General features: G+C 40.7%; 1 protein-coding gene and 1 pseudogene across 7 annotated transcripts; one reads left to right on the top strand and one right to left on the bottom strand.

Moving 5' to 3' along the window:
• The first annotated feature begins 48,355 nt into the window (after positions 1-48,355).
• On the top strand, positions 48,356-132,335 carry TRMT9B (tRNA methyltransferase 9B (putative)). 7 transcript variants are annotated; one of them, XM_055335342.1, is made up of 8 exons: positions 48,356-48,563; positions 82,115-82,273; positions 83,818-83,920; positions 84,317-84,514; positions 95,892-95,953; positions 96,992-97,146; positions 103,543-103,716; positions 109,266-112,160. In XM_055335342.1, exons 4-8 carry the CDS (start codon positions 84,506-84,508, stop codon positions 110,297-110,299), a joined length of 1,434 nt encoding a protein of 477 aa, XP_055191317.1. In that variant the 5' UTR covers positions 48,356-48,563; positions 82,115-82,273; positions 83,818-83,920; positions 84,317-84,505; the 3' UTR covers positions 110,300-112,160. The 7 variants fall into 7 exon arrangements, with proteins under 7 accessions (XP_055191317.1, XP_055191319.1, XP_055191316.1 ...); XM_055335344.1 differs by lacking the exons at positions 83,818-83,920; positions 95,892-95,953; XM_055335341.1 differs by lacking the exons at positions 48,356-48,563; positions 82,115-82,273; positions 83,818-83,920; positions 84,317-84,514 and adding an exon at positions 132,157-132,335 and having other exon boundaries at positions 95,050-95,953; positions 109,266-110,329.
• Positions 86,785-87,433, bottom strand: LOC129516029 (60S ribosomal protein L7-like; annotated as a pseudogene).
• Positions 132,336-144,179: the final 11,844 nt, after the last annotated feature.

Raw genomic sequence — 144,179 nt, 5'->3', positions numbered from 1 at the left:
ATTCATTCATCTACTTACTCATTCCATTTATATGGCAAAGAGAAATCAAAAGATCCCATTTTGTATGTCTAACCTCATGGAAGAGATTCCATCAGCAGTAATATGTAGGAGGAGAAAGCATCATATAGGACACGTAAGACTTCATTCATGTCTGCAGAAACATCTGTAAAGCCTGCCTTGCCAATTGCGCAAACTAGAGAAAGATGTCCTCTCCATGTCAAAAAGGTCAAGAAATTCAGCTAGAAGCAATACAGATGGGATCAGATAGCCTGTAACTCCCTTCTGGGAAAAAGCAATGTGTCTAGGAATGAAATAGAAGGATCCTAGAAGAATCCACTTTTACCCTGTAACTGAGAGGGTGAAAATAAGAGGCAAGGGCATGCCTTGAGGGATGCTGGGAGATAAACAACTGGGAGGTACTCTGCTCTATGAGTCAATTTGTTTGATCACTGGGGCTGCCAGGTAAACAATAGAGATGACACAAATGCAAACCAAAACTGGCATGGAAGGGGCTTGTTCCTAATACTAGTAGACCGACTGGGTAGGAAGGGAGGCACTGCAGAAGCCACGTAAGACTAATTGGGGCTTAATATTGGCATAAGTAGTCACATAAAATATAGAGAAGAAATGGACAGGACACAAATTTGCTGTTGAGATTGCTCATTGTACTTCCAACTACCTCTCTCTAAGATCTTGGATCTCCACATTTGAAATGTCTGTTATTAGTAAATCAAAATTTTTCTTTGTCCTTTCAGCTAGACCAGAAGAATTAGAACACATTGAAGACATGGAAAATGACACCTTAGATACATGTGTTGAAATGTGTAGAAATTCCAGAGAGGTAACATAAGGTCAGAGTAGAAATAACCATTAAAAGGAATTATAACTTTCTCTTTTCTAATTTTTAATTTAAATTCAGTTAACATATAGTGTATTATTATTTGCAGGGGTAGAATTTAGTGAATCGTTGGTTGCATATAACACCCAGTGCGCATTAATACAACTTTCTTAAGCTAAAAAAAGAGAGCCTAATTTAACATATTTAAAGGATACTAAATACTGATTACTGGGTAAAATTCATGAAGACAGAGCTACACCTGGAAATGACATGGGGGGTTTTAAGCTCTGGAATAGAATTTAAAGTACTACATGTGTCCAGGAGGAAAAAGAAAGATTACAAATAAAGTGAAAAGTTAGATTGGCCTCATATGTCTTCTGTACAGTAGTAAATACAACACAGCAATAGAGTTGCGAGGGGAAAATTGTGATCCAAAAATGATAAATCAACGTCCTAAGGAACAGCAATGTAAGACAGAGAATCGGGACCAGCATAGGGCATATTTTGGGTATGATGATTAACTTAATTGAATCACATTAAACCAGGAACAGTTACTAAGCAACTAATAGGGATTAGAAACTGCAAAGAAACAGAAGGGAAAGGTGATTTGGCAGAAAGAGGAATAAATGCAAACCCTGCTACTAGCTGGTTATAGATCTTGGGAAAGTCCGTCTTTCGGTCCTTGGTCCTTGGTCCTTTGCTTCTCATGATCTTCTACTTTGACTTAAAAGCCCAAGCCTGGGGCACTCAGTTGGCTCAGTCAGTTAAGTGTCCAACTGTTGATTTCCGCTCGGTCTTGATCTCAGGGTCTTGATCTCAGGATGGTGAGATGGAGCCCTACCGTGTGCTCAGTGGGCAGTCTGCCTGAGATTCTCTCCCCTGCCCTTCCCCCCACTCTTTAAAATAAAAAAATCTTAAAAAATAAATAAAATAAATAAAATCCCAAACCCCACCCTAAAAGAGATTAATAGGAATAAGCAGTAACAACAAACTAACTCTTTTGTCTGAAATGATCACCACAAAGACCCTACAAATTCTCTGAGCCCAGAGAAGCTCCTCCTATCTACAGAGCAAATGAAGAGAAGTCTTGCCTGGTGGCTGTTCTAGAACTTTGGCTCTTGAGGGTCTGCAGCCTTCTGTGTGACTTCACAAAAGTTTCTCTGAATAGGGAGTAGGCCAGGAAATCATAGGGGCTCGAGGAACAGCTCTGTTCTCAGGTATGCCTTATGCTCCAGGAACTGAAAAAATAAGATGGCTTCCTGTTTCTGACCAGTAGGCAAGAAAAAGTTGTTTTCTACCTTTCTTCCTTTCTATCTAGCCTGACAGTAGGATCCATCTGTGACCTGTGAGTCAGAGAATCAGGCTCATTATATCTGCTCTATAAAAAGAATCTTGGTTATTTTAGTCGTCCTTTTGTACAATTGAAAAGAAAATGTCTAAAGGGAACTAAACCCATGCTAATTCTAAATGCTAAGTGGATGTACTTGATGTACAAAAAAGAAGCATATTTCTGGGCTCTGGGATATAATGAGCAGGCCAACATCAAGGTGGATGATCAATGATTTAAAAAAAAAACTAAATATGTAATTTAATTAGCATTATTAGCAAACTTGCCATATTCTAGGCAGCACTGATTGTTAGACTACCAATAAGAATAAATAAACGACAGCCTAACATTCAACCAACCAAACAAGAAAGGATCAAAACATAATTTTAATTGATTTTTTAGAGCTAACACACTGCAGCTTATGAAATGAAGCTATTTAAAAAATAAGATCCCAAAAAATAAAAAAAAAATATAAGATCCCCATCTATAAAAACATATTCCTAATACTATTGTTAGGGTTGCAATAGCTATCGATGCAACTAATTTTAGAGAAAGTAGAGTCAGAGCTTTTAAAGGTAAATCAAAATATTTTTCTTACTCTCCTTAAAATTACCACCTGCAGCCTCTTTGCGTTGTGAAGGCTGAGTTCTTGCTTTAGATCATAATATCCTGGGTGGCCCTTATTCTGACACCCGATATATAGATCAGATCATGTACACATCATTCACTTATTCCTTACATTCAAGGAGGGCCTGCTATCCAGGAGGCATGTGGTGACCCATGCTTGGATTCTGGATCTAGATCTTCCATGAAATCATGATTCTAAACTAGTTAATGTCACCTTTCTGAGCTCAAATTCCCTTATTCGTAAAATTGCCTATAAAATAACAGAATGATATTAGAGCATCTCTAGGTCACATTTACACTCTAAGACTACTTAAATTCATATCAAACAGAGACAATGCCCGAATTCTTATTATAGTTTGACACAGAGAGACTTCATTAATTCTCTCTGGCCACAAGACAACTACCAAATACAGTTAGTTGTGCACATGAGATTCTAATACCAATACTCAATGATAAAAAATATTTTAAGATACAGGGGCACCTGAGTGGCTCAGTCAGTTAAGCATCTACTTTTGATTTTGGCTCAGGCCATGATCTCAGGGTTGTGAGTCCACATCATGGGGCTCCAAGCTCAGGGCAAAGTCGGCTTGAGATTCTTTCTCTCCTTCTGCCCCTTGCCTCACTCATGTCCACTCTCTCTAAAATTAATAAGTGAAATCTTAAAAAAGTATTTTAAGATACAGAAACACAACTTAATTATGTACCAAAAATGATTAATAACAACACTGGCTGTAAAGCATGTGACATTTTTCATTAACATTAACAAATATAATATGGTAGTTGCATAGGAAAAACTAAACTCTTTCTCCGGTATGTTACTTTCTTATTCTCACACCGCTACCCCACTTAAGGCACTTCTGGCACCAGATGTGTGCGAGAGTTCCCCCCCACTGAAGATTGTCTGCACCTGGTAGGGATTCTATAGTTTAACTCCAATTTCTACCTGGAGATAGCTTCAGAGCCCACCGGTTAAGGGCTGGGCCCCACAACACTGCCCCTTTAGATCCCAATAGCAGGTCTAGGTTGTCACCTGTGCTTCTGGCTAATTGGCTATAAACTGCAAGTTCCCATGATCCCCTCCTCAGGTTCAACTAGTTTGCTACCGTGACTCACCAAAGGCAGAGATATTGTTAAATCACTTCTTATAAAAAGATAGGATAAGAAATACGGATAAGCATCCAGATGGAAGAGACTGTGTAAAGCAGGTATCAGGGGTGGTGGGGGGGTGGTGGTGCATACCTTCCATGACCTCTCCAGGTGCACTACTCTCCCAGCACCCCATGTGTTTACCGCCACTCTCCAGATGCCCCACTAAGGGAATTTTATGAAAGGCATCATCACATAGGCATGATTGATCAATGGCTCCATCTCCATTCCTATCCTCTTTCCAGAGAATGGGGGTGGGATGAAAATTTCAAGCTACTAATCATGGTTTGGTCTTTCTGGTGACCACCCACCACCCAGGAGCCCACCAAGAATCATCTCATTAGAACAAAAGACACTGCTATCACACAGGAAACTCCAAGGGACTTAAGAGCTGTGTGTCAGGATCCAGGGTCAGAGACCAAATATTAGAACAAAAGATTCTCTTAGTGCTCTTATCACTTACGAAATTACAAGGGATTTAGGAGTTCTGTGCCAAGAACCCTAGGCATATAAATATTCTATTATCTCATAGTAGAATAACAAATAGCAGCAAGTTTGTCTCCACTGAACTAATAATGGCCCACATGATAGCTGTCAACTCCTTCCAAATTAATTTTTCATGACCCCTAGTTTAATGATTAATTTTACTGCTCATGATATGCTCAATATTCTGTTCATTATAAAGTAAAAATCTATCAAATTTGCTTAAGATATTACAAAAATAAACTAATATCTGTGAGCTGCTTACTTATTGATCAATATCACATTCATCAATAGCATGGGTTTGAGAAATGACTTCTGACAGTATGAAAGTCACTATCATTTTACCTTAATCTTCTTCTTTCTCTCTCTTTTTTTAAAAAGATTTTATTTATTTACTCATGAGAGACCACAGAGCGAGAGGCAGAGACATAGGCAGAGGGAGAAGCAGGCTCCCTCTGAGGCTATACTCCATCCCAGAACACCAGGATCACAACCCGAGTCGAAGGCAGATGCTCAACCACTAAGCCACCTAGGCATCCCATACCTTAATTTTCTCTAAGGTAATAATAAATGTTACTTTAATAAATAATATAGTAGAATAACATTTTGCCTTGTAGTAGCTAGTTTCCTATTCAGAGATATTTAGCAAAGGTATGACAATACTCTAGCTAGGAATAATCCCTAGGGCATTCTTCCCATTGACAGGTTCATATTCCTTCCAGAAATGAGGGGTATTTCACCTTCTAAACAGAAATCTCAACTTTTTTTCAAAAAGGACAATATTTGAGGTTTAAGCATACCAGACATATACTTTTCTTTGAATACATGATAATTTGTGCTCCAGGGATATGAGGGTATCATAGATTCTGTTTGTGACTCTGACTTGTAACTCTTATTTTCATTAATCACATTCTTCCAATTATTTGTCTAAGAGCAAAGGAAAAATCTACACCATTTGTGGTGGGTTAATCTATGCCACCCATGTTTATAATAAATGACACAAAAATATTTATCTGAGGTTTATTTTATACCAGATACCTCCTAATTCATTGCTAGTTGGACTCTTGCTAGCTGAATATCTGTAGTGTCATGCAAAAAATGGCCTACCAAATCAAAACAGAAATTCTGCTAATGAGACACCTGGGTAGTTCAGTGGTTGAGCGTTTGCCTTCAGCTCAGGGCGTGATCCCAGGATTCTGGGATCGAGTCCCATGTAGGGCTCCCAGTGGGGAGCCTATTTCTCCCTCTACCTATGTCTCTGCCTCTCTCTGTGTCTCTCATGAATAAATAGATAAAATCTAAAAAAAAAAAAAGAAGAAATTCTGCTAAAACAAATCCAAGTGTGCACACAAGTGAAAAACACTGAAATTATGTGCAAGATATGTATGTGCACACACACATACACATGCATGCACAAGCATGTATTTGAATATATATATATATACATCTATATCTTAGCTTTTTCTGCTAAGAAAGCCTGGTGTGAATGATACCACAGTCACAGGAAGTACACATAGCACCCAGATCATTGGTTTCTTAAGAGCAGTGTCTACCCTTTTTTTCTTAAATAGCAGAGTAAAATCCTGAAAGTTATGATCCTCCTTGCTTAGCTCTGCAGGGAGGTTACGAATATATTAAAAGCTAGAGGCTAAGAAATGCAACTAGGACACAAAGCTACTGAATAGGGGAGCTGAGATTTTAGTGAGGCTCTGACTTCTAACCATGAAGCCTTGATTACCTTTGACACACTCAGCCTCTCTCTTGCTTCACATCAGCATGGATGAGTTCCTGTTGTGAGGCTGTATTCATTATTCACTTCACGATCAGTGATTCTTCCCACACCTGTGAACAGTCCCATTCTGATGCTTTAAAAGAATGGGAAGGAGCCAGTATAGAAAAAAAAAGTTTTTAGAAGTTATTTCTATGAGATCTGGCATTTCATTCAACTTCTAAGAGCTGGAGGCTTTTGAATAAAATGTGAATCACAAAAAAAGATATCATGCACTTAAGGTAAAAGCTGGCTTTTTTCAGAAATTCAGTAAAATGAGTATGATTTGAAATCTCCTTCACCTCTTTTTGAAGCAAACCCTAATTTTCACCTAAATCTGAACTGTAATTCCCCTCCTAAATCCCCTTGTGGACTGCAGGTGAGCAGGAAATAAGCTTCTCTCCAGCAATGGGGGTGTAGGGGTTTATGTTTTTGTAGTGATTATCCTTCTCCAATTAATACATAAATTGGTACATTGAAATGGAGTACCACTCTGACCAAAACCTGGAGTCTAACTTAGGATTCAGGCAGTGGGAGGAAAAGACACTGAAGACAGGCTGAGAGACTGAGGATCCAAGGGGAGCAGGACAATGCTTTTAACTTGGAAGGTTGTCTACTAGCCGCCAGCTGAAGGGAAGAGGCAGGGAAACAATGCTAGCAGTGAGTATTGGCTGTTACAGGCTGAGATCCTTGCAGCAGAGAGGAGCTTAAGCAAGAATTGGCGGGTAGGCAAGCAGGAATGATAAGGGCTCATCCAGAAACTTCAGGCCTCAGGGTTAAAAAAGCTGTGTCTAAACTTCAAACAGTAAAAAATAAAACAGAAAAGATTCTGAGTGACAAAGTCTGAGTAATGCCCAAACTCAGCTGGACTTTATATTAGTAAAAATAAACCCTTCTGTTAGACTACTAAGATGCACGGGTCTTTCTTCTTTCAGCAGTTAATGCCACTTTAACCATATACTTTTGCTATCCTATTTAATCATGGGAACACCCATTCTTCCCAACCAGGATTTGCACACACACATACACACACACATGCATACACACACTCACATATAGTACATAGGCTCCATAAGAACTGTATCATAGTTGAATAAAATCATTTGAATTTTAACAGTATTATTGACACTGTCCCTTTGTATTAGGGACATTCAGTATTTAGTACTGAGATTATTATGACCTTTGATTTTAATATCCAAAATCTTCTATTTTCACAGTTGCTAAACTATTCCTTACTTTCTCATTGATGAATTTAAAAGTTTACTTGCTTGGCAATATCATACAGTATGTTCTTTAGAGAGACATGAGATATTTAGATTAAAGATGAATCTTCCTATCATCTTTTAAAGCCTTTAAAACCAGATTAGGTAGGCCAAAGGCAAATAAATTATAAACGAAATTGTATAAGGCACAGAAATGGAAAACATCATTTTTCACTATAATTGTGGTGATCATAGGACTCTGGCATTGTTGGTGAGTTAATATTTTAAGGTAATATATTCTTATCACAGTCATTTTGCTCTTTAAATGAAAAATAAAAATGGATTTCCCTCCTTGTAACTATTATGGCTTACAAACAGTGTGAAATTCAGACATGACACATATATACTGTTTCCGCACATATACCACACATGCACAAACCACACATCATACATATAGCACACACACACCACACATATGCAACATATTCACCAGCCACACACGGCAAATAAATCACACCCTCACCTACAACACACATACACCACACAGGGCATGTATATACCACACACACAGCAAACATACAACACATGTATACCACACTCAAATCACTCTTATATAAAACACACACATTCACCACACACAACACATATATTACATACTCATACCACAGAGATACCAGACACCAGACATATAGTAAATACAAATACATACAAATAACACTCATATACCTTACACATACTACACATACACTGATACATATACTACATACTCTACATATACCACACATATATATCACACCCACACCAGATATATTGTCAACACACACACCACACACATATACCATGCACACAGATCCATACCTTATACTCATGCACAACACACAACAAATTATTCACACATGTACAACACATATAGCAATGTGACCACACACACAACAGATATATCAGACACAGCACATATAAAGCACACACAAACCACACACCACACATATTCTAGACACACACATTACACACTACACATGTATACTTCACACACACACACCACACTTAAGATACAAACACACCACACATACATCTCACATATATCAACACACCACACGTGTACCATAAACAAACTGCACAAATACCATACACACACTGACACATACACAAAAAATAATGTGAAGAAGAAATTTGGCCAAGAAATGATTAATGCGATCAATATAAATAGTCAAACTGACAAAAAAAAACCCTTTAGGCCTTGATTATCCCAAATAATTTCTTAGGTAAAGACCCCTTCTTCATCTTACTAGATACATCATAACTAATGGAGGGGCATGAATACAAAAAAAATATGTTTAATAATTTCTGAAATAAAGCTGGCCTTCATTAGGAAAGCTGCATTACAGAATAGTTAGAAGATTTATCATGACTGCATAGATTTATCATGACTGCTATAATGTATCACTAGGCTTTTCTAGTTCCATTAACATAATGCCCTTTTTAGGTAAGGATGGTATTCCCAGTGAACCATTATAGAAAGTCTGGTGTTATGAGTTCTGAAATAACTAAATTCCAATTCTATAAAACATCTCTGAGTCAGCTTGTTATCCATTAACTAGGATAGATCAAGATAATTACTGTTGTCTATACCCCCTTAAACCAGTATTCCCAAAATTTTTCATTTACTGGCACACATAAAACAATGATAAAATTACATGGGCCAGGGGAGATAGAGAAGGAGTCTGCTTACAGCCTGAGATGAATGACCCCGTGGACTCTGGCCACCTGTCTTTCCCAGTACAGGCTAATGGTGTCGATAATTTGGCATATCTGTGACTGTGCTATGCTCCATCAGGTGAGAAACTCTGTCATGTACCTAAGATGCAGGATGAAATTAAAATATTAAAACTGTACAAATGCCTTTGAAAAGATATACAATATCATTAGTCATTAAGGATATACAAATCAAAACTACAATAGGGTACCACTTCACACCCACTAGGATGTTTGGAAGGTAGTAAAAATTAAAAACAAAACCAAAGATAAGTGTTAGCAAACATGTGGAGAAACTGGAACTTTTTATGTTGCTGATGAAAATGTAAAATGGTGCAGCCACTGTGGATAACAGTTTGACAATTTCTCAAGGGGTTACACACAGAATCACCATATGGGGAGTTGAAAACAAGTACTCAAACAAGAACATGTACTCATGTGTTCATAATAACAGCACTATTTAGAATAACCAGTGGAAATAACGCAAATGTCCATCAACAAAGATAAAAAAATTGCAGTATATACATTGCATGGGATATTATTTCGCTATTGAAATGAATGAAATACTGCTGTATGCTACAACGTGAATGAACCTCCAAGCATTAAGCAAAGTGAAAGAAGCCAAACACAAAACGTCATGTAGGGCATGATTCCATTTATAAGAAATATCCATAATAAATCAATCCATAGCCACAGGTACAGATTAGTGGTGCCAGAGGTTAGATGGAAAGATCGCTTAATGGTTTAGGGTTTTACTTTGGAATGATTGAAATGTTTTGAAACTAGACAGAAAATAGTGCTTGCCCGACGCTGTGAGTGTACTAAACACCAATGAATTTTGGCGTTTAAATGATTAATTTTATCTTATGTGAATTTCATCTTAATAAATTATTTTTTTAATTACATGAGTGAAGTAGAAGTGGAGATTTAAAAAATCTCCCCAAATTTGATAGATACAGATGCTAAGGCCAACAATTCAATTGTAAAGTTTACTTAAAATCTATCTGTATGTTCCAGAATTTCTTATCCCAACAACTGGAAAAACTGTTCCTAGGAAAAGCACTCCATTTCACTTGAGTACTCTTAACACAGCTATTTTAGAATGTAAAAGAGGTCAATTTATTGGGGTTAAAGGACAAAGGATGAAAAAAAAAAGAACATTGGAGGATAGGAAAATCACACATTCTCTACTTACGTTCCTACTCCTTTCCCAAAGCAGGATATGTTCATGGTCTCTGCATTTGCTTTTTTCATGGAGCTAGATAATGCTGGAAATGAATGCAACATTAGCGATCTCTCTTGGACTATAGATCGACTCTATCCAGGCTCTGCTTTAAATTTTAAATTTTAAACAAATAGCAGTAGTATCATTGAAGCGCATCAGAAGCAAATAAAATATGTTCCATTGTGACAGTTAATTTTGTGTGTCAATGTGGCAAAACATGGTACCAGTTTTTGTTTTGTTTTGTTTTGTTTTGTTTTGATCAAAAGCTAGTCCAGATGTTACTGTACTGGTATTTTTAGATGTGATTAATATTTACAATCAATTAACTCTAAGTAAAACAGATTGCCCTCTGTAATGTGGGCGGGTGGCATCTAAACTATTGAAGGTTTTAAGAGCCAAGACTGAAGTTCCCTGGAGAAGAAGGAATTCTGCTTCCAGACTGCAACATCCAAATTCTGCCTGAGTTTCCAGCCTTCATACTCAAGACTGCAAATTTACTCTTACATGAGTTTCTATCCTGCTGGCTTGCCACACAAACGTGAGACCTGTCAGCTCCCCAATCACATGAGCTAACTCCTTAAAATGAATATCTGGATAGATAGATGCTAGATCCTATTGATTCTGTTTCTCTGAAAAACTCTAATACGACCACTTCAGCATCATCCCATTATATAGATCCGGGGGTGCTGCTCCTGGCTATTAAGCTAAGGCCATTGCTACCTTAACAATACCCGCCTCCTGAGGCCATTTTATCAAAAGACAGGTTTCAGTTGTCACAGGTTTATTTACTTTAGACTCACCCAGAGAAACCAGGGCTTGATTATGCTATTCTTTGATTCATGCTGCTTAGCAAGACAAGATTTAACAATACCCAAACCACAGAAGAAGGGTGTCATCACATCTCAGTGACAGCACAAAATGATTTCAAACCAAAGTAAATTAAAACCTAAGTGTATTCAATGTATTATTAATTCCTCAAAGAAAAAATTACAACATTCAGAAGGAAGCAGCTGACAGCTATTTTCTTTTCATTATCCTCGAAGATAAGATAATAACAAATAGAATTTTAACAATATCCTCTGCACAGCCTGAATTGAGTGAATTTAGAAGTGGCCAGAGTTCTATTTCATCTTATTCCAGGGGAAAGAAGAGGTATAATGCAGACGTGTAAGAAAAAGAGCAAGGATCTTCATTTACGTGTGCTGTGCAGTAACTCAACCAGCTTCCTCAGGGGGAACAAATCTTCAGAAGAGACCAAGAGAAAAATATGGTTTTTAGTATTCTTATATAATTCAATAATGAAGATTTTTGTCTAAGATGCTCAGTGTTATCAGTAGTCAAAAAATATAAACTAGAAAAACAATGAAACCTAAAAACCATATGATCATTTCAATAGACCCAGAAAAAGCATTTCACAAAGTACAATATCCATTCATGATAAAGTCCTCAACAAACTAGCTTTAGAGGGAATATACCTCAACATAATAAAGGCCATATATGAAAAACCCAGAGCAAACATCATACTCATTGGAGAAAAACTGAGAGCTTTTTCCCGTAGGGTAAGGAACAGGACAAGGATGTCCACTCTCACCACTTTTATTCCATATAGTACTGGAAGTCCTAGCCACAGCAATTAGACAACAAAAAGAAATAAAAAGTATCCAAATTGGAAAAGAAGTAAAATTTTCGCTATTTGCAGATGACATGATAATATCTGTAGAAAACCCTAGGCTCCACCAAAAAACCACTAGAACTGATAAATGAATTCAGTAAAGTCACAGAATACAAAATCAATGTGCAGTAATTTGTTGAATTTCTCTACACTAATAATGGAGCTGCAGAAAGAGAAATTAAGAAAACAATCCCAGGGCAGCCCGGGTGGCTCAGTGGTTTAGCGCTGCCTTCAGCCCAGGGCCTGATCCTGGAGACCCGGGATCGAGTCCCACGTCGGGCTCCCTGCATGGAGCCTGCTTCTCCCTCTGCCTGTGTCTCTGCCTCTCTCTCTCTCTCCTCTCTGTGTATTCTCATGAATAAATAAATAAAATCTTAAAAAAAAGAAAACAATCCCATTTACAATTACACCCAAAAGAATAAGATACCTGGGAGCAAACCTAACCAAAGAGGTGAAAGAACTGTACTTTGAAAATTACAAAACACTGATGAAAAAAGTTGAAACGACTCAAAGAAATGGAAAGATATTCCATACTCATGGATTGGAAGAACAAATACTGTTAAAATGTCTATACTACCCAAAGCAAGCTACACATTTATTACAATCCCTATCAAAATACCATCAGCATTTTTCACAGAACTAGAACAATCCTAAAATTTGTATGGAACTGTGAAAGACCATGAATAGCCAAAACAATTTTGAAAAAGAAAAGCAAAGCTGGAGGCATCACATTTCTAGACCTCAAATTCTATTACAAAGTTATAGTCATCAAAACAGTATGTTACTGGCATAGAAGTAGAGAAATAGATCAAAAGAACAGAATAGAAAATCCAGAAATAAACCCATATTTATATGATTGATCTTTGACAAAGCAGGGAAGAATATCCAATGGGAAAAAGACTGTCTCTTCAACAAACGGTGCTGGGAAAACTGGACAGCAACATGCAAAAGAATGAAACTGGACCACTTTCTTACATATATAAAATAAACTCAAAATGGATTAAAGACCTAAATGTGAGACCTGAAACCATAAGAATCCTAGAAGAGAGCACAGGCAGTAATGTCTGTGATATTGCTCATAACATCTTCTTAGATACATCTCCTGAGGCAAAGGAAACAAAAGCAAAAATAAACTACTGGGACCGCATCAAAATAGAAAGCTTCAGCACAGCAAAGGAAACAATCGATAGAACTAAAAAGCAACTAAAAGAACAGGAGAAAATATTTGCTAATGACATACATGATAATTAGTATCCTAAATATATAAAGAACTTATACCATTCAACACGAAAAAAACAAATAATCCAATTTAAAAATGGGCTGAAAAACAGACATTTCTCTAAAGAAGACATACAAATGGTCAGCAGAATATGAAAAGATGCTCAACATCCATTCATCATCAGGGAAATACAAATCAAAACCACAATGAGATACCATCTCACACCTGTCAGAATGGCTAAAATAAAAAAACACAAGAAACAACAGGTGTTGGTGAAGATGTGGAGAAAGGGGAACCCTCTTACACTGTTGGTGGAAATGCAAACTGGTGCAGCTACTCTGGAAAACAGTATGGAGATACCTCAAAAAGAAAAAAATAGAATTGCCCTATGATCCAGCAATTGCACTACTGGCTATCTACCCCAAAAATACAAAACACTAATTCAAAGGGATACATGCACCCAATGTTTATAGCAGCATTATTTATAATAACTAAATTATGGAAGCAGCCCAAGTGTCCATCTCCATTGATGAATGAATGGATAAATAAGAGGTGATATGCGTGTATGTATGTATGTATGTACGTATGTGTATATATAATTCAACCATAAAAAAGAATGAAATCTTGCTATTTGCAACAACATGGATGGAGCTAGAGAATACAATGCTAAGTGAAATATGTCAGTCAGAAAGACAAATACCATATGATTTCCCTCATTTGTGGAATTTAAGAAACAAAACAAATGAGCAAAGGAGGGGGAAAAAAAGAGAGGCAAACCAAAAAACAGTTCCTTAGCTCTAAAGAACAAACTGATGGTTACCAGAGGGGAGGTGGGTGGAGAGAGGGGTGAAACAGTGATGGGGATTAAGGAGTGCACTTGTCGTGATGAGCAACAGGTGTGGTACAAAAATGTTCCATTACTATATTGTACACCTGAAACTAATATTACACTGTATGTTACTGTATTAGAATTAAAATAAAAGATAAAGATAAGATAATGAAAACAAGCCATTATCATCTATCAGATTTATAAAAATTAAAACATTGGGCAGCCTGGGTGGCTTAGTGGTTTAGTGTGGCCTTCAGTCCAGGGGGTGATCCTGGAGACCCAGGATCAAGTCCCAAGTTGGGCTCCCTGCATGGAGCCTGCTTCTCCCTCTGCCTGTGTCTCTGCCTCCCTCTCTCCCTCTCTGTGTCTCTCATGAGTAAATAAACAATAAAAAAATAAAAAGAAATTTAAAAATTAAAACATTTATAATATCCAGGGCTGATCAGGATGTGCTAAAGCTAGTGCCTTCACACACTGGTGATAACAGTTTCTATTGCTAAAACATTTTGAAAAAGAAATCTGTCACTATCTATTTATTTCTATTAACATTTACATTTATTGCATTTATTGACCTAACAATCCCACTGGGAAATGAGCATTAGAACATGAAGATCTACGGACAGTGGTTATTTTTTTTAAAGCATATGTGTAATTATTTTTAAAATACTGAAAATAATCTACATGTCTATAAGGAAATAACAGTTGAACAAATTTGAATATCCATTCTATAAAATATTAAACATCTGTCAAAAGTAATGAGTTATATCTGCAATTATTAACGTAGAATAAATACAGTCAAGTGAGAGCATAAGTAGCAGAGAGATGTATAGGGTGTAATTCCATGTTGATTAAAAATATAGCCTACATTTTAGTCAACATGTTTGTTTGCATAGAGAAAAATGTGAAAGAATACAACCGAAGTGCTAACTTAACTTCAGATAAGGTGGAGTTGTGTAAAGGGGCTTGGGGGAGGGTATGGGGAGATTGTTAATGTTTCATTTTTATGCTTCTGTATTGCTTGACTTTCTATTATTTATATTTAATTTTTTTTCTGTGTATTACATTTTGACATCTTAAAAACATTTCTGGTTGAGGAGGTTGCCCCTCCCTGGTTAGCCAAGTTTTAGGGATAGTAAAAGGCTCAGCAGGAAATGAGTATTTGGTGTGCAAACGAATCAATCCGGAGCCATACACTCCTCTATCTTGTCCAGGTACACCAGAAGGCCATGTTCCTCTGCCAGGCATCTGAGGACCATCTCTACAATTTAGAGCCCTCAGAAAATACTCAAACTAGTCAGTCCTGACCTGTTTCCCCTGGCCTGCCCTACCTTTCCTGAGGAATGCCCAATATAGGCTCTGCTTTTGGTTTTCCCTTTGCTCCTCCCTTCTGTTTCCTAACTCCCAGGAGGCTGCTCCATGTGGCTCTGCTAGAGGTGCTGTGCTTCCTGTTTCTAGGACTTATGGGAAGAAGAAACTTTGTTTCCCTGAGTCTGTCCTGTGTCCCCTCTTGTAACTACACCCGTCTGACCATCACACACCAAAAGACATAGAACAGACCTGTTATATAACCACATATGATTTCTGTCATCTAAAAGGATCTAATATTTATATAAAATAAGCTTTAAAATAAAACTCTAATAGACACATTACATATACAATTAAAAAGGAAGGTGGGGATTTAGTTCTACCTGAAGAGTTAATCTTAGAGTCTTGTGTTTTTCTGACAAATGACTAAACAATGGACACCACCATGAGGCCTGATGGACTCACATCTATCCAGTCTCCTCTCTGTTTTAGAGATGGCACAGCTCCATCCTGCCTGCCTCCTCCCCCCCACCCCCACCCCAATCCCACCGACATGCATTCCGCTGGGAATGGTGAAAAAGCACCAGCTAGGGATGTTCTAATGTCATTGGCACAGTTCATCTCTTTGGGTCTCACTTCTCAACTAAAATTGTGGCTACATGAGAAGACCGCTGTCTTGATCCTCTCACTATGCAACCATACCCCTTCCATTGAGCCCTTGATACAGGATTATTTCAATAGGAGTATAAGCTTCTGGTGGAGATATTTAATTTTAGCCTCTCATTCTTTAATTTCAGTATGATTCAGCCTATTTGTTTCAAGCTTTTGGCTTCATTTTAGGAAGCAGATGTTTAACCTCCTGTTCCTTGAGCTAGTAATCTCTATAATTAAGAGTTCTGAAAGAATACTGGAAGGGGTACAACCTAGTTCTTGGATAAAATTATATCTGTGCGTGGGAACTGTATTTCCTTCCGAGTCCTTTAATTATAATCTTGGGCGTCTATAGCATTTGTTTAGCATTTAAATTTTAACAACAAAGCTTCTCTTGAAAAAAATTGCAGTTTCTTGAATGACTTCTTCCAAATTCATCTTTTATTTTCAGTTACATATTTGCAGCCAGTGAGTTTTTATGGGTTTGCAAATTTTAAATGTTTAACAGACTAAGTTAGGTAAAGGCTTAGCTCTGCCACATGAACAACTAAACTCAAACTCGAATGACTTTAATAGCAGTTGCATACAAAGTGAGGTAAACCAGTTGGCTCTCCTCCACTTTGAAATGGCGCCATCTGGTGTATGGGGCCTCCAAGGTCATCATGGTAGGGGAAGAGCAGACTAAAGGGTGTGTGGGATCTTTCATGGGCCAGGACTTCGAATGGTTTGCTTCCCTTTTCCCCAGATTCTAATGGGCAGACCCATGCCCAACCCAACTGCAAGAGAAGCTGTAGACATGTAGAAGGCTATTTGGTAATCCAAAAGAAGCAGCAATGGATGGAGGGCAAAGAGAGGGAGGATGCTTATGGAGCACCGTCAGTTTCCACATTAGATAGAAGTATTTAAAATCAGTCCACAAAGTAGAAAAACAGAGCAGAAAGAGAACAATTTTAAGTGTGCCTTTTCAGTTTGTTTGACACTGTTCACTGGACTCCAGTAAGGATATTGGGGGTACTGATTCTTACTAAGAATATGTGGAAAGGCTCAGGGCACCTGGCTGGCTCAGTTGGTTAAGTATCTGCCTTCAGCTCAGGTCCTGATCCCAGGATCTTGGGATCGAGCCCCAAATTGAGCCTTGAGTCAAGCTCCCTGCTCAGTGGGGGGGGGGGGTCTGCTTCTCCCTCTCCCTCTCCCTCTACTCCCCCCACTCATTTTCTCCCTCTCACCCTCTCTCTCTTTCTCTCAAATAAATAAAATCATTTTCAAAAGCACTCTATATAAAAAAAGAATATATGAAAGGATCATAGTTGGTGACTATGTGTAATGCAGTCAGTAAGCACGAGTTCAGTCTAAAATGAAGTAAAAGTTAGAGGTAGAACTTGTGAAGTGTGAAACCAAAGAAAAACAGGCTACGGTATTGGTATATGAAAGAAAAGAACAATATTCCAGTAGGAGATTTGCAGAAGTAGCTTGATTTTCAGTTTCAGAAATTTTGCTCCACATATTGCTTCTTCCCTCATTTTTATTCCTTGTGATTGCCTCAATAGTCCTCTTTCCATTTCACTACTTCCCCTGCTTCCCTTGATTGGTCACACAATAAAAAAAAAATTGAAACTTGAGTCTAAGAGAAAAAAATGTAGACAATTAGAGACAGGCTAATGTTTCCCCAATTTTTATAAAGAAAACAGTAACACAACCAGAGAGCTCAGAAAATGAAGCCTGAGGTTCATTTCTGTCATAAAATACGATGAATAAAAATAGTCTCTTTCTTCAAGTAGCTCACAATCCCATAGGAGAAGGCGAACTGTGATTATCACATAATATGACATGGGACTGAAGGGCTCTATAAACAAAGTACGATGAGAGTTTAAAGAGCCCAGCACGCATGTCTGCACAAAGTATGGGGACTCATCACAGGAAAGATACCTGAGTGTATCTCAAAAAATGAGACACATGCAAAGTCAAAGAAACCTGAACTAATAATATGACTCGGTCTACAAGAACGAGCCAAGTTGGATGTGGGAGAATGACGGGACGATGCTGGAAATCTACACTGGGGTCACAGGGTGCCAGTTCCCTCAAGTCAAATTAAGATATTTAAACATTATGAGGTAAATGATAACAAGTGATCACAGGTTTTAAAGTGAGGAAATAGAATGACTAGATGAGAAGCATCTCAGACTGGTGTCTGTGGTTTAGGAAACACATCATAATGTATTTTCTTCTTGGAGATTCAAAGAACCCTAATGAGCATTATATGCACTGGAGAATTCTTGAGGAAATTTGTTAACTTTGCTTAGCTCAGGATTTCCAAAAGAAAATTGAATAAATATACGAGTTTTCTATCATTGTGTAACAAATGACCACAAGCTTAGCACCTTAAAGCAAAACCCATTTTACTAGCTCACAGTTCAGCAGGTCAAAAGTCTAACGTGGCAAGATTGGGTTCTCTGCTTAGGTTATCACAAGGTTGAAGTCAAAGTATTGCCCGAGCTAAGTTCTCAGATGGAGACTCCAGGGTCGGAGGGAAATCCACCACCAAGTTCATTCTCATTGTTGGAAGAATTCAGGGTTTTTTTTTTGCCTTTGAAAAACTGATGTCTCCATTTCCTTGCTGGTTGTTGAGCAGGAGTTGCTCTGAACTCCTAGGGATCTCTTTCAGGTTCCTCCCACGTAGCACCCCCCCCCCCCAGACAGTTTCCAGAACAGACACTTGCTTTCTTTAAGGCCAACCAAAGCACATCTCTCTTTTCTCTTCTCTGGCCAGGGGTTAATGAGCTTAGGTCAGACCCACCAGGACAATCTGCCTATTCTCAGGTCAACTGGTGTGGGACCTTAATTACATCTGCAAAATCTCTTCACAGCAGTAAGGAGATTAATATTTGATTGAATAACCAGGGGCCAGGAATCTTGAGGATCTGATTTAGAATTCTGCTTACCAGAACAAGCAGCTTTTTTCATCAAAAATCTTTTAGCATGCTCCAAAATAATGTTTCCACAGCCACCGAATCTGGCAAAAACTGGATTGGTGTTGTAGAAAGAACACTCTGGAGATTGGAGATTGTACAGAAAAACCACACTACACATCACAGGTAAGGACACATGGAAATAGGTTAAGAGGCTATTGTGTTATCAAAACAAGATAAAATGAGCTTGATAAACAAAATAGGTAAAGTAGGAAATTGAAACCTTTCAGGTTTTCAGCCCAAAATATTAAGCAAATTGTGCTGTAACATCAAACATAGTAGAAATGCAGAATAAAAAGTGGTTTTCAGTATGTTGTTTGAGTTCTGTGGTATACATGGGAAGAAAAAGTTTGAAACCTTGCGGAAATGAAGTGATGATGTACATTAGGGAGTCATTACAATGGATGAGAGTTCCTAAATTGGGTGAACAGAAGGAGAATGGAACAGGACTATGGATGGAGTGAGCCAACAAGTTCATTAAAACACAAGCCATGCCAAGTTAAACCCACAAAATAATTTCCTTTTTAGGAGATGGCTATAGTCAATTTTATCTTAATATCAACCAAATGTGTATTAGACAGTCCATGATATCCTTGCAGGTAGATGAAAGTAACGTAGAGACTCTAAGAGCTGTATAAATATCTGTACTCAAACAATGATGATTGATGATTCATTGTCAGAGCAATCAGTGAAAAAGAGCACTGATCTTGGCATCAAGGAAGGATCTGGGGTTTTCCACTAATAGTAAGTTCATGTAATAGATTAAACCACACACACACACACACACACACACACACACACACATACATCTTGAATAAATGAAAAATGAATTGCAAGTCCTTGAAACCACTTTTCAGGTCGCTGTTTCTCATCAAAGGAGTGCTGCATTCGATATTCTGAAAAATCATTGTATCTCTAAAATTGTAAGGATTATAAACTACAGGAAGTAAAGTGCCCTCTTTTAAAGCACCATGCAGTTCTCGTCTTTGTTCTGCCCTGTTTAACATTTAATCTGAGATTTGGATAAGTTCGTTTTTAGCAATTATTTGGTTGAAACAAATCTGAGAGACACACTAAGTTACAGATGGCAAAAATCAATATTAAATTGTTGGCAGGAATCTGGAAGCAGAAACACAAATAATTAGTCAATACTCTTCCTACATAAGGATTGTTATTGGAATCTAGAATATACTTCTCAATAATAAATATAATTTCAAAGATTGTAATAGCCCCGAAGTCCTTTTTCATTCCAACTCAGTTTATGGGGCTCCTGAGGAGGCTCTGGGTAGAAATGTCACCTCCCACTTCCCTAAGTGCAGTCAGGGTTCTCACCTGCCACTGTCTCCAACCCATTGTTTCCACATTCCAAAATCACTTACTATCACATTTCTTTCCAGGTCTTGCCCCTCAAGCAAACTTTTCTTCCAGTCTGTCTCAACTAGATGTTCCTCTAAAATATTATAGTTAAAAATCATAAGTGATCATGTAAATACAATGTTTTTACCCCTTTTTCTTGTTAGCAGTGGGTTCTAAAGTTCACAACGAAGGTAAAATATCCCATAGTTGAAATTGCCACGGAGAATTCTGTAGGAAGATCTCACACTGAAGATCAGCCTATGGTTACTTTGTAAGCCTAGAGCAGCTATCCCTCCATCATTGGAACAGATTGTGGTTTCTTTAGTTAAGCATTGGATGAAGTGGTTGGCTCACTTGTTTGGGGGCCAAATTGTACCAAAAAATACACATCATAAACCATTCAACGCACACTGAGCACAGCCAGGAGCTCATTCTGGATGCTGCTTGGTTTTCAATTCCTGAAATGATTTAAATCCATATCTACTCGAATGCACTCCTAGAGGCAGATGAGGGAAAGATGGCAGGCTGAAGTAAGTGTGTATGTGTGTGTACACGTGTCGTGTATTGTTTTAAGGCATCTAGCAAACAAGCTGGTATGCTCTCAACAGAACAGAAATTATGAAAAACCCCTAAAAGGAGAGGGGATGTTTGGCTGAAAGATCATGGCCTGAAATCTAAGGAAGAGAGCCTGGCGATAGAAGTTGGATTGAAATGCACCTTGAGTGGTTGACTGAAGAGCTGGAGGGAGCCGTGGGGCAAATATCAAGGTAATGGTTGGGGAAGAGCAGAAAGAGCATCCAGGCCAGTCAGCCACTTCCTATCTCCCACTGGTGCCAAGTGACATGCTACACAACCACTTGTCCTCAAGTCCAGAAGTCCTACCGCTGGCATTCAGGACCCGGTAGCACATCCCAACCACATCCTGACAATCCTTACAGAGAGGCTATGATATTTTAAAAAATACAAAACTCCACATAAAAAAATCAATAACCATCAAACATTTAGGGGAAATTTATATGATAAAATACATACCAAATTTGACAATTCCTTGCCTCCAAATTTGGCAGTTTTTAAAAAAGGCTTCTATTGTACATGGTTGACAGTGCAAAGAAATAAATCCTTATAGTAGTATTGGTAGCAGTAACATTTTACAGACATTTTTTTGTGGGCCACTTAGCAGGATTTAAAAAAATGTTAAAAGATGAATATACTTTCAACCCAGTAATTCTACTCCTTGATATGTATCAAAGAGAAATTCTCACACAGGTGCACAAAGAGAAAGTCTTACAACAACCGTGCACAAAGGGGATCCCTGGGTGGTGCAGCGGTTTGGAGCCTGCCTTTGGCCCAGGGCGCGATCCTGGAGACCCGGGATCGAATCCCAGGTCGGGCTCCCAGTGCATGGAGCCTGCTTCTCCCTCTGCCTGTGTCTCTGCCTCTCTCTCTCTCTATGTGTGACTATCATAAATAAAAAAAAAAAAATTTAAAAAAACAACCGTGCACAAAGAACAGTGTGCAAGAAGTCTCACAGTAGCATTATTTGTAATAGTCAAAAAAAAAAAAAAAGGAAAGGGGAAAACACCCTCTAAATGTCCAATAAGGCAATGGTTAGACAGGTAAGTTAGAGTACTTTGTTACTATGTGTATGAGTTTGCTCTGGCTGCTGTAACTACATTCCCCAAACTGTGTACTGCATGACTTAAACAACAGATACTTTTCTCACAGGTCTAGAAGCTGGAAGTCTGAGATCAAGATGTCAGCTGGGGTAACTTCTCAAGCCTCTTTCCTTGGCTTGCAGTGGCTGTCTCCTCCATGTGTCTTTCCCCTGTGTTGATGTGCTAATACAGATGTCCACCCTAATGACCTCATTTTAACTCCATTATCTCTTAAAGGCCCCATCTCCAAATACAGTGGCATTCTGAGGTACTGGGGATTAGGACTTCCACATATCAATTCTGGGGGAACAAAATTAAGCTCATGGCACTATTGATGCTAGGTAAGAGTTAAAAAGCAAAAGATGATGTGTGCAATAGTTCCCTAAGATATAAAGTTAAGCCTCTGTGCAAACTGATCCCATTTACCTAAAAATACAGCATTTGTTTAAGAGGCGATAGATTTACCTCAGGAATGGAAGCTGGGCTAGGAGAGATGATCAACTTTGTTTTATATGCATTATTTGAATTTTCATGAGGAGAATGTATTTCTGAATTAGTTGTAAATCCCTGTCTAAAAAAATTTCTAAAGCCAAACCAAAACACAATAATACATGCTCATTGTAAAATTTAATTTGAAAATACAGTCAGTCAAGAAGAAAAGTTTTCCCCTCTGCCTTCTCCAATGCACACTGCTTTCTACACTTAACACAAACACAGACAGGGCAGGTCACCACAGAATTGACTGTCTAAACCGGGACACTTTCAAGTGCAGAAGGAGCACAAGTAATAATTACACTTGGAGAAAAGGCCAAGAGCATCCTGGCAAGCCGAGAAGAAAGATTGCTCTGCATATGTATATGCCTTTCCCCCCCCCATACACGAATAAGATCATATCGTCTACATTGTACTGGAACTACTTTGGTCATCAGCTCCACCTCTTGGAATCATTCATCAGAACAGACAGGTCTTCCTTACCTCACCCTTTCCAATGGCCACATAATATTTCATGGTGTAGATCTACTGCAATTTATTCAAGCTATTATTGACAGGAGTGACCTTCTGGAATTATTTAGAAGCTTTTATTTTTTTAAAGGTTTTATTTATTTATTCATGAGAGACACAGAGAGAGAGAGAGGCAGAGACATAGGCAGAGGGAGAAGCAGGCTCCCTATGGGGCGCCTGATGCAAGGCTCAATCCCAGGACCCCAGGCTCATGACCTGAGCCAAAGGCAGATGCTCAACCACTGAGCCACCCAGGTGCCCCTCTTTAGAAGCTGTTAAAATGGAAAGTTAGATTCTCCTACCTAGTCCCATTCCCCTGAAGTAACCATCTTTGCCAACTTCTATTTGACAGTACTTCTGGTGGCTAATTTCATAATTTCACAATTTACTGATATCCTAGATGAAAAATTTGGTGTCTATATGAAAGATCAGAAATAGAATGCATTTATATTACTTTCTGCAACCCCTCCCCACCTACAATTTTTCAGTAATTTTTTGAGAAATTAAAATGATTAGGGTAAGTCCCACTGATGTATGAATGAGCATAGACTCCCATATCCAGTTGCATGTCTATGCAAAATGATTTCCAAAAAAATAAAAAATAAGTTGTGGACAGGAGGCTATCCACTGAGGGAGACTCTCCTGCCTGAGGTCCTTCCAACTCCCTCCTCGGGGGGGGGGGGGCAGCCCTTCCCACTTCCTCCAATCTCATCTCCTCAAACACAGGGCCTCCTTTCTGTGATGTTCCTTCTAGCTTGGGTGGGCTGCTCTTTTGCAGTGAATTTTTCATGTATCAGCTGGGACTCTCTTTACCTGCCTGCCCATTTACAAAGAGTATGGGGAAAGGAAAGGAAAGGCTCCCCCAAAAGTCCTCCGTTATCTCTGTAGTAGTTATTGCTTATGCACACCTGTAGGCAGCAGCTCTGCTTTCTCTCTATTTTACCAAAGTCAGAGCCTGAAAACACTACCGATATTTCGGATGTGGGTGCTGCTGAGTACAAAACTTCCCTATCAGAGAAGGAAGATGACTCAAGCCCTAGGCTTGTCACTGTAATTAGATTTAGAAATGAATTATTGCATTAAAGGGATTACAAATCTTTTCAATTACCTTGATTTAATCTCTTCTATTAACTTAATAGAAATCTTGGGCAGAGGAATCAACCAGGAATATCATGTCATTTGCTAATGAAAAAACAGCATCAAAGTAACAAGAGAGATATGACCCTGCTGAATGTATACAGCCTCTGGCACAGCATAGTAATACAGTCTTATTTGTCCCTTCTTACAGATTTAGGAAGGAAGAAGAAGGAAGGAAGGAAAGAAGGAAGGAAATAAAATAGCTCAGATAAGGTGATTTCTTAGCCATCATAACTACTAATTTATGTAGCTAAAATTATGCCTCACATAATCCAGCCTTTTAATGAAAGGGGATGGTAGGGGAATATCCTAGAAGTTTTACATCCCTTGGCTACCCCGATTCTATGGCTTACACACAGATATATCCTTGTGGGCCTATTATACATGGGGAGTTTGTTTGATGGCCCAAGGTGCATGTTGACTGGGCTGAGTTTCCTTTCCTAAGAAAATGTCAATAGATGATGTCCCTTGATCCAAAATGATGTTCTCTTGATCCAGGACTCAAGTGAGGAACATGCTATATTTGAGAAGGTAACATTTTGGAACCGGTATATGTAACCCTGAATGTAGGAACATATTTCAATATATTAAGGCAGTCTCTGAGGACACTGTGCTTCCTGTGACAAGACAGAAGATCAGAGGGGAGGAGTAGTTTGAATATTCTTACATAAAATCTTTGGCTCGCTTCCTGAGATGTGAAGATCTAAGTGCAAGACTCTTATTTCAAAGTTGTAAACAACTTCAGTGGACTCCAAATTCTGGATCTTGTAAGTATTTGATTTCTTGTTTATACTTAAATATCTGTTGAGTTCTTTCCACCATGCATGCGTAAGGCACTATGCTGTGCATTCCAGAGGTGAGAAAAATGAATTAGGCAGAGAGGCCTTTATCTCCAAAGGGAATGTGGGAGCCAGATCTGAAGCACAAAGAAGGAAATGGTATTTAGGATAATTGAGGGTGATGGAGATATTCAGAGTGGTGGCTGAATGTGATTTAGCAAGCCCTAAGTTCCAGATTGGAACCCTCATAGGTAGGTGCAGTTTTTAAACATTATCTCAGCACCTGATTGTTAATGAAGTACTTTCCCAGATCTGGGTGCTGAAGAGAAGATTGTGTAGTGAGGTTAATTTAAAAATCCATTTCAGTGTCTGGGTTACAAGTACCAAGTCCTGCCAAGTACTGTCAATAGCTTGAATCAATAGTTACCTCCTATCTCTGTTAGCAAGTAAGTGCTTCAAATGTCATAAACAAAGAGCTGGCTGATGAGGGTTTAAAAGAAACCTCTGACCCTATGGCCAAATCTCTCCAACAAACTGTTTCCAAGTCAAGGTCTTCACAGACAGATGAGATAAATGCATCTTAATATGTCCTTGCTGGAAATCATCTGACAAAAGCATCTCTGTGAAATTCCTGGAACCAAAAGACTAATAGACTTAAATATTTTACTGCTGTCAGGTTGAAAGTCTCCTGGAACATTGAATTTAAGCTAGAACATTAAGTTTAAGCTTTTCAATCTTGTAGCTACTGGGTAGGAACCGATAAGGATGGTGAGATGGAAACGAGAATATATCAAAAGAGCCTTTTAGATCGTCTTTACTGTACTTTGATCCATAGCCTGTTCCCTGATACTTGGCTCCCAAGGCAACCAGTGTAAGTAATCAGAACCCACTTGTGAGTCCTTATCAACCGTGTCGAGAGGGCATAGAACACCAGGATGAGTAAGACTGCTTATTTGGGAATGCTACCCAACTGTGAATTAGATATTTTCCAGGACTGTTCTTGGAACATAAAGAGCTAAAATCATAAATCACAAAAATTGAGATCTGGGAGTAGGGAAGAGTAAAAACTGATTTTTATACTCTATGCCAGGCACTAAGCTAGGAACAGACTGTTTCATATCTTATTTATTCCTCCCATAAAGGTAGATGGTCCTACTAACTTGTTAGAGGATGCAAGCTAAATGTTTATGTCCTTTGAAACCCCTTGAGAGTTACTGAGTATAAATTCTGAGTCACCTGAGAGTCCAATGTTGGCTGATCTTGAGATGGGATGGAAGTACTACAGTACGTAGTGAAGATGCTAGAGCAAAAGTGCTCTGCTTAAAAACAAAACAAAACAAAAACAGAGAAAGATAGAAAGGATAAGAAGTGTGGAGGAGAAGGAAAAGAAAAGGCTGCATGGGTGCCCATCCATCGATGAAGAGGAGGAAACCAAGAGGCTGGCTGCTGAGGAGAGGTATCAGGATGGAAAAGAAATGTTTGTAGGATTTTAAAATGGTAACTTACTTGCCAAATGATCACATTGTAAACCACTTCCTCCATTTCTACCTCCCTTTAAAAAAACTTTTAATAAAATTGACATTGAGTTTGGTTTGTGGAGAAATGTTAAGTTTTGCTTCAAAGAGGATGCAGAATGGGAACAGAGGCTGCCAACGCTAGGGAGTGGGGAGTAGCAACTTTTGAAATTCACAGAGTTGGGGCAATTGTGACTCCAAGAGTTTTGGTGACTTCCCCAAGATATCAGACATAGGATTTAATACCAGATCTGTATGATCCCAGAGTCCATTTCTCTTTTGTCAATACCAGTGGTTCACTGCTGCCATCACAGCACCCTCATGGCGGAACTTGCTCGAAATGCAAATTCTCAGTCCCCACCTTAGACTTATTGAATCAAAACTCTGGGGGTGGGACCCAGCAAACTGTACTTTAACAAGCCCTCCAAGGGTACTTGGGTGGCTCACTCAGTTAAGGGTCCTACTCTTGATTTCGGCTCAGCTCATGGTCTTGGGGTTGTGAGATCAAGCCCCGCATTGGGCTCTGTGCTCAGCTTGGAGTCTGCTGCAGATTCTCTCTCTTCCTCTCCCTCTGCCCCACCCCCAACTTGCATGCACTCCATCTTTCTCTAAAACCAATCAATCAATCAATCAAATAACCAAATACCAAGTCCTCCAGGTGATTCTGATTCATAGTCATTTGAGAACCACTGTTCTACAGTAAAACTACACCACACCATCCTCCCTAGGAATTTAGTCACCATCAAGGTCAACCTCTTCATCCTACAAACAGAAAGCTGAGATTCAGAAAAGTGAATTGACTTGGCCAAGGTCAAATAGCTAGTTTTAAAATAATAGCTGAAACTAGAACTCAGATTTTTTTAAAGTTTTTTTAAGCTTTATTCATTCATTCATTCATTCATTCATTCGAGACAGAGAGAGAGAGAGAGAGAGAGAGAGAGAGAGAGAGAGGCAGAGTCACAGGCAGAGGGAGAAGCAGGCTCCTCACAGAGAGCCCGATGCAGGACTCAATCCCGGATCCCAGGATCATGCCCTGAGCCAAAGGCAGTGCTCAACCACTGAGCCACCAGGCGCCCCTTTTTTTCAAGTTTCAATCCAGTTAACCTTCCACATTCTTGTCAAAGTCGCCAAAAAACTCAATACTTCCAAGCCTGAGAGGAACTTCTCAGTTCCATCTAACCAGATCTCTTGGCAGTGTTTTAAAGAATTGGCCGCCCTTCCCTTCTTGAATCATCTTGATCTCCTGGCTTTGACAACATACTCTCCTGGTTTTCGTCTGAGAAAGAAAAAGCAGCCCTGGGCATCTGGGAGTGAGGCTGATGATGCTGACAGTCAGATCTCGGTGCAGTTTAGGGGCTGGCCCTGCATTCACAGCTGCACCCTGGTGTTCTCCTCTCAAACACAAACAGTTTTTTAGAACATCAACCTCAGACAAGGTCACTCTGTGACCACTAGGCATCAAAACGAGAAAACAAAATGGCTTCATAATGCTGTCTTAATGGAGCCCAAAATGTGAACATTGTCCAAACCTACAAAATAACAAATATCCCCCTACCTTGGTTACTCCAAGAGACTGCTGCTTCTGTATCAATTACAGCCTTGCCCTGGCTCTACTCTTCCCTTCTTCTCCATAGATATGTGCAGAAATCCAGTCATAGAAATCTCCTCCCTTCCTGACAGCATCTCATCTAAACCAAAAAGTTCTGTTTCAATCCCCAAAGTCACCTGATACAAGCCCAAATCTTTCTAATACTCCTATTGAGACATCCATGGCTCCCCATATGGGGTGTGTTTCCCTTGCTGGAATAAGTAATAAATTCAACTTTGTTCAGTTACAGGCATATTCCTGGTGTCTTTGGCTGGAGAGCATGGACACTGCCTACCTCACTGCTGCTTTTCTCTCTCTTGCTCAATCATCTTCCTTTTTCAAATGTCTAGAGCTCAGTTTTGCTACATAGTCCTCACCCTCCCCTCCTCTTTTCTTCTCTTCTCTCCACCATTCCTCTACAGGCAATCTCATCCATAGTATTTGTGTACTGATGACTCCCAGATTTATATATTCCCATAAATTTTGATCTCTCGTGTTCACCTGTCTATATTATATATCCATGCGAATATTAAATAGGCATTTTATACTTGCTCATAATTAAATTCCATATTTTGTCCTGTCAAACCTGGCCTACCCCCAAAGTTTGTAATTAAAAAAAATAGTACCACATTTAATTCAGTTGTCCAGGTTCAAAAGCTTTGTAATCATCCTTGACAATCCTCAATCTCATTCCACTGAGCAACCGATCCATCAGAATCCTGGGGGCTCCACCTCTAAAATATATTCTGAATTAAACACTTCTCATCACCCTCACCTGCAGCATCCCACCATCATCTCTCTTGAAATAATAAATAGTAGCCTCCTAATTAGGCTTCTGGTCTCCTCTGTTGGCCCCCTCTGTTGAGGCAGAGACCAGAATCTAATCTTATTGGTGTAGCAGAAAGAAATCTACTAGAAGCCATTTTAATGGCTTGTAGAATCAGTAGAAGACTGAAGAAACAAATGCCAATTTGAGCTCCCATAAAAACTTTGATGATCCACTGTAGAACCAGGCTACCAAGGGAGCTTTGGGCACTTCTATAATCACTCAACTGGTAAGCACAGGCATCCCAAACTATGCTGCTTTACCACAAACACAAAGCCACCATGATCAGGAGAAGCCACTTCTCCTGGAAAGGAGACTTTCCAGCAGAAAATAGAAAAACAAATGGCTCAGGGCCTGTACCTTTACTAGATCTCATGCAAATGAATCTGATTGGCAGAACTTCTATCACAGGAGATATGGTTTTTAGCTTTCTAGTCTCTGCAGGATGTGGAGGTCCTTTTTTTTAAAAGATTTTATTTTATTTAATCATGAGAGAGGCAGAGACACAGGCAGAGGGAGAAGCAGGCTCCATGCAGGGAGCCAGATGTGGGACTCGATCCCAGGACCCCAGGATCTTGACCTGAACCGAAGGCAGACGCTCAACCACTGAGCCACCCAGGTGTCCCCAGGGAGGTTCTTTAGAAAGAGGTGGGGAGAGATATTGAGCACCAGACCCTAGGACCCATTACACTCCCCTATTTGCCACTCAAAATCCAGAGTAATTCTATTAAACACCAACATTATCATGCCACTACCCTGCCCAATGCCATCACAAATGGTGTGCCGTCATGCTTGCATAGGATCCCAGGTCCTTATGGGACTTGGTCTGGCAGCAGGCTCTCCTTCCATGCTCTTCCTTGCTCTTTCTGCTGTAGCCCCTCTGGCTTCATAGTTCTCCGACATGCTAGAACATGCCTACTTCTAGACCACTTGCTGTCCACCGTGCCCAGAGTAGTCCTTAAGATACTTACGTTGCTCGCTGCCGTATTTCACACAGATCTCTAGCCAAAGGCCATAGTTTTGCCACTTCTATAATCACTCAACTGGTAAGCACATGCATCCAAAACTGTGCTGCTTAGCCACAAACAAAAAGCTCCCCTCCCCTTGCAGCCACACCTCTTCCACTTCACCCTACCCCCTCCATCACACCTCTAGTATTTTTTATGTCTGTATCATGCTTCAGTTTTCTTCATAGCTCTTAGACTACTTGGGATTATATTTATCTGTTTAAATGTTTATAATCTGCCTCACCTCATTAAAATCTAAGCTTCACAGCTTTGTTTTGTTGTACCTGGGACCAAGAACAACAGTGTCTGGTACATGGCAGGTGCTCAGTATGTATTTGTAAAATAAACTGATTATTCAGTCCATTATGATAATCCTGGAATGTGAGCTCAGACCTGTAGGTATCAGTAATTAAGTACATGTAGTTCAGATATACAATTCCTTATCTTTGATTCTGAACTCCAAAAATCTCTATTAACTTAAAGCTTGACTTTAAAAAAATTTTTTTTATAAATATTTTATTTATTTATTCATGAGAGATAGAGATTGAGAGAGGCAGAGACACAGGCAGAGGGAGAAGCAGGCTCCCTGCGGAGAGCCCAATGTGGGACTCCATCTCGGGACTCCAGGATTATGCCCTGAGCTGAAGGCAGACGCCCAACTGCTGAGCCACCGAGGCAGCCCTGATTTTTTTTTTTTTAATAATTAATCTATTTTGTTCATGGAGCATGATTTCTACTTGAAAAAACTAATTGTAGAAAACTATGGTTATTCAGACTTGGGTATTTGGCAAACATTTTCTTGAAAATGGAATGAAGTTTATTTATTGCTTAAAAAAAAAAAACAACAACACAAAACAACCCACAACTGACAGTGTTTATTGCTCGTGATAAAATTTAAGCTTTTAAGTGAAAATTAAAATTTTGGAGAACATGTATTCACTACAGTGATATTGTCAGCTTTGTAATACTTGACTTTTCTGGTGAGATCAGTGGTGATATTAATGAGTACAATTTTTAAATTTTGTTTAATGAAATGTGTTAATATTTGGAAGGCCAACATAACTCCATAATACTCGCCAAATGACCGATGCATCATGCTGCAAGATGTACGGATAAAAATCAGCTAAAGGTGCAAGGCAGATCAATGGATTTTAATGAATCAGACTATAAAACTTCCACTTATAACATTTCAGATTCCACATTTTTACTGACCTCATGAAACTATGACATATCAAGTTGTGGTATAGTATCAAAGAAAAATATCCCACATTTATCTGAAAATGTTATTAAAACACTTTCTTTTCCCAACTACGTATCTGGGTGAGGCCATTTAAAAAAATATTTTATTTATTTATTTGTGAGAGACACACACACACAGAGAGAGGCAGAGACACAGGCAGAGGGAGAAGTAGGCTCCATGCAGGGAGCCTAATGCAGGACTCGATCCCAGGACTCCAGGATCACGCCCTGGGCTGAAGGCAGGCGTTCAATTGCTGAGCCACCCAGGCGTCCCCCAATTTTTTTTTTAGACATTTCAATCAAAATAGCATTATCACAGCAGATTGGATGCAGAAACAGATACAAGAATCCAACTCTCTTTTATTAAGCCAGACACTAAATAGATTTTCAAAAATGTAAAATATTGGGGCACTTGGGTGGCTCAGCCAGTTAAGTGCCTGACTTGATTTTGGCTGAAGTCATGATCTCAGGGTCTCAAGATGGAGCCCTGCCTTGGGCTCAGTGTTCAGCGGGAGTCTGCTCAGGATTCTCTCTCTCTCTCTGCCCCCCCCCACCCAGTTCTCTCTCTCAAAATAAATAAATCTTTAAAATATGTAAAAAATATGGCTTTTGTCACTATTTTTTTGTTGTTTTTTTGGAAAATATAGTTTTTTGGTTTTTTGAAAAAAAGATTTTATGTAAGCAGACTTTGTTTTACTCATTTTTGGGCTGGGAATTTGTTGTCTGCCTTGAGCTCTACTTAGATGTCTGGAAGTACCAATGGGGAGTATGAGGGGAAGAGGTAGTGTATTTTCCTTCAGGCTATCAAGAAAGCACATGGTTCACTTTCTGCATTATTTCTATATAATCACAAGTGGGTTAAAGAGAATTGTAATTCCTAATTTCAAATGTCACTGTCCAAAGCATAACATAACGCATTTTTTAAAAATTTTATTTATTTTTTCATGAGAGACACAGAGAGAGAGGCAGAGACACAGGCAGAGGGAGAAGCAGGCTCCATGCAGGGAGCCCGATGTGGGACTCAATCCCAGGTCTCCAGAATCACACCCTGGGCCGAAGGTGGCACTAAACCGCTGAGCCACCTGGGCTGCCCACATTGTTAAAACACAAAATTCAACTGAGTAAATTTGGAGAGCTAACTGGCTTTATTAAATAATTTATAAATCAGGCAGCACCCCATCTCTTGAGAAGAGGGGTGCTCCAAGGAGTTGTACAAAAAACATGAGTTATTTTCATAATAAACATGTAATATATATTAAAACATAAAACCTCTTATTTTTATTGAATCATAAAATTTTTTATATTTGGTTATTTAATGAATTTTTTATATTTGGTTATTTTTAACGAATTAATAAATACTTCTAAATTTTGTTTTAATTTCTAACACAGTAAATATTGATAGATATATCCCATATAAACAAAAGCTCTCTGAAGTCCTCTAATTTTTAAGACTCTAAAGGAACCCCAGAGACCAGAAAGTTTGAAAACCACTGTTTGAAAGCATTTTATCAAAGGAATATATAAATTAATGGTAAATTACTATATAGATTAATGGCAATGAAATCATAATACTAATGATTTATTTTAGGGAACTCCACCAATTAATTTTGAAATTCATTTGGAGAAGAAAATGTGGATGCATAACAAAGACAAATGTGGTATGTTGTAGATCAATGAAAAGGGACATCCCCAATTTTATTTTATTATTATTTTTTTATTTCTTTAGAGAGAGAGGGTGGTGGGGCATGCATAGGAGCCAGGAGACAGGGAGGAAAGAGAGTGAGAATCTCAAGCAGGCTCCATGTTTGGCTCAGAGCCTCACCTGGGGCTTAATCTCATGACCCTGAGATCATGACCTGAGCAGAAAACAGGAGTCAGAACCAACTGAGCACTCCCTTTCAATTTTATTAAAACATAAGACTATAACAATTTTAACTGTGTAGTGTTGGGTATAGAGCAGATAAATAGATGAATGGAACAACAAAGAAACTTGCAGAAATTGACCCTTAAAATGTAATCTTGGGAACTTATTATGATAGAGGTATTTCAAATAAGTAGAGAAAAGGGTGCTCAAAAGTCAGGACAGATTTGGGAGAAAAGCATAGTGTTAGATCTTGTTTTGGTTAAGGCTCTGAATTCTGGGCAATAAAATCTACTCAAACTAGCTTAAGGTAAAAGGAATTTAGGGGGTACCTGGGTGGGTCAGTTGGTTAAGTGTCTGGCACTTAATTTCAGCTCAGGTTATGAATGCAGGATCCTGAGATGGAGCCCCATGTCAGACTCCTTGCTCAGTGGGGAATCTGCTTGAAATTCTTTCCTTCTCCCTCTACCTGTCCTCCAACTTGTGTGCATATGTGCACATGCTCTTAAAATAAATAAATCTTTAAATAATAAAAATATAATAAATGCTCTCTAAAATAAATAAATAAATCTTTTAAAAAAATTTAATAAGGAGGATGTAGAGTTCACAAAATGTTGCAGGGAATAAGTGAAGAAAAAGATTCCAGGCTGCATTCCCAGGAATGTCTACCAAATCCACACCACAGAACTAAAAGCCAAGGGATCTGATGTGTGATCTACAAGAAGAGGCTGCAGGATCAGGAACCTAGGACCACAGCTGTCGCTCAGAACCACACCCCTTCGCCATCTCTGCAAGCTGCCTAAACAGGAATCCATCTGCTTCCTTAGAAGTAGCCACCACCATCACTGCTGATTCCTGAAGTTGCTGCCTCTGCCAGGATGCAAGCCTGCAAAGGAATGCTCCTGCACTTCTTCCTCTCTCTCTCTAAATAACTCAGTTCAAATACGAATCTTTTGTTAGTACCTCCTATCAGCAGAACCAGACTCACATCCCCAAACCCTTGTTATATGGAAATCTAGAAGGAGGGTGGAATGCTCATTCAGCAGAGACATTCTCCTGTGTTGACTATGATCCTTATCTCACACTGTAACAGCAACAACAACAATGACAAAGAGGCATTATAGGAAAATATAGGCAAATATTTTTATAACCGTGGGAAGGAGAAAGATTTTATAAGCAAAATACAAATCTCAGAAGCCATTGCTCAAAAGACTGATAGTTTTCACTCTCTAAAAATGTAAAGCTGTTAAATGACCAAAGATACACAAACAAAATTAAAAAGACTTGTAACTGACTGGGAGAAAATATTTGCAACATTTATAGCAAACAAAGGATTATCTAGAATTCACAGTCTCTTTTAAATCAATGAGAAAAATAAACCCAACCCAGTGAAATCAGATTAAGTGAAATGAGGAAGTCACAAAAAGAACTATAGATGGCAAAAGTTGTTCAACCTCCTTAATAATTAGAGGAATGCAAATTAAAGGAACAATGAGGTTTTTTCCAAATCTAGAAAATGGGGGAAAAATATATATACATATATATATGTGTATGTATATTTATTAAATATAAATATATATATAGAGAGAGAGAGAGAGAGAGAGAGAGATTATATATATATATATATATATATATATATATATAGAGATATAGAGATATATATATATATATATATATATATAGAGAGAGAGAGAGAGAGAGAGAGATATATATATATATATATATATAGAGAGAGAGAGAGAGAGAGAGAGAGAGAGAGATTTTTAATGTCCAAAATTGACAAGGGAGTACTCTGACACACTGTAGTTGGGACAATAAGTAGGTGGGGGGTTTGTGGAAGGGCAGTGAGGAACACTCACCAAAATTTTAAATGTACTATAAGTATCCTCTGATATTTATAGAGATACTCCACTTTTCACCTTCCAACCTGCAGGGATACTCATACATGTGCACAAACAGACAAATGCAATTATTTTAATTATGGCAGTTCATCATGATAAATTCAGAGATAATGTAAATCCCTCTCAATAGAGAGACAGTTAAATAAAACATTCTATATCCACATGATGAATGCCACAGCAGCAGTTAAAAAGAACGTGGCAAAGCTGTGTGTCTAGATTTCAAAGAGTTTTCAAGACCCAGTTGCAGAACAGATAAAACGAGTTGCAGAATGATACATGCAGGCAGACGACATTTAGGGGAGAACTGCTCCCCATCACATCCATCACATCTGCGGAGGCAAATGTACGTTGGCAATTGCACAGAAGTCCAGGTGGACAACATGCACCTTACCCCAGGTTACTTCAGGGAAGAAGAGTGTATGAAGTGAGAAGGTGGTTGGGAAAGGGCCTTTTTTCCCCAGCGTATCTCCTTATTGTAAATTTTTACCAAAATATACTTGGATACTAGTTGTGCTATTAAAATGTAAAAGTTTATTTCACTTTTTCAATAAATAAATATTTTCACATTTCAGGGCATAATTTAGAGCTGACCAACACAGCAATGGCCATGGTGGGCATCCTCAAGACTCAGTTATGTTGTCTGAAATCAGATGGTGTTTATACTTTGGATATTGACTATATTTTTCATGATTAATTCCACAAAATTTTTATCACCTTACTTACAAGACACATATTTCTTGATTTTATCATTGGAAGGTACTTTTCTATTTACAGGACTAGTTACTGAGCCTTCAGGAAGAGTAAGACTCACCTATTGCCACCTTCTTAATTTCTCCCAATAATTATATCCCCATTTTTCCACCTCCATTTGAGCATGAATCAGTGATCAATTATAGAAACCACACAGGAAAAGGAATATATGCTAGAAGGCTGTAAAAACCCTGTCTTTCCTGAAATCATGCAGTCGTATTGATTTAGAGCAGTTGAATCATTACCATCTCTTCTGTAAATACATCAATCAGACAGAAATAGCTTATGGGAACTGAACTTCCTTCTGCTCAAAAGTGCTGTGAGCATAGGGTAACTGAGAATCATGGAAGTCTTGAGATTGCCAGTGGAGAAATTTGGGTCAAATATAGTGATAGATTTCCCATCTGTGAAAGCTATTAAATATTTGAAGAATTCTAGAACTCTGTTGAACAGCTATTCTAAGAAAAAAAAAATTGCACCTCCATCATTGTCAATGGTGCATTAACCATTCCACAAACATTTTCTAAGTGCCTCTCAAGTGCCATGTTCTATGCCTGTCACTGGGAAGTAGGAAGATAAATGAGCCATGATCCTACACACAAAGAATTTATCAAACCTGTGGAAGCAATGAAATCCACTCATCTATTCCTCCATCCATCCATTCGTTTGTTGACAGGTCTTATTGGGAGCCAATAAAGGCCTACCATAGGGCAAAGCACTAGGGATACAATGGTGACCAGCACTCAGCTAGGAGCATACAGCAAGGTATCAAAGCTCTGTGACAGTTTAGTAAGACTATTCTGCCTCTGATATGAAACAGAGCTTCAAACAAGGGACATTTGTGCTGAGTCATGTGTAGGGTTTTAATAGGTAAGGACATGGATAGAGGGAACCTCAGGTTGAAGAAAGAGTAGGAGGAAAGGGAAGAACAACATGGTAGGAGATCATATAGTGGCCTAGTGCATCATTGCAATTCAATACACAATGAACACGATAGGATATTAGATGCTGTAACAAACACGCCCCAAGTCTCACAATCAAGTTTAGTATTTGCATGGAGATTCATGGACCAATCATTCTAGGAGTTCTGTTCTCCATGTGAATTCTGCATGTGTGTATGTGTGTGTATGTGTGTGCATATGTGAGAGAGAGAGACAGAGAGAGAGAGGTCATATCACAGAGGAGGAGCAACTCTGGAAAGGCATACATCACTTCTGTCCACATTCTTTTGGCCAGAATTAAATCACAGGGACATGGTTGCACTTAATAGAAAAGAAGACAGGGCTGTGCAATCTCCCCATATGCCAAGCAGGTAAGTGGACCTGGTTTGTTGATCACTAAGCATTATCTCTGCTAGACTCAATATTATCTATAAAGGCTAATTCATATAAGGGAACTACTGTTTAGCATTTAAGAATTTACTATTTGAGGAGCACCTGGGAGGCTCAGTCAGCTAAGCATCTGCCTTTAGCTTAGGTCATGGTCCTAGGTCCTGGGGTCAAGCTCTGCATTGGGCTCCCTGCTCAGTGGGAAGTCTGCTTCTCCTTTTCCCTCTGCCTCTTCCTTGGCTTGTGCTCTCTCTCTCTCACTCACCCTCTCTCTCAAAGAAATAAATAAAATCTTTTTTTTTAAGTATTTAGTGTTTAAGAACTTGTACACTCAATGGAATCACCATCCTGTATATTGCAAGCAAATGTTGAATAACTCTTTTGCAAGAAGTGCTAGATTATGAAGTGCAAGAAATGATATAATCTACTGAAGGGGTTGACAATTCAAGCAGGGATCAGGACTTACATATAATGAGAATAACACAATGTAAGGTATGTTAAGTGCCAAAATACAGAACAGCATCTTATATAGTTTCAGTTTATAATTCATGCCATATTACTATAAAAAAAACCAGATATAGTATTTTCTGGGTTTCCATGTATAATTTTAAGGTAGGGTCATCATATTTCCCAAACACAGAAACAAATGTATTGCCCTTTTAAAACTCAGAGCTGTGAAAAAGAAAATGGAAGATGTTGACCAGACCAGAGAGTAATATTTGTTTTCTGAGGGAAGATGCAATTCACATAGCTGTCATGGTGATTTTTGTTTGTTTGTTTGTTTGTTTGCTTGTTTGAGAGAGAGAGAGAGAGAGAGAGAGAGAATGCACCTAACGGGGGTGGGGAGAGGCAGAGAGAGAGGGGGAGAGAGAATTCAGAGGAGGCTCCATTCTCAATGCAGAGCTCCAGGGGAGCTGATCCCATAACCCGGATATCAAGTCTTGATGATTTATTCAATAAGGCTTCTGAAAGAAGTCACCTGACCGCTTGACAAGCTAAAAAAAAGTTTTTGACATTTTATTTGGATCACTTACATTTCTCATGTAGAGGTGGTGTATCCTATTCATTAAGAGTACCGGCGTTAGAGTTAGAACCGAGTTGTTTCAAGGCGCAGCTCATCAGGTATTGGCTTTGAGTGAGTTACTCACCCTCCCTTACCTCAGTTTCCTCATTTGTAAACAAACAAAAGAAGGACGGTAACCATAATAAGAATAATGCTGCCTCGGGCTCTCCTGTGGATTGCATGAGTTAATGCATCATTATATTTTGTCCACCACCTGGTTCATGATTTCTATTTATTTATTTTATTTTTTTATGATTTCTATTTTAAAAGTGAAATATTATGATGATAAAAAACAATGTTTTTGGAGATTACTTAACAGAATGCATATGTTGCACAAAGATAAAATTAAAAGCAAAAATAAATATACCATCCTACTCTTGATTTTAAAAATATTAGATGGACAGAGACAGACAGGAAGGAAATGCACCAAATGTTAATAATGATGTCTTTAACTGGTGCAATTATGGATTTTGTTTTGTTTTTCATATAATTCTAAATTTTCAGATATTTTTAAACATTTCTTACTTTCACAGGCTATTATCTCAAAAATCCCTTACATCTTTTAAACTTTGCATGCACACATAATTGCTTTATTAACACGATGTGATTCATTTATGCTATTTTCTCATAACGACCAGAAGACTTCCCCAAGGAAACTCTTTGCTTTACTCTTGTGTTAGAATAATTGGCCAGCAACATTAAAAATTAATCTCCTAAGAAGCAAATAGTTTTGTTTGCTTTGAGAACTTTTTCTCTTTTAGTAATAGCTCAATAGTAAATAGCTAAAATACCAATTCAAATCCTTGTTTTCCCCATTCTTTCTCTACCATGCACCTGGATCCTGAATCAATATGTGCTGGAATAATTCCAAATAAATTCTAATGTAAATTTTCACTAAGAATTGAACGTGACAATCAAAGGTATAGAATTCTAGAACGTCAAGCCATTTCAGATTTTCTTCAAAGCTGGAGCTTTAATACACTGAATTTATACATATATTATAATTTATGAATTTAGGTATAAATTGAATTTTTGAAAAAAAAAGTTCATTTTTATTTCCATGCAAGATGGCTTTCTCTTTTGGAGGAACATTTCTTCAATCAAGTTAACTCTTACATGAAGAAAATTCTTTTTTTTTTTTTAAGAAAATTCTTTTAACATATATTCCATTTGGATATAGAAAATTGTGCTTGAAATTTCTTTTACATTGTTCTCTTCAGGTTATACTAATTTGATTTCTGATAAGAAAGAATTGAGCTCATGAGGGAAGTTTACCTATACCACATTATATTTGCATGTATGTGGCCAGAATAGTTAGGGTGGAAAAGCTTCTGCCTTGAGGAATGAAAGAGCCACTGTTGAAAATGAACGGTGCATTTTCTCCTGCAATAATAGAAAACATATGGGCATAGGACTTTCCCCATCTGCCGGTTGGCAGTGACTTAACCTCTGGGCCATTTCACCTGAAATCTTCCTCTTAGAAAGTCATTTTCTCCTGATTTGTTAACTCTCACTCTTCAGGTAAGTAATTTAAGATTCAGAGATCTTCTTTCAGATCAGGGTCAAAGAACTCTGGTTTTTACTAGGATTGTGGTAGAGTAGTATTATTGTCACACTTGTTCTCAGGAGATGATAATTGTACTTTGACAATTGCAAATAGTTTTCTAACGAAATTTTATTATTGCATAGTTTTCTGAAGCTATTTTACAGTAAGTTAACTTTTGGTAAGATACATCAGTACCTAATCTTAAATGCTAATTTATTCTAATTTTTTCAGAAGTTGTACCCCCAAAGGTTCCAAAAATATCATCAAAGAAAAATAAAAACAACCACATCAAAAGTCACCTTTCGTTTTCCCCAATCAAATCCCCAGGAACACACACACATACACACACAAAGTGCACATACACACAGAGAATCTACTCCATTTTTCCTAGAAGTGACTCTCATATAAGCTCAAGATTACCATTACCAATAGGTAGATGCAATCAAGATACTTAGCAAGGGAGCTGACATTTCACCTTACCTGACAAACAGTGTGTAGCAGGACAAGTAATCGAGCTACAGTACAAGATGGCGTACACATGGCTGTGTCTCTGATGCCCTCATGAGTAGCTTTTTGTAAGTGAATGCTGTGGTAATTGTGAACTTCATATTTAAAACAATTAGGCTTGTTTGTGTTACTGCACTTGAGAATTTAAAATAATATTAAAGAAAAGGAACAAGACGGCTTTCCACATTTTGATATTGCTTCTCACACACTTGATTGGTAACAGCAGGGAAACAATAAAATCCACGAGGACAGAGTTGTGGCTACAAATAGGAGTATGTTTTACTTTGAAGCTACATATAATCACTTTCTCTTCAAAAAAAATGTATAGAAGAGGGGTGGGTGCCTGGGTGGCTCAGTTGATTAAGCATCTGCCTTGGGCTCTGGTGGTGATACCAGGGTCCTGGGATCAAGCCCTGCCTTGGGCTCCCCCCTGCTTGTGCTTTCTCTCTCTCTCTGTCAAATAAATAAATAAATAAATAAATAAATAAATAAATAAAATCTTTAAAAAAATGTATAGAAGAGTATAAAAATGAAAACTCCATCACCCAGAGGAAACCACTATTAACACTTCCATAAACATGCCCAGTATTTTCCCCATATGTATATGTAAATATGCAATATTCACAAAATAGTGATCAGTATGCTTTTTCACCTAATATTATATTTCCAGGTCATTAAATTGCCTTCAAAATTATGTCTCTGTATTTTCTCTACATGCCAGATACTCCATTTTTAAATATAACACATTCTCTGTTGTTGGAATTTATTTTTTACAGGCTTTCTTTCCCTACCATGGCAAAAAAGGTCATCCTTCCCATTCCCTGTCCTCTTCAAGCCAAAAACAAACAACACATACAAAAGAAAAATCATACCTGAGAGTCTGTGTCTGAGAATGCTTCTTGCAAAAGAATTATGTAACAGCACAGTGAAAAAGAGAGAGAGAGAGAGAGAGAGAGAGAGAGAGAGAGAGAGACCAGGAGACATGTCACTCGCTGTTCCAGCTAAAAGCTGACTCCAAATATTACAAGAGCACATATAGAAGCTCATGAAAGAGCAACAGGCATAAATAAGAAGGATGCAGAAGTAATACCCCAGTCACTGCAGAGATGGAGAGGAAGTAGGCAAATGACACAAAGGATAGTGAAGGATGACACAGTTGCCCCCTGACGCGAAAGACACACTGTTGTTTTACAGCCTCAGCAAACATTATGAACTATAAGGAAGAAGGATAATGGGCTTGTGCTGGTAAGAACAGCATACTATTAGTGAGTGTGAGAACAGTAAAGAATGTTCTTGATAACACTGCTAGAAGCACAAGAATTTACATGTTGTCATGCCAGCAGAGAAACAGGGTACACTTGAAGATACATGACCCTTGGATCTGGATCAAAAATAAATAGCCTAAGTGGCAGTGTCTCGAGATCAGAATCTGAGGAAGCACCTGCTGGGTATTTTATCCAATGGAGAAAGCGTCACGCGCTTATACATCAGAAATAGACGTATATGTTCCTTCAACAAAAACGTATTAAACATCTCCATAGTCACGGCTCTGGGCTAGCCTCTGAGGGCACAGGATGATCCTACTCCAGCGTTCCCTTTAGCGAGAGATGGGACCACGAGTTTTGATGACATTCTGTAATCTTCCTTCCAGGTATTTGTTTCCATTGGAAACTATACATTTTCTTTGTGATATTTCTAATTATTTGATTAATGGCAGTCATCCCATTAGACCAGAAGTTCCACGAGGGTAGGTATTTTATTCATTTTGCTCACCACTGTTTTCCTAGCACAGTAGTTGGTATATAATAAATGTTCAATGAATACCTGTTGAATAAATACATGAACAAATATCTTTTTAAAAAATTAGTGATGGGGATCCCTGGGTGGCTCAGTGGTTTAGCGCCGTCTGCAGCCCAGGGCGTGATCCTGGAGACCCGGGATCGAGTCCCACATCGGGCTCCCTGCATGGAGCCTGCTTCTCCCTCTGCCTGTGTTTCTGCCTCTTTCTGTGTCTCTCATGAATAAATAAGTAAAATCTTTTTAAAAATTAGTGATAAGTGTCACAAATAAGATATAGATAAAGACTGCTAAATTCTCAGGACAGAGAAATTAATTCCAGGTAAAAGCTAAAAGATTTTGAGGAGGATGCTAGCAATGTGGATCTGGAGGTATATGAGACCAGCTTAGAGGCATAGATTTTTTTATTCATCTACACAGAAACTCTGCTCGCAGCTATAAAGGTGACTGAAGCTGTCCAGGGAAAGATTATGGAGAGAGAAAAGCAGACAACCAAGGAGAGGTACTTGAGAAGTATTGCAGTTTTTGGCAGGGTTATTTTTTATGTAGTTCACAAGACAGAATGCCCATAAAACCCTATAAAATAAGAAATCCTCCATGGTGGGAAATTCACTATTTACCCCAAGGCGGTCTTGAAGGCTTCATAGGTCTGGAGAAGACCAGTTCTTTGGATAAAGGCAGTAGCTCCAGACTCTGTTGGCACCAGAGTGGCTGGAGAAATGAACGGTTTAGGACTTAGGTGAAGGGCACATGAAAGCCCAGCCCATGCTCACCCCGAATGCCAAGGACTGTATGTGGTTAGTGCTTCTGTTCCTAGAATGTGCTGATTTATAGTATCAACAGCTATGAGCTCCTTGATCCCTAGGCCAGTCTGACTGCTTTATTATGGGGAATCCTTTAAAACCAATGAGGTCACAAAGCTTGAGCCTTTTCTATCCCTGTTGTCAGACTGTTTTATCTCCAGTCTCCTACAATGATCATTTTGGGAGCACCTCACAATTTCTTCCTATAATCTGTAGCTAATCTCACCTTAGTTTACAATTCCACTTGTTGAGAAGTCCCATTTTCTTATGCACCAAGATATTATCATGCTAAACCAGTTAAAATCACTAAAAAATATGGAAAGACTTTGAAAGGAAGACAAATGAAGGAAAGAACACAGCTATGTTTTTTTTTAAGTGTCTATTATAGTAATAATAGATAAGCACCCAAGTGGTTAATAGCCAGTACTCAGACCAGGGTTTTTTTATGTAGTAGACAGCCAGAGTTGAAAGGAATAAAATAGTTACATAAGTATCATGCAGCATAGCTTGAGGCTTATGGCAATATATGAAAATTAATTAATTCAAATATATGCATTAAACTCTAACTAAATGCCAAGAACTGTGACAGGCAATGAGAACCAAATAAATAAGTAGTTACAAGCTCTAGGAAAATAGCTTATGTGAATTTGTACATAAATGTAATAACTCAAGAAACTAGAGGTGTGGAATGGAGGGCTGTATAAGCTGGAGAAATCTCCAGAGAGGCTGGGGCCAGGCTGTGAGGGGCACTGTGCCGTAGGCTACCGGATTCGTGGTATTTAGAAAGCAGTGGAGAGCTGGTATTGGATCTCAAGCAGAGGTAACATGAAATAATTTGATTTTAGTATTTATTGATTATATTTCCTCCCATATTTCCATTAAACAAATGGTGAAAAATAATAACAGCTAAACTCTAGATATAATTTTCAAAATGGTTCACAGAAAACAAATGCTATTTTTTGTGGAAAAAGATTTACTTCACTAAAAGAAAAAATTCAGTTAAAAAATGTGATTTGATTTGCAGAAATTTGATTTCAAATAACATCTCAAGAAGGAATCTTCTGTTTTTAGTAGGAGGAAAGAAGAGCCTAAAAAAAAAAAAAAAAAGAGCCATGAACAGAATACTTAAAGCTCTCCCTCCTGTCATGATGGCGGTGTTAATAGGTGACCAGTATGCTATCACACAGTTATGCTTATTTAAGTTATCTACACTGATATTATTTACTTATGAAGCTCCATGAGAAAGTAAGGAAGAACAAGCAGTGGTCTCCACAGCCATAAGCAACTCAGAAGGTCCTGGAAGGTTAACATGGAAACCCAGCCCTGGGTAGTACAGTAGGGTGAGTTCCTCAGTTGTCAAGGCATTCACTGACCCTCCAGTGTAACTCAGTCATGTGCTTGGCTCAGTTTAACTCTGTCTTTGCCTCTCTTGGGGCAGTGAACAAGAGTGGTTAAGAACACAGGCTCTAGAAGGGTACCTGGGTGGCTCAGTGGTTGAGTGTCTGCCTTTGGCTCAGGGCATGATCCTGGTTGGGGGATCCAGTCCCACATTAGGCTCCCTGCAGGAAGCCTACTTCTCCCTCTTCTTATGTCTCTGCCTCTCTCTGTCTTTCATGAATAAATAAATAAAATCTTAAAAAAAAAATAACACAGGCTCTAGGGCTCTCACTGTCTGGGTTTAAACCCAGGCCTTGCCTCTAAGACACTTAGGAAACAAACTCATCAGGTCTCATGCTCTACACAGGATATATCTATCTGACAGCATGCTTCCAGTCACTGCCTTATAGGCCACAGATAGCTCCTTTTGATGGGCACAAATCCTTTGTTCGGTGAGTCCTGTGATGGTAAGTATGGTACCTCAGTGTGAGGAACCACTGTCACTGCCTTTCTCCAAAGGGCTCAGGGCAGATACTCAGAGAACCTTGGCCTGCCATCTGCTCAAGAGGCACATGCCAGACCCAGAGTTAATTAATAAAGGAACTGAGTTGACTAAGCTACATAATAATAATCATATATAATAACATTATATAATAATATATAACACAGGGATCCCTAGGTGGCGCAGCGGTTTAGCGCCTGCCTTTGGCCCAGGGCGTGATCCTGGAGACCCTGGATGGAATCCCACGTCGGGCTCCCGGTGCATGGAGCCTGCTTCTCCCTCTGCCTGTGTCTCTGCCTCTCTCTCTCTCTGTGTGTGTGTGTGACTATCATAAATAAATAAAAATTAAAAAAAATAATATATAACACATACAATATTATATATATTCATGTTATATTTTCAATATGACACATTTTATATATTTACAATTAGTACATATAATATATTCACTAATATAAGTGAAATATGATATATAAATATATATATAAGGGAAATATAAAATGAAGTGTAAATTTAGAAAGAAACAGAATACTTCTTAAATGTTCCACAGTGATTTAACTTCTGTTGAGACCATCACCAGCACACTTCATAATTAACTGTAAGAGAGAGGACCTATTGTTTCTTTTTTTTAAAGATTTTATTTATTTATTCATGAGACAGAGAGAGAGAGAGAGAGAGAGAGAGAGAGAGAGAGAGAGGGAGAGACACAAGCAGAGGGAGAAGCAGGCCTCAGGCAGGGAGTCTGATGCGGAACTCGATTCTGGGACTCCAGGATCACGCCCTGGGCTGAAGGCAGGCACTAAACTGCTGAGCCACCCAGAGATCCCAAGACCTATTGTTTCTATATAGACTCTACTTATTAATAATACCGTTGTCTCCCTTGTCAACAGGGGATAACTTCGAAGACCCTCAGTGGATGCCACAAAGGGATCTCTGTTATTCAAAGAGAATAACAACACTAATAAAATGGAACAATTATAACAATATACTGTAATGGAAGTTATGTGAAAGTGGTGTCCATCTCTCAAGATATTTTATTGTCCTGTACTCACCCTTTGTATGATGATGTGAGATGATAAAATGGCCCCATCACCGCAAAGCAGTATCAGGTGACCTCTGATGTTCTGATGGGTCAGAAGGAGGAGCACCTGCTTCCAGATTGCATTTGATGGCCGGGTAACTAAGACCATGGAAAGTGAAAATGTGAATAAAGTGAGACTCCTGGAATCTTACATGGGGCATCACTGGCATACTTGTATTATTTCTTTAAAAAAAAAACTTTTAATACAAAATTTCTGTCTTAACATGCCAAATTAAGAAATGTCATAGAACTAGTTATGTCAACTGGAGAGACAAAATTAAAGATTTTTTTCATGAAAATTGTCCAACATCACAAATAAGGAGATCATAATACAACACCCGCCCCACCCCCACCCCACATCTGTAACTGCCAGTGTTTGACAGTCATATTTTAGTTTATCTTTTTGCTGAGAGATGAAAGTGAAATTCTCAGGTACCAAAAGAACACAAGTGCTATGCCCAAGCTTCAAGGGAGGGAGTGCCCTGCTTCTCTAGTGTGTAAATTTATTTTATAGCTCACTTTTCTATTTCCTCAACCCAAAGGCCGTTGGTGGCCATGGAAATGCCTCTTATGATGGCCTCGAATAGAATAATCACTTTATTTTTCTCCCTGCCTCCAAACAATGAAATGGTAACTCAAGTCCACAGACCTCTAGGGATTCATAGATACGCTTTAGCCAGTCTGTGAAATCCCGGAAAATGTATGCAAATCTTTTTACATTTGTTTTTTATGTGGGAGAGCTCCAACGCTTCTTTCGGATTTTTCTATGAGCCACAAAATGTTAAGAGCCTCTGCCTCTGCCATATCTCAAAAATATAGTAAACAGAGTTTCTTCCATTCCTTGGCGGGTTCTCCCTGTTAAAATCCTGCAGAGGTCGCCCCCTCCAGGATGCCTTCCCTGACCACGTCACCTATAACTGATTTCCCTCATGCTTTCCCACAGATTTTAAAACAGGGCACTTTTTTAAAATCACATTTTGTTGGGACCCCATTCACTTGACAGATATTTATTAGGCCTCCACTGTGTGTAAGTCACTATACTAATTTAGGTGTGCCTTGTCCCCCACGGCACTGTTAGAAGATGGCAAGGAACATGACAGTATCCAGGACATATCTCACACTCAAGGACGTATTGCAATTGTAGCTCCATTGAATAGAAATAAAAATGAGCAGTGGCACTTCAGTGGGTTGGCATCCAGCTCAAGAAGAACATGTAAAATCAGACTCCTGATTTTCTGTTCCCCTTTTAAATGCAAAAGGGAGAAAAAGGGAAGGTCAATTTGATTATCCTGGACGTGGTGCTAAAGATGCCCAAGCAAAGGTTCCCTTCCCTACCCCAACGTACTGTTGCTCTAGCAGGTTCAGAATCACAAACTGCGTGTGCGCATCTCCACTTACCCTCTTAGTAGCATCTTAAATACACCAGTGTCTATGCGAGCCCTGTAGTAGGGTCCCCGCAAAAAGACCGTGCCCGGACAACAGCGCAACATGAAGCTCCCTCCCTCCTCCTTGGAATCAGGAGCACATCAGCTTCATACACAAAAGGTAACACAGCAATTACTAAATATGTTAATTTTTCAATATCGGGCACGTGCATTTTTTTTTTTTTACAAGTACACGGGCCTCTGGTGTTCAGTGGGTTGTTTGCAATAGGGGTTGCCGGTTCTCACGCTAAGGGCCTGGCAGAGTTGAAGCCCTCCTGTTTACAGAAGCAGGAAGGCGTGCGTGGGGCTGAGGGTGGGGGACGAGGTGGCGGGTTTTAGCACAGAGCCCCCTAACCTAAATTCCATCCCTCTCCCGCTGGATGCTATTTTGATGGGGCTGGCTTTGCAAAACTCCTAACGGTCGGGCACCCCGTTTCAGCGAAAAAGACCCGGGGACTCGGGCACTGGCCCCCTGGACTTAAGGCCCTTGATTTTAGGTCATCGCATCCACGGGATCGTCTCCCCGGAAGCAGGTGGTTGCGGGAATCCAAGGCGAGAAGCGGCGCTGAAGCGTCACGGAGTAGCCGCCCCAGGTACTGCGCGGCCGCGCTCCGGCCAGGTGCCCTCGCCGCGGCGTCCCTCCCACCCAGGGCGCGCCGCGGGGGGAGGACGCAGGACGGGAGCCCGGGGAGGAGGCAGGAAGGTCGCCGCCGTCCCCGGCACCGCCGCGCCCCGAGGCCGTCACCCTCCCCGCGCGGAGGCGCCCGGAGCGCGCCGCCTCCCGAGAGGTGGGGGCGGCCCGGGGAGGCGGGGAGGCGGGGAGGCGGGATGGCGGCGGGGGCGGGGGGCCGCGCGCCGGGCCGCGGGCCGTCCCCCCGCTGCTGTCGCGGCGCCCGCGCGGAGCGGAGGCCCCGAGCCCCGGAGCGCTGGCCGCCGAGCCTCGGCCCGCAACTTCCCCCCGGAGCCGCGGCTCGGCCGGCGCGCGCTCGCACCGGGCACGCGCTCCCGGCGCCCCGCTCCCCCGCTCCCCCGCGCGCGCTCTCCCGCTCCACCGAAGGAGGTCGAGGGGCGCAGGTCACACCCGGCGGGGCCCCCGGCTCGGATGCAAGAGCGGCTGCCTCTTCCCGGCTCCGGGGGAGCATTGCAACTGCGGGGCTCCGCGGCGCCGCCCGCGCCCCGACCGTGCCCCGACCGTGCCCCGACCGTGCCCGGCGGGAGCCTCCTGCCCAGCCTGGGGCCGCCGGCGCGGGGCGCGGGGCGCGGGGACCGGGGGCGCGGCGGGTCGCCAGGCGCGCTCGGGCCCCGCGTCGGGGGCCTGGCCGCCCAGGTGAGTTCCCGCCCTTCCTCTGTCGTTCCAGTCGCCCGGAGTGACCTGTTTACCTTGGAAACTTAGACGTGACCCGAGCAGGCGAGCCTGCCGCGCGCTGGGGGATTGCGGGGCGCGCTTCGGCCGTGAACCCGGGGGGACTCGGAGCTCGGAGCTGCGGGGGACACGTTGGGTGACCTCAAGGTGAAAATTGTATTCATGGGGTGCACGCGTGTCTCTCTCCCTGTAGAAGCTACCACTTGGGGATTGATTTTTAACTAGCAGGAGGCGGTGAGCTGAGATGACTTAAAGCCAGAAAGTTTGTCACGATGTTTTGGGGGTGACCTGAAAGAACTTAGTGAAATAGTCAAAGCGATGACAGAAATACAGTTTAAGAAGGAATTTCGAAACGCGCTGGTAGGATTTGCATAATACTTGCCAGAGGCGCACGCCGCGGTGTCCCCTGGGCTCCTAGGGGTAATACTGTAAGCATACAAACGCTTTGTGTAGAAAGAGGGGAAGCCTGTAAACACCTGCGTGCACAGCTTGATATCGGTTGGTATGCAAGAATTTCTGTGTATATTGAACATTTTCGTGTGGGCAAAGAGCTAGAAAATGTCTATACCGTTTGGATTATTAGCAGTGTTCCAGGCAACGATTGACACTGAACATTGAACTCCTTTCGGTGGTGGCTAAATGTAATATTATTCGTGTGACTCATCAGAGTGTGGAATCCTTGACATTACTGGCTAATGAATGGTTAATTTGGTTTGAAGTTGAGAGAAGGGAGGACTGTAGGTTTTTCTGTCCTTGATGCCTGATGGAAAATGCGGTTTAAAGGGCTCTCCAGTGCTGGTGAAGGATCTTTGGAGGAGCTCAGAGGGGAGGATCATTTGAGAGGAGTGAAAGTGACTCCCTGACGGCCACTGATTGCACATTGACTTCTTCTAAAGGAGACCCTTGACAAGTAGGAAAGCATCTCCTCACTAAGGGAACGGTTCCAGAGGCTACTGTTTTATTAATGCCTTTGGGCAGATTTGAGAAGGGAAGCTCTCTATAGGCTCTTCTTTTAATTCCAGAGAAAGCCTGTCCCTAGAAAGGTTCAATTGCCATAATGATGCTCTCCGGAAATAATTTGTCTTTTTGAGTGTGTGTTTGAATACATCTAAATCACCAAGGTAGTTCACGGTTTTAATAAAATTTTACTTACCGGTGGGATATGAAATTGAAAATACTATGGATGGTTAATTCTGTTTGCAAATGGAGAGGCAGAGGTGTTTTCCCAATAAATCTTAAGTCTCTGTTTATGTGGATTTTTCTAAAGCCAAATATTACTGGGGATTAAGAGGACTCTAAAGAAGGTATTAATGCTTTTAGTGTTTCTGGCAGGTGGATATGTGAATACCTGTAGACATGTCACTGTGAATAATTCCTGTGCACCTTTAGAGAACTGGTATCCAAAATTTGAACCACATTATGATGAAGCCTCTATCACTGCTTTGAAGAAGGCAGGAAGGACCAGATAATCTTGGCAATATACAGGACCTTGATGTTGAGAAAAACGTACGACTAAATCTTTGTATTTATTGCATGGTGATGTCCTGGTGTGTATTTTAAATAGGAATTGAGTCAAGCTCTCATTGTGATTTAGCTCTTGGTCTAATGTGTTGCTGAGATGAGGCTGTCCGCACTTGTCTGTGCAACCATCCTTTTTACTTGTGAGTAAACAAGGAAGTGCTCTGAGATGACTGGCTTGAAAGTTTTAAGATGCTGGGGATTTATTTAAGAACAAACGCCTAGGTAGCTCAGTTGGTTAAGCGGCCGACCTCTTAGTTTCCACTCAGGTCATGATCTCAGAATTATGAGATGGAGCCCTCCGTAGGGCTCCACATTCAGCAGGGAGTCTGCTTGAAGATTCTCTCCCTCCGCCCCTCCCCTGACTCACAGTCTCTCTAATTCAATCAATCAATCAATCAATCAATCAATCAATCTTAAAATAAGAACAGACTGAAAGAATAAAAATGGAGCCTGATTCTGGTATAGCTTGGTCCCTGGAAGGTCTGCAAGTATAGTGTTAAATGGCCAGCTGAATGCCCTTCAGCTTTTGTGATTTTCTTCTCTTGATGTCCTAAGAGAGAACTTAGCATAGAGCCACTGGCTAACAGGTATCCCAAAGGAGTTGACATCATTCACTTTGGGTACTTACTTCCCGTCCAGGCAAACTTCTAACCACTCAACAGAAGGAATTTAGAGGCTGCATTGGATCACCTGGAGTGAATCCCATCTCTGAGCCATTTCCTCATCTGTGAAATGGCCATCATGAGACTTCCTGATGTGCCTGTGAGAAGCAAATGGAATAATTTATATGGAATGTCGAGTGTGCAGTCAGCACATCGTGAGCAGTCCTACAGGGCAAAATGTTTTGAGTTAAATGTCATCTCCTGGGGCCTGTGCAGGGTTGCTGTGTAACTGACAGTAGCATTGAATGCTGAGGTAAATGGGTCATTCTCCTGTCCCGGTACACTTAGTATGCTCTCATAGTATACACTGTGGTATACACCAGACTCCTAGTAGTTAGTGTCCTTTGGGAGCGAGAGGCTCACCCCGTCAAACCTACATATCCTCCACTTTAGACAGGCCTTTGGCTTATCTGGGTTAAAGAGATTTCCTGTGGGTGGTTTTTGGAAATAATGAAGAGATAGTAAGGGGAGGGAGAGATGACTGAGTGAAATTCCAAAATAGAATGTAAACATGCAATTGGCTAGTTTCTATTAATGCCATTAGAAGTATGGTCCTCGTAAAATGATAATTCCTAGTTTCCCCGAGGGCAGTTACATATTTTGCAGTCTGTGTATTCGGACTTTGGAGATGAAGCAGCAATGACATTCCTTCAGCTTTTCAATCTTCAGCATTGCTTAGGCACCTAAGGTACCATGCTAGAGCCTTCAGAATACAATAGCAAGAAAAACAGGTCTCACCTCTCATAAAATACATGTCTGCTGGTAATATGTAAGTAAATCTGTAACTATCCTTGCGCTCAGTGGGAGGCAGGCAAGATGTCGAGGGCAGAAACAGGAAATTTGACCTGTGATGGGAGGGATGTTAAGAATGCTTGCTTCAGGCAGTGATGTTGGGGTTATAAAGCATGGTCCTTTCTTGGGGAAGAAAGAACCTTTAATATGTAAGGCTGAGGCCCTGCAGCGACTCTGCATGTGCAGATATACAGTAGGGAGACTCTGCATGTGCGGGTATACTGTAGGGGCCGGCCAAAGAGAACACAGATATCTTCAAAGAAGGGTCAATGTTGTCAGTGAGGCAGGGACAGTAGGCCCAGCCTGTGTGACACATTTTCTTTTCTTTTATATTAAAGATTACAATGTTAGTAGAACTCTTGTTCTGTGTAAACAACTTACTTTAGGCTTTCAGACGACTATTAAATTATAAAAAAGATGTTTACAATCATTTTGTAAAGTCGATCAGAACCTAAACCAATATTTACCATAACTGACTCATTTGTCAGCTCTTTGCATTACTCATCATCCGACTTTAAAACAATTGGGATCAATTTTCTTTTTAAAAATCTAATAGATCTTAGTTTAATATACATATTTTACATGTTTCTAGCTCCCCCGTATACATGTATGCAAATCTATTTGTTCTATACATGTACAGAGCAGAGCTGGAAATACACAAAATATGCCTATTTATCCAGTTTGAATCTATATATCTATTCAGGAGCTGTAGGGAGTGATTCACTTGTATTTCACCCCTGGAAAGCCCTCCTGAGTCCGTGTGTGAGGAGCCTGAGCCCAGCTCTGAGAAAATGTGACATGGGCCTGCGGGGCCGTGGCAGGAAGCAGCATGCATCCTTGGTGGGTTGCTCTCCCGCACCATCCAGGCAAACTCAGTGAAGGATTTGGTATCTGATTCTCTTCCCCATATGCATGGTTTTATTCACTGTTATTACCTATTCCCTTCTTTTTCCTTCCTCTCTCCTTTGTCATTTTTTCCTTTATGTTTCTTTCTCTCTCTAGGGGTCCCCATAATTAGTTCTCAGCCTTTAACCTCAGTCCGTAGGGTGTTGGTCTCATTTTGGGTAGTTCTGGACAGCATGGCCCTTGACCTTTCTCCTGTTCTTCATGGATAACCGCAGATGTCAGAAGGCTACAAGCTTTTTCCTTCTTGCAGTTATCCCCAGGCATCAGACCTGCTGTTTTGTGCACTGAATGCCCTCATCAGTCCCTTCTTCCCTGTACCTGGAGGCGGCGGCGAATAGAAACTACCCTAACTACTGTAAGCAGAAAGGGGCTTCATATGGGAACTGGGTGCTCGCAGGAAGGTTGGAAGAAAAGGTTGCCACTGAAAGGAGAGAAAAGGGCTGAGGCTGAGATCGAGGGATGACACCCAGACAGCACAGCTGAACTGGGCCCCCAGGGCTGTTGCCATCATTGCCACCACGTGGAGGTTGGGAATCAGGGCCACCAATGGAGCTGCTGACAATCAAGAGCACAGTGATCAGAGAAGCTGCCACGAAGTGCCACTCCACCCAGGAAGCCAGTGACTGAACACAGCTACCAACAACAGAAACAAATTTGCAAACATATATTTTTTATACACCCTCTCCCTCCCTTCTCACCCAGCTCATCAGCAGAAGCTCATCTGTGCCCAGGCTCTTGCTGCAAGGAATTCTGGGAAATGTAGTTTACACCTTTCCAGCCTCCCAGATGGAGGATTTCACCCTTGGAGGAGACTGGAATGAATGCGGAGTGACACCCCGTCACGTCTTGCACATATCTAAAACGTATTTCATCAGAGCCTTAGGTGGCATATTTCATTCTAAGCAGGTAGGTGATATATTGTAAGAATCCAAAAAGGATCTAGTTGCTAACCAATTTCCATTTCAAACAGATGGATATTATAGTCATTATAGTCGAAATTGCTGGAAAAAGCATCAGGCAAATAAATAACTAAAAATTACCAAGCACCTGCCTCGGCATGTGGTTCTGCTTGAATGTGAAATAATATTCCTTTGTTTCAGTTTAGTCATCAAAGTCAAATACCAGGAGAATTGATACCTAAAAAAGTCCTTCCCACCAAAGTCCCAGACAGCCTATGTTTAATGCATAGTGCTACAAAGGGAGAATGCGGTGTCTCATAAGAGAAATACCTCCTGGCAGGCTGGCTCTTTCATTCGATGCATTATCTATGTATCTGTGTTTGTACCGAATTTTTCTTTATCCTATAACTTGAACGGTGTTTTTTTCTTTTTCTTTTCTTTTCTTTTTTTTTAAGGATTACAAAGTTAGAGATGACCTGTTATTTGGAGATTAGAATTGGAGTATTGACTCTAATCACTTATTTCATACCCCAGTGCTCGTTAGATTCTGTGTTTGTTTGTTTTTGCTAACCATTCAGTAAATGTGGTTGAATCTTTGCTATCACTATGTAATAAATTATCATTTATCGGCAGTCAGAAATTCCATTAGCACATCTAGGAATGAATCTTGCTTATTGAATGAAGTCATTTTATATTTGCCTCTGATATTTGGAGCTAGAAAATGAGAGCAGAGTAGCTGAAACAAATGGGGTAACTCAGTGAATTTGTCATTCTATGACGTATACCTATTTTTAATTAATTTTTTCATCTCAAAAGGCAACACTCCATTGAGATACCGTCTCCAGGAGGTGATGAAAGCAGTTTAAATGCAGAATTACAAACGCTTCCTGGGATCAACCACACTATAATATGAATATGTTCTTCCAAGTCCAGTGGTGACACCAAGAGTTTAGCCCCTCCACTCAAGCCACCAAAACAGTGCTCTTGCTCTGTAAATGTGGCTTCAAGACCAATCCACTGTCTTCCATCCTGAGCCCCCGCCAAGCCCCACTTACAGTATATTCTCAGGAGGGAACTGTTTGAATCTAATATTACACGGTTTTCATTCATTTCATTTACATTATTTGATTAATTGTAAGGGAAAGTAAGTAGCATTAATCTATGTTATGGTAACACATTATGATCTCTGATTCCCCCTTCCCACAGTTTGTCTCTTTCATTCATTTTTGAGTAAACATGCAAAAAAAAAAAAAAAAACCTGGATTTCCCTCCCACTGGATGATAAGGAGGATGAGTTCTTATCTTTGGCTATATGGAGCTTAGTTGCAGATTAAGCTGTAGGACATAACTCCTTTTATGGATTGAAAATCAAAATCTCTCAATTTTCCATGTATTATAAAGTAGAAGAACATCCAAATCTGAACTCACTCTCTGGTTAGTTAGATCATTGATAGGCTAAGTTGAAGCAGGAGGTGGGTAGAGAAAGCATAGTTTTTTGGTTTATTTTTTAAAGCAAAATTTGAGGATAAACAAGACTAGTATTTGAACATCATTGAATGATTGTTTAGTCACTGACTCAAGATGTGGATGTCAAGAATCTCCTTTGGTGGTTCTTGTTGCTGGGAGCTAAAGATAGATGGCTCTGCCTTTGAGAGACGGATCCTTTGGGGGAGTCGGTAAGAAAGGGTTGGTGGGGGATCCCTGGGTGGCGCAGCGGTTTGGTGCCTGCCTTTGGCCCAGGGCACAATCCTGGAGACCTGGGATCGAATCCCACATCGGGCTCCCGGTGCATGGAACCTCCTTCTCCCTCTGCCTGTGTCTCTGCCTCTCTCTCTCTCTCTCTCTGTGACTATCATAAATAAATTAAAAAAAAAAAGAGAGAAAGGGTTGGTGGGTAATATGGTACTCTTATCATCAGTATGGAAAACAGTGGCTTTCTCAAGGAACAAGTGGGGGATTTTCTCATGGTCAGGTAAAAAGCAGAGTTAATTGAAAAACAGATGTATTTCTGACTTCAAAGAATATCTATGGATATTTTTAATAATAGCAAAACAACAAAAAAGGCAGCTAAAACAAAAAAGAGACAAAAAAATGTCAACTGTCTTGGACTGGGCCTTTTATCTGGTCCCTTTAACCTACAGAAACTGAAGTGAGCTTGTCACAAGTTAGAGGGTTTTAGTGTTTAAAGACATAGTGAGTTTGTAAGAAAAGAGGACTGCTTTATGGTACTTTAGTCAACGTTCAGAATTAAAAAAGGTCAAGGGTGGTAGCAAGGAAAGGGGGCCTCAGTGCTATCAGGGACTTCCATCCTACAACTACAAGAAATTGAATTCAATTCCAAAAATGGGCTTGGAAGTAGACTTTTCCCCAGAGCCTCTGGGCGACAGCTTGGCCTGACCAATATCTTAATTACAGCTTTATCATATCCTGTACAGGAAACTCAGCCATGTTCCAAGCTTCAGACCTACAGAACTGTGAATAAATGGATGTTGTTTTAAGTTTCAAAAAAAAAAAAAAGATCAGAACCCATAATATTCTATAGGACATTGAATTTATAGAGTATTTGAGAAAATGCAAGCACATCCTGAATGTTAAGACATTTACAAATTGAAAATGTCAATGCAATGATATATGCAATTGTGAAATAGATCTAGAGTGATCAGATGACTTGTTGCTCAATCTGGGACACTTTTAAGAGTGAAAGGGGCACTACTAGTGATTGCCCTGGGAAAAGAAGCAGAAATGGGGACAGAGGCAAGCGAACCAGGATTTATGGTCACCCAAGATTAAGATAGTGGGTTGTGTAACATTACTGTGTTAACTGCAATATTGATTTCTTAAAAATTGTGGTAATATATACATAAGATAAAATGTAGATTTAAACCATCTTGAGGTATACAGTTCAGAAGCATTAAGTATATTCATATTGTGCAATTATCATCATTCATCTCCAGATTTTTTATCGTCTCGCCTTCTTGAAAGTGTACCTTTTAAACAGTAAGTCCCCATTCACCTCTCCCCTTCACTCCCTTCACTCCTGGCAACCACCATTCTACTTCCTGTCTCTGTGAATCTGACCACTCCGGGTGCATTACATTAGTGGAGTAATAGGCTGATCTTTTGCGACTGGGTTATTTCACTTAGCATAATGTCCTCAGGCTTTATCCATGTTGTAGCATGTATCAGAGTTTCCTTTCTTTTTAATGATGGCTATTTTTCCACTATATTTATTTCCACATTTTTAAAAATCTATTCATTTGTAGATGGATACTTAAATTGCTTCCACCTTTGGCTCTTGTGAATAATGCTACTATGAACATGGGTGTACACATACGTCTGTGAGCCTTTTCTTTCCATCCTTTTGGATGTATACCCACAATATTGATTTTTAAATGGAGAAATTAAAAATAGAGGGAAAAAGAACATTCTTTTCCATTATAGAATCTTTCCAGTCATACTATTTCAATACAGTACTCTGTTAGACTGGAGTCTGGCTATGCCTCTACAGAATTCGTTAGAAAAATCAGTTGATACAGACAATTTCAAGAAACTGCCTGCTAAAAAAAGCACGTAGGGGTTCAAATTCCATCTCCACACAAGAAAGGAAGCCAGTTTTTCTGTCTCCACTACCATGATGCATCGATCACAGATGTTTCTAAGGAAAAAGGGCTGGCATTTAGACCGTCAGAATCTGAGTCAAGTGAATGGCCTTCAGCAGCATAAAGAACCAGAAAATAACAGCATGAGATTGAACAACAGTAGGCTCCATGTGACCTCGAACATCTTTGTAACACAGAAGACCATGAACTTCCTGGAAACGGGCAACAGAACTAACCACCATCTGTTGATGTGGAAGCTGAGCTGAAAGGAGACAGGCTACAGGGGAATGTGGACTTTCTAGATACTGAGAAGAATGTTCTTCTTTTGGCTATAAAAGTAGATATCAAAAAGTCAATGTCAAGAACATTGGTACATCTGATATGAACTTAGATAATCCCTTCATGGAAATAGAAGCATCAAAATATAACTTATCATCTGAAATTTTAAGCACTTTATTTCCACTAGGGATTTATAGAGCTGGGAAGTAATGTTGACATGTCTGGAACAAAAAAGGAATTGCCACATTTCCCTCTGTGTCTCTGTGGCAGATGTCAACCCTCTCTGGAGTCAATAAAGAAACTAATTCATCTGTAACAGCAGCCTTGAGGATACATTTTTGGTCACTGATAATAGCCATGTTTCAGAAAATACATCAGCAGAGGTTAATCTGCCAATCAGAAATGGTAGCTGACAGCCCCACAGGTACTAAGGAGCTTTGAGAAAAATGGACCCAAAGTGAATATCTTACAGCTTTTCAGAATGAATAGTACCCACGGTCTGTTCTCATCAGACCACACCTGTATCAGTGGGGACTGAAATACTATCAGGCAAGTCCACATGAAAACCTGCAAACAGGTGTTTATAACATAAACATCCCCAAATTGCAAATAACCAACATGTCCTTCAGTAGGTGACCAGATAGACTGTGGTATATCCATACAATAGAATGATATTCAATGGTGAAAATATTTACTAAGCTGTGAAAAGAAATGAAGGAATCTTAAATAAATATTGTTAAGTAAAAGAAACCAGTCAGAAAAGACTAAATACTGTATAGTTCCAACTATATGAGATTCTGGAAAGAGTACTATATGAGTCTGGACTAAGTAAAAAGGCCAGTGATTTCCAGGATTCTTGGGCGGGGAGTATAGGAGATCAATAATGGAAACGTGAAACTATTCCGAATGATACTATAATTATGGACATGTGACATCTTGTATTTGGCAAACCCCACAGAACAGAAGAATACCAAGAGTGAACCCTAATATAAACTATGGACATTTGTTAATAATAATATATCAATATTGGTTCATAGTTTTAACCAATGTCCCACAGCAATGCAAGATGTTAGTTAAAAATTGCATAAAATGTGTCTTAAAAAATTAATACATACTTCACCTGGTGCTGGAATAGAAGATGTAGAAAATGTTACCTGCAGGGGTCCAGGTGATGGCATGTCAAGTTCAGGGAACATGGCTCCAAGCCAATGAAGCAAGGAAGTGAAAGCAGTCCTGTCATCTATTCCCAGCTGAAACATCTAATCAGCGACACTATACCTTGGGTGCAGGCTTTTCACTCAAGCTCTTAGCAGAGGAGGAAGATGCACACAATCAGACTTCTGAGCAAACAACTTCCTTCCATATTAGTTAAAGACTTGGGTCTGGACCCATGAAATCCATCGACACACCTGACACCAGAAAAGATGTGGGTCCTGAAGCTGCCCAGCCATTCACCAAGTCCCACCAACTGTCTGCCATCGTTTTTTCCCCACTGTGTACACTGCTGGGATTCTCCATGTTGGCTCTCCTCTGCAGGAAGGTCTTGAGTATTTGCACCCAAGTGGGCAGAAATGCAGATCTAGCTCTTGTATTTCTAGCAAGGAATGCTGTATTCCTACAGAGCTATGGCAAACCGCACCAGACCATACACATTAGAAAAGCTGTATAGACACACATGCACACCCAGATATGCAGTATATGTAGAAACCTGTAAGCAGAATGTTGAGCTGGATTTTTTTTTCCAAAGTAACTTATGCTCTTTTGTCTTATAATCTGTCCTACTCATGAAAATTTGGACCTTTTGAAATGTATTGGCAGTACGTCCACCCAGAAGCTTTTAATTCTCATTGAGATGATGCATTCTGGCATAAAATTGTTGGTTTTATGTGTAGCATACCACTTCACAATGATAGTGAATCTCCAAGCAGCAGAAACTACTAGAAATCCCACCACTTGTGCAGCTAAAAGCAGATCAGCCTAACGCTGGCTCTCTGGCTTGTAGGCAAGGTATGCCTCGTTGACTCAACTGTCAGCTTGTAAACTTTTAACCACACAGTTTGGGGTTTTGAATGATGCCCAGTGCGCTGGGTATTATGATTCATCCACTGAAACAGGACATCAAAGAATACTTGGCCAATAAAACAATGGAGAAAAAACCGTGTTCTGTTTTGACATGGAAATTTTTATTGTAGGCAAATAGTAATCACCAAAGCATTTATACATGTTATTGAATACTCTCTGCAACAGCTGCTTTAGACAAAGCTGGGACCAAGTGTTTTCCTGGATCTGCTTATTTAAACTAGGCTGCAGTGTGGTTTGCTGGACCTCTGGACTTGTAGAATCAGTACATGTGTGGATTCTAGTCCTCAAGAAGCTTATATAGTTTTCTTTTCTTTACCAGTTGGCCTTTAGGTATTTATAAGTGACACCAGTGGCATCAGGTTTTTGTTTTTATTTTTTAATTCTGATTTTTAAATTTAAATTCAGTTAATTAACATACAATGTCATCTTAGTTTCGGAGGGATAGGTGATTCGTCAGTTGCATATACCACCCAGGCTCATCCCATCACGTGCCCTCCTTAATGTCTATCACCCAGTTACCCCATTGCCCCACCCCTTACCCTTCCCACAACTCTAAGTTTGTTTCCTATGGTTAAGAGTCTCTCATGGTTTCACCTACTGTGACAGAGAACTTAAAGCTCTTTCCACATACAGCTGACGTCTTTCTTGATCCCCGTCTCAGCATGATGCTATTTCTGTTGGTCCTTATGCCCACCTTGTCTTGTGTCTTGCTCAGCATCGGGGTCCTTCACCTGGGCAGCAATGTCTGGGCAAGGCTTCCTGCCTTTTGGGTGACCAGATGCTTCAGAAAGAGTATATTCTGGTCTGTCGGTGTCCTTGAAGTGCCAGCAGAACCACCATCCTGTGCAATTTAACCACAGTTTTTCTCAAAACTGTGATGTTGCTATAAAACCTAGTGTTAGGAGCCTGTGGCAGGGAAACTGGAGGGACTGTTAAGATTGAGCAGTGTTCTACAGAAGGCAGGCTGCCGTGGGTTGAGATAAGGGACAAGGAGGTAGGCAAGGCACGCAGGCCGCTCTTAGGACAGGGGAGTGGCTGCAGATGGAGAGAGAGGATGGGCCCAAGGCAAGGAAAGATGACATCAGTAGAGAAATGCTGGTCTTTGAGAGGCATCTGACAATCCTGGGGACGATAAGGAATGTAGGAGACTTGGGGATGGCATGGAGAGAGAATGAAGAAATCTGCATTTTTCTTAGTGAAGTAGGAGCAGAGTTGGCGCTGGTAAGACACTGTTTTGTAGACATCTCAGGCTTTCTGGGGAAATTGAATTAGGTTCTCAGTGCAAACGATACAACTTTAAGCTTTGGTTTTATATCTGTCTGCCCATTTTTGGCTCGAGTTTTCTCATCCATGAGCTCTGCAGCATCTAATTTTCTAACAGTTTAGGAGGCCGTAAAACAGAGATCAGGTGACTGAAGCAAACTCTTGGCCTTTCTAAAGAAAAAGCTGTGTGAAAAAACTCAAGGCAGTATTGTCATCTTCATGATTTGTGTTATTTAAAAACTAATTTTCTAAAATATTGTATTTCAATTTTTTTTAACATTTCATGTTTTAACATCATAGGTATTGGGGTGCATCTTACCATTGATGGCATGTCATCAACTTTCTTGGCACAATAATTGTGCATGTTACAAAATAGATGGTGTTTTAGTCGGGGTGGGTGACCATAACAGAAGACCACAGACTGGGTGGCTTAACCAGTAGATATTTATTTTCTCACAGTTCTGGAACTGGCAAGTCCCAGATGAGGGTGGCCACCAATCTATTTTCTGGTAAGAGCCTTCTTTCTGGTTTCCAGATAGCTACCTTCTTGCTGGGCCCTCACGTGACCTTTCCTCTGTGTGCACATGGAGAGAGCGTTCTCCAGTGTCTTTGCTTGGATTTGTGTTTCTAAGTAGGCTCCACATCCAATGTGGAGCTTGGACTCAACCCCAAGACTAAGAGATGCACTCTCTACTGAGCATGGCAGGTGCCCCTCAGGTGTCTTTTCTTATAAGGACATTATAAGGGCTCCCACCCTCATGACTTCATTTAACCTTAGTTACCTCCTTGTTAGCCCCAGCTTCAAATACAGCCACATTCGGAGTTAGAACTTCAACATAGGAATTTAGGGGGAGACACAAACATTCAGACCATGAAGATGGCATCCTAGATCCCATTACGTACTGGATGGCCATCACCAAGAAATACTTCTATCAGCCGTAGGAGCTTCAGGTTAAATCTTTTGTCTTATTTATTTTTATTTTTTAAATTTTTAAAAAATATTTTATTTATTTATTCTTGAGAGACATAGAGAGCAAGAGGCAGAGACACAGGCAGAGGGAGAAGCAGGCCCCATGCAGGGAGCCCGACATGGGACTCAATCCCAGGTCTCCAGGATCATGCCCTGTGCCGAAGCCAGGCGCTAAACCGCTGAGCCACCCAGGGATCCCCTGTCTTATTTATTTTTAATTTTGAGTCAGAACTCATATTTTTTTGAAGGAGATTATAAAATGGCATTTATTATTTAAAATTAGAAATAATGGACTGTGTCTCCTCATAGGCTTATCTCTGAAGAGACAAACACAGTTATAAAATGAGGTATGAAAACTGAAAAAAATTAAACTTTTCAAAACAGTCTGGTTTATTCTGGGCACAGACTTAATAACTCCTGCTGCTAGAAGAAGTACAATTTACTGCCACAGCAAAGCTTAAAATGTCAAACATATTCTTACAAAATACAATGTAAGCTGCCTGCAAATTAGACCATTCTTTTAGCTGGCCTATTTCCTACTTGTGTGCAGCTTTCATAATTGTGGCACTTACTTGGAATGGAAAGCCTCTGTGCATGATGTAAACATTCAAACCCTAGCACTGCATCAGTTTTCATAGGTACTAAGCAGGTATGGGTTGCTGCAGACCACAGAAGCAACAACAAGATCCCAGCTAGGAGCTCAGGTAATGAAACAGAATTAGCACTGAAGCAGACACAGCAAGGAGATGTGTCAGGGAGCTCTGGTTGCAAAGCAAAAGCCTGCCAGTCAGAAGGCCAGGACCCAGGGCCTTGGCAGGAGGTCACAGGTGCCGCAGCCTTTCCCAGCATCCAGATCACAACTCAGAACCAAGAAGACATAAGAGTGGTCAGATGGCACCAAATTGGTTTATCCAGAGCCGATCCCTCTGATGACCCAAAAGTCTTTCGTTCATATTTTAGGCAGGATCTCAAAAGATTTAGTTGTCTGGTTTCTGTTAGGCTGAGTAAAAGACAGAGGGAAAAGTGCCGACGGTGGGAGAGGACAGAGAAACGGTTAAGAAGCACTCAAAGCCTAATGCCACTCAGTGTAAATGCAGATGCTCTACGAAGCCCTGGAGAGCATCACTCTACTTTAATATTTTGTCATACTTAGCCTCTATGTTACCAATTTAAAAACAAGTCATTTATAGGCTATTTAGAAAGGCATCAAAAATATGTGTATTAGGTTAGAAAGATTTCCATAAAAGTCATTAAAATAAATAATACCTTGATCAACCTCAGGAATTTTAATGTTAAATTATGTGATACCGGTTTTTAAAAAATATTTATTTATTCATGAGAGACACAGAGAGAGGCAGAGTCATAGGCAGAGGGAGAAGGAGGCTCCCTGCAAGGAGCCTGATGCAGCACTTGATCCCAGGACCCTGGGATCACACCCTGAGCTGGAGGCAGACTCTCAACTGCTGAGCCACCCAGGTGTCCCAAAATACAGGCTTTTATTAAAACTGACCTCTAGGGATGCCTGGGTGGCTCAGTGGTTGATGAGGGGAGTCCTCCCTCAGAGATGGGCTGAGCTTCCTTGTTCAGGAGTTGGGCTAAAAGCTTCATTTCCCCAGATCACAGGAGCAAGAAATAGAGGTCACACTATGTTCATTACCTCGTTTACAGTCTCCTTTTCGATTTTACGTTACAATAATAGAATCCTCATATAACGTTAAAGGCATTTTTAGGATCACGTAACATTCTTCATCAGGACACACACCGATGGTTAATACTCCAGAGGTATGGGAGGTATAAGTAGTACAATTTTAGGTAGCATGAAAATAAACCTTACAGTACATGAAAAATTGGATTGAGAAGCAGGAATGTTCTGTGGGTTCCATGTTCAAGGAACATGGCTCGCTCTAGGGTCCTAGGTAAATTATTTCCTGTATTTGATTTCTCCCTGAAATGACCATCTAAAAATCTGTGCAGTGCCCTGAAATCCTTGATCATTTAAATTAAATACTAGTATGCTGGGCAAAAGCATATGTTAAAAAACACCCAGAGTCTCTGAAACAAATGGGACAAGGCAGTGGCAGAGCTAGGTTTGACCTTTGCATCTTAGGGCTTCAAAGTTATATTCTCGACTCCCACCCTATCTGAATCCTTGGACACAGCCTGAAGCTCATCAGACCACAGTGAGGTCCTAGGAACAATGACACTGATGACTTGCTCACCCTGGAGGTTTTTCTTGTGGAGAAACTGACATTCAAACGAATTTTTCCTATTAGCATTTGACCAACGTAGATTATTTTAAATTTTTCTCCACTAATGCACTAGACCTAAGTGTATTCCTTTCTAATGAAAGCTGCCCTTTAACATCAGTAATTTCCAGGGAAGGCAAAGCCTCCTGAGTTTTCAACTTCTCTTGTTAATTAAGTATGGAAACTGTCACTCTCAGAGTAGAATTACAGTCATTCATCCACTTAGAATGCCAGCAGAGTATTAAATATGTTTTTAGAACACCACCTTAATTCCATTTTACAATGGAAATGTAAATATGAAAGTAGTCGATATGAAAGTAGTAACGGACTAAGTGATTAACGAATTTTGAATCTGTTGTGAAGCATTGTTACACGTTATTGTATAGGCTCTAGGACCTTGTAATACAGCTTCTAAAAAAAGTGACAAAGATGAATTTCTATTTTAAATGGGATGCTCTCCAAATCACAAAAGACATACACACACTAAGAAACTATCAAGGTCTGCAGAGACATGTGACTTTCCTGGGAGGCTGCCTGATTGATGAAGAGGAGCTTGGGAAGGGGAACAAAATGAGCAGATTTTCCTGCTTTCTGTTCCTTTAATCTAGAAAGCCATAGGCTTGCTCTTTGGAATCTTCCTCTCATAAGCAAACATTGATCCTTTATCAATTTCTGATATCTTTGTCATGGAGAGCTACTGTAGCTTCTAATTAAGTGCCCAAATCTCTTCATGTTCTCTACTCTGAGGTCTGAATTTTTAATGAACTGCAGTCAGGTTAAGAGGCATCTTGGACAGAGTGACATTTCGAGGTGTGAACTGATGGCCACATGTTGACTCGGTGTTCAGCTGTGCCCTCTGGGAGGCACCAATCCTCAGGATGGTGAGGACAGGCAGTCCAGAAAGCTTGACTCTGGGTCAAGCTCTGGGTCTCACAGGGGACACCAGAAGCACATTTTTCCAATTTAACAATGCCTGTTAGTTACCAGAAGAGCTGCGGCATGATGGGTATACACCGTGCCATTTATTAACTATGCTGGCCTCACCTGACCAGTGTCACAGAGAGTCAGCATGGAAGCCAGTTCCTCCATTTGGAAAACCAAACTCCCTCCCTCACTGGATTATAGCTGGATTTCCATCTGGGATCTCTCTATATATAAAGAGAGAATTATTTGGGATCCTAGGCTCCTTAATTGATACTAAGAATCCCTTACCATTAGTTCTTTCCTGGTGATAATTCCAGTAGTACTTGGTTTTCCATTTTCTTACCTATATATACTTTGTGTGTGTGTGTGTCTCTCTCTCTATATATATAGACACACACACATATATATGTCTATATATATATTTTTTACTTCTGTGAATAGAATTGTATGAAAACAACAAAAAAATTTACTGTTAATGTTTGCAGACATCTATTATTAGTAAGCAGACTTGTCTGTTCTTTCACTGTCCTTGAATTTTACACTCTGAGATCTATTTTTTATGTAATCCTGTTTGTAATCTGTCTTCACTTTTTATTTCTAAAGTAGCATCTGATTTTTATATTGTACTGTATTCTCTATCACACAAGACAGTAAAGAGAGCACATTCATGGTAGTTCACTCCACCTAGTACTATACACTTTCCCAAAGCACACTGATGGCTCTGCCTTGGGTGCAGGGCTCCTTCCCCGTGAGCGTGAGCTCCACTGCTCGCATCCTGCCCGCTGCCTTCCTCAGCCTTACACATCATTGAAATAGAAGAGTTGGTTGCCCTCACCTAGTCCTTTTTGAGCTTTGCAGTGTACTTCAGTGTGTTAGACATTTACCACAGCTGTCAATATTAACGCTATTCCACAGATTGGGATCTTAAAAAAATCCAGCCGAGTTTAGAAAGTATTAGCTACAGGAAACTGTAACCTCATTTGGAAAGTGGAATAAGACTTGGCACCAAAGTTTTTTATTAGATTGCCCACTGTCAGCCACTATACACTTGTCCAGTGGGGAAATGTGTTTGAGGACTGGCATAAGAAGAAATTCAAGTCTGGCACAGGCTCCCAATGCTTGAAAGTTATGTTGTACTTTGGGGACGTTAAAGCACATTTCCATGTGAAAATAAGAGTCTTAAAAGAGGAAGGGCACTTTACATCTAAGAGGAAGTAACAGAGACCTGGAGAAGCTGAGTGACTTGCACAAGGTAATGTGCCACTGACAGACCCAGGCCTGGGCTTGGTTCTCCCAATACACTATAGCATTTTTCGTCACACCAGAATGTTCTGAGTTCTTCTTCTGAAGTTTTATTAGTGAGGTTTCATGCATTCAAGCCTCAGTTTTCAAGCTGTTTTACTGACTGAATGCAAAGGCAAAACACACTGCTGTACTCTCTACTCTCAGTACACGACTGCCTCCCTGCTTCATTTCTGCTCACCAGACCTGTGGAGATTCTTGCACACCATGTGATTCAGTGCCAGTAGCCGGGCGCCCTACAATTTTACTCGCTTGCAACACCATCTACCTGGAGGTAGCCTCAGATGCCACAGGTGAAGGGTTCTGTCCCACAAGACTGCTCCCTCTCCCCCACGTCGGACTCCAGGTACAAGGCCAGCTTGTCACCTGCGCTGCTGACTGGCTATACCTCAGCTGTTCCCACAGCCCCCTCCTTGGATTAGGTTGATTTGCTAGAGCAGCTAACAAAACTCAGGAAAACACTTTACCTACTGGAGTCTCAGTTTATTTTTAAAAGATAGAACTCAGGAACAGCCAGACGGATGAGGTACTTAGGGCAAGGCCCAGACCTCACTAAGGCTCCGAGCTTCTGTCCCCTTAGAGTTTGAGGTATGCCACCCTCCTAACATGAATGCATTTCTTGTCCAACAGCACAGAAGCTCTCTAAACCTCATCCTTGGGGTTTTTATGGAAGCACAATTGATTAAATCATTGGCCACTGATGTTTGAACTTCCCTCTCACTGCTCTGGAGGTCTGGGGGATGGGCCTTAGGTCCCACCCTCTTCTCCCCTGACAACTGGCCCATCCTTAGGGGCTTTCCAAAGGTCACCTCATTAACATAAACTCAGATGTGGGTGAAAGGGGCTTGGTATTGAATAATAACAGAAGATACTCATTTCACCTTTCAGCTCTGGAGCTATTTTAGGAATTGCTTGGAAAAAACCTATTATAACAAAGATATCCCTAGGACTCTTTTTGTTTGTTTGTTTTTTTGTTTTTTTTTTTGTTTTTCCTAGGACTCTTTAAAGTTCAAGGGTTTTAGGAGCTATGTCCAGGAACAGTGGTTGAAGACCAAATAATGTTTCTTATTATAAGCCACAACAGTATCATGCTGAATGACTATTTCATGGATAACAGGTCCTAACGTACAAGAAAAAAATTGGAGAAACCTCCACTTACAAAATTGCTAAATAAGACAATGAGGAGGAAAAAAGGCAGAAAAAAGATATTAAGAATTTCAGAGTGCTTCGTAGAGATCCACTATTTATTTTCCCCTGAATATACTTGCATGTGGTTATAATGTTTATCTATTATAAGCCTATTTTCATGACCGAGGTTATTTTATTTTGTGTTTTATCTTTGCATTAAATATTTCCTATTTATTTATCCAATGAAGATGACAGGCACCTGCCTTCTGCCTGGTTGTGTTCAAAGTGCGGTGTGTCTACGTCAGTGAACCCAAAACCCCTGATTCTGTGGCGTTTACAAACTACATGGGTGAGGCCGGCCATAAACAACTGTAGCAGGATGTGGAAATGAACTTGTTTTCACTTTTTGCACACAAGTGCAAAAATACAGTAATACCACTCCAGGGTCAGGTCCAAAAAACGGAAACTACACTAGTTAGGTTTGTACAGGAAATCTGATAGAAGGGACTGGTTAAACCGAGGTTAGAGAGCTTTAAATGGGAAGTGGGACAAATAGGGTCTGACAGCAAAAGCAACTGCCATTGCCACTGTGTGTTGGGGGAACTAGAAGAGGGATATGGGCTTATCAGAACCTGGCAGCTTGGAGGAGGGCCCTGGAGCTGGGACCAGACCTTGGGAGCTCAGAGGGGGCCCATGGAGTCAGGATCAAGACCTCTGAGAAGGGGGCCCCCAGTCAGCTAGTGCTGATACCCGGGTAGACCCCTGGAGAGATGGGGTACAGATCTGTTGGCAGGAGTGCTGCTCAGCCGCTGTGGTATCTCCTCAGGGTGCACAATGGGCTGGCTTTGGGAGAGTGGGAAAAATCTGAGCCCTAGCCGACTGCCACCTGAGACAAATGCTGCTGTCAGGGTAAAGGGCTGTTGCCGGGTAACTCCAGCAGGAACAGGAAGCCACCAGAAGGAGCTGCTCCCCTCTCCCTCCTCTGCCTGCCAGGCTCCATTTGATGTGGCCAGTCTGCAGAGCCCCTTGACAAAGTGGACATGCTGTTTGCAGAGCCCCCACTTCAGGACACAGAGCAAGGTGGAGAAGGCTGTGGAGGGACCCTCACTTAACCACGGTCCTGGTCCCAAGGGCTGCAGTTAGACTCATGCTGTGAAATTCCTTGCTAGATTACCCAAGCAGAACCGCAGAAGTGGTGGAAACCTGTTGTTTTTAAGAACTGTACTACAATATACATAACATAAAATTTGCTATTTTAACCCTTTATAAGTGTACAGTTCAGTGGCATTCAGTACGTTCGCATTGTTGTGCAGCCGATCTCTGGAATCCTTTTAATCCTCCTGAGTTGAAACTCTGTGCCCATGAAACAGTAAGCCCCCAGCCCCTGGCAACCACCATTCCACTGTCCCTCTGGACTTGACTACTCTGGGGACCTCAGATAAGTGGGTCAAATAATACTTGTCCCTTTCTGCCTGGCTGTTTCACATAGCATGCCTACAAGGGTCCTCTGTGTTAAAGCATGTGTCAGCATTTCCTTCTTTTTAAAGCCTGAATAATATGAAATCTGCTTTTGTGACCCTTAGGCCAAACCATATTGAAGAACTGGGATGCTGGGGTGAGGATTTATTTAGAGAGAATTTTGTGGCACACTGTGGATGTCATCTTACCCTGTTCTCCCTCCCCCTCCTTCCTCCTTCCTCTCTCTCTCTCTCTCTCTCTCTCTCTCTCTCTCTCACACACACACACACACACACACACACACACACACACAAACGCCATCTTGGGAAAAGAGAGGAAGATGTTTCTCGCATCCTCAAGTCAAGTGGCAGAGCTTTAAGGGGGACCACACAAAAGCTTGATCTGTGGCCCTTGTAGTTTAGAGGGCACAGCAGTCTGGGGTCAACCCTACACCTGGAAAATACAAAGATTGATAGAAACAGAGCAGGGGATATAGGTATTGTTTGGGAAGTACTGGCACTCTGCCTGAGGATGGATCAAAGGTGTTTTCCTTGGACCAGATGTGGGTCACACAAGATAGATGGTGTTGGCCTAGCTGCTAAATATGGCCCCATCTAGATGCCTGACAAGATGGCGGGTGAAAATGTGGGAGGCGTAGTGCAGCTGACCAGCTGCTGAGAGTCATTGTAAGCTGCCAGTGGGACAGTGCACTCCCAGAGTCTGCTGCAATGAGGGACTACAAGGAACCAATGAAAGTGTTCCACAGAGGCCACCAAATGGCCCATGAAATAGAGAAGCAGCCTTTAGTTCCCAGCATGCCCAGAGATCACTCACACCACTTCTAGTCAAAAAGGGACTTTTCTAGCTCCCTGACATCACCTTGCTGGCTGTCTCTCCAACCACTCCAGCGCTGGAAGGTTTGAAGCAAGGTGGACCTGGGAGTAAGGGCGGAGGTCCAAAAAAAGATCCCCTGCGCTCCACCTTTCCTGCCACTGGCTTCATTCACCATGGCAGCAGGCCCAAGCCAGAGACAAGAAGTTTCAGATTGACGTGCAACATGGACTTGATCTTACACTGGACAGGGAACCTCAGTTGCAGAAATAAGGGTGTTTGTGAACAAAGCAAATTGGAGAACAAGAGCAGTAGAAGTATGAGTGCCACAGAATTAGGTCTCCAGGGATACCACATCACCTACAAATCCCACTTGTTCCCCAGGACAGATCTGAAAATAAAAGTTCCAAGTGTCTGGCAAAGGCTGTGGGCAGCAGAAGCGTCATAGTCTGCAGTCAAAGCAGTGACTTGGGGTAGGTGGAAAGTGAATGGCCCTCCGATGTCCCTGGGTTGTTGGTGAAACAAAAGCATTTTACCACTTTGTTGCATGAAAGAGGGACAACAGTGGCAAGGCTTTTTTGTTTTTTGTTTTAGTTTTTTTTTTTTTTTTCCTGAAAGTAGCTAAGCTGACTATGCCATTTACTGGGTCCAGCATTATGGTCTAGGTGCTTTATGATCAGCGTGATGATGGAGAATTCAGCAATAAGAGGGAGGCCAAAGAGGAGACGCAGCATTTTTTAATAATCCTGCCATAAAAAAAAGCAGAGAAAGTAGGGCCAAAACTGGATAGTGATCTGTGGTCATGCCTGGGAGGGTTCTTTTTAGGTTAAGAGATATTGAAGCTTATTTTTTTATATTAATGGGAAAGATTTAATAGTAAAGGGAAAATTGGTGGTTGCGAAGAGAGGAGAGAGAATTGCAGGAAGGAAGCTGTTGAGCTGCCAGCATATAGCTGGTGGGTTTGCTTTATGGATAAGTATGGACAGTTCATCCCTTGTCTCTCTTCGAGGAGGAAGGAGTGTATGATAACAAATGCAAGTAGGTTAGCAGATGTACTTCTGAGCCCATGGAAATCAGAATGTTCCACAGCCCCCCAAATCAGTTTACTTCATATGGATATCAGATATTTTGTTGAACATATAACTGTTAAATATATGTAGACCTCAGGATAAAATTTAGAGCTTATCTGGGACTATGACAAACTTATTAAAAGACACAGTCTTGGGGATGCCTGGGTGGCTCAGTGGTTGAATATCTGCCTTTGGCGCAGGTCGTGATCCCAGAGTTCTGGGATTGAGTCCCTCATCGGGCTCCCTGCATGGAACCTGCTTCTCCCTCTGCCTATGTCTCTCCTCTCTCTGTGTGTCTCTCATAAGTTAATTAAATAATTAATTTAAAAATCTTAAAAAAAATAAAAGATACAATCTTTTCTGCACCAAAAGACACAATCAACAGAGTGAAAAGGCAACCTATAGAATGGAAGATAATATTTGAAATCATATCATATATCTGATAAGAGGTTTATATCCAAAACACATAAAGAGCTCCTACAACTCAACAACAACAAGGAAAAAAGGAAAAAGAAAAATCATTAACTAATTTACCTGACTTTCAAAATGGGCAAGGGACTTGAATAGGTATTTATTCAGACATGACATAAAAATGGCCAACGTGCATATGAAAGATGCTCAGTATCACTAATTACTAGAGAAATGTAAATAAAAACAACAAAGAGATATCACCTCACACCCATTAGGGTGGATAACATTTTTAAAAGAGAACAGAAAATAACATGTTGGGAGGATGTGGCACCCTTCCAGACCATCAGTAGGAGTGTAAAATGATACAGCCACTCTGGAAAACAATATGGAAGATCCTCAAAAAATTAAAAATAGAGCTACCATATGATCCAGCAACTCCATGTCTGGGTATTTATCCAAGAAAATGGAAAGTAGGATCCTAAAGAGCCTTTTGCACACCCATGTTCTAGCAGCATTGTTCCAATAGCCAAAAGGTGGAAGTTACCCAAATGTCCATCAACAGATGAATGGATAAACATTATGGTGTGTCCATACAATGAAATATTGTTCAGCCTGAGAAAGGAAGGAAATCCGTGGATGAAACTTAAGATCATTATGCTAAATGAAATAAGCCAGTCACAAGACAAATACTGAATAAGCCTACTTATATGAGGTATCTAAAATAGTCGAGCACTTAGAAAGAATGGTAGTTGCTAGGGATTGGGGAAAGGGGAAATGGGGAGTTATTATTTAATAGGCATAGAGTTTTAGTTTTGTATGATGAAAAAGTTCTGGAGATCTGTTGCAGAACAATGTGAATATACTTCACTCTACTGAGTTGTATACTTATACATGGTTAAGATGCTAAATTTTATGTGTTTTTATCACAACTAAAAATTAAAAAAAAATATTTTTAATTTACAACTTATTATTTGCCTCTTTCTTCTTAAAAGTTGTGAATCCAGCAAAAGCTATTTGGAAACATTCATTCCTTCACTTGGCAATTGTCCACCACCACCAAATTTGCCAGATACAGTAAGAGAGATTATGGATAAAGAGATCAGAGGCAGGAATGATCATTGTCAATACAGAGCTGAAAGTCAAGTTGGAGGAAGTAGACAGAAACAAATGATTATAATAATGATTTTTCAGTTCTGTGTGATCCATGGTTCCTGACCACAAGCAACAGAAACTGACACTGATGATCTACAGGCTGATTAGGAATTTTTTAAATTTTTTTAATTTATTTATGATAGTCACACACACACACACAGAGAGAGGCAAAGACATAGGCAGAGGGAGAAGCAGGCTCCATGCACCGGGAGCCCGACGTGGGATTCGATCCCGGGTCTCCAGGATCGTGCCCTGGGCCAAAGGCAGGCGCCAAACCACTGTGCCACCCAGGGATCCCTGATTAGGAATTTATTGAAAGGCTATGGAAGTCATAGAAAGTCAGAGAACCAGACTTGGAAAGTAAGTGTACCCTAGAGCAGCTCCAGAACTTAAGACTCCGAGGTCTAATCGTCAGTTTGACCAGGACCCACGGCCACCAACGTAGAGTCCTACTGCCGTACTAGGTTCCACAGCCATAGTAATCCCTGGAGTGTGAGAACCTCTAAACCTGCAAACCCATAGTCATAGCAACAGAGAGAAAATATTCAAAAAATAATTAGACTAATTATTAGTGGCATTGCTCTAAATTTTCACTTCACTCCTATTCATGTTTCCCAGACCTAAGACCTACAGGAAAAAAAAAAAGAGTGTCACATATCACATACATCAGAATAATGTATACAAGCCCCATCTCAAAGTCAGAGATATGGTTTCCCACGTGGACCTCAATTGAGTCTTTCTTAGGCCATTCTACCTTTAGAAAAGGCTAGAAGTTTCTGGGTGTTTGGGTACCTGGTAAGGTTAGTGATATGACATCATTTATTACTTCTTTCACTATAGGGTAAATCTCTTGGTGCAAAGAAATGTTGTGTGAGATGCCATATATTTGTTTAATTAACACCATGTGAGGCAGCTGGAACAGACTAAACAGTGACCACCATCATGCTGGTGGATCTGTGTAATACAGGGAGGACACGAGGGAGCACAGAGCGGTGAATCTATCCAGGGGACAGGAGAGCCTTCACAGAGATAATTACGTCTCTCAGGTAGTCTAGGGGAGCAAGGTAATTCCAGACAGACAGGACAGATGAGCTAAAAGCATGAAGACATCAGATGTCTAAAGCATTCATTCAGAGAAGCTCACGTCATAAAGAGAGAGCAGTGCCACTAGATAAAGAACTTGTCCTTGACTGTAAATCAGCTAAGTCACTAAACCGGTTCCTTTATCCTTTATCACAGCAAGAGTTTCTTTTTTGTGTGTGTGTGTATTTTTTTTTATTGGAGTTCTATTTGCCAACATATAGCATAACACCCGGTGCTCATCCTGTCAAGTGCCCCCTCAGTGCCCCCTCAGGGCCTGTCACCCAGTCACCCCATCCCCTTGCCCAGCTCCCCTTCCACTACCCCTTGTTCCTTTCCCAGAGTTGGGAGTCTCTCATGTTCTGTCATCCTCACTGATATTTTCACTCATTTTCTCTCCTTTCCCCTTTATTCCCTTTCACTATTTTTTATATTCCCCGTAGGAGTGAAACCATGTAATGTTTGTCCTTCTCCAATTGACTTACTTCACTCAGCATAATACCCTCCAGTTCCATCCACGTCTAAGCAAATGGTGGGTATTCATTGTTTCTGATGGCTGAGGAATATTCCATTGTATACATAGACCACAGCTTCTTTATCCATTCATCTTTTGATGTAAATCAAGGATTGCTTCTTTTCATCGAGAAACTCTTGCTGTAAATTGCTCTATGCTACCCAGGGCAATTTACACTAAGAGTTTCTCATTGAAAGAAGCAATCCTTGATTTATGTTCTGCTGCCAAGTCCTTATCTTACGGTAAGGAGCAGTTTGCTGACTACTTTGAGTGGAATATCATAGCGGAGAAATGCTGGAGGGTTGGCTGGGGTCACATGGCAGAGAGCTTCATGTGACATGCTGAGGTATTTGGACTTTAAATCTGAAGAGAAATGAGACATGACCATGACCATGCTGTTGGGGTTGAATTTCAGGAGCCTCACAAGCTGTGAAGCTGGGGGGACTGGTGGGGCTCGGAACCCATATTAAGCTGGTCCCCAAACTCAGTTCTTTATTTCAGTGTTGGTTTGTGATCAATCTGCAATGGAATGAGAAAATTAAAGGAAGTTTAGTCAGTTTTTCATGATGCTGAATATTATTCAATTTTAAAGAATTTCTTTAGGGACACTTGGGTGGCTCAGCGGTTGGGTGTCTGCCTTTGGCTCGGGGCATGATGGGATCGAGTCCCTCATCTGGCTTCCTGCATGGAGCCTGCTTCTCCCTCTGCCTATGTCTCTGTCTCTCTCTGTGTCTCTCACGAGTAAATAAATAAAATATTTTAAAAAATAAAGTATTTCTTTAGTTCAAAATTATGGCCTCCCAATTTACTTCTGTGGGGGTAAATTATCCATTCATCTATGCAATTATGGTGACAGTAAATAATAGGCTTTAAAAATGTGTGTATGTGTGTGTCCTAGCCTTCAAGTAAAGAACCAACTTGTTCTCCAGATGTCCCGCTGAGATTTGGTTGGGGAGGGGTGTATCTATGAAATCCAAAGAGTGGGACCTCCAAGCTGAGACAATGAGAGGAGAAGTGTGAGGTCATAAGAGGTGAGATATAGGTGGAATCTATAGGATAGGATGCCAACAGTTCAGATGTTACTATACTTTGTGTGCATGTGACTCTTTCCCTGAACCTCAAATATTCAGATTTGTTTTCACAAAAACCCCATGAATACCAATTTGGGTCAATTGTATTATAAATACATTTTATGAATACATTATTCATCTTCATATATAGTCCCTTAGTTCCATTCTTAAAAAATCATCACACGATGTCTCATTTTATATCGACACCATTGTCCTCATGTAAAACTCCTTCTTGGACAATCATTTGACAGTAAGATGATTGTGGGATTCCTCGTCACTTGACCTGCTGAAACCTTTCCTAAGCGGAAAGAAGATGGGCCATGTTCTGCTTCTCCCCTTCACATGGGTCATGTGTTGCCTTCTGTTATATCAAAATAATCTCCTGCCATTCTGGACATCCTGTTGCCTTTATCTTAACACAGACCAGAGCTGGTTTTGTCAAATTGACACCAGCAGCTAAATGCCTGGCGAAGCAGGGTGCTATATTTTCATTTTTCTTAAATCCATATTTGACTTCCTGGCAGGCTCTAATCTCCCAAATCAAAATGAACTGTAATAGAGTTCAATGAATCTGGTCTAGTCATTCATTGTCTGTGGAGGAGCAGCTTGGATAACAGATCTCATCATCAATGTGCTGTGAGTTCTTAGCTTGACTTTGTATTCTCCTCCTGTCACCACCCTCCCCCTCATACACTCATGCTCCTCACCTGGCTGATAGGACCTTGATTTCCTTCACTGAGATTTTGGAGGAAGTATCCTGAACCTAAATAGAGTCAATTTAGACATGTAATTTTTGGATTACTCTCAAAGAAAACAAAATATTCTCAAAATATTCAGTCTTTCTCCTAAGATGTACTTCCCTCATGTTTTCTGCTTTCTTTCCACATGCATTTACACTGGGGGTGGGGGTGGAGGACCTATGGACCCTGTTGGGATTACAGAGAGGGTGATATTCTCCAGTGCTCCATATTATATAGTGTGAAAGGCCTGAGTTTGTTCTGCTCATGAGATGTTAATTAGAAATGCTGTTCCTTTTTCCTACCACTTCTACTGTACTCCCTTGGTGTATCAGTAAGGGCTTCTGTGTAGGGTAAAGAATATTCATTAGAACAGCATCCTGTTTTACTCGCCTCATTATGTAGATGGAATAATACTCAGTGTCGCTCCAAATTATAAAAGCTAATCTTGCTTGCTATCTATATTTTTTCATCAATAAATCATGTGCTTGCTTGCTACTATTGTCATTCAGCGGATGTTCTGTTTTACTTTTGTATCAGCCTGTAGCTTCTTGAGAGGAGGGAACCACCCATTTTCTGCTCCTCTCAAAGCTACCAAAGCTACTGTTGCTTAGTAGGGCGGGCAGTCAGTGTTTGTTCCATTAAATTTAATTATGGTAGAGCTCTAATGGCAGCACATGGATAGCCTTTTCTCTAATACTAACATGTATGAGGGTTAAATACTAGGGATCCTTGGTGTTCTCTGTTCCATTTCTTAACTCTGCATAATTTCTTTTGATTTAATTCATTCCCGTGGTCCTAACTGCGAAGACGTAGGATAATGATTTTTAAATGATCTTTCGTCCAGCCTGTGCTCTGCAGCTTCCAAGCCTATCCATCTTATTTTGTTTATTTTGTTGTCTTCCAAACATGACAGGAACAATATATCCAGCCCCGAACTCTCCCTCTGATCATTCCCTCTGACCAGTAGACCTTAGCACCATCTAAAGTGGTATATTTTTTATTCTTTTTTATTCTTCTATTCCTTTCTACACATATTTATAAAATAGACCTTTATTGAACACTGAATACATTGCAATACCCAGCAAAGATGCAGCCATCATAAGCTACTTTGTCCCTACTTGGAAAATGCTGCAATCAGAGAACATAAGGAATATGTAGGCACAACCAGTGCCAGTACATGAAATATAAATGAAATATAACATGTTACTGATCATGGCATTTCAAAGTCCCTTACCAACATCTAGTCCTTCTTGTATCCTATCTCCTGCACATGCATAAATCTTAAGTAGGCTTCTTTGATATAGTCACATGTGTTTTAAAATTGGTTTATCAGTTTATTTAGGGTCATTACCAAAGTTTCATTTTGTTTGCCTTTCATTCTCTCCCACTTTGGTTTTGGATGGTGGTGGTATATCTTAGGATGTCAGCATTATTATTATTACCGCTTCCTCTTTGACATGCTCTTCATCAGTCCCCCAGTCCTATTAATTTGATCCTTTCTTCTGTATCTTGGCTATTGTAAATAATATTGCTGTAAACACTGGGGTACATGTATCCCTTTGGATTAGTGTTTTGGTATTTTTGGGGGGGTAAATAGCCAGTAGTGTGATTACTGGAGTATAGGGCAGTTCAATTTTTAACTTTTTGAGGAATCTCCATACTGTTTTACACAGTGGCTGCACTGGTCTTCATTCCCCCCAATTGTGCAAGAAGGTTCCTTTTTCTCCACGTCATCCTCAATACCTGTTGGTTCTTGTACTATTGATTTTAGCCATTCTGATAGGTATGAGGTGTTACCTCATCATAGTTTTGATTTGCATTTCCCTGATGATGGGTGATGTTGAACATCTTTTCAGGTGTCTGCTGGCCATCTGTATATCTAATTTGGAGAAGTGTCTGTTCATGTCTTTGCTCATTTTTTAATTGGGATTATTTGTTTTTTGGGTGTTCAGTAGTATAAGTTCTTTATATATTTTGGATACTAACCCTTTATCAGATATATTATTGCAAATATCTTCTCCCATCCATGGGTTGATTTTTAGTTCTGTTGTTTCCTTTGCTGTGCAGAAGCTTTTCATTTTGACATAGTCCCAATAGTTTGTTTGTTTTTCTTTCCCTTACTTCAGGAGACATATCTAAAGAAGTTTTGCTATAGCTAATGTCAGAGAGGTTACTGCCTGTACTTTATTCTAGGGTTTTTATGGTGTCACATCTCACATTTAGGTCCTTAATTCATTTTGAGTTTATTTTTGTGTATGGTGTAAGAAAGTGGTCCAATTTCATTCTTTTGCATGTAGCTGTCCAGTTTTCCCAGCACCATTTGTTGAAGAGACATTTTCCCATTCGATTCTTTCCAGTTTTGTTGAAGATTAATTTGCCAGATCATTGTGGGTTTATTTCCAGGTTTTCTATTCTGTTCCATTGATCTATATGTCTATTTTTGTGCCAGTACCATACTGTTTTAATGACTTCAGTTTTTTAATAGAACTTGAAGTCTGGAATTGTGATGCCGCCACCTTTGCTCTTTTTTTTCAAAATTGCTTTGCTTATTCAGGTTTTTTGTGATTCCATACAAATTTTAGGATTATTTGTTCTAGTTCTGTGAAACATGCTGTGGTATTTTGATAGGTATTATAAGTGTGCAGATTGCTTGGGGGTAGTATATACATTTTAACAATACTTCTTGTTCTTCCAACTCATGAACATGGAATATCTTTACATTTCTTTGTGTCATTTCAATTTCTTTCATCAGTGTTTTATAGTTTTTCAGAGTATAGGTCTTTCACCTCTTTAATTAGGGTTGTACCTAGGTATCTGAGTATTTTTGGTGCAATTGTAAATGGGATTGTTTTCTTAATTCTCTTTCTGCTGCTTCATTATTAGTATATAGATATTCAATAGATTTCTGTACCTTGATTTTGTATCCTGTGAGTTTACTGAATTAATTTATCAGTTCTAGTTTTTTTGTGGAGTCTTTAGGGTTTTCTGTATAGAATATCATATCATCAGCAAATAGTAAAAGTTTTACTTCTTCTTTACCAATTTCAATACCTTTTATTTCTTTTTGTTGTCTAATTGCTGTGGCTAGGATTTCCAGTACCATGTTGAATAAAACTGGTGAGAATGGACATCCCTGTCTTGTTCCTGAATTTCAGGGGAAAGGTCTCAGTTTTTCCCCATCGAGGATGATGTTAGCTGTGGGTTTTTCATATATGGCCTTTATTATGTTGAGGTATGTTCCTTCTAAACCTACTTTATTGAGAGCACTTATCATGAATGGATATTGTACTTTGTCAAATGCTTTTCCTGCATCTATTGAAATGATCATATAGTTTATATTTTTTCTTATTAATGTGATAAATCACATGGATTGACTGCAAATATTGAACCACCCTTTTACACCAGGAATAAATTACACTTGATCATGGTGAATTCTTTTTTTAATGTTTTGTTGAATTTGGTTTACTAGTATTTTATTAAGGACTTTGCATCTGTGTTCCTCAAAGATACTGGCCTGTAGCTGTCTTTTTTGTGGTGTCTTTTTTTTTTTTAAGATTTTATTTTTTTTTTTGAGAGAGAGAGAGCACACAATAAGGGGGAAGGAGAAGCAGACTCCCTGCTGAGCAGAGAGCCCGATGTGGAGCTCAATCCCAGAACCTTGAGATCATGACCTGAGCCGAAGGCAGATGTTTAACTGACTGAGCCACTCAGGTGCCCCTTTGTGTGGTGTCTTTATCTGGTTTTGGTATCAGGGTAATTCTGGCTTCATAAATGAATTTTGAAGTTTTCCTTCCTCTTCTTTTTTGGAATAGTTTGAGAAGACTAGATATCAATTCTTCTTTAAATGGGCTAGGTGGGTGATGTGTATTAAAGAGGGTACTTGCTGTGATGAACACTGGGTGTTGTATATATGTGATGAGTCACTGAATTCTACTCCAGAAATGAATATTGCACTGTATGTTAACTAACAAATTTTAAGTTAAAAAAACTAAAGGGAAAAAATATTAAACAATAAATATTTGGTAGAATTGGCATCTGAAGCTGTCTGGTCCTGGACTTTTGTTTGTTGGGAGTTTTTTGACTACTGATTCAATCTCCTTGCTGGTAATTGGTATATTCAAATTTTTAATTTCTCTTGCTTCAGTTTTGATAAGTTACATGTATCTAGGAATTTATCCATTTCTCCTAGGTTGTTCAATTTGTTGCCAGGTAGTTCATCATAATATTCTCTTACAATTGTTTGTATTTCTGTGGTGTTGGTTGTTTTCTCCTCTTTAATTTGTAGTTATATTTATTTGAATTTTTTCTTTTTGTGTTTTGATGAGTCCACCTAGAAGTTTATGAATTTTATCTTTTCAAAGAACCAGCTCCTGGTTTCCTTTATCTGCTCTACTATTTTTTTAAAATTTTCTATATCATTTAATTTCTGCTCTAATCTTTATTATTTTCTTTTTGTGGCTGGCTTTAGGTTTTGTTTTCTTTTTCTAGCTGCTTTAGGTGCAAGGTTAGGTGTTTATTTGAGATTTTTCTTGCTTCTTAAGGTAGGCCTGTATTGTTGTAAACTTCCCTCTTAGAACAGCTTTCACTGCACCCAAAGATCTTTGTTTTCATTTTCATTTGTTTCCATGTATTTTTTGAAAATTTTTTTGATTGACCCATTCATTGTATAGTAAGTAGCATGCTATTTAACCTCCATGTATTTGGGTTCATTCCAGACCTTCTCTTGTGGTTGATTTCTATTTCATAGTGTTGTCATTGGAAAAGATGCATGACATGCCTTCCGTTTTCTTGAATTTGTTGAGACTGTTTTGTGGCCTAACAAATGATTTCTTCTGGAGAATGTGTCAGGTCCACTTGAAAGGAATGTTTATTCTGCTGTTTTGAAGATGGAATGTTGTGAATATATCTATTAGATTCATCTGGTTCAATGTGTTATTCAAAGCCACTATTTCCTTATTGATTTTGTTTTGATTATCTATCCATTGATATAAATGAGGTGTTATAGTTCCCTACTATTATTGTATTACCATTGATTACTTCCTTGTGTGTTATTAGCTGCTTTATGTATTTGGATGCTCCTATATTAGGTGCATAAATATTCACAATTGTATCTTGTTGGATTGTTCTCTTTATTATTATATAATGCCCTTCTTTGTCTTGTTACATCTTTGTTTTAAAATTTATTTTGTCTGATATAGGTATTGCTACTCTGGCTTACTTTTGACATCCATTTGCATGATAAATGTTTCTTCATTACCTTACTTTCAATATACAGGTGTTTGTAGGTCTAAAGTGAGATGTCTGTAGACAGCATGTAGATGGGTCTTATTTTTTTATCCATCCTGTTACCTTACATCTTTTGTTTGAAGTGTTTAATCCATTTATATTCAAAATAATTATTAAAAAAATAAAAATAAATTTAAAAAACCAAAGTAATTATTAATACATATGTGTCTATTGCCATTTTATGATTTGTTTTGTGGTTAATTCTGAGGTTTTTCTCTGATCATTTCTTTTTTTCCCCCTCTTTCATGGTTTGATGGTTTTCCTTAGTGATATATTTAGATTTGTCTTTGTGTATTATTACTCATTTTTGATTTATGGTTACCATTAAGTTTCTAATTTAACCTCTTCTGGATGTAGTGGTCTATATTAAGTTGATGGTCATCTAAGTTTGATTCATTCTTTACTCCTTTCCTTCCCATGTTTTAGGTATATGGTGTCGCATTTTACATCCTTTTATTTTGTGAGTTCCTTGAATGATTTTTTTACAGAAATATTCATTTTTATTGCTTTTATTTTTCCTACTTTTATACTATCAGTTTTGGTCTTTTCTTTTCACTCAAAGAGTCTCCTCCAATATTTCTGGTAAGGCTAGTTAGTGGTCATGAACTCATTTAGTTTTCGTTTGGCTGGGACACTCTATCCCTCCTTCTATTCTGAATGATAGCCTTGCTGGATGGAGTATTCTTGGCTGCAGATATTTGCCATTCAGCACTTTGACTAGATCATGCCATCCTCTTCTGGCCTGCAAAGTTTCTGCTGAAAAATCCACCAGTAGCCTTATGGGGTTTCCCTTGCATGTAACTGTCTTTTGTATTGTTTCTCATTTTGTTTATTGGCCCCTTTATCTCTGCTATTGTTATTCCTTATCTCTGTGTTAAGGGTCTCACTCATGTCTTCCACTCTTTTCTCAAATCCAGGGAGTAATTTTATGATCATTACTTTATATTCCCAAAGGAAATTTTTAAAACTTCAATCAAATTTTGTCATTTCTCCTGTTGAAATAATTCATGGTTCCTCATTATGTTCAGGTAAAATCCAAACTCCCTAGAATGCTAAACTAAGCCCTCGGTGTTCTATTACCTACTCTCCCAGCCCCGCCTGCCCCTTCTCCCTCCCCCAAGATAGAGAGTTAAGAGTGTGAACTCTGGAATCTAACTTTCTAGGTTCAGATCCTGGCTCTGCCACTTCCTAGCTCTGTAACTTTGGAAACTCACTAATATTCTCTGTGCCTTGGTTTTCTTACCTGTAAAATGGGGTACATACTAGTTCCTGTTTTGTATAGTTATTGCATAGATTCTATGAGTTAACATATGTTTCATGCTTAAAACAGCCCAGACAACAGTAAATTATGAATGCGTGTGTGCACATGTGTCTATTACTATTATTAGTTTCCTTGAAGTTCATCAAAAAGAATATAATAGGTCTTGTTTCTTTTTTTTGCATATGCTGTTTCCTATGCCCAGAAGCACCCACTCTCCCTTTATCTGACTATCCTCTGTCCTCTGAATTCCAGGTTGGATGCAAGCCTTGCATAAGAGCCTTCACTGCATCTCCCTGCTACAGGCTGGATGAATTTCCTGCCCTATGTGCTCCTGTAGCACCTGTGCACACCTGGATCAGGATATTCATTACACTGGATGTGGGTCCTTGGCATTTGTGGTTTTGAAAACTTGTAAGTGACCTAAAAGACTATGATGTTTAGTAATTTGTAATGGGGTTAATTATGAATATCATAAGATTATTAGGATTAAATAAGGTACAGCATAAGTTTGGGGGTTTAGAAGCTCTCAGGATATATCCATCCCCAAAGTAAAGTTTCTACCATATTTTAATTTTATATTTCTTTGTATTGTTTCCCATATTAGTTTTTGGGCACATTGTTTTATCTCTACCTCTAGTCTCTTACATGTTCAAGAGGCTTAAATAATATTTGTTGAGTATAACTGAATGTGTAAAAGAACAAATTTTACAGAATTTTTATTTATCTCAAAACTGGCTTTGCCCCTAACCCATAAGTTGAGGTGCTGACCCCCTTTAGGAAATACACATATGGCTAATCTCAATTTCAGAAGGTGTGAGTTATAAATCTTTGCCCTAGGAGATGTTTTACCATATTCAGGAGAAAAGGAGAATACGTTTTTTAATACTAACTACTCCAGAGATATAAGGCTAATACTGTAAAAGGACTCATCTGAATTCAACATTTTAAAAGATATACTCTTATTTTGTCTTTGCCCAGCAACTACTTGGAGAAAATAAAATGATTCATATATTTTCAACAGGGGACAATTTGGATCATAATTTAGTAAATATAAAGGAAGTCAATTATATGTATATGTGTTGAAGGTATGATTTGGGCATATAGAAAAGCTTCTCCACCCCTGCTCCCACCCAAGTAGCTCACATATGCCTTCTGTACTGTCTACAATTCCTTTCATTGGCTACTCTTACTGACTCATCTTCAGGAGCATATCTGAGAAGGTTCATTCATTTAGGTACTAATTCCTGAAGGAAAGGTACATAGCCCAGTTGGCACTCCACTGAGTGCCTAGCTCAGGGTATGCAAGCATGGATCCAAGTAGAAAGCATTTATTTTTGGGACAACATGGGGGCTCAGTGAACAAGCATCATCTCCTTTACAATAAAGGCCCACTCTAAAATTGCATGAGGGAAGATGAGATCCTATGACAAATAGCTCTTTCAAGACCCTTCTTAAATGTGCTTCCTACAAGGTCAACTCTTGGGGCTCCCAATGATGCAGATCATATACCTGATATGATTGAGGGACAACTTGGGTTTAAATGTATAGGCATATTCTGAAGACCCAAAATAAAATTTCCAAAGCACACCCAGATCAGTGATTCTTAGGTAGGGACCAAGATTGGTGTGGGATGGAGAGCAGGGGAGGTTAGGGGAAGCTACCTGCAAGCCACCCCACCATCCTGAGAATCACTATATATAATAAGAGGTACAGTTTGTGGCAGTGAAATTTACGTACAAAGAATCTGAAGACTAGGGAACATGGTTGAGAACTGTGATCTAGATATAAGGTCTATTTGCTTTATTTACAGATAAGGAGTCAGGTCCTAAGGTTTTACAGAATTGGTTTTTCCTACCACACCAGGCATCTCTCCAGACTTCATTTTATACCCCAAGACTTCTACATTACAAAGTGCTTTTTGGCATACAAGGCCCATCTTTTTTTTTTTTTTCTAGTAACAAAGAGTCTTCTGATGTGTTTCATGACAGACCCAATGTATTATGAAAAAAGAAAATAAATGTGATCAATGAAGAATAAGTAGGAATACTTCTCAAAGTGGTATGGAAGTAGCTGATATTATGAACAAATATTGAGTAGTTAAATTGTACTGGAATGCTTTGATGCAGTTTAGTAATATTGTCTTAAGTAGTATACATTTGTTTCCTTAAACCATGGGATTCAGAGTTGACTCTCAATGCTTGTAATTTTTCTAGGAACGAGATGAGATCATTCAATGTAATTTTGGGAGAAAGTACTGTATATTTTATAGAAAGCTTAGGAATTAATTCAGAAATAGCTCTTACAGTTCTGGCATACTCCACATATTCACAGCTCTTTCTAATCCCTTCTTCCCTGGGTAATTTATGCATAGGTCAAGAGGTCAACCTGGGCTATAGCTGGTTCAATATTTGCATTATGTAAAATGACATCTAGTGTTTGTGTTTTTCTGAATAGGGCCTGTGTTCCCTTCCGAGACTCATGCAAAGTGCTTCATCATGTGAAGGACCCCGCTGTTTGATTTAACTCTACTGTTTTTCATTTACATTACACTCTAAGAAAGTCATGAGCAAAAACTGTCACTCTCTGAGGGTAGAAATTGCTATGCTTCACAAAGACAAGAAGTAATTTTCCTGTAATAACAAGATGACTCAGGTTAGTAGCTTTTAGCTTTTACTGCAATTCAGATAACATGAGTGTGTTGGGATCCTGTGCAAACCTCATTAGTCCCAATCTCTATAAATTTATGACAATGTGATATAAAGCAAGTTGGAGTTTATTTTTGTATTAGGTGATAAAAAGAATTTGAGAATAGTTGTACAGGGTACGTTAAAATGACCAGAATATACCTACTGTTTTTTAGAGAGCAAAATACTTTTCTAGTAGTTGAAGAGCATTATTGTTAAATGACAGTTGTTAGCATACAAAAGTTTGCAGTATAACCTGTAGTTGAAAATAATATGCAGATGTTAAATATGAAGGATCATGGATTGAAAGGTAAAAAAAAAAACAAACAAAAAACAAAACACTGTGTGATCCCTGCAGTCATTTTTACCACAGGAACATACAGTGTCTCCAGCAAGTGATGATTAATGGAGGATGGTGCAAACTCCCAGCTTTACAGATATATGAGATATGGGGAGTGGGAGGAAGGCAAGGGAAACAAAAAGCCTGGAAACTGTAAAAGCAGCTCAGATATTAGGTTGTGGTGGTTACAAAAAGAAAGGGGAAGAAACAGCAAAGATGGCCATGGTAGTACCACAACTCTGATCTCTTAGGCTAGTGCTGGTTCCTACACTGACCCTGCCATCCCAGGATGCTCTAGTACCACAAGCAGTGGCAAGTCCTGTCAGGAACTCAGGGCCACAGCGTGACTCCCTTCAACCGTGGCACTCCAAGGTGCAAGCTGTGGTCATGAAGACACATCCAAGTCTTGAATAAAGTCTGTTGGCAGCAAATATCAAAACATACTTCCTCTGACATGAAGGACAGGTTTTGGGGGAGCGTACTAAGTAGCTAATGGAAGAAAGGGCTACAAACCAAACCTCAGGAAAGGCAACACTTGGAAGGAACCTGAAGATCTTTACTTTAGGGTTGTGCCATTAGTGATTTGATTCCAATGACCTCTCATCAGTTTTCCAGGGGAGTGTGAGACACTCAGGGGAGGAGACCCACTTAGGGGAAGAGAGGTCTTCAGGTAGAAGCTGACAATTTGAGATATGGTGGTTCCAGGATATAAGACTGGGAAGATAGACTGGGACCAGGTTGTGGAGGGCTTTGAATGTTGGATTGAGGAGTACAAGCTTCTTCCTGCAGATAGAGACCCCTGAAGGGTTTTCAACCCTATGAAATGTGATCCCTGGGGAGAGAGAGTGACTGTCCCCAGCCTACAGGACCGGCAGGCCCCAGCATCATGTGGTGCCTGAGCTGGGAGCAGTTCCTCAAAGGAAGGGAGGATAAACAGAAGTTTTAAAAAGTATTTAATCTTGGGGCACTTGGGTGGCTCAGTGGTTGAACATCTGCCATCAGCTCAGGGCATGACCCTGGGGTCCTGGGATTGAGTCCTGCATCAGGCTTCCCATGTGGAGCCTGCTTCTCCCTCTGCCTAGGTCTCTGCCTCTCTGTGTCTCGAATAAATGAATGAATGAATGAATAAATAAATAATTGTAAAAAAATAAAAAGTATTTAATCTCTGGGGCACTCAGAGATGGTTGCCGGATGGTTTAGTTGGTTAAGCATAAACCGGATGGCTTAGTCAGTTAAGCATAGGACTCTTGATTTCATTCAACTGAGGTCATGATCTCAGGGTTGTGAGATTGAGCCCAACGTTGGGCTCTTTGCTCAACAAAGAGTCTGCTTGGGATTCTCTCTCTCTTCCTCTGCCTCTCCTCCTCCCCCTATCCCCTTCTCCCCACTTGCTCTCTACAAATAAATAAATAAGTACATTAATTAATTAATAAAATAAAATGTATTTAATTTCTAAAATGTCTGCGATTGCAAATAATGATCATAAGTATATGGCCTCAGGTTTGGGGAGAGATCAGATATTCCACAGAATCTCGAATTTCCAAAATTATTTTTCACACCTATCTTTGCCAGATCCTCTGCTCTTTCAAACTAACGTCTTACTGTTTAAAACGAATTATTGCTGGAAATTACCTCCAGCAATATTTCTGTGCCTTCATGCTTTGGGGTTCACACATCAGAGTCCTTTTTCCCTCCCTCTCTCCCCTTCCTTAGCAGTCAGATCTTCAAAGATGTCGGGTGACCTGAAGTGATTTGATTGCTCTGCCTTGGCTGTGTTAGAATTTTCAAGTTTGCTACTCTCCCTGAAAGGCAGGTTAACAGCATTGGTTGGTTGTCTTCCATTTGAAAGTAGTAATTTATTAACTGACCGGATTATAAAAATAATCATGGTAGATATCTTAGTTCTTCCTCCTAATAAGCCTATTGATCTGGTCTTCCCTGTTCCCAGCATCTCCACCATCTACAAAATAGGTGGTGGTCTTTTTCTTCATACCCCCACGTGGAAAAGATAATTTGAAGGGACATAAAAAGTTATTTGCTTCTTTGAACTGTTTTCCAACAGTATAGATCTCATGAATCGGATCCTCCATGCAGATGATGCCCTATTTACCAAGAGATCGGGCAGTCAATGTGTTATCCGTCAGGGCAATTCGCTTCTTGTTGATCTTGCTATAACCATGCTTGTAGATCAATTCACTCACCGACTTCAGGTTTAGGTCCCCCCTCCTCAGGCTATATATGGTTCCACAATCCTTAGCTGTTAACTGAAGCCTTGTTGAGCTTAACAAAGGTGCCATTGTAGGTCTGGCAAAGGCGAAGAAGCTGCAACACCTTTCGAACCTTTGGGCTCACACCATTGATACTTCTGATCCTGATGACAAATGCCAATTTGGGTTCTGCAGGCACGTAGAAGTTGCCAGCTTTTCTTGCCATCTTTGCCATTCAGATATCAGTTTTGTACATCTGCCTGTATTCCTAGTGGTAATGCTTAGCTTTTTCATAGATAAACTTCCTTCTTGCCTTTCAAAGCATTTTTGGCAAACTTTTTTCCTCAGATGCTTGATCTTCAACTCTGTGACATTCCTTCACTTTTTTTTTTTAATAAATTTGTAGCTTTATTTTATTTTATTTTTTTAAATTTTTTTATTTATTTATGATAGTCACAGAGAGAGAGAGAGAGAGAGAGAGAGAGGCGCAGAGACACAGGCAGAGGGAGAAGCAGGCTCCATGCACCGGGAGCCCGATGTGGGATTCGATCCTGGGTCTCCAGGATCGCGCCCTGGGCCAAAGGCAGGCGCCAAACCGTTGCGCCACCCAGGGATCCCTCCTTCACTTTTTATTAAGGGTTTCTGACACTTCAAGAACCTTCTTTTTCTTCTCTTCTCCACCCTCCATGGTTCCAGCCAGAAAAGAGGTGTTTGGGATTTTTAAAAAATATTTATTTTAGAAAGAGAGAGTGAGCACAAGCATGAGGGACAGAGATAGAGAGCATCTCAAGCAGACTCTGCACTGAGCATGGAGCATGATGCGAGGCTTGATCTCATGACCTTGAGATCACAGCCTGAGCCAAAATTAAGAGTTAGATGCTTAACGGACTGCTCTACCCAGGAGCCCCAGCAGGGCTTTAAGAAACATGGTGGATTGCCCAGCTTTGGTCAGTCTTTGAAACTTCTTATAAGTACAATTTAATTGAATTCTAAGGTGAGGATCCGAATTTCTCCATGCATTCATTTGGTGATATATTATTTTACATATAAGCAGGGCTTATAGACAATTTCCTTTTTAACAATTTCCAGTTATACTGGAAATGAACATAATATATTAGACTCCAGCATACTACAATTCTAGACTTCTAGAGCAAGGGTTTTTAAGCCTCTTTGGTGTTATTTTGAACTTCAATTTTTTAATACAAAGGTTCAAGCAAATTTCAATTGTAGTTACAAGTTGTCAGTGTGATTTCTATTAATGATTAATAGTAATACATTCTATGAACAATGAATATTAGAATGCAAATAGTTCTGAGCCCTAATGGAATATATATAAAATTAATTAATAAAATCATAAAATTATATATTTTATCACTTCCTTATTTTTATCCCTATAAAATTAGAACTCTTAGATTTTTGTCTATTTTTTCCATTGCCGTGTCTTGCTTCTTTTACCTTAACATATAGGAAGCACATGATAATCATTCAATATATATTTGTTTTCCTTTTTCCCATCCTTCTTTTTTCTTCCCCTGGTGTCTTTCCTCTTTCCCTCATCATTCCATTTTGCTTCTTTAGAAAGAAAAACTGTAGGGGTATTTGGATGGCTTAGTCAGTTAAGCATCTCGACTCTTAATTTTGGCTCAGGTCATGATCACAGGGTTGTGGGATCAAGCCACCTGTTGGGCTTTGTGCTCAGCGCAGAGTCTGCTTGTCCCTCTACCTCTGCTCCTCTCCCTACTGTCTCTCTCTCTCAAATAAAATCTTTAAAAAAGAAAAAGAAAAACTGTATTAGCATATATTTTTGGCTCCTTCTTTGTTTTTTGGGGAACCCTGTTTCTTCTATTATGTATGTGTTGTTCAGGAGGTTAACTGTCCAACTTTCAATTAGGCTCCACATTGCTGTTTCCTTGGTTCTAAAGCTTATAAATATTGTGAAATCATTCTGAAAGATTTTATTCTCCCATAAGCTCAGCAGGTTTTTCCAGTAAGTGCACTTGCAGAGAGCCACAGAAACAGCTGCCTAAACATTCCAGCGGATCAACATAGGAGTAATAAATCAGGAAATTTCAGTTTGTCCAAACATTTCTAAAAAGGCATTGAAGTATCTGAGAATTATCTTAATGAGTAACAGTCACAATAGAACAACAAGGTAATTAGAGAATGATGGTAAGTAAGAGTAGGACCAGCATGCTGTTATAGGCTAAAGGTAAGATAGCACCCTTCCTGGATTCTTTATATAATTTCTGTTCCCATCCACTTACTGAGATCTGTAATCCTCATATATCATTGTAGTTGTGCTACTGCGAGGCTGTGGCTAACATAATTCATCTTTAATTTCACATTGGATGTTTAGGTAAAGCTATTCAATATCTAGTGAGCACATGGATCTAGGGCTAGTAAAGTGAGTTTCTTTTCTTAGAAAAGAATTAGACCAATTAGTTGCTAACCTGCTGCCCTAATATGACATATTTACTGAGAGCAAATGGACTTTATTCTTCACGGGTCAACTGGATAATTTGGCATGAGTCATTTTATTTAAATTAGAAAGAAACCCTCAGTTCATTTCCCTATTTCATGTGCATAAGGGTTATTTGTGAATCAGAGTCATGAGGCGTGTGGTTGTTGAAGTCACAGTGCTTGGGTGAACATCCCAAGCACTGGGTTTATCATTATTTGTTCAGGTCTTTTTTATGATCTTAAAATTTTTTATAGTTTTATTCCAAGAAAAAAGAGACCAGGAAATCCTCAGTTACATTTCTTCTGAGCTAAAAATTCTCTCAACAGTTTCTCCTGTTGTATATAAGAGTATATATTATTACATCGTCTAATTTCATGGGAATACTGCCTCAAAATAGTACCATAACTCATCTTTGACCCTAGTAATCTCCAGTGTCTAGGTATCCCCCAGAAGGCACTAACCGAATAGCATTCATTCATCCTGACAATGGCAGGACACAGCTGAGAAAGGATATTCTGCTCAGCTGTGGGTTTTAAAATGCTTTAAAGTTCATAGTAGGACAATTGTCTGAAAGTAAAAGGGTTTTCTTACATTGAAATACACAGAAGAGCACATATAAATGTACACTTAGATGAATTTTCACAAAATAAGCACACTCATGTAAACAGGACCCAGATCAAGAAATAGAATATTACCCACACCCCAGAACAGTGCCCCCCTTTGCAATTCCTATGCCCCCAGGTAACCATTATTCCACTTCTAATGACACAGGTTTGCTTTACCTGTTTTTGTACTTTGCATAAATGGAATCCTACACTCCGTATTCTTTTGTGTCTTTCTCTTTTAACATTTTATTTATGAGACTGAGCCATCTCACTGCATATAGTTACAGACTTTTCCTTCTTATTACCCGGCAGTATTTCTTTGTATGAATTCATGGCAATTTATTTGATTGTTCCACTGATGATAGACATTTCCAGGTCTGTGCTATTCTGAAGAGTGTGACTGTCTTTTGGTAAACATATGTGTGCATTTCTTTTGGATACATATACATATACATAAAGAGTACAATCTCTGGGCCACAGGATACTCATATGTTTGGCTTAGTTGTCACTTGCCAAAGAGTCTTCCCAACAGGCTGACACAATTTATGATTCTCCTAGCAGCATATTCGGATTCTGGACACTCCCAGTTCTCACCAACACTTGGCATTTTCTGTCTTTTTTCTGTTAGCCATCCTCTTGCATAGGTGGTGGTATCATGGTGTGGTTTTAATCGGCAGTTGCCTGATATGAATGAAGATGCACACTTTTTGTGTGTTTCCTGTTCATCTCCTGCCCACTGTGAAGTTTTGAGGTTTTTTTTTTTTTTTTTTTTTTTTTTTTTTTGCTGATTTTTATATTGAGTTGTTTGCCTCTTGCTTAACAATGTGGAAGAAATCTTCATATTCTGGATACAGATCCTTTGTCAGACGTATGTACTATGACCATCTTTTCACATCCCATGGGTTGAATTTTCACTCTCCTATGGATATCTTAATTTTTTTAAAAGATCGTATTTATTTATTTGAGATAATGAGAGCAAGAGGAGTGTGAGCGGGGGCGGGGGGGGAGGCAGAGGGAGAGAGAATCTTAAGCAGGCTCTATGCTGAGCATGCAGCCTGACACAGGGCTCTATCTCACCACCCTGAGATCATGTTCTGAGCTGAAACCAAGAGTCAGATATTCAACTGACTGACCCACCCAGGTGCCCCTGGATATCTTAATTTTAATACAGTCTAATTTATTTATTTTCCCTTTTACAGTTAGGTCTTTCTGTTGAAGAAAGTTTAACCTAGCCCAAGGTTATATAGAAGCTCTTTTTTCCTCCAAGTTTTATTGTTTGACCTCCTAGAAAGAGGGTTTAATTCAGAAATGTAGTCAGTAGGTAGGTATCTGGATACAATTAAATAAGAAAACAAATGAGTGCGTTTTCCATTGAGCCAAACATGAAGGAGAAAATAGTGGTGTGGAAAGAAACTCAGGATAAAATTTAACAGAAGTTCCCATCACAAACAAAAGACAGATCCCTTCTGGTCACTGGGCTGTGAGCTTAGAGCTTATGATCCTAGTCTTGGAGCTGCCTTTCTAGGAGTGGTTACTATAGGAACTGCCCTGAGACTCTGCAGCTCTGGTGACGCCTCCCTGGGGACAAGGAACCACTCCAGGGGACTAAACAAGGCCTCTCAGAGTTCCCTGTGTTCTCTGGGGTTCAAGGGCAGTGTCTCATCTCCTTGATGAGATACTAGGAAAATCTTTCAGAAAGCCTTTTCGGCTCCTCTGAATTATTTTTACTATTTATACATGTGTGTGGTATATGTGTATAGTTTGCCAGTGATCATTAAAAGTATTTCATATTTGGTACTCACTTCAGATCTCAAAGTTGCATGTGAAATTATGGGTATTGGACATGTCTCTATGTGCACTTCTCTACCCCCCCCCTTTTTTTTCTTTTGCCCAGAAAGATGGCATCAGGAAAGACTGACATGTGAGAGGGATGGCTTACAGAGGGGCAGAAGGAAACTTTGTGGGTGATGGCTATGTTCATTATCGTAATTGTCTCATGGTTCCCCACATGCATTTGTATAAAATTTATCAAATCACACACATTAAATATATGCAGTTTGTTATATGTCAATTATTCCTAAACTGTTAAAATAATTTAAAAATATTGTTGCTTTGGCTGGAGTTTCAGTTTTCACTTACTCATTAAACATGGTTATACCTATTATATTTAAGACTAGTTAGTGTTAGATACTATGGGCTAACCAAACCTGTATATTTTACATTGTTTCTTTAGAGTCCAGAATCCGGTAGCATTGCTTAAGTCCTTATAGTACTCTGTAGACTCTGAAACATTTAGGGTCCTGTGGCATTTACTGGATGAAGGAAATTATACTTGAGAAGTTTGGAGAAAACCAGAGACAAAAGTCGCTTCTTGGCTCACAATAGTAAATTAAGTTTTAAGAAGCGGAATGCAGTACTGTCTCAGTTTTCTCCCAGTTTTGTTACATCTGTAGTAAAAAGGAAAATGTTAATATTTATGAAGGAAAAAGACTGACTCACATAGTAACAAGGTAACTTCTAATAGAATATGATTGATAATTTTTACTTTTTCGTTACCTGTTCAACATTTCTTACATGAGCTGTTTATTTCCCCTTTTTTTGGCTTAAAATATCCACACTGTCTGCCCATCAAGAGCAGTTGCTTGGGGACTATGCTGCTGTTTCCATGATTTTGCAGAAACATGCAAAACAGCACTGGAGCTACCTACTCGGCTCCTAAAGCTTCTGCCCAAACACAATCTACATCTTTCTGAACATATTTAATGGACAAAATTCAAACTTTGCCTGAATGAAATTGGATGGAGAGGTGTTATCTTAGAACAGGGCAACCAAATATTGGTGACTTCTTAATGATGACCCTGTTGCTAGAAGCATTGCTGAGATCCTTCTCTTTGTTCCTCTCTCCATGGGAAAGGACATCAAGGGACTGACCTCTCTTGTTACTTTTCTATCACTTTCTCTCCTCTCTTCCATTTCACAAGGAATACAAGCTAGATGCAGACAAAAACCCAAGCTCTTCGTATAAGAAGTAATGCTGGATTAAAGAGGACTCCTGTGGTGGTCAGGTCAGAAACCCAACAATCATAAGTACAAAGGGGAATTGACTGACCCTGAGTTGGGTAGGATAAGAAGTGTCGGGCCCCCAGGACTGTAAAAACCAAAGTCTCAGGGAGTAGAACCAGGACTTTCTGTGGGCTGTGGTTCTTTTTCTCTCTGCATTTTTCTCTCATCTGTTTACTTTGCCTGACTTCATTCTCTTCTACCTAAAGACAGGTCTTTTCCATGTGAGGGAAAGATAGTCATGGGCAGCCTGATCTTTCATCTTTCTACCTCTGGTGATGCCAGAGACAGGCCACTGGTTCTTTATTTTTATTTTTAAAATTTTATTTTTATTTATTCTGAGAGTGTGTGTGTGAGTGGGAATGGGGCAGGGAGGGGCAGGTGGAGAAGGAGAGAGAGAGAATCTGAAGCATGTTCCACACCCAGTGCAGAGTCCCACATGGGGCTCTATCTCCCAACCCTGAGATCATAACCTAAGCTGAAGTTATGAGTTGGACGCTTAACTGATGAGCCACTCAGGTGCCCCAAAGCCACACGGAGATATCTCCAGGAGGGACTCTAATTGGCTCACCTTATATCACCTGCCCACCTTGGACCAATGATTATGTCTAGGGATATGGTACCATGATTGGCCAGGCCTTGGTCACATGCCTGTGACCTCTTGGCCTCTGTGACCAAGAAGACAAGATACAAATTAGAATAAGGGGGGTGGTGAACTTGGTTGGACAAATAACAACAGCTACTCTAGTCTACTTAGAATTAGATAGGCCTAGAGCAATCTTTTAAAATTATACATCCAATCATATTACCTACCCTCCAACCCATCTACCAATTTAAAAACTATTTTCTACTTTCCATTGCACTCAGAGTAAAACCTAAATTAGTTCCTTGAATTTTCAGTGCATTACTTCATCGGACTTCTCCTTGCCTTTCAAATTATTTTCCCTTCTCTCATGACTCACCAACAAGGCTAGCTACAAGGGCCTAGAACTTGGTAGCATACAGGTTAAGAAGCCTGGCTAAACCAAATCCTATCTCCCTAGCTTCACCTTGAACCCTGTGCTCTTAGTACTGATCCCACTAGCTTAATCACATTACCTAGCTCACAAAGAATTTGCCTTGATGTATAAAATTCATATGGAAAATATTGCAGGAAATTTAAATCCAGTGTTAAAAATGTCACACATTGGAGAGCCCCAACTCGACAAATCAGTTTCACGGTCAGCTATTCATTCTGCAGTCCATAACCTCAGCTGTAAAATACAATAAAAACAAAATGGGTTTATATTGTTCACACACTTTAAAATATCTCTTTCTGTATGGCACAGGCCAACCAATTTGGGAGAGGACTCAGAGGAAGGTCTCCAAGGAGAACTCTTTAGCTACTACAAATTCTTAGCTTGTAGTGGGAGCCAGATTGAAGATAATCAAGTTTATGTTAATTGCCACTTAATGTGTGCAAGTACAAGAAAGTAAATTTATTTGTTCTAGGGTTCCTCAAAATTGCATTGCTGGATTTGATTCCTTGAGTGGAAAAGTGTTAAATAGACTTAAGTCTACGGAGATTTTGATTAAAAAGAAAAGCACTCAGTGTTTGGGTTTTTCTGGTGTGTAGGCAGTCATAGCCAGCCATATGTTTACTTTGTAAATTCCAGTTGAGAGTGCAACATAAGCTGTTTCAGTTTGGGTGGAAGTTTTGTCAGACCTCACAAATGAATTTTGTACTCTGTTAGGAGTTTGCCAGATTTTTTTGCAGGGGCTGTGGGCAGGTCCAGGGTAATTAAGGACAGTCTACTGCTAATTTGTTTTTTTTAAGAGTAAATCCTAAAAAGCTCTTCCTTGTAAGAGAAGGAATGATGGAATTAGACTATCATCATTTGGTGATAACTGTAGTATTAACTGTTTAGGGCAAGAACCACCAATGGATAGGATGCTAAAATTGGTGGATGAGCCTATGAGAAACGATATTTATGCAGTCTCAAAGTGTATCCCTCCACAAGATATTGCTTAAATGTAAAGGGGAGTAAGAAGGGAAGGTACTTTGTAGTTACTAATTAGACGCTGCCTTGCTCAAGTGCTTCCTACTTTCCTGGGTAGAAGTGATGAGGGGATGGAGGGTGGAGAATGGGACACAGAGGCTGTCTAGAGATGGCACCCTTCTCAGGTCCCTTTCTCATCTGCAAGCTTGTGACTGTAAGGCCACTCTCTTCCCACACTCCCCAGAGTCACTCCTTCTTCTACCAAAGCCAGTACCCTCCTCTGCACTCAGGGTTAGGCTCCATTCTGGTTGTGTTTGTTCACTTATTGACGGTATGTTGTGTGCAAACCCCAGGGGATTCAGCATTAAATAAGACAAGCCCTTGATCTCGAGGATCTTCCAGCCAGGGCTAGAGGAAAATATCAAATAAACTATCATAGCCCTTTGGTTCTGTAGAATTATGCATGGGACACACAGGAGTACAATGGGAGGGATCAAACTAGCTGATGCGCACCTGTGGGGTTCTCAAATGATCGAGGATACTTTCACATTAATTGGTAAAAGCCACATGCTGAGCCCCTGACCACTTTCCTTCACTCACATGCCTCAAGAGAATAATTAAAGGATTAAACCCAACACAGCAGAGGCCTCTAAGATTACTCTTATGTTTCTCCACTCCTTTCTGATTGCCCAGTCCTGCATGAGAGGCCAGACAAGGCTTTCTGGAAGAGATGACATGTGTGCCAAGAATGCAAGGTGAGCCAGGTAAAGTGCAGCATCTGTTCAGGGCCCTGGATGGGAGAGAATGTGTTGCAACTGAGAAACCATGGTTCACTGAGTAATGCAGCCAGTGCTGGGGAAGGGTGGCGACAAATGGCTTCAAGAGGTAGGTTAAGGCCAGATCAGAAAGAGCCTTGAATGCCCTATGACACCTGAACTTGACCGGGCAAGCTGTAAGATGCCTTTGAAGAAGTCCAAGACGGAAAGCAACACAAGTAGATTCATGTGTTATAAAAACAGTTGTGGCATAAGGGAAGGGATTGAGAGGGCCAAAAAGTGAATACAAACAAGCCAACCTATTAACAGGCCATGGAAGTAATTCAGGCAAGAGATGAGCACCTTCTTTAAAGCAGGATCAGTATGGAAACAGAAAGGGTTGGAATCCCAGAACATTAAAAAGATAAAATAACTAGGGCTTTGTGATTGGACAGGAATGATGAGCTACCTGTTATAAAATTTTAAAATGTACTTAGCATTAGATAAAATGATTTTATCCAGAGAGAACCATTTTGTAAGTCTTTTATATATGCTTCCAAAATGAAGAATTGATCTTGCACAAGAATTTGTGATGACTGGCTCATTTCCAAACCATTCTTTTCTGAAGATGTGCAGGTAAAAAAACCTCTACATTTACTACTCTTTGGACAGCTATGGCAGGGTTACAGTGCAGGTTTTGTTCTTTGCAGTTTATTGTTTTGGGTTTTAAGATTTTATTTATTCATGAGAGAGAGAGAAAGGCAGGCAGACACACAGGCAGAGGGAGAAGCAGGTTCCATGCAGAGAGCCCCATGTGGGACCTGATCCCAGGACTCCAAGATCACGCCCTGAGCCAAAGGCAGATGCTTAACCGCTGAGCCAACCAGGTGCCCCTGTTCTTTGCAGCTTAAAAAAAAAGTGTCAGGATGGTATGACCTTGGTGGTAGTAGGTCCCGAATTTTAGGAAACCTGCATCCTCCTTTGGCTACCTCTGGAGCAGACTCTGACCTGCATTTCTTGGGGTGGCTCCATTCCCAGGATGGACCATGAAGCCGCCCAGCTGGAGCAGCAGCATGTGCATGATGTGTATGAGAGCACCGCACCATACTTCAGCGACCTGCAGAGCAAAGCATGGCCTCGCGTCCGCCAGTTCCTCCAGGAGCAGAAGCCGGGCAGCCTCATTGCTGACATAGGTAACCCAGGGTTGTGCCATGTAGTCTGAAATATAGTCTATTGTGCTTTTCCTTTTCAGATTCAAACACCTCTGCATACATCGACCAACAAAATTGACCTGGCATTATTGAAGAAATCAGGACAGAAATGACTGAGGGTGAAATTGACCAGTTAAAAGTTGGATAACTCTTCATAGTTGCCAATCCTGTTTGGTGGCTCACATGCCTTCTACAGAAAAGCCAGAATTGTGGGATTGCAGAAGTCCTGTAACCTCTTATTAGTTTCATAGATCCTTTCCCTTAACTATTCTGGAGGTCTTTCACTGTAAGCATATCTTTAATTGGAAATGATTTGCCTGGAGGGCTTTGGCTCATATCTTTCTGAATCAAGAAGTGGTAAACTACAACCCAGTAGATTTAAGACTAAGGTTCAAGACACGATGGGATTCCCACGATTCCCACTGGAGGCTTGCCCACCTAAAACTGCTTTCCAGAAACTGCATACAGACTGTGCCCAGAAGAGTCATAATTCTATAGTTACAAATTCCTTCTGATTTGACATTTGCTGTAAACATTCACTCTAAATATTAGGAAGACAAACAGACATATGTCCAGGGCTTCTTAACATATTAGAGGTGGTATATGAACCATGTGGAATGTGGGAAATGAATGCATGTCAGCTAGAAATGGAGAGACTTTGAGAATATCTCTATCATGTCAACTACTAAAAATTAACTGTGGTTTCAGAAGATACAGTGAGTTTGGAACTCTCACCGCCCACAGTGTCAGCAAAGTACCAGAATCTTAAAATCAGTTAGAAGAAAAAGAGGCCATTCAGTAAGTGGCTTTAGGACAACAGTATAATTACATGCTTCTTCCTCATACCTTACTCCTCAAATTCCAAATGAAGCCAAGATTGAAGTATGAGAAAATGAAATCTTTAAAGGACTAGATGACTGAGAACTAGATTATTTTTTAAAATATCCTCAGAGGCAAAATCCCCTTCTATATATAACACCAAGGAAAGTCAGAAACCATAAAAGATAATCCAGTTGTCATTACTCACAGTACCTATGTTAAGTTAGTAAAAATTGCCATGAACACTGACTACGTGAATGCTGAATTATGGCTCCTAGGGGAGATGCAGGATCAAGGTTCCTGTGAACCTCCAGTTACAGCATTTTTGTCAACAAATCAGTCCCTAACCTCGTTTCATGAGTATGTCTGTTTGAAGACACATTATTACTATATAGAATGGATTCTTGAGCATTGAACCCAAGGCCAGCACACTGTAACTCAAGCCTGAGCAAAGTGCACTGAACACATAGATCTTGTCCATAAGGCTCGTCATAGCCATCTTCCGCTTAGGAACCCCACCCAACCCCACAGCTCACAGCCCCCACCCAGCACTTGAGCCTTAAGCTCAGCAGCCATCCTACACCATGAAGTCACTAACAGAGCACAAAAATGTAATAAATAAATAATAAATAAATAAATAAATAAATAAATAAAATAAAATAAAATAAAATAAAATAAAATAAAATAAAATAAAAAAAAAGTACAGTAAACAGACCACCTAAAGGACACTTGTTGATAGGATGAGAACCAAAACAAGGTGCTGGTCAGGGGCACCTCAGGCAATTCAGATTTTTCCAAATTTTTGCTGCCCTATAAGCAGGCTTGTTGGTGACCCATCACGCAAGTGCTTGAGTACTGACTTGGGGATAACAAATTCTGTCAAGTAGGTGAACATATAAATATAGAACCTGGGAGTAAAGAAGATCAACTCTATTGATATCTTTGACCATATAAAAGTTTAAAAGTTCTATAAGGCAAAAATCTAGACACATATATAAATGAAGCCAAAAAAAACCCTGGAAACTAAGTAAAAATATCTGCAACTTTATATGATAGAAAACTGGAAAAAAAAAAGAAAACTGGATAATTTTCTTTTTTTAAATTTTTATTTATTTATGATAGTCACAGAGAGAGAGAGAGAGAGGCAGAGACACAGGCAGAGGGAGAAGCAGGCTCCATGCACCGGGAGCCCGACATGGGATTCGATTCCGGGTCTCCAGGATCACGCCCTGGGCCAAAGGCAGGCGCTAAACCGCTGCGCCACCCAGAGATCCCCGATAATTTTCTTAATCTACAGAGCATTCTTCAAAGTCAGTATGAAAGAATAGGACCAAAAATTCAAAGGAAAAATGAGGAAAGGATATAAACAATTCAAAAAAGAAGGAATACCTATTGTTTAAAAATTTTTTTGATAGCTGATCTCCTTACATGGCTCAGTAACAAAGGTACCAAAGGGTTTACAGTGAAAAATATGCCATCCCAGTCCTGCAGCACCAAGCAACCCACGCTAGAAGCAATTAGCTTATATAATCAAGATATTTAAGTATGAGCATTTCCATATATGTACATATGGGTGGATTATCGTTTTTTGATTACACAAATGGTAACATACCACCGTATGTTATACAAACTGTCATAAGTACACCTTCTGTTTTCTTTACTGTATTGTAGAGAGCAACCCATATTTGTACTTACACCGTATTAACAGATCCATGTTGTCTGTTCTATCTTGCTACTATAAATTATGGTGCAAATGATACTGTTTAGATGCCCCTGTGCAAATCCATAATTATATCTAGTAATATTTCTTACCCATTTCTATTTTTTCAAATTTTGTGCTTTTATATTTTTTTACTACTCTATAAATGAACTATTTTTTTAAGATTTTATTTATTTATTTATTCATAGACACAGAGAGAGAGAGAGAGAGAGAGAGAGGCAGAAACACAGGCAGAGGGAGAAGCAGGCTCCATGCAGGGAGCCTCGATGTGGGAATCGATCCCGGGTCTCCAGGATCACACCCCAGGCTGCAGGCGGCACCAAACTGCTGTGCCACCGGGGCTGCCCAAATGGAACTATTTTGATTACACAATGAGAGATAGGCTTTTTAAAAAGATTTTATTAATTTTAGAAAGAGTGTCTAGAGAGAGAGAGAGAGAGAGCGCGAGCGCATGGAGAGAAAGAATCCCAAGAAGACTCCAAGCCTAGCATAGAGCCTGATGGGGGCCTTGATCCCACAAGCCCGAGATCATGACCTGAGCTGAAACCAAGAATCGGATGCTCACCTGACTGAGCCATCCAGGTGCCCCTAGAGAAAGGTTTTAAAATACAAGTAAAGTTAAAGAAAAAAATGAATGAAAAGAAAGAGCCCAAGGTAATTAGACAAAATAAAGTAGGATAATATGACTATCTCCAAAAGGAAATGTTTTTCTTTCCAGGTTTTCCACTTGGCTAAAATCAATGGTCTGTTGTTATGTTGGCTAACTTGACTGGCTATTAGATTAGCAATATATATTTTATTACTAGTAAAACTTTGTATAGGTCATAATCATCTGGAGGTAATCGGGTTCCAGCTTTACCCATACAGTAGTTTCCTAGGATGTTTTCACTATTTAATTGGTGCAACTTTCAGTTGACAAGAATTTTATTAGCCACCTCACCCTATTCCCCAGTCCAGCTGATTTACTGAGGTGTGGGTGAAGGGTCCCTGATGGCAACTAAGAATTCAGGGCAGGTATCAGGAATTAAGTGAGAAGGAGCTATAGCCCAAGTGAAAAGAACTTTGATGGTTCAAAAACAGCAGAAATCCCAGGTCTCTGAGGAAATGCTAGGATCTGTGCGGTCATGGCAATACTGCTACCTAAAATGGGCTAGTCCCATTGGGGTGTGGAGGATGTTCTGGGGTTTGAGAGCTTTACTTAGATTAGTTCAGAAAGCAGGAAAAAGACCAGAGCTCAATTGTTTTTGAGCAAGGTTACTTTCTTACCCAACATCAGAACAAGCATTTGTGTATACATAATAAAAATAAACTTTTCAGTAATTAAGATCCCCTTTGCCTCTTAACTGTATGTATTTATTCCCAGTCTCTGTGGTCAGATTTGATTTGCCAAGTCATTCCCTGTTTACCATTCCTTCACTGAGTCAATAAAAACGTGGGGCTCCTGCTTTGTGGCGGGCACCATGCCTACAGAATAAAACATATCCCTTCATCTCTGGTTTCATGAAATGTATATAAAATGAGAAATAAATAGGTGATCTAGTCTTCTCTTTCCCATGGGAAAAGAGAATCCTCTTTGAGATAAGAGTCTTAGCAAAAAAAACAAAAACAAAAACAAAAAACAAAAAAACCCCAAAAAACAAAAAACCTCTGAATTTTAAAAATGTAGTTGTGCCTACAAACTTAAGAGGAAACATTCAGATTAGTTATTTCTAGCAAACACTTGCCCACCATGCACCAAAACATTTCATGGAATTAGGGCAAGTATCTGTTTTCTTCTTTGAGTGAGGCACAGAATGGAAAAGAGGGAATGGAATGTAAGCCTGTACTTTCTGTTAGCTCGCTTCAATACTATGAAACGTTATCATTTAATGAGATTGAGTAAAGCGGCATGACTGTTGGGTACTGGAGCTTACTGCAGTGTCAAAAATGTCCTGATATGCTTCTTGCACATTTAAGATCATGGGGTCACTAGGCTTAGCAATATTTCCCAATTTCCTCATTAGGATAAAATCTTCCCCTTCCTAGCATTTCAGTGTATGCAACTGGAAAATAAATAACTGCATCATATTTGGGAGATCCACCACTCTCCTTAGAAATGAATGCCATCAGAAATGAATATGGGACAAATCAAGGGTGTCATGGGCCTTGGAAGCCTTTGAGGAGATGCTGAGATTTGAAAAGGCCTAAGTGGCTTCAGTACTGCAAGACGCCCTCTGAACATCTCCTTCTAGCTCTCATGATCCACAAACCTATTCTTTCGTTTTTTTTTTTTACTTTTTAAATTCCGGTATCATTAACAGGCAGTGCTATATTAGTTTCCAGGGTACAATGTAGTGATTCAACAGTTCTGTACATTGCTCAGTGCTCATCCCTGGAAGTGTACTCTCAATCCTCTTGACCTGTTTCACCACTTCCCAGCCCCCTCTGGTAATCAGCAGTCTATCCTGAACCTGCTCTTATTAGTCTAAGTTAATTCGGCCTTTCATTTTTCTAAATGTACCCCCTGAGCCAATTAAAATAAAGCAAACTGTTTTACAAGATTATTTTTCTTTCACTATTACCATCATCTTTGAAATACTCAGGACTGCAATTTTGAAATACTTTCTAAATCCTATCTTCCCTATAACTCCCCTCCAATATTGATTACTTTTTCTCATAAGCATTCTTAGAAACAGTAGCTAGGAGATCTAAAATATTTCTGAGACCCAATCATTTACACTGAAATAATCACGCTGGAAATCTTATTTTTTATTCACATACTCACCACTGTCTCAGCTGGCATCGATGAACTTTAATTATGCTTTTATTGTCTCATATAATTCTGAATGGCCTATGAAGAGGGAGTTATTAGAGCACTGTGATATATTTCAGGAGCAGCAAACTAATAATCCTTGAATAGTGGTAGTATTTTTTTCAGGGAGAAAACTCTAGAGCTATTGCCAGTAGGCACAATTATCAGCTCTAATGATATCTGTAAATATTTCTGAAAAAGGAATTAGCTACTATGTCTGTGCAAATATAACACTAGGTATCAGATCCTAGAAGGCTTTGTTTCAAGATGATTTCTCCTATTATTTCTTTCTTTCTTGTAGTATCAGATCTGATTGATCTAGATCTTTGGGTTGTGTAAATATTGAATTATTTGGGTCTCTGCTACCCGAAAATGGATGTCAAAAATGGTCTGTTTAAGAAAAAATAATAGTTCTAAGAGTTTGCATACTGAGTCAATAGAGATCATTTAAAACCTAGGACTGACAATAGATTGGATGGAAAGATATTGAAATTCCTTTTTATTCAAATTCAAAAATATTTGACAAGCATTTATTCTTATGTGTAAATTATTTTATTTATATCCAATGAAAAATGATGGGCAGTAGTTTGTTTTACACAGCCAGCAAGTAGTAAGAATGTCTGAAGAGATAATATGAAAATAAATGCCATCACATACAGATCTATGCATAATGAAATATGTATATGAAGGTAGCTTTTGTAAAGGACTGGGCACTGCTCCTGGGTACCACAAAGCTCTGATTCCCTGCCGTGAGCCAGCTAACAGTCTTTGGTTGAGCTAGTGTGCTAACCCCTGTGGGCATGACCTCATTAAGTGTTCAATAAATATTATTTCTTTTTCCCTATTCCTTTCCCTCTTCTATTGTAAATGAAAATATGCACGTGCCCTCTGAAGGTTTTTCTTTGGCTTTTGTGAATACCTTCATGCCATGCTGTCGTCTGTTTCAGTTCATTAATACAAAGTTATTTCTATTCCTTGTCATAAGAAAGACTGACAGTATTCCATTTCCCAGAAAGGACAGCACGTAACGCAGATTTTTCTCTTACAGGTTGTGGGACTGGAAAGTATCTTAAAGTGAACAGCCAGGTGTATACCCTGGGCTGTGACTACTGTGGGCCATTGGTAGAGATTGCCCGGAGTAGAGGATGTGAAGTCATGGTATGTGACAACCTTAATCTCCCCTTTAGGGATCAGGGCTTCGATGCCATCATCTCCATAGGAGGTAAGGCAGCCTGGTCACACGTTTGCCCTTCACCATGAGAATAACGTTACATGGTGGAGGCCATTCTCACAACCTAACATGAATTCTTTGTAGAAATGTCTGATTCATTTTATTAATTTTTAAAAATATTTCAACTGGATGATTTGACTAATCGCAAATGTATTTACGGTAGTACACATATGATTGTGTTAACTAGTCAAATGTTCAAACTGGTTTTGTAGTCTTTCTGATGATTCATTCCAATTTCTTTGACTTATGAGTTAGGGGAATTTGACTCACTAAAAATATTTCATACTTTGTTATATTGAAATGAAGCCAGATTTGTCCAACGTGAAGTAAAACTTTAGAAGTCATATTACCTTCATCAGGCCATTACTGTATCCTTTATTGGCAGAACATCATAAAACTAATGCATTGAATGTCACCTGACAGGATGTGTCATCCAATCTACCACTCACTGGTGTGCAAGGCACTGGGGGAGATGGCCTCACCTGGTCCCCGCCTGCATTGTTTTTAATGCCACTCAGCTCTCTTACTGCCGGAGATCATTCATAAGTCTAGGAAATATGTTCCTCATATTTTCCCAACAAGTGTGCCCATAAAAACACACATGCCACAAATGAAGAGAAACAACAAAACCCCATGCCTGAAATATACACAAGTAGGGCTCATTTTACTCAATGCACATAATCCTGAAACCTACTAGTCATATTTATATGCTAGGGAAGCTTGCAGCAAGTTCTGAGAAGAGGAAAATCTTTTGCAAAGCCACTTATTTGTTCCAATACACTTAAAAATTAATCAATTTGACTATGACAAGCTTTGTCAAAATGAGGTGATCCTAAATAAAACTGACTAGATAAAAAAAAAAACTGATTGCCAGATAAAAATACAGAGTAAGACTGTTTGCTCTCTCCTGAAGGTAATGAGGACTTGATCTATTTGACATTAGATGGGAACTCTATCTTTGCTTAGTAAGAGGATGCAGGCCTGGATGCCACAGCCCTGAAAGTAGTTAGGCTGGTAGGAGACAGTTGCCATGGAAACTTGCTCTGTGCCAGCCTCACTTACTTGCAGTTGAAACTGTTAAGTCCATTTGGGGCATAAACAGTAAGAGGAGGGATTCTTGTTACACCAAGCAACTCATCACAATGATTTGAATCTTTAGTAGAAACAGAGTTTTTGGGTTGGTCATTTCACCTAAGGAATGGGAAGTCGGGGAGATGTCAGAAAAGTGTATTCTCTGCTCTTTTGTTCATTTACATTAGTCTTAGAGTCCCCATGTCCAGGCTGTGCCGCTGAGGCACTACTTTGGGTATAAGGATACTTCCCTGCTTTCTAATCCAAATCCAATCATTTAAAAAATGATTATGATTTTCAAACTGCCTGGCTTTCCAATCCACATTCCACATGTATGTGGTTAAGTCCTTCTCTGCTTTCATAAGTCTCATGCTTTGTCTGCAGAAGAAATGGAACACACCTGGTTGCCATCTTCTGAAGAAAAATGCTTCCTTAGGTGGAAGTGCACCATGTATTTTTAGGAACTGTACCTATAAATTAATGTGATATGGTCATTTTCAGCTAGGTTTCATGTTTAGCACTATATTATGAAAACTTTTGATAATGTCCATATATATTTACTTCCCTATTTAGAATCCTGTATGTTGGCACTTCTTGCTAATTTTAACATGAAGAAGTACATATATGTAGGTATATATGTAAAAAAATATGTATATATATATATATATTGCTTTTCTGTGTCTCTTAATAATTTGAAAAGTATCATACCTAATTATACATTCCTTAAGTTTTACTGACAGATTGATAAGAGAAACAGTCTTGCCACTTCTAGAATAGCTTGACAATTCTATGAAAATTTAGCAATACACTAAAATAGTGGCCAACAACTATTTTATGCTATTGGTTCTCAACTTGGGATTAAGTTGCCACCTCCACCCTTACAAGACACTTGTCCATGTCTGGGACATTTTCAGTTGGCTCGACTGGTTGTATGTATGTACAACCTACTGTCACCTAGTGGATGGCCCCCACAACAAGGACTTTTCTAGCCTGAAATGTCAGTAGTGCTGAGGTTGGAACACTCTTGCTTTTGGCTACACCTATGGATTCTGAATGCTTTTAGATAGAGAGATGAGACCTGTATATGGGAAAAGTTAGATAACAATAAAATAGCAAGATATAGCAGGACTTTAAAGATGATCTTGTGCAATTTCCCTTCTGATTCTAGAATCCAGTAATTGAATTCAACCAACCTATTTTCTGGGGTCTCAGCGGGAACACATTGCTATAGAATACCTATATTGTACTATTTTTGCCTTTAAGTTATAAAGGCATATGATTATGCTTTTTAAACAAAAGGGTTCTTTTTAATCCTTTAAAAATTCAATACAGTTTCCTGACATTGATAATTCATGTAAATGTATCTTCATGTCTCATTTTGGTTATACTTACAATGTTTTAAAATATATATGCATATAAAATAGATTTTTTAAAATTTTTATTTATTTATGATAGTCACACAGAGAGAGAGAGAGAGGCAGAGACACAGGCAGAGGGAGAAGCAGGCTCCATGCACTGGGAGCCCGACGTGGGATTCGATCCTGGGTCTCCAGGATCGCGCCGTGGGCCAAAGGCAGGCACCAAACCGCTGCACCACCCAGGGATCCCAGATTTTTTATATAACGAAGAAATCTTCATTTGTAAACTTTTCCCAAAAAAATTAGGCCTAAAGGTTACTTAGTATTGTATGTTAAATATAAACATAACACAATATAGGAGCACCTGGATGGCTCAGTTGGCTAAGCGTCTGACTTCCACTTATGACCTTGGGGTCCTGGGATCCAGCTTGTCCCTCCTCCTTTACCCCTGTTAGTGCTCGCTCGCTCTCTCTCTCAAATAAACAAATAAAGTCTTAAACAACAACAATATAAAAGATTCAGATATTTCCTGGATGATATTATGCTATTAAAAATGGATCACCATATAACAAATGTTTAAGAAACAAATACATATAAAGACTTTCCTCTTTTTTAGAAAAATGGCTTCTTTTGAAGCTCAGAATCCTGAAATGTTGAAAACCTATAACTCTGTTAAAAAGAGATTATATTAAAGCAGTCCAGTTTTAATGAGGCTTGGGGGGGGTGGCGGGGGGGGCAAAGCAACATAGTCAGCTCTCATTATTCACAGTAATTATATTCTCTAAAGTCTCTGTGAACATTTAATTAGTGAATACAACAGAGCCATCATCCCAGGGGAATACAGGGCCTAGGTTCCTGTGAGCCTCTGGTTGTAGCACTTTTGTCAACTGGTTAATACACAGCCTTGTTTTACATGTGCTTCTGTTTAAAGACAACTTATAATTTAAAATTATTTTTTATTTTAAACTTTTTATGTATTTATTTTTTCAAAGAGAGAGAATTGGGGGGAGGGGAGCAGAGGGAGAGGGACAGAGAATCCCAAGCAGACTCTGTGCCCAGTGCAGAGCCCGAGACAGGGATTCATCCTACAACTCTGAGATCATGACCTGAGCAGAAATCAAGAGTCAGATGCTCAACCAACTGAGCCACACAGGTTCTCCTAAAGACAACTCATTTAATTTTGAGCTCATGCTAACAGCCTAAATGAAGCTTCTGTAAACACATTTATTTGCTCTAAAAGACATATCCCAGTCTTCTCATGAGTAGGAACCCCTGAGCACCATGCTAGGGGATCCTTTTAAACAGCAAAATCACCTACAAAAAGCACAAAATGCAGAAAATGTGTCACTAAATAGACCATGAAAGGACACTGGTCGACAGGAGGCAAGTGAAAACAAAGAAGGAGAGGTTCCCTGGTTTGGCCTCAGCTGGGAACATGCCCTCTGGGAATATTTGCCACCATGTGTTTGTCAGTGAATGACCATGAAAACACTGAGAGTGCTATTTGGGGTGGGGAGGGGGCTACAAATGTATTTTGGCAAGTAGCAAAATTTGCAAATACAGTATTTGCAGATAACAAGGATTTGACCATATTTTGAAGTTAGACCCACAGAAGTTCTGGAGTGAATTAGGTACAAGTCATGGGAGATAGTAACAACCAGGAATAGTCATAGATATCCACATTAGCATCATCCTAAATTTTTGTCCTGACCTTTGTGCCTCCTTTTGTGCCTTTTAGCTATGTGACCGAAGTCTGCCTTCAGCAATGCAAGCTTTCAAATTAACCTTTATAAAGGGCTCTGTGGGAATGGGAGTGGGGAATAGTCTGAGACCTAGTGATGTCAAGTGATTGGTCAAAGATCACAAAGTGAGTTATCTACAGGATCTAGGACAAAATACACAGGGATCCTGTTCTGCAGACCCGTTTTAGCCTCCTCATACCTCTGGCTTCCCACATTGCTGCATGACAGTAGGAGGCACCAGTGTGCTGCTGATAGGAATGAAAACCTGATTGGGAACAAGATCAAGTATGCCTTGAATGATCTTCCTTTAATAGCTTTATCTACATAATAATCTCATTTTAGATATTTGCTGTCTCCCCCTGGCAGGTAAACTAGAGATCTATCAGCTTAAAACCCCCACTACTGGCTGGATTATGGTGAGGGTTCCAGCACCTGTTCCAACCTCCCCTCCATCTCTCCTCTCACTACTCATACCGGACTCCCCTTGGAACTAATTTCCTACCTGAAACACTGCAGGGCAGGGCATACCTTTGCATGTGGAAAAACGATCTGGTTGTTTCTCTTGACGTAGTACTGTGATCAAACTCCTCTCAGAACTAATAGACTGGCAATTTCCTCATAGCATTTGATTAAAACATGCATAATAACACACTTAAGGCTTGATAAAGGCAGTCCTACTTGAGTCTCACTTTAACTTTTCAGGGTTTGGAAGTAAAACAATGAATGACACATTGATTTTTTTTAAAATACATACACAACCACTTTCTATTAAAAATTAATATGTTTAGCAATCATTTGGACTCATGCTTGGCTGGCTTATCTTGCATTATCTAAATAGGAAAATAATCTTTAACATTCTTTTCCATTTTTGTTTGCTTTATTAATTTTATTCACATTGATTAGTGGTGTTAACCTTTTGATGCTTTAGAAGTGCCAATCATTCATTAAAGCAAGGAATCATTTCATAGTTCTTCTACAAGGGCATAATTATGTAACAGTGCTTCCATGAACATTCCATGAATGCACACTGGTCATCTTTCTAGTTAATAAATTTCATAGGATCTGGGACCTGGGAGGATTTAGAACTTATACATTATTTACATGCCTTAGTATAAGCAAAGAAACCTGAAATCCATAGAAGTGAAATTATAGTCCCAAATTGTCTAAAAAGTACAGGAGCCAGAGATAAAAATTATGTCTCTCCCAAACTGAGGCTGTGCTAGTCCCACCATTTGTCCTGCCATGGAGGAAACAAGGAAGTTTTACTGGATGTTGAAATTGCATCATTATTATATGGAAAATACTAGTGTCTGAACGTGTAGGTTTATGTATGTGTATACACGCTGAGGTCTAATTTCTTCTTTTTCAGTCATACATCATTTTTCTACAAAACAGAGAAGAATCAGAGCAATTAAAGAAATGGCCAGGGTCTTAGTTCCTGGAGGCCAGCTGATGATTTACGTGTGGGCCATGGAACAAAAGAACCGACATTTTGAGAAACAAGATGTGCTCGTTCCATGGAACAGGGCTTTATGCTCCCAGCTTTTCTCAGACTCCAGCCAGCCTGGGAGAAAGCAGCAGTGTGGACATCCAGAAAGAAGCCATTCCTACCACCCTCCTTGCTCCATCTGTAGCTGTTCTGTTTGTTTTAAAGAGCAGTGTCCTTCAAAACGGTCCCACAGCATGGACTATGAACCACTGATGGCTGGAAACTGTTGTGCAGATGTTTCTAAGGAAGGGGAGGAAGAAAATGGATTCTATAACACCTTAGGAAAATCTTTTCGTTCCTGGTTTTTCTCTAGGTCTTTGGATGAATCAACTCTGAGGAAGCAGATTGAAAGAGCAAGACCCTTGAAAAATACAGAAGGTTGGGCCAATAGCACAATATCCATCCAGCCTTCCAGATACTCCAGCCTAGACTTAGATCATCAAGAGCCATTTTCAATAAGAGAACAAAATTTAGACGAAGATGTGTTTGTGGAGACTTCTCAGAAACCACTGGAGTGGCCGAGAGCATCAGCCGCAATGAAACATCTACATGGAGACCAACAAGGAGAAGTTAGGAGAAATGGAGATGGGAATTTTCTGGAAGGCGCCCATCCCAGTGACAATTGTGTGAATGCCGGTAATGTGAAAGTTGGGAACCCTTCTGCTAGTAAAATACTGAAAAGGATTCCTGCACTCAACTCCACAGATTCCAACCCAGACAAGACAATTTCTGTCAAAGAACAACAGCCCAACGTTTTGGATTCCAGAGCCTTTATGCGCTACTACCATGTGTTTCGAGAAGGTGAGCTCTATGGCCTGCTGAAGGAGCACGTGGCAGAGCTGCATGTTCTGAGCTCTGGGAATGATCATGGCAACTGGTGTATCATTGCTGAAAAAAAGGACAATTGTGACTGAGTGGATCATTTTAGACAATTCCTCCAAAAGGTGAACCATGTTCTTTTTTTACTAAGTTTGGTATGGTTACCTGGATTTGCGTCCAATTTTACTATTTTTAATCCATTTATGCTTTGGTTCATGGAGATGATGAATTGATCATCTTTTAAACCTTCAGACGAACATAGAGCCTGGCATGTAAAACATTTGACAAAGGATGTTCATAAGTTATCTATAGAGGAGAACTGAAGAAGCAATAGGAAATGAACTTCAGTATGGTTTTCTTCCCTGAAAGGTGAAATTATTTTGAGGACACACGTATATCATTTTTCAGTATTACAGGCAGATTTTAATAGATTCTGGTTGTTGACTTTTTTTTTTATTACTATTGAAGTAGAGTCAACAGATGATATCATATTAGTTTCAGGTGTACAATATAGTGATTTGACAATTCTATAGAAGATTCTGTTAAGTAATACCTTCTGATAACAGCATTTTTATAAAGAAAAGGGGGTGAGTTCATCTTCTCAGGTTACACTTTGGATCCCTAAGATATCAAGTAAACCTGTTCTAATGCACAGATGTAAATTGAATCACGTGATACATTACTTTGTTGCCGAGGCCTTGCTCTTAAAGTCTTTTGAAAAGCAATAGATGGGGGAGAGAGACAAGAAGTGTTACAAGGACTTTTCTAAATGATAAGCAGACTTGCTTCTAAATACGTAAGTAACAAAATTTTCAATGTTGCTCAGAAGGTTTTTAAAGGCACTGTGAGCCTGTAGAGAGTGGTATGTGGGGTACTAGAAGCTGTGGCATGGACCCAGGTGGTATTTTCATGACCTTATTGGAAGCAGGAATATCTGGTTAAGATAAGACCAAGATTGACTATGGAATGATGCTTTTCTTATGAACTGAAGGAGTATTTAGGAAATGAGAATCTGGTTGAAGCACTGTTTTATTTTGGCTCTCATTATAAATATGTTATTAAGGAGCAAGTTATTTGTCCTAGATAGAGGATCTGTTGTTGGATTTTTTTTAAATCTGGGCATTTATCTTATTGAAAGCAACATTTTATCAGTTATATTAGGGATTTAGGCAGAATAAATTCCTATTAATTTAAGGTTTAATTTCTGCCACTTTGTACACAAACAGACTGGGTGTTGTAGTCACTGCATCTGTTTAGATTAACCATGGGTCTGTTTACATCTACATCATGGGTCAGGAGACAGATGACAAAAGTCTCTTTAATCTATGGATCACTATAATCCTGGATAAAAATCCAATTCTTGTTTTGTGTAAGATTTCATTTGTTTGGGGTTCTTTTTCCCTTCCGTGATTTTGCTCTATCTTAAAATAATGCTGCTATTTTCAGAGAAACCTAAAGGATTATTTTTAATGCTTCTCTGAAAATGACTGATGTGTATATCTCCTTTGGCTTTAAAATGAGATCACATCATCACCTTTCTGGTTGATGAGATTGTCTGGTGGACAATATGGAAGATATGGGATCTGTAGTGTTCGGTGCAGAGTTTGCACTAGAGGGACAATGAAAACAGACCTAGAAGTGGAATATAAACTAAAAATTAATTTAGTGTCTTCCTTTTTTTTTTTTTAATTTTAGGTAGTTAACACACAATGCAATATTGGTTTCTGGAGTAGAAGTCAGTGATCCTTCAGTTGTATACAACATCCAGTGCTCATCCCAGCAAGTGCCCTCCTAATCTCTACCCCACATCTAGCCTATCCCCCACCCATCTCCCTCCATCAACCCTCAGTTTGTTCTCTATCATTTAGTCTTTTATGATTTGTTTCCCTTTCCTTCTCTCCCCTTCCCGTATGTTCATCTGTTTTCTTTATTAAATTCCACATGAGTAAAATCATATGGTATTTGTCTTTCTCTGACTTATTTCACTCAGCATAATACACTCTATCTCCATCCATGTTGTTGCAATTGGCAACATTTCATTCTCTTCGATGGCTGAGTAATATCCGCTGTGCATGCCCACATGTGTATATGTGTATACATTAGATGTGGTATGTGTGTGCATGTATACACACACCACATCTTATCTAATCATCAGTCAATGGACATTTGGGCTCTCTCCATAGTGTGGCTATTGTTGATAATGCTGCTATAAACATCGGGGTGCCCTGTACATGTACCCCTTCAAATCTGTATTTTTGTATCCTTTGGGTAAATACCTACTAGGCAATTGCTGGATCATAGGGTTCCATTTCTTAATTTAGGACATTAAATATGAATAGAAGTGTTTTTCTTGGTAGAAAGAAAATATTCTCTGAGTTGAAGTCTTTACAATTAAGTCTTAATGACCTTTTTTATTACAAGTGGAATTTTCCTCTCCTTGAAGCTTATTGTCACGTTTATCTTTAATGCCAGCTTTGCTTCTAGAATTTGCTTGAAGTCCTCTCTGGTGGAAGTGCACCACTCACTTGCAACTCCATTTATTAGGCTGTGCCAAAAAAGCTGTGCCCTAACCTGTGTGAGTGACCTCCCATGCACACATCCTGCTTTATGTAAGATGATTCTCTAGAATGGTTCCTGGGAAAGACTTTCACAAATTTTTGACAGGGCTGTAAATAAGCCACCAATACTAGCGATCTTTTGCTCTTCATCTGCTGAGCACAAGAATTCTATGCATCTAGACATTATGTTGTGTATGAAATTGAACTCCATGGTTGAAACCTCTCTTTGGTATATTCACGTGAAAAGCACTCAACTCTACCTTCTGCCTTTAGAGATTTATCTATGTCATTGAAGAGCCAAGCTAATGTAAGTATCTTAATCATTTAAAAATCTTGCTCATTTTTAGGATTGTCCTCAAAAGGAAATGCAAACCATAAGCAAGTTTAAATATATACAGGTTATATACCAGTGTTCAGTCTACCTTTACTTGCTTAATTATAGATTTTGCTGAGCTATCTGAAGTAATATGAAAACTTGGACTCCATTATTAATACTGGATCAAATAGTGTCTTTCCTGTTCCTTCTCTGTTCCTTGCTGGCATCCCTGCAGAGTCCCACTTTCTGAACTAGTGCGAGGTGTTTGGGAGATTACCAGAAGGTTCTTTCTTAAAAGCCTTTGCTGCCTGGGGTACCTGGGTGGCTCACCTGGTTGAGTGTTGGACTCTTGGTTTCGGCTCAGGTCATGATCTCAGGGTCCTGGGATCAAGCCTCACCTCGGGCTCTGTGCTCAGTGGGTAGTCTGCTTGAGGATTCTCTCTCCCTCTCTCCCTCTACCTCTCTCATGCATGTGCTCTTTCTCTCTCTCAAAATAAATAAATCTTAAAAAAAAAAAAAGCCTTGGCTGGCTTACTGATGCCTCACTGGCCTATTTAAGGATAACATACAGTCCAGTGATTTGGGGTAAACTGCATTAATAAGCCAGAAAGGATGCATTCAAAATAACATCACAGTAGCAACCATGCACATGCTCTATTTATTATTTTTTAAATTGTCACTAAGGTGATGAAATGACACCAGCATGTCATATAACTAACAAACCATGTGACAACTGTCTCACATCATCATGTTGGTCTGATCCTCCTCTCTTATCACACTGCCCAACATGGGATGGTGTAGGATTTTTGTTTCTAGTTTGCTCTTCTATGTTCTTCCGAATTCTAGATGTCAAGAATTCCTCTATGTTTTAACTGAACTGGCAGTTGAACTGGCAAATAGTGGATATAATCCAGAGAGAAAGCAATCCAAATCCAAATCAGCCAGGAGCATTCATGTAATTGTATGTTAATAACCACAAAAAAAGCAATGCTGAATTTTTTATAAAACTAAATGGGTTTGGAGGACAGAGGGGCAAACCCAAGAGTTGTGGAACTTGGTTGGGGAAGGTACTCCCTAAAACAGCTCAGACTGGGAACAGTGGGAGCAAATGGAGTCTAACCGCTAGCCAAGCAGCTGCAGCCTAGGGGAAAAAATATTAGGGTAGGCCTGAGCTCTTCCCTGCTATTATGTAGAAAATGTGAAATAATAAGAGCAGCTAACTTTTCTTAATATCTAACATTAATTATTCTATCTGTAATCTTCATCACAGCCCCCTGGGATATAAATATTCTTACTGTTTTCCAGGAAAACTGAGGCAGAAAGAAATGAATTCAATTCCCTAATATCACACACATAGCAAGGATCGCACATCTAGTAAGGAGCAGGATTGAGATTCAGATGCAGGCAGGCTGGCTCCCAGCCTCCCCTCTCAACCACAACGCCGTATGATACACTCAGGCATGGTGCTGGGCAGATTATAAGAGCATTTCTTTCTTTTTTTCTTTTTTATAAGAGCATTTCAAGGCAAGTGTGATTATCCCCTTTACAAATGAATTTTTAGCAAAGTTAAAGCCTTCACAGTAACACAGTAATTGCATAGTAATTAATCCCTTACACATTTCCCCCCTCTTTTACACCTATTTTTCACGTATAACCCAGTTTCAAATTGATTTTAATAAAAAAAAACAAACTTTGTCACAAAATGCTCTGTGCTCACTTCTCTCCAACTCTTCAACCCTTTATTTATTTATTTATTTATTATTTTATGATAGTCACAGAGAGAGAGAGAGAGAGAGAGGCAGAGGCACAGGCAGAGGGAGAAGCAAGCTCCATGCACCGGGAGCCCGATGTGGGATTAGATCCCGGGTCTCCAGGATCGTGCCCTGGGCCAAAGGCAGGCGCCAAACTGCTGCGCCACCCAGGAATCCCTTTTTTTTTTTTAATTTTAATTTTAATTTTAATTTTTTTTCTTCAACCCTTTAAACATTGTATGACTATTTTTCCACTTTATGACTGAGAAAATTGAGAGCTATTGAGATTTTTCACACATTTTATTTGTTGACTGAACCCTGCTCTGCAACAGATACACAGGATAGAAGACAATGGATAGCGGGTATGTTGAAAATACACAGAATATTAAAGTTAGCTGACCTGAAGGTGCCAAGCTGGAACAGTTTCATTTTCATTGTATACCTGTTATCACATTGTACTGTTTAGGGTGTTTTGTATATTACTTCAACTCTTAGAGAATCACGGTGTATTAGCATACCTGAGACCTGCACTAAAGTCTGGACTTCATGCAACCGAGCTTGACCCAGACACATGAACATCCTCTAGCACAAGCATCTGAGAAGCATATTTAAGAAAACAATGTGTCCGACAGAATAAAATGCAAACCCCCCGCATGGCATTCAGACTTTTCATAAATTGGCAATTATTTTTTCAGGCTCATCTCCCGCAGTTGCACCCAATTTGTTTCTGTTCTGCAATCTGCTGTTTTAAACAACGCTTTTATTAGAAGTTACATAATGACAAGTAATTATCACATCCCCTAGATATAAACTTGGATTTCGAATGCCATAATTGTAATCCTTCTCCAAAGAAAAATGTGTGGTGCAGGCTTCATTCCGCCAATTCAAAGGGCATATGAGGTAAGTGTTATCACACACCCATCCAGCAGATGGAAAAACCACGGGAGTGGAAGCGCCTTACAGAGACGTCCCTAGACCCCAAACCAGAAAGCTCCACTCCTCTTTTCCCAACCTCGACCCAAAATTATGATTATTAGTCTAATTGTATAAACTCCCTATAACTTGTCCACAAAACTGGAGTGGGAATATTTTAAAAGAACTCTCACCAACCAAGAATCGAAATTCTAATGCAAATAGAAAGCATTCCGCGTGGCATGGAAAACACACAGAAACCTACAAGAGCTAATCACAGAGAAAATATTAACTGGGATTTGTCCTATTTTTTAATCCCCATGGAATTGGATGCATTAGTGGGAACTAGAATCCCGTCCCATTCTGTTCCCTCTGGATGCAGGCCTTCCTCAGTTGACTAGGCACCAGGGATGGCCCTCTCTGGATGGGAGCAGTGTTAGTTTAGCATGCCACCCCATGACCTGATGGTCAAACTGGATCCCTCCTTTGGCAAATAAATATATAGTTTGTCTCTTCTTCAACTACAACTGGGAAAAATAAAGCTTGCCTCAACCCAATTAGTTACTAATTGATCCATATGAAACAACATATTTTCTCCACATGGAACATTTGTTTTTCTCTGGATATTATCTCCTCATGCAGAGGACGGTGGGTCACTACTGTTAATCTGTGCCCAGCATAACTGAAATTATATTTATATTCACTTTGGGGAATTTGGCTGAATGACAGTCATGTCTGTAAAATCATAGCAAATCATACGACTTTCATCAGATTTCCTATTAGCTATGTGGAGGGGCTTTGTTAGGGAAGGATTGACAATGGTGAAGGCTCACTAAGGTGGACCCTGGTGGAATTTCTGAGGAACTTCAAATATGTGAAAACTGTCCCATTTTCTTTAGATGTTCTCTTAAATGTGTATTCTATAAATATATATATATATTTCTAGACCTCAAGTGTTTGTTGTCATTAGTGACCAAGAAAAAGTAGCCCTCTTAATGTACTTGTCAAAACATTAAATTATCAATTACCATAGAAACGTATTTCGTGAATAGATTTTCTTATTTCAAGAAATTGAAAAATAATGTTTAATATTGTTGTGCTTCTTCTGATGTTGACTTGTCTATTTGTATCAAAAGCGCATTAACTTTTTTCTACAGTATATACAGTTACTTTAGCTTTCCCAGAAGCAGCTAGCAATAGTTTTAAAAGCACAAATTGATGTAAAATATCTTGACTGTTGTCAATCTGAAGATCTTTTATTTGCATTAATCAATGATGTTCAGGATCTTTTTGTAATCAGTATTATTTAAAATGGTGTAATTTATATGTCTATGATATATATTAGGTTGTTTATTTAAATTATGTGTAAGTGTACTTTTTAAAAAATGTTATTATATGAACAAAATTATGCCTTTTATCTCCACTCTGAGTGTGACAGGATGGATACTGTTCTTATAACCTCCATCAATTCTGACAGCCACCTCTCCTTCTACTTCAAAAGAACTGGGCAAATTCATTTGTATTTGAATTCTATTATCTTTGTCTAAAGGAAACCGAACTAACCATTTTAAGAACAGGTTGTCTTTAAAGATTTAGTAAAAGAAAAAAAAATAAAAATAAAGATTTAGTAAAAGAATATTAACTAAAAAATATATATATATATATTTTTTAAGATGAATAAAAATGTATTAGACTGTCCTAAAGTGTATGTGGAAATATGGTACTGCTATTGAGAGAACATCATTTGTGACGTCCTCGGAATGCAGGCACCCCTCCCGACCCACTCCATCTGCAGGTTGTCAGCTCCTTAGCAGATGGGGTGTGAAGTAAAAGGGCACTTGTGTGGCCCTAACGCAGCTCAGCGGGAGCATGTTTGAGCAGCAGATGGTGCCCTGGCCTGGTGCAGCCCTGACCACCTCCCATTCTCCGTGATGGAAGAAGCTGTCACACAATCCCTGGGTGTTGATTTTTGCCCCTCACGGTGGTTGCTCAGGAGACCAACATGAAAAGGACTGATAACAAAATAGATTCTGTGCCAGTCTTTTGGCCAGAATCAATTAAACCTCGGTTGTGCACCTTGGACTCTTTGGCAGAAATCTGTTTTAAGACATTGCTAGTTATTTGTCCTTAGAGACCATCACTTCTTCCGTCTTTGTGCTCATCTTTCATTTTTTTTGAAATACCTACGCATAAATCCAGATTAAGAATCTTTAACAGACCTGTTAGCAGATTTTACACTTTTTTCAGTGGTTGGATCAGAAGGAAATCGTCAAGTTCAGTACCTGATTTTCACTGTCCACATCACGCCCCCCTCGGTCCCGAGGGACAAGCCATAGGAAACAGTCCCCATGAAGCTGCACCCCGGAGCAGCCTCAGCCAGTGGAGAACTGCCAGAAATTTCACCTGCCAGGGCCCTCTCACTTGTCACTGCCTCTAAAGAAGGAGGGATTCGTGCAAGCCGAGAAGCAGGCCTGCGTTTCCCCCAACACACCCCTTGTACATCTTGTGTTAGTTTAGATCCTTCCAGATCTTTGTCACAATGCAGCCCCCAGCTTGGGTCCTGTATTCAGGAAAATTGCCTCAACTCACTGCTCCATGTTGATTTTCTTGTTCACCATCCTATAGCTCTTTATCTATTCAGGGTATTTTATGGCACTTGGCACCATATTCACCTTTAGCAATTAAAAACCTTCCTGGGGGGATCCCTGGGTGGCACAGTGGTTTAGCGCCTGCCTTTGGCCCGGGGTGCGATCCTGGAGACGCAGGATCGAGTCCCACGTCGGGCTCCCGGTGCATGGAGCCTACTTCTCCCTCTGCCTGTGTCTCTGCCTCTCTCTCTCATTCTGTGTGACTATCATAAATAAATTAAAAAATATATATATAAAAAAAAAACCTTCCTGGGGCGCCTGGGTAGCTCAGTGGGTTAAACATCCTACTCTTGATTTTTGGCTCAGGGCATAATCTCGGGGTCATGAGATCAAGACCCACATTGAACCTCTCATTCTCAAATAAAGAAAGAAAAAAACCTTCCTAAATCATCTACCATTTTTTCCCTTATGTCTCAATTAAAAAAAAAAAAAAAAAAGGCAGGGTTGAGGGAGTTGACTAAAGACCTTTCTGGCTCCAGCCACTTCTCCACCTATCTTTGTCCTCTGCATCAGCTCCAGCCCCAGCCTCCAGTAACAAAGTCACATTTGCCATTTTAAAGGGCCTGCTGCAAACAGGTATAAAGGAGTTCCCCCAACCCCCACCCCACCCTTGCCCCACTGACTCCCAGCCTGTCTTCAGCATTTTGGGGAGAAAGAGTCCAGCTCTGGGTGATGGAATTCCATTCCTGGGATCAGCTGACTATGGAGGGACCGGTCTCAACTTTATTTTGCCTTCTGCCAAGATAACTCTTATCTTAGATCCTGTAGGCCTAAGTTCCTTCTCTCATGGTCCTCTAAGACTCCCAGTTGTAAAGAAAAAGAGTTTACTTACAAGATTTTTTACTGCAGTCCCCCCTTATCTGCCAGGAATATGTTCTGAGACCCTTAGTGGATGCCTGAAACCATGGATAGTACCGAACCCTCTATATACTATGTTTTTTCTTGTACATCCATGCCTGTGATAAGGTTTTATACATTAGACACAGTAAGAGATTAACAATAATAACAATAACTAATAACAAATAGAACTATAAAAATACCAGCTTCAGGTGGTCTCTCTCAAAATTTATTTATCAAAATACTGCACTCACCCTTCTTGGGACGATGTCAAATGATAAAACGCCAACATGATGAATTGAAGTGAATGATGTAGGTTCTGTGACGCAGCGTTAGGATCAGAAGAAGCACCTGCTTCCGCCCGAGCTTGACCTCGGGTAACTGAAACCACGGAAAGCGGACCACTAAATTTGGGTACAGATGAAACTGATGATGTGTGCTTGGGTCTCAGCGTTAACTGATCAAGGGTTAAAATGAAATCACCAGAGATCAATATTTAATCATCAGTTACTAGCTTTTTCCTTCTCTTGAAAAGAAAGGGCTATGTGTAAAAGGAAGGGCATGAGGGGCACCTGGGTGGCTCAGCCAGTTGAGTGCCTTCTGCTGGGGTCATGATCCTGGCTGGAGTCCTGGGGTCAGGTCCCACTTCAGGCTCCCTGCTCTGAGGGGACCTTGCCTCTCCCACTGACTCTGTCACTTTTTGTCTCTCATGAGTAAGTAAATGAATAAAACCTAAAAAAAAAAATAAAAAATAATTAAGGGCATGATATTTTGAGATACAAAGCAAAATCCCTTCCTTCCCACATGCCCCCCCTGAAAAATTAGAGCAGTGAGACCTCCAACAGACCAAACCCCCAAGGGTTTATCAACAGAGATGCTGTATAGAGAAGAAGGCTGAAGCATCCCACTCACTGGGGAGCCAGTTGGGGCAGTGAGCTGGGTCCTGAGCACTAGACCCAGGTTGGGGAACACTGGCAGAGACTCCTATGCCCAGGCTTGGCATGAAGTGGGTGGAGCTGCCACTTTCATGTTGTATGGAGGGTCTCATCCATAGGCCTTGTTCCTGGCTGTACGTGGGACCACAGTGCCCATCTTGGACATGAGTCACATGGTGAGCTGCCTGTGGTCATTGTATCAGAGGCAAATGAAAATTTCTCATCCAGAGAAATGTAGTTGGACACTCAAATTTTGGTGAAACAAGAAGACTCTGTGAAGTTAATTGTTAGGGAGTCCTAATCCAATCCCACGCTCCTGTTTTATTAAGGGAGGACTCCAGTGTGTGAGCTGAAGTGACTTGCACGTCCCCGCACGGGGAGAGCTAGCTCTCTTGCTCCCAGGCGTGATGCACAGCCGTCCCGAAGAAACTCACACTCGTACCCCCTTGGTGAGGCCTCAGCCCTCAAAAGCAGGTGGTCTATGTCTTTGTCCTTTTTTATTACTGTAATACTGGTGATTGATTCCAAATAACCACCCCGAGAGAGGTACTGACACCATGGGAAGAGATAGCACTTGTTTTCCCATCATTTTAAAGATAGTGATTTAAAAACTCTTCATTTCTTCATATTTGTGTTGAACAACTTTTGAACAATCCCTTTGGGCAAGGGGCTTTCTAGGAACTGTTGGAAGATTTTATGGGAATAAGATACAGTCCTTGGTCCTATTGACTCAAAAGTGAGCAGAATGGATGTGCACAGGTCGCTCTTTCTGGAATATTCCTCCACTCTCCATCTGACCTGATTTAATCATGAATCCGTCTCAGTTTAAATGCATATTTCTCAGGTAGGCCTTTGGTGCCCCTGCCCTAACCCAGGCCAGATGTAAGTTATTGTCCCAGAGCCACGTGTAGTCTTCCTTTTGATATTCATTGCACATCTTTATTTCCTTTGTCTACCGGAGTACATGGATCACAAGGGCCAGGACCCAGTCTGCCCCTCTCACTGCAGCGCCCTACTGCGGGCAGCCAGGGTGCTGGCCGCCTGGGGAGAGCTCAGGAGGAGAGTTAATCCCGACAACAGCAAAGAGGAAGGGAAGCTCAGATGATGGACCATAACATTTGTCATGTGGGAGCTGCAAGCAAAGAACTTGGCATTAACAGTCTCGCCTGCTATACCAACCTTCTCAGGTGGTGCTGGGCCCCGTAGGTAGGTGTGGAAAGGAGGTCAGGCTCCTCCCTGTGTCACACTGCTGGGGGTGCCGGCCCTCAGCTTGGCCTTCTAGGCCAACCCCCTGTTCTACGAACTCCCCTTTGCGGGGGGGGGGTGGCTTTTGTGAGAGGGGGTAAAAGGCAGAGCAAACCGCAGAAGCAGGTTGCAGTTTGAGCTTTAAGCGCCGGGATGCCACGCTGAGGGGTTTACACTCGAACCTGTGATGCTACGGGGGGCCTTTGAAGATCTGTAGGCAGGTGCTGCCAAAAGATTACTCTGGAACCAGCAAAGGCATGGGTGGGGAGGGACACAGAGATGGGGAGGGGTCTGCGGCAGGTGGAGGACACCCAGAGGAGCTGGGGCAGGAGGTTTAGAATGAGAAGAAGAGGGACACCTGGGGGGCTCAGTGGTTGGGTACCTGCCTTCAGCTCAGGGCATGATCCTGGGGTCCGGAGATCGAGTCCTGCGTCGGGGTCCCCGCAGGGAGCCTGCTTCTCCCTCTGCCTGTGTCTCTGCCTCTTTCTGTGTGTGTCTCTCAGGAATAGATAATAATAAAAAAAATAGAAGCATTAGAGAACTGAAATCATGATCGGCCTTCAGCTGCTAACGCTGTGCTGGAAGACTGGGATACTTCAGGCTGTCGACTGTTGGAATGTGGAGGGGGTGGACAATTTAAAAGTATTACGTGTGGTATCTGGTAAACATAACTGCAGGAGAGGAAAACAGGCCTGAATGGCTGGGACTCACTCAGTGGGAGGCCTCCAGGGTTTCCCTCGCACCCAGTGAGGTGTCAGCCTCCCCCTCCAGCCCCCTAACCTCCACATCCCCTCCCAGGGCATATGCCTGGCCTGGGCCCTGGAAAGGGGCTGTGCACATGGGGAGAGAGAGCCAAATGGCTGAGTAGTCTGGGAATGGCAGGTAGCACGGCAGAGAGTCATAAGAAAAATTGATAGTGACCTTCTAGGACCTACAGCAGTGGCCCAATTACCTTCTCATCTTCTCCTTTACTTAGCTTCCCTTGTTTCCTCAGCTCCAGACTTCCTAATTCCTTCCTATTCCTCCAACATTTCAGGACTCGGGTAGCTCAGGTACTTTGCACTCGCTGTTCCTTCTACTGGAAATGCTCTTCCCTGAAGCATAAGCAATGTTCCCCTCACTTCCTTCCAGCCTTCGCTCAGATGTCATGTTATCAAAGTTATCCTGGGATCAACCTATCTAAAACTGCACACCACATTCCCCCAATACCCGCCCCCCTGACACATGCACATATATATTCCCTATTCCCCTTCCATGTTTCATTTTTCTCCATGGCTCCTTTTATCCTTAAATATTACATTTTACTTGTGTATATTATCTGCTCCCCCATCTGCAAGATGTAAAGCTCCAAGAAACAGGCATTTTGTGTTGCCATTTTGTCTACTATCTCCCCACTGAGAACAGTGCTCAGCATAAGGCAAACACTCAATAACATATGATGGGTTACAGTTGGTTCTTGGATCTGCAATATCCAATGCTCACCCACACGTAGACCACATGGTCAGCCTTGGGGTAACCGGGCTGGGGGGTAAGCCCAGGGGGAGCCTTTAATGACCTTTGCCTTTCTTCCCAGACTTGGGAATCTAGTGTGGGGATGTGGAAAAAACAAACAAACAAACAAAAAAACCCAAAAAGACAACTTTGCCTTTCATTTAGACAGGAATTTTAGAGTTGGAAAACCAAGAACTGACCACCTTGGATTTCAGGTTTTGGAGGGACCTCTTTTTCAACAGCTGCATGTGGTTCCCCAGTCTGCCTGGGGAGAAAGTCCTCAGGAGCCAAGTGAGTGTGTGGTGAGCTTGGACCAGGGGGACATAAAGGGAGCCAATGGCTTCCCTTCTGTGAGCGTCACTCCCCACTCCTAGGTGCTCTCTTGCTGTTAGGACTGACTGGCTTGACCAAATTGCTTGACCCCTCTGGAGCATCAGTTTTCTCATCTATAAAGTTTCCTCAGCTGTAAAATCAGGTTAACAGTAACAGTCCTGAACAAATTGAATAAGATATAACTGGACCGTGACTTTCAAAGTGTCAGGCAAGACAAGAGCTATCAAGGAAGGCCACTAGCACAGGGTGCAATATAATATACTAACCAAGTGTGTGGTACAGACATTTGTTTTAAGGCACTACAGGACAACTAGATAACTGGCGAGCAATGAAATTACCACATTTGTCCTTTACCTTTCTAATTATAAAGCCAAAAGCCATAGTTCTCTATGGGTTAGGAAAACAAAACAAGTTTAAAATTGAAAGAAATATAGGAAGCAAGCATCTGTACTATCAACAGGTCAAATTCCAAATTTCTAATTTGCACAAAAGGCATTTTTCTGATAACATATCTAAGTAGGAGTTGCTGGATAGTGTTAGGATGTGGCCAGGGCCAGGTCAGGGCCAGGTCAGGGTCAGGCTCAGGCAAACCTGGGAAATGTCTCCACTGATTTTCACTGTGCTCACCCCACCCAGGCCCCCACACTATGCCCACCGTGGTTCCTCTGTGTCCCCAGCTGGCTGGCACCGGTGGCCCCATGCCATTCCTACAAGCCCAGAGACTGGAAGTGGGTGACAGGCCATCCTCCCCTGGAAACATCTCAAGCCCAGAGTAGCAAGTTTCTAGAACCTGGCTCTCTGCTCACCAAACCAGGCAATCTCACTCCCCCAGGCTCAGCTTCTCAGTCCACATCAATTCAGTAATTTGTGGATATCCCTCTGGAGCTGAACTCAGGCCTCCTCCTTTGCTGCTGCACCTACTACAGCTCTATGTAACTGTCACCTTGGATGAAAACCGGCTTCAAGGACCTTCCCAGAGCACTCCTTTGTTCACAGAAGTGGTTCAGAGCCTGGTTGCGGGTGAGAGATGCTCTGGAGCTTTGAGAGCACACTAGTTAACAAGACCCACCCAGAACCACTAGTTCAAACTCAGGCCAGTGTGTAGTAGGGTTGGGCACCCTGACTAACAAAATCCCCAGCTCCTCCTCCAGCACATGAGGCCTCCTGTCGGGGTGCTCTCTCCTTCCTCAGCCCTCACCACCCTTCCCCTTCACCAACGGCAACACCCTGGTGGTGTTCCTTGAATGCACTTCACCATTTCATGCCCTGAGGATTTTGTACATCCTTCTGTGGGTCTAGGACCTAATTCCTCACTGTGTGTCCACAAACAGGCAACATAGCATCACCTAGGAACCCAGAGCCCCAGAAGCAGAATCCATGTTGCAGCAAGATCCCAGGTGAGCACCTGGGTGGCTCAGTAGTTAAGCATCTGCCTTTGGCTCAGGGCATGATCCCTGGGTCCTGGGATCAAGTCCCATATCAGGCTTCCTGCGGGGAGCCTGCTTCTCCCTCTGCCTGTGTCTCTGCCCCTCTCTGTGTCTCTCATGAATAATTAAATAAAATCTTTTAAAAAATGATCCCAGATGATTTATACAAATGTTAAAATTTGAGACACACTCTAGATGCTTGCCAGGCTTGCCCGGCTGGAGAACCGACACACTTCCATCCCTAGGACCCACAGCTCAAGGAGCTGCTCTTCCACTGAGGCTTTCCCGGCCTCACCCTCCTTGCCCTGCAAAGGAATGAGTTCTCCGGCCTTCAGGCGACCACTTCCGCAGCATCCAAGAGCTGACACCAACGATCCCCAGCACCTGCAGTACACAACAATGGGATCAAACAAAACCACCCAGCTGCTCATTTCAGGAAATAAAAGTTCCTAGAAGAAAAGGCTGTGAACCAGCTGAACAGTCTATACAGGACTCACAGCTTGTGCATCAGGAGTGGCCTCCAATCCCTTCTTTCTCCAGCCCACCCATCCGGAGAAAGCTACGAAGGCAGAACCCCGCCCAATCCCCATCGATTCCACCTTGCAAGTGTCACCTTAAAATGACCCAGCCCAGGCCCTGAAGCCACATGAAAATCCTGCTCTAATCTCCTTGTCTGAGATGTGACTAAGATAATCAGGCTGGTGTTCCCCCTCGCAGGACATATTACAGACCTAGCTTTGTTAAATCAAGTTTTTCTGGTGGCCTTTGGTGCTTCTGATGACAGTTGACAGGCTCATCACAGAATGTTGCAACTATTTATTTGTGTGGCAGATATTATCTTACAGCTTTGTCACTGCCCCCTTCCTGGGTACACACACATACACACACACACACACACGCACACACATGCTATAGACTGACACAAAGAACATCAAAAAGTATAGAACTAATAGGCTCAAAACCTGAGCTGCAGGCAAAAAGAGAGCAGGAGAGAGAGAGGGAAGGAGGGGCCAGCGAGGGGATGGGAGAGAGAACAGCCCAGAGGGGAGAGATCTTCCCCCATCAGGAAAGAACCAGTCACACATTCAGGCCTCCTGGACTTCCCGTTGGCCCTCCTCCAAGCCCTTCTCCCTCGAGATGCTGAGGACAATGGAAGTGAAAAGGGTAGGGGAGTCAGTTTTGAACCCAGACAGCCAGGCTGAATTTCAAGGGTGCAACATTTAACTTGACCTAAAGTCCAAAACTTTTTTGTATCTTCTGTATACTTGACCTCAGCTGCATATGTATATAATGAAATACAGTATATACAAACCAGCTCCGCTACCTTCGTATAATATTATTTCTATCCATCCAATGTTTATGGGGTGATTTCTCTCTCTCTCTCTTTCTCTCTCTCTCTATTTGAGAGCTACCAAAGACAGAGAAAATCCAGGTAAAAATTAGATAACAGAGACAAAAGGACATTTGAGGATGGGAGCAAGAATAATTGCAGAGCATTTGAAATTTCCATGACTTGAGGAGGAAGAAAATTTGTTTAGATTTATTCAAAACTCTCTTTCTAATCCAAATATGGGAATATTATCAGGTAATTTTCACAACTGATACATTAATTATCTCTTGTGAACAAATTACCTTCACACTTAGTAACTTAAGGCAACATTTATTTTCTCACTCAATTTCTGGGTACTAGGTTCTGAAAGTGACTTGGCTGAGTGGTCTGGGTCTCTCATGGGGATGCAATCAGGACGCTGGCTGAGGCTCCTGTCATCTAAATGCTGGACCAGGGCTGGAGGAGCCACTTCCCAGAAGGTTCGCTCAAATGGTTATTGGCAGAAGGCCCTTTCTGTAACACTGCTCACAATTTTCTCTGGAGTGGGCCATCCAAGAGGAAGTGCAAAGGGAAGATACAGTGACTTTTATTATCTTGTCTTTGTTTTTCTGTTTTGTTTTTTGTTTTTCTGTAGTAAAATTTCCCTTTATATATATATATATATATTTTATTGGAGTTCGATTTGCCAACATATAGCATAACACCCAATGCTCATCCCGCCAAGTGCCCCCCTCAGTGCCCGTCACCCAGTCACCCCATCCCCCCACCCAGCTCCCCTTCCACCACCCCTTATTCGTTTCCCAGAGTTAGGAGTCTCTCATGTTCCGTCACCCTCACTGATATTTCCCACTCATTTTCTCTCCTTTCCCCTGTATTCCCTTTCACTATTTTTTATATTCCCCAAATGAATGAGAACATATAATGTTTGTCCTTCTCCGATTGACTTACTTCACTCAGCATAATACCCTCCAGTTCTATCCACGTTGAAGCAAATGGTGGATATTTGTCATTTCTAATGGCTGAGGAATATTCCATTGTATACATAGACCACAGCTTCTTTATCCATTTGTCTGTCGATGGACACCAAGGCTCCTTCCACAGTTTGACTATTGTGGACATTGCTGCTAGAAACATCGGGGTGCAGGTGTCCTGGAGTTTCACCGCATCTGTATCTTTGGGGTAAATCCCCAGCAGTGCAATTGCTGGGTCATAGGGCAGGTCTATTTTTGACTCTTTGAGGAACCTCCACACAGTTTTCCAGAGTGGCTGCACCAGTTCACATTCCCACCAACAGTGCAAGAGGGTTCCCCTTTCTCCGCATCCTCTCCAACATTTGTGGTTTCCCGCCTTGTTAATTTTCCCCATTCTCACTGGTGTGAGGTGGTATCTCGTGGTTTTGATTTGTGTTTCCCTGATGGCAAGTGATGCGGAGCATTTTCTCATGTGCTTGTTGGCCATGTCTGTGTCTTCCTCTGTGAGGTTTCTGTTCGTGTCTTTTGCCCATTTCATGATTGAGGGGAATGAGGCCCTTTTTTAGAAGAATGTTAAAGAATTTGTGGACATACTTATAACTATCATATTCTTCCCATGTGCAAAGTACTCCCATCCTTCCCAATGCAGCCCCGAAGTCTCACCCCTGTACAGCATCAGCTCTAAGTTCAGGATGTCACCATTTAAATCAGGTCCCAGTGTAGGAAATTCTCCTTAAGTGCAGATCTCCAAGTACAATTCCTCTCTGTCTGAGGTCTTGTGAACTAAAGACATTAAGTGAAATATCAGTTAGTTATCCATCACTATGTAGCATGCCACCCCACAACTTACTGGTTTAAAGCATCAAACACCATCTCAGTTTTGGTGTGTCAGCAATTCAGAAGTGGTTTTTCTGGATGGCTCTGGATGGATCTGAGATCAGTCTTTCATGATGTTTCAGTCAATCAGCTGGGGCTGAGTCATCTAGAGGCTTGAGGAGGCTGGAGGAACTGCTTCTAAGATCACTCAGTGACTTGGCTGTTGGCTGGAGGACTCATGCGGACCTCTCCACAGACTGTTTAAATGTCTTCATGACATGGCAGTTAGCTTCCCCCATGCTAAGTGATCCAAGGGTGAGCAAGCAAGAGGGAAGCCATGATTTCTTTTATTACCGAGTCTCAGAAGTGACAGGTCATCACCTCTGCCATGCTCATTTGGTCTCATAGGACAACTCTGCTATGATATGGGAGGGGACAGCACAAGAGCATGATTCCAGGAAGCAGGGCTCCCTGGGCACCATCTTGGAGATAGGCCAACACACCTGCTAATGAATTAATGTCAGAAGCTGGACTTAGGAGCACTGTCAGAAGCTGTAGATTCTTATTATGTGTTTGCCACTCTTCATATGATCCTAATACAGTAACAAAATTTGGCAGTACTATGAAAACAGGGATCTTAAGTAATAACTGTCTCTATCAGATGAATGATGATGATAGATGGGTAAAATGACCCAAAGGATTTATGTGAAAACAGCCCACAGAAATCCAAGCACTGTAGACATATATTTATCTGAGAGAGCACTCTGAAGTCTTATGAGCCTGACAATAGTGAATTCTACTTCCAGCAATGTGGTTTTCCTCTTTACCTTGGTTTCCTTAATTTCAAAAAAGCATAATAATAGCTTTTTTGATGAGTTTTTATGGGAATTCAAGCTTTTATATTTAAGGTAAATAGCAATTATTAATTAATTGATAGAAAGTAATTACTGAAAAGATTATTTCATGGTATTGCATGGTAACCACCTGAATTGATAGATGTCTTTCAGTCTTTGGAGAGACATTTGTAAATGCACGAGAAAGGTAAATCTCTCCCATTCAATAATGTATATAATCATATTTCAGAAAATGAATACAAAAGAAAAAATCATCCATTACCCTGCAACTCTTACACAATCACCATCTTTCCTTCTAGGCTTCTTTTCTATGCACTTTTCTCCTCCTAAAGTCGGAGTGTACATAAAAGTATACTTTTTGTTTCTTTCACTTTATATCCTTTTTTTAAAAGAATTATTTATTTATTCATTCAGAGAGAGCGAGAGAGAGGCAGAGACACAGGCAGAGGGAGAAGCAGGCTCCATGCAGGAAGCCCGATGTGGGACTCGATCCCGGGTCTCCAGGATCACACCCCGGGCTGCAGGCGGCGCTAAACCACTGCGCCACCCGGCTGCCCCTCACTTTATATCCTAATATAGAAACATTTTACAGAGTCTGACACTGAAACTATTTGTGTGTGTCATGCTCAAATTAGTGAGCTGGGGGCCAGAGTGGGAGGGTAGAGTTGGTAGAAGGAGGGGGAGTTATGAGCCAATAAATACCCAACAACTCTCTGTCATGATCAGTTAAAGTTCCAAGAAGCAGAGGTCCTACAGAGTATCAGAGACCAATGCAAGGAGATAGTAGGAAGTGCTAAGAGATTCTAGAAATTGTGGCCTAGGGATGAAAGGTGCTTAAGCAATCTTTGCTTCCATTCCTCTTCCATAAATCATAGATGTTGCATGCAACTTCCCTTATGGGGCTGCTGGAAGAGTTAGTCAAATTAGCATATGTAAAGTGCTCAACACATAGAAAAGATATTATTATTAAAATGGTAAGATTTTAAAAAAATAAAATAAAATGGTAAACTTTCATGAGTCAGGATATGGGATTTCTCAAAGTGTTTAGCAAACTAGGAATTCTGCACAGACTTCTTTTTTTTTTTTGATTGTTTTAAGATTTTATTTTTTAAGCAATCTTGACACACAACATGGGGCTCAAACCCACAACCCTGAGATCAAGAGTTGAATGCTCTACCAACTAAGCCAGCCAGGAACCCCCTTAACAGATTTCTCAAACATATAACTTATGTCCTAGTTTCTATAACATAGGAAAGTCCATCTGGACATCAGGTCAGTGTAGGGTTGATTATTATTATTTTTTTTGTAGGGTTGATTATTGATAGCAAACACCAATGCTTGCTTACAGGAACTAGGTGGGCAACCTAAGGATAGGATGCTAGGAGGAGCTTGCAAGGTGGATGGTGCAACCCTGCTTCCATAGAGGGCAGAGCTACTGGGCATTCAGTTGATCTGTAGGACTAAAGCTCAGGGTTGCCAGGTGACAGCTACAGAGCATTTTTTTCCAACATTCATCTGAATTAACGATGCTATTACAATATTCTTGGAAATGTTTCAAAAAAATTTTGAAGTAGGCTCCATTCTGAGCATGGAGACCAACATGGGGCTTAAACTCACTCCCCTGAGATTAAGACCTGAGCTGACATCAAGAGTCAGAGGCTCAATGAACTGAGCCACCCAGGAGCCCCAAAGTTCTTGGAAATTCACACACACACAAATCAACAGTGGTTAGGTGACAGGATTTCTAGCATAGGGACAAGACTTACTTTCTGCCTTATCTCTAGCTAGCGGGGTTGATTTTACACATTAAAATACATTCAATTAGGGCAGCCTGGGTGGCCCAGTGGTTTAGCGCCACCTTCCGCCCAGGGTGTGATCCTGGAGACCCTGGATCCAGTCGCACGTCAGTCAGGCTCCCTGCATGGAGCCTGCTTCTCCCTCTGCCTGTGTCTCTGTGTCTCTATCTCTCTCTCTCTGGTATCTTGTGAAAAAATAAATAAAATCTTTAAAAATATACATTCAATTAAATAAAAAGTACACATTGACATATAAAATGCTTCAAGAAGTCCTCCACTAGAGCCAAAAACCCATTTAACTTTATTTAACCCAGTGGTTTCCATACTATGTGATCTGGAAACTCTGTTTTCCACACAAAATTCCCTACAATACACTTTGGGAAAGGCTTTCTAGCTTTCGAAAGGAATACTCAAACCAACCCATCAACAAAAACAACAGACTGGTTATTGTGCCATGTTGGGGGGCACCCCACAGGTGTTCCTGCCGTGTGCTAATGGGCTCCTGCCACCTTCCACCTTCGGATCAGCAGCAGGGACATGGCAATTACCTCTGAGGACCCAATTCTCCATCTCTCCTGTGCTCACCTCACAGGGAAGAGGTCTGGGCACCATATTAGAGCTTGATAAACAGGAGTTTTCCCCTGAATCCTTGGAAAAAGTATTTTTTAACTGCTTCTCTAACATAACATTATGACAGCAGCTTAATGAACATATTAAAGACAGAGAAATAGCTCCTCTTATGTGGCCTGAATACATTTGGTATTGTCCGAACCTGGCAAATTGCACTGTGCTCTACACATAAATAGAGGTATGATGAACTGCAATGATAATACCATATTTTTCACTTGTTTCTTTTATCTTCTTTACTAGTTTGTCAACAGGGAGAGTAGGGTGTGGTAGCCTTAGATTCCTAATCTGTGAGCATGATATTTATCTTGCAGAATTTTGTCAGCCAGAATTTTTGAAAGATCAAATAACAAGGCAAACATATGTAAAGTGCCTAAAACAATACCACAGGCATAGCAGGACTCGGTAAAGGACAAGACAACTATGGGGTGCCTGGGTGGCTTAGTTGGTTAAGCATCAGACTCTTGGTTTCAGCTCAGGTCATGATCTTAGGGTCCTGGGGTCAAACCCCAGGTTGGACTCCATGCTCAGCAGGAAGTCCGCTTCAGAATCTCTCCCTCTGCCCCTCCTATTTGTCCTCTCTCTAAAATAAATAAAATATTTTTTTAAAAAATGACAATCATTACCTGAGTGATGGGCATTAAGGAGGGCACATGATAAGATGAGCACTGGGTGTTATACTATATGTTGGCAAATTGAATTTAAAGAAAATATATTAAAATGACAATTATTGGTATTATGTCTACACTACCTGTTAACATTAAATTCTTGGAAGATGGAAAAAATCATGGATCTTAAGCGTGTACAGTCACTAGCGTGAAGCATGTACAGTCACTAAGGTAAATCATGGAACTGCAATATTTGTAGTTGGTTGCAATGGTTTTTTTAAGATTTTATTTATTTGTTCATGAGAGACACACAGAGAGAGGCAGAGGCATAGGCAGAGGGAGAAGCAGGCTCCCTGCGGGGAGGCTGATGCGGGGACCCCATCCCGGGATCACAACCTGAGCTGGATGGAGGTAGATGCTCAACCACTGAGCCACCCAGGTGCTGGGCTGAAATGTTTTAAAGGATTGGCAAGGTTCTTAGAAATTCTCTTTTGCAGATGACAAAAGGAGAAACTGAGGCTGAGAAAAATCAAGCAATTTGCCCATGCTTTTCACGGGAGCGTAAATCACTACAGCCAACACGTGGATCCCACACTAAGCATAACAAGAATCCCAATGAAGAGTTAAAAACTCAGGAGGACCCCTCTCTGAAGTGAACACACCCATAAACCTTCGCTTTGCGTGGCTCCAGGGATTCTATAACTCCCACACATTTGCACGGTTAATAACAAATTCGAACTCTGGGCATACTAAGTGATCTGCTGCCAACGTTCCCAGTATTTTGTTTAAATCCCTGCTTTGCCTGGACGACACAGGAACAGCCTTCGCGCATCGTACCACCAGGTGGCGCCGCACCCCGCGCGGAGGAGGCGGGCAGGCCGCAGGGGCGCCGGGGCGCCGGGGCGGGCTGGTGGAAACCCGGGAAGTCTAGCGCCCTGGGTGCATTTTAAATGTTCAGACGCGAACATGAAAGAGGACGAATTAAATTTGCCATTATCCCGCATACTTAAATCCTAAATGACTTTGATAAAAATAGAGCAGAGCCCACTGGAGAAGTGGCTGCCAGCCCAGCCTCTCTGGCTCGCATTCCAGGGCGAGGCAGGATTCTGACTGAAGCCCATCTCCAAGTTCTAGACCATCCTCGAAAGAAGCAAACGCATCGTGACTCTCCTTTCTTTCTTTCTTTCTTTCTTTCTTTCTTTCTTTCTTTCTTTCTTCTTTCTTTCTTTCTTTCTTTCTTCTTTTTTTTGTTTTAAGATTTTATTTATTTATTCACGAGAGACAGAGAGAGAGAGAGAGGCAGAGACACAGGCAGAGGGAGAAGCAGGCTCCATGCAGGGAGCCCCTCGCGGGACTCGGTCCGGGGACTCCAGGATCATGCACTGGATTGAAGGCAGGGGCTAAACCACTGAGCCACCCAGGTGTCCCCCTGGCTCTCCTTTCTTTAATTTTTTAAAAGATTTTATTTATTTATTCATGAGAGATATATAGAGAGAGATGCAGAGACAGAGACACAGGCAGAGGGAGAAGCAGGCTCCCTGCAGGGAGCCGGATGCGGGAGTCGATCCTGGGACCCCAGGATCACACCCTGGGCTGCAGGCGGCGCTAAACCGCTGGGCCACCCAGGTGTCCCCCGTGGCTCTCCTTTCTAAGCAAAAGCCCAGCATCGTAATACTTAACTTGGGCACTAAGAGCTGGAGAAGGAGGGTATTTCTAGAAGAACTGAAATATAAGAGGCTATGATGCGGGGGTACAAAGGGGGACATGAAAGAGGGCAAAGAACGCGCGGAATGTGAATCAGCCAGAGGAAAATCCGGGAATGCTTCGAAACGAAGCCAGCGTGGGGCGTTAGGACGCGAGGCTTGGAGCAGAGCCCGGAGTCCCCAGTGTCCTGCGCGGAGGCCTGCGCGGAGGCAGAGCTGGGCGCGAGACCCAACCCCGGCGGGGAGCCGCGCAGACCGTGGTTCCCGGCGGGGGCAGGGCTGGGTCGCGGGGGCAGGGCTGGGTCGCGCTCGCGGGCCCCCTGGCGGCAGGCGCGGCCCTGCGGCGGCAACTGCACACCTGCCAGCAGCTGCCGGGACGCGCACGGGGACGGGCGCCCGCGCACGTGGGGCACACCCACCCTCGCAGCCTGGCAGGAGGTGGAAGGAAGCCCTCCGAAACCCCAGCGGCCCAGCGGCCCAGCGGCCGCCGCAGATAACATATCAAACGGAAAGCTGGAAACCAGCACGGGTCACGTTCACACAGGAAGCCCAGCTCCAGCTGTTTGACCCTATTTTAGTAATCGGTTCCAGGCGCACAAAGGAACGCCAGGACAAAAACCGAAGGCAAAAAAAAAAAAAAAAAAAGAAAGAACAACACACACACACACACACACACACACACACACACACCCGACCAAAACACCCACAACCCTTTTCCTTAGGAAGAAGAGCGAGTCCAAGAAGTTTAAGGAGAGCCCCAGCTGGCTTACAGAGTTGGCAGGAGGTCTGGTACCTCTTCTGTGATGCCATGGTCTTCACCGGCCCCCCCCGGGGGGGGGGCATGCCAGAGCAATCATTGGGGGAACTCTGGATGCAGCAAAGCCATATTTAACCTCAACTGTGCTGAGACTTTGGGTGAAAGTATTTTGGGCCTAAGCATTTCCGGCCATGATCAGCTGTATGGGCCTGATGGCCAGTGCTGGCAGAGCTGTGGTCCTGCCACCTGCTTCTATTCCCCGGAGCCAACTAGCTGCCGCCGAGCCTCCTCCTCCTCCTGTCATCATGGCCCGAATCATGTTACCTCGTGGGGTGGTTCTGACCAGGGCACGAGGCAAGATGTCCTATGGCTCAAAGGATCCTCGGGAAGTACCAGCCTCCTGCCTTCAGTTTAATGTAATAATTCACTTCGTCGCTCATACTGTGAACCTGGCCTCTAAAAAAGGGGGGGGGGAGCCTCAATTTCTTTGGAGCCATTGTTGAATTCTCTCAAGTCTTATCCAGGCCAGGGGCTCTCTGAACATTCTGGTCCTGAAACTCACTTACCTTCTAAAAAACCGAGGATTCTGAATAGTTTTGCTTTTTGTTTTTCAATGTGGGTTATCAATATTGATCCTATTAGAAATGAATGCTGAGACATTTTTACAATATGTAAGAGTGACAATCATAATGCATTACACATTAATGTAGATTATGACAAATAACTGTTTTCCCAAACAGAAAACGTTCAGTGAGAAGTGCCATGTCACTTACGTTTTACAAATCTCCTTAATGTCTGGCTAATAGAAAACAGCTGGATTCTCCTATCTGCCCTGCTTCTCTACATTCTGTCCATTGTAGTATCTCGTTTTGATAAAAGTTTATGAAGAAAAATCAGCCTCTGCATGGGGAAGGAGTATTTTAATAGGTTTTAAAGATAAGTGCACATAGTCGTTGATACTACATGCAAACTCAGTAAATGCTAGTTTCTTTAAAGTTAATTTTAATGTGGAACCTGGAACCTTATCAATGAACTTTTTAAATTCTCTTACATGAAGCCCATTGGTCTATTTTGCACTTTGAATGGATCTTTTATCCATGCATGCTTTTGTAACATTTGGAAAATATTGGCTGACTGACTTACGTAGATCTTCCAAATTTTGGCATATTTTATTACATATCCCCCCCAAATCACATTATTAATATACTGCCACCAATTTCATCAGAATAATGTCTATAAAGAAGCTCTCAAGCTCCTTGTGATGGATACAAGTTTTCCATAATTCTAATCCTTTCTTGAAAGTTAAAATTTTATCATTGACAAACTGATATTGTCAGTTGTTCTACTTGAGGGGACAAGCTCACTTTATTCATTTTCACAAAGCATCAATCAAATATCCAATTCTAAATAACTATAGTTTGTCTTTAATTCTTTTTTTTTTATTTATGATAGTCACAGAGAGAGAGAGAGAGAGAGAGAGAGAGAGAGAGAGAGGCAGAGACACAGGCAGAGGGAGAAGCAGGCTCCATGCACCGGGAGCCCGACGTGGGATTCAATCCCGGGTCTCCAGGATCGCGCCCTGGGCCAAAGGCAGGCGCCAAACCGCTGCGCCACCCAGGGATCCCTTGTCTTTCATTCTTTAAAATTTTAAAGGACAGTGGTGTTCCAGGAGGAATTAAAGACTAGTTTAGTTCACAATTTAATTGCCAAGTGTTTTTCCTCAAGAGAACCAACACTCGGGCAGCCCGGGTGGCTCAGTGGTTTAGTGCTGCCTTCAGCCCATGGCCTGATCCTGTAGTCCCAGGATCGAGTCCCACATCAGGCTCCCTGCATGGAGCCTGCTTCTCCCTCTGCCTGTGTCTCTGCCTCTCTCTCTCTCTCTCTCTCATAAATAAATAAATAAAACATTAAAAAAATAAAACCAACACTCTTCATTATATAGCAGAAATGCTTCAAGTGTACTTCCCATCTTATCAGAGAATATTTTGTTTTGTTTTTTTCTTTAAAGATTTCCTTTATTTATTCATGAGACATACAGAGAGAGAGGCAGAGACACAGGCAGAGGGAGAAGCAGGCTCCATGCAGGGACCCCAATGTGGGGCTCAATCCCGGGACCACGGGACCACACCCTGAGCTGAAGGCAGGCGCTCAACTGCTGAGCCACCCAGGCGTCCCTATCATAGAGAATATTAAGTGCACATGTACTCAGAGGTTGAGACTTAGCAAAATTAATAATTTTTACTGATTTATCAAGGACATTATATATATATACATACATATATATATTATTTTTAAGTAATCTCTACACTCAACGTGGCCCTCGAACCCACAACCCCGAGATAAAGAGTCGCACACTCCAACTGAGCCAGCCAGGTATCCCTATCAAGGACATTCTTAAATGAAACTGGAGTCTCTTTTACTGTGAGTATGTGGTGACTATTTGGTGCCACATGCCACATGCCACATGCCAAGGAGGCAGCAGTTTTGCTCTCTGTTGCTTTTGCATCATCAGTAGAAATTTCACCACAGTGAAAAAATCAACACCTTCATATTAATAAGAAAATAGTTTTTGGGATGCCAGGGTGGCTCACTGGTTGAGTGCCTGCCTTCAGTTCAGGTCATGATCCCAGGGTCCTGGGATCAAATCCTGTATCAGGCTCCCCTCAGAGAGCTTACTTCTCCCTCTGCCTATGTCTCTGCCCCTCTCTGTCTCTCTCATGAATAAATAAAGAAAATCTTTAAAACAAATAGTTTTTACCTTACAGACTCCTTGAAAGGGTCTTGGAGATACCCCCGTAGTACTCCTCTATCCTCTCCAACTCCTGGTGACTTCTGGCTGTTTTAAATTTCCCTATTGCAGCATTCAATAGTGGAGGTGTCTCTGAGTCTATAAGGTAAAAATTATTCTCATATTAATATTGGAATATTTTATTTCCCCAAGTTCTTGATTTATAATAGACTCTACCTTCTATTTTGAACAATAAGAAATTATTTGGCATACTAATTACATGCCAGACACTATTCTAAACATGAAAAAATACTAGTCAATGTAACAAACAAGTCCTTACTCTCATGGCTCTCATATTCTAGAATGGACAATAAACTTTTAAATAAATTAATGCACAAGACATAATTCCTATAATGATTAAAAATAGACTGATGTGACCAAAGGTGAGCCAGCAGTGAGAGGACCCCAAAATGAGGGGTGTCAGGTTTGTACTCTGGTATGAATAATGGTGTTTCAGGGTAGAAATGAGAATAGGTGAAGTTTGCAGTAGACCGGCTAGGGTAAAATTGGAATTCCCCTGAAAAACTAGGGCAAGGAAGAGGAAAGAAGGCATGGTTCTCTGTGTTTGAAAGGAGTGCCATCTTACCCCTTCTGGAGAGTACCTCCTCATTGCCTAGGAGAGGAAGTAGCAGGGCATGGTGGAAATGTCTGGAGAAGAGCAGTTGGGTCTGGTACAAGAAGCCAATCTGCTCTGTGAGGGCTGTGACAGCATCACTGATGTTACTAGTTGCTGCTTGTTCTGCCCAGAGGCTGGTAGGAGAAGGGGGCAAAGATGGAACGAGGTTTATTTGTAACTGGAAGTTTCCATTGCTCTGGTTGCCATACCCAAGCTACATCAACATCCAGAGGCTGGCTATCACTTCTGCTCCAGAGTGTCACAGAGCCACGTCTACAGCACACTAACATCTTTCATCTATACCAGTAGTCACCTAAGCTAGCTACCTAGGGCAAAAAAAAAAAAAATAAATAAATAAATAAAAACTGAGAAATCACACAAAACTCAAAAGAATGGCTTGGAGGTCCCATTGCGAAAAGCACTGTGCCATGGAGAAAATATTATGGCGCTCACTTGAGATACTTCTGTAGAATCAACTAGTGCCCTGTTTTCCTCTCCTCTTTACCATTAGTAGGTGTTATCAGGTAAATATAAGCTTCTAGCAAGATGTCCCTGCTGTTCCTGCTGGAGGCATGTGTCCTTGGCATCTCCAGGGCACATTTCTGGTGTTTTCTTCTGATGAACCCCTCTTATTAGTCCAGGGGAGGCATCTGTTCCCTCCTTGAGTTCAACCTTTCCCCTCTACTCCCCCCCCCTTGAGCCAGCGTTGATGTCCCTTCCCCCACACCTCACTCAAGAGCCGTGATTTTGTTTCCTTTCACACTTTTTCCCTGAGTGTTTGAATTCTCATAACCCCAACAAAGGTATATTTTGCCCCTTCTCAAGTTCTTTGTCTTTCAACCACTTCATGTTTTTCAGAAGAGATATACTGGACAGGCTGTAGATCTCTGTGTAGAATCCTGCACTTTATACCGATGGTGGAAATTTGACATAAAATGTGAAAAAATCTCTCCATTCTAGAAGTGCCCATGCAAGGCCATCCATTCAATCTCCCTCCCATTAAATCCCAGCATATTCCCTCTTCTTAGTAAAGCATAGAATGCTGGGGGGGAGGGGGAGGGCAGGGACTACTGTTTGTCACTACACCCCTATAGCCCCAGCCTTTACAAACCATTGATACTTTTACTGTAAGGGTGCTAGAAAATGTGGTTCACTCTACTCCACAGAGGCAGCTGGGTGGGAGGGGTGGCCATGTGTGTAGTGGGAGGGTGGGTTTTGCTCTAATCTCTGTTCCAAGAGCATCAGAACTTCTGCTACAACCACTCTTCCCCAATCATGTAACTTCTTCCATGGTCCCCTCGGGTTGGCTCTAAAGTCCTTAAAGCCAAATGTATATGCCACATTTAGCAACTCTCCAGGGGCTTATCCTAAGTGTCTTAAGAATGAGATACATGAAAGACTTCATCTGATGTTTCCCGGCTTCAATGTCCTGTCCCAATGACCGCCTCTTCATCATTGTTTTTCTGCCTTCCTTTTTGAACTTTGACGTGTGTCTTGGCTACATTGTCTCCTGAAAATAGATCCCCATAAAAACTTTAACAAGTTGGTCCTCCATTTCTATCACACTTAAAGTCACATGAATCACAGCAAAGCCTCCCTTGGTGCCCCTGGGGAACACTCTAGGAAACAACATATTTTAATAAGGAAAGGGCGAGTCAGTCACAGGGAGCCAGGAGGCTTTCACAGCTGCCTCCCCCAGTTCTGCACCCTATATAATGCGTGAGTAATGCGCCTTGCGTGTCTATTGACCGGAACAGGACGGGGATAGATGGTAGTTCTCTGGATGGGTGGTGACCAAGGGTGGGTAAAGCTAGCAGGAAATCCTAGAGAAGACAGGAAAGCTGAGGAGGCGCTGTCCAGTTTTCCTTTTTCCATTCTCCTGAAAGCTCAGTAGTTTACAGTAAATGCATACACTACAGAGTGAAGCAGGAAGACTAAGACATTCTAGTTGGTCACTTTTTGTTTCAGATTCTCATTTTCATTTTTCTAATTCCAGCCCTTTGGTTTCTGCAAGCCTCTGATCCACCTCTTAGCTTTTTGAAATGTTCTTTCCTTCTCACTGAGTCTGCTCGATCCCATGCTTTGAGTGTCTCCTTTCACCCTTTGAGAACCCTGTTGAACCATTGGCTCTGTCACTGCAGGCTGGCCTCGTAGCAGCAGCAGCAGGCAGCGGAGGAAAGAAGACTACAATCCGAAAGATCTGACCAAGGGGTGCCTGGGTGGTGTCTGACTCTTAGTTTTGGCTCAGGTCATGATCTCAGGGTTGTGATCTCGGGATTGTGAGATTGAGCTCCATGTCAGGCTCTGAGCTCAGTGGGGAGCCTACTTGAGATTCTCTCCCTCTGTCCCTTTCCCCACTCAAGTTCTCTTTCTCTAGAATAAATAAATCTTCTTTTAAGAAAGATCTGATCAGAAATAAGCTGCTCAGGGAATACAATGAAGGCTATATTTGTGTTCTAAATCTTAATTGTTCAAATATTTTCTTTCAATGTTGCCATTTCACTTTTTCAGTATAACTAAACTCATGGAGAAAAGACATAAAAGGAGCTGAGGTTGTAATTAATGTAATTTGTACTGTGTAATATCAGCTCATTTATTTTTAGATGATAATGTATCCTATTCTGTAACCTCCCCCCTAAGACCTCCATAGAAGGTGGTAAGCATTGACAATGCTAGCTAAAAGCTGAGATTTCACGTTTTGGTTATTTTTCTTTGGCTCTGAACACCCAAAGAACAAAGAATTCATACAGCTCTCCTGAGAACACCCAGTTTGCATTTATATTGCGTACTAGGGCAAGCATGCTCTGGCAGTTGCTGTCAAGAAAGCGGAAATTTTCCTCAGCTTAATTCCCAGAATGTAGAGTCTGAGTGTGTGGCAGGAACATAACACGTGTACTTGACAAACACATGGCACTCACACTGGGATGACGGCAGATGGATGGCTTCGGCAATAAACTGCCTGGATTTGGTGAGGCTATTTCCTCCGTAAGAGGAACACTGTACATCCAAAGGCATTTTGAGGAATTTAATTTTGCGTTTGGCTTATGGCGCTTTAAAATTGTCACTCCAAAAGCTGAAAGTGTGAAGACAAGCACTTATTCCCCCAACAATGTCATGAAACACATGGCCATGAGCAGAACATCTACTCTGGTTTATTGTCTGGTCAAGTGGCCATCAAAGCAGAGTCCAGGTACCTGAGAGTCAGATGTTGATCACCTGTCCATCCCCTACCACTCCTGATGCATCAGACAGAGCTCTGTAGAGAAACAGAATGGATAAGCTGTATCTAGAAAATGGGATTGATTTTCAGCTCACGCAATTTGAGTGAGCTCACAAGATTAAAATCTGTAGGGCAGGCTGGCAGGCTGGAGATTCCAGAAAGAATTGACTCTGAAGTCTAGAGGCAGAACGCCTTCCCCTTTAGGGGACCCTTCTCTTTCCTCTTAAGGCCTTCAACTAATTAATGAGGCCCACCCATATTATGGAACACATCTGTTTTACTCAAAGTCTGCTCATTTAAATGTTCATCATATTTAAGGGCACCTAGATGGCTCAGTTGGTTAAGTGTCCAACTCTTTGATTTCGGCTCAGGTCGTGATCTCAGGGTTGTGAGGTTGGCCCCCAAGTCAGGCTCCATGCTGGGCGTGGAGCCTGCTTGGGATTTTCTCTCTCTTTCCTTCTGCCCCTCTCCTCCCATATCAATCAATCTCTCTAAACAAACAAACAAACCAACAACCATTAATATCTAAAAAAATATCTTTTTGGCAAACACAGAGCGATATTTGACCAAACACCTGGATCCCACACTGCAGCCAAGATGACTCATAAAATTAACCATCTACATACAGTAGGTGTTCAACAAAATGATTTGATTTGATATGTATCCCCAGGCAAAATATATCCAGACACTCTTTCTTCAGCTGAACAATGTAGGGATTGGGCTTCATTCCTCCAATTCTTGTAGGCCAAGGGCAAAAATTTAAATATTAAGAATATGGAGAACCTGTAAACTCTGGTCTCTTCAGATTAATTGAAGAACTTTAAATCAGATGATAACACCTTCTCCCCACCATGGTGGCTGCCCCCAGTATCAGCAGCAATAGAATAAATACTATACGGTGGTCCCACACACACACTTATCCTCAAGGGATACCTTCTAGGACCTTTAGTGGAACTGAATCCTACATATAATATACATACATACTTATGATAAAGTTTAATTTATAAATTAGGCACAGTGAGAAATTAACAATGATAACAAATAATAGAACAATTATACTGTAATAGAGGTTCTATGAATGTAGCTTCTTTCTCTCTCTCACAATATCCTATTGTTCTGCACTCACCATTCTTGTGATGGTGCAAGATGATAAAATGCCTACGTGATGAGAGGAAGTGCAGTGAAAGATGTAGGTGGTGTGACCTGGCATTGACCTAGGTCAGCTACTACTGACCTCCTGATGATACATCAGAAGGAGGATCATTGCTTCACGACCATGGCTGACAGCACGTGGCTGAAACTGCAGAAAGCAGAGCCACAGATATGGGGACTACTGTACCAAGCTCTGCAATCCGATGAGCTGTCTCCTTGCTGTCCTGGTTTTCTTGGCCTATCCACATCCAGGGGCAGGACTCAAGTTGCTTAAGATGTCCAAATCACCAGCTCTCCGTAAGAGAAGGGCTCCTCCTCTCACAGTCAATAGGCTGCTTAAGAATTTAGAACCCAGGAGTGAAGGAAATGCCTCTAAAATTTCCAGGAGCTCAAGGAAAGGCTTATAGAAAAATAGGCACTAGTTCCAGCCATTAACTCCTGGTCTGTTTGTTGTTTTTATTTTTAACTAGTCCAGGAAGTAAATAATGTCCAGTGTCTTTAGAAGATGATTGGAAGAGGGTCATTGAGGAGGAATGAGGTTCAAACCACAGTCAGTACATGATCCTTAAAGCAGTGCCTGGTCCATAACACTCAATCATCTCCATGGAATGGGCCAGTTATCCTCTCCTTTCATCCTTTCTCCATGTCTCTGTTTTCCTGAATCCCTGCCCAGAGGCAGCATCCATAGTAATGATTTCGTTGGTGTGGTTCAACCCCAAGGCTTCAAACAGAACCAACACACAGGAGCCCCTAAATACTGTGGTGGTTTCTCAGCTCTGAATCCATACATCAAACCTGATGGGTGTTTCTTTTATGCGGTGTTCCACAAAGAGAAAAAAGGCAAATATTTCAGTTCAGTTAATACAAAGATCTATTTCTCTTTTCTGTCTGACTCCAAGTGTATGAGGACTTAGATAGGCAATTTGCTTTAGAAAGGTGTTCTTTTGGGGCACCTGGGTGGCGCAGTGGTTGAGCGTCCGTCTTCTGCTCAGGTCATGATCCTGGGGTCCTGGGATGGGGTCCTGCATCAGGCTCCCTGTGGGGAGCCTGTTTCTCCCTCTGCCTATGTCTCTGCCTCTCTCTCTGTGTCCCTCATGAATAAATAAATAAAATTCTTTTTTTAAAAAAAATAGAAGTGTGTTCTTTCATTTAGATTTTTGTTTGCTTTGTTTTCTGAACTTGCAGTGTACTAAGTAACTAAATCATGAATCCGACATTTTAGGCGTCTAGATTACATCTTTTGAAAGTTGTTTTTATATGTGGAGTTTATTTGAAACAAATTTGTAGTCAAGGATAAATCCTTGGATGTGGAGCCAATAGAACTGGGCTCTTATGAAACCCTAGATGTCATGTAATTTATTTCTGCCAGTGTAGACTAGATAAATAAAGCTAATGGTTCATTTTCCATGAGGCTTTGAGGGTATATTGAACCTTGAAGAGGTTTGCATGGACGACCTAGGTTTGGAACTTCAGAGATTAACCATGCCATGTTGGATTGACCTCAGGAAACAGTGGCTGGAAAATCGCTTCGAGTTGGGTGATCTGAATATAAATCTGAAGAGTTATATTCATTATCCTTCATAGCTCAGAGTCATCCTGTTCTACCAAAGGGATATAACTCTTGAGTGAAATAGATAATCACTTCTTGAGTGATATTAAGAAGTGATATTATTTGCTAAGAAGCAAACAAACTGGCACATAGAGAGAAAATAATGGGATGGAGGGCCCTTAACTGGTTGTGTAGAGGAAGATTTTTTTCAGAAGACAATATATAAGCTGAAAATTGGAGTTAGGAGTAGCCAGATGTGTGGAGGTGATTTTCCAGAAGCAGTGATAGGTAAAATGGAGGACAGCAGGGCTGAGGGAAATGGAGAAATCACATCAACTTTCAAGGCATCTGCCTTGTGCACCCAGCCTGCTGGTGCTAACATTCACAGAGATGGCAGAAAGTAGGGAGAAGGAGAGGCTTGAGGGGAAATCAAAAGCCACGTTGTGGACATGTCATGTTTGTGATGACTGTGAGAATTCCAAGGGGAGATGTTGAATAGGTGTGTAGGAGCCAGGGTCCTGGCAGGAAACCAGGGCAGGGGGAGGAGAGTTTAATAAAAAGACTCTTTACAAAAGTATGGGCAGAGCTGAGGGAATGCAAGAAGATTGTGCAGTGCCCTGAAGCTAGGTATAGTGGGGAGGCATTACCATACTTGGCCTGAGGAAGCAAAGGAAAAGGGCAGTAACTGGTTAAGAGAGAGGGCTGGGGGGCAGGGGGAGGCAGGAGGTGGATGGA

The sequence above is a fragment of the Nyctereutes procyonoides genome, unplaced genomic scaffold (genome assembly GCF_905146905.1).
Source record: "Nyctereutes procyonoides isolate TBG_1078 unplaced genomic scaffold, NYPRO_anot_genome, whole genome shotgun sequence".
Taxonomy (NCBI): domain Eukaryota; kingdom Metazoa; phylum Chordata; class Mammalia; order Carnivora; family Canidae; genus Nyctereutes; species Nyctereutes procyonoides.
The sequence above is the reverse complement of the archived record's forward strand: the minus strand, read 5'-3'. Positions and strand labels throughout refer to the sequence as shown.

Coding starts and splice junctions, on each gene's coding strand:
- TRMT9B (XM_055335341.1), top strand. CDS start 95,862: ATGTTTCTCCACTCCTTTCTGATTGCCCAGTCCTGCATGAGAGGCCAG. Junction 95,954..96,991: donor ATGTGTGCCAAGAATGCAAG/GTGAGCCAGGTA, acceptor CTCCATTCCCAG/GATGGACCATGAAGCCGCCC. Junction 97,147..103,542: donor CAGCCTCATTGCTGACATAG/GTAACCCAGGGT, acceptor TTTCTCTTACAG/GTTGTGGGACTGGAAAGTAT.